At 51.4% G+C, this 121896-nt stretch overlaps 1 protein-coding gene across 1 annotated transcript; it reads left to right on the forward strand.

Moving 5' to 3' along the window:
• The first annotated feature begins 33818 nt into the window (after positions 1-33818).
• Positions 33819-120556, forward strand: SDC2 (syndecan 2). Its single transcript, XM_025433476.3, has 5 exons — positions 33819-34074; positions 108794-108905; positions 114644-114777; positions 118160-118295; positions 119255-120556. The coding sequence occupies exons 1-5, from the start codon at positions 34018-34020 to the stop codon at positions 119416-119418; spliced, it is 603 nt and encodes a 200-aa protein (XP_025289261.1). The 5' UTR covers positions 33819-34017; the 3' UTR covers positions 119419-120556.
• The last annotated feature ends 1340 nt before the right edge of the window (positions 120557-121896 follow it).

The raw sequence follows: 121896 nt of genomic DNA on the forward strand, positions 1-121896 counted from the left end.
TTGGATGATTAGCAAGATCGTCACCCTACGACTTTTTTTCTGTCTTGAAATACTAAATACATGTTTAGTAGACACGTCCATATGCTTTGTCTTTATTAAGGTGGAGAGTAGCTAGTCATTATGTCGAGGGGCCAGGGAGGAATCCAACGGTAGATGCTATAAAAGACTAAACAAGCCTAGATACAGCCGTTCCTGAAGGAGGATCCAGAGAACGGGAGGTTTGCTGAGACTAAATTCCCCAGAATGCGATACTGGGCAGAGATAGAAAATATGAAATATGAAAGATAAGAACATAAAAGATAGAACTTGCAAGTTCTGACAAAAATCATATAGGTTGTACCATGAAGGGCCCGACCTGGCCCAACAGTGGAAGGTGGTCAAGTACTCTCTGAGGCTCCTGTCGATGCTGGAACAGGTACCAGGGTGGCCCCGTGGCCAGAACACAGAGTCGCAGAAATCACAGACCGGCGCTGCCGTGTATGCCCGGAGGCGGCTGGGCAGGCTCACACGCGGGGCCCTCGGTGCGCCTTTGGGGGTGGAGAGGGGCAGAGTGAGCACAGGAGCTGGGGTTTAGTCTCAGCAAACCTCCTGTTCTCTGGATCCTCCTTCAGGGACGGCTGTATCTAGGCTAGTCTAGTGAGCTGTGGAGGCCCCTGAGTCCTTTTCTCCAGGAAATTAAAACGAGATTGAATTTTAAATCTAAAACTTATAAATAATAGCACTGTAACATTTTAAGACATTTAATCTGTGCCACTCTTGTGTCGAGATGCTGCTCACTTGGCCGTGCGGCAGAAAGCCACCAACGTGGGGGCGCCTGGGTGGCCCAGCTGGTCAAGCATCGGACTCTTGATTTCCGGCCAGGTCATGATCTCAGGGTTGTAAGTTCGAGCCCTGCATCGGGCTCTGTGCTGCTTAAGATCCTCTCTCCCCCTCCCTCTGCTCCCCTGCCCCCACGCATGTGCGCACACTCTCACTCTCTAAAAAAACGAAAAACAGAAAGAAAAGCCGCCAATGTCACATTAAAAAAAAAAATGAAATGTGGCTTGTTAATGAATTCCCGGGGACCAGACATGGGACCACCATATCGTTGCCCAGCTTGAAGCTCTCATCCTTCTCAACTTTGTCTCCTTGCTAAGCATCCTTTCTTTCAAGAACATGCAAAGAATCTCTGAAAAAAACAAAACTGGGAAACCTTAGGATTACAATGAGCATCGGCCAAGATTACCCTTGTCTCTGTTCTTTAGTACAACCAGGAGACGACCTCACAAATTAACAAAGAGGAGTGGAGGTGGCAGCCTATCGAGATGCAGGGTGCCCCCCCCCCTGCCGTCTTTCCAATTTTAGACTAAAAATAGCAGGAAAAATGGGTTCTCCCCCAGTGTGCCGAAGGAGAAACCGTGAGTGAGCCGTGACGGGTTTGCTGACCTAATAATGAAGGGCCGACGGATGGCCTTCACTTCTGGCGAGAAGAAACCACGTGCCCAGTGGTCCTTCGTCGGGGCTTTGGTGTCTAATCGTGAGCAGGGTGGAGGCTTTCACAGTCTGCCCCTCCGAGCGGGATCCTAGAGGCCGACCCTGCCCTTCACCCGGAGCAGCTCTGTTCATATCTGCTTATCGACTGGAGTTTTATTAACATGTTGCTTGAAAATAGAGTCTTAATTTTTTTAAGATTTAATTTATTTATTCATGAGAGACACAGAGAGAGGCAGAGGGAGAAGCAGGCTCCATGCAGGGAGCCTGACGTGGGACTCGATTCCGGGACCCGGGGGTCACGCCCTGAGCCACAGGCAGATGCTCAACCGCTGAGCCCGCCCCCCCGCCCCCCCGGGCGCCCCAGAGTCCTAATTTTTAAGTTTGCTTGTAATCCCATTGGTGTAAAAGAAGGAACTGTGATATACATTTCACAGTCAGTTGGTTTGAGCCCTGACTTTAATCCCTACGAGCTGTTATCTTAGGCTGGCTACTTGCTACTTTGCTTCTCAGATTCTGTACCCGAAAAGTTAGAATAATATATGATTTCCACTGAGGGTTACGGGGATCAATAACGTGTCAAAAGACATTTTGTAAACGGTGTCGCCGTATAAATGGTAAGAATTGTCATCTGGTATCAGTGGTTGCGGGATTGTCAGGTGCGAAATGAGTCTAGCTTCGCCGCTGCCACCGCCACTGGGACGCGGGACAGTAAACAACTGAGCTAACCTTAGCACAGTGTTTCATTTGGAGGGATAGTATTTCAGAAACCAGCCAATGAAACAACAATGAGTGAAGAGATTGAAAATAAAATGAACAAAAATCTTTTAAAAGGAGGAGTGGGAAGCACCCGGGGACTCAGTGGTTGAGCGTCTGCCTTTGGGTCAGGCCGTGACCCTGGGGTCCCGGGATCGAGTCTTGCGTCGGGCTCCCTGCTTCTCCCTCTTCCTGTGTCTCTGCCTCTCTCTCTGTTTCTCATGAATGAATAAATAAAATCTTAAAAAAAAAAAAAAAGGGATACGAACAATTCTACCGACCCTGGAAAACCCTCACCTGCTCCTGATGTGTAGTCACGCTCAGCCCCCTGCCCCGTCCCTGGCCAGCCCTGTATCACTACCTACAGGTTGTTTTTTTGTTTTTGTTTTTGTTTTTTTTTTTTTATCAGAGAGACTGTCCCGTACACGGAGCCATAGCGTCCGTGATCTCGAGACCGACCTCTTTCCCATAGCACGATGCCGCCGAGATTCACCCAAGTTGTTCTACGCGTTACTAGTTTGCTCCCTCACGCTGCTGAGTAGCGCCCGGTGGACGCACGTACCGCGGTTTGTGCATCTTTGCCGGAGAACGTTTCGGTTGTCTCCAATTTTTGGTAATTAACGCTAGGGCACCCTCGATGTCTGCGCACAGATTTTCGTACAGATGCAAGTGTTCGTCCAGGGTAAACACCCGGGAATGGGAGGCAAGTCTCTTTTATAGGAAAGCCCCGGAGCGACTGTGCTGCGCCTGCTCCCCTCGGCGTGTATGAGAGTTCCGGTTAATTTGCATTCTTATCAGCACTCGGTATTGTCAATATTTTTTATTTTAACCATGTGTAATGGTGTCTCATTGTGACCTCAATTTGAATTTCCCTGATGATCACTGATGTCGAACGTCTTTTCCCGTGCTTGTTTGCTATCATTATATCCTCTTGGGTGAGGTGTGTGTTTGCCTTTTGTCTGTGATTTAATTGGTTTTTTTTTTTTTTTTACTAGTAAATTTTGCAGGTTTTTATATATTCTGGGTAGAACTCATTTATGGAATATTTGTTAAGACTTTCCCCCCAGTCTGTCGCTTGTCTTTTCATTCTCCTAACAGTGTGTTTATTTCACAAAATATTTAACATATTTTCACAAAATATCTAACTTACGACTGTATTCTTTTACGAATCGTGCTTTTGTGCCACGTCTAAGAGCTAACTCCACGTTTTCATGTAAAAGTTTCATAGTTGTAGGTTTTACGTAAAGATCTATGATCTATCTTGAGTTCAGTTTTGTGTAAGGCGTGACGTTAGGCCGAGGTTCATTTTTTTTGCCCGTGGGTGTCCAGGTGTCCCCTCACCATTTGTTGAAAAGACTGTTCTTTCTCCATTGAGGTGCTTTGCACCTTTGTCGAAAATCAATTGGCTTCTGTATTTGTGTGGCTCTATTTCTGCCCTCCCCATTCCGTTCTGTATTGATCTAGGCGTCTATATCCCTCACCAATACCTCCACTGTCTTGACAAGTGTGACCCTGTGTAAGTCTTGAAATCAAGTAGAGTGGTTCCTGCGACTTTGTTCTTTTTTCTTGAAATTTCACCAACCGGTTTTCCGTGAGCTTTCGCTAGGAGTCCAGCGCCCTGCAAAGCACCTTACATGGATTTTCTCATTTAACCTTCACAACAAACCTTTGAGGATGTGCGGCACTTCGGGTTCTCAGATGCAGATGTCAGGGTGGATCCGGTCTGACGCCGCGCGAGGAGGGGGGAAGGCAGGGGGCTTGAGAAGGACGAGATCCAGACTGAAGCACAGCTTGGGGAAAACCTCAGCCAGGCTTTTGGGGGGCTCCAGAGCAAAACTTTCCCATTAGAGGAGTCCCGCCTTGGGCTCTGGCACCCGACCTCCGGGCCTGGCCTTTGTCTGGGAGCAGCCTGGGGCGGTTTTGGCCTTGATGTCAATGCTGCAGAGGAGTTAAAACCCAGAATGATCTGATCCTAACTCTCAGAATTTCCCCCAATGCAAACTTCATCCCATGGTTAAATCTAATTATAATATTACAAATGAGTAAAATAATCTGAACCCTCCCTTGCTCAACCATGAAGATCTCAAGGTAAATAGAGTTAGAAATTTATAGAAAGGTTCCACATGGGCAAGACCCAAATATGAACAAAGCTCAGTAGAAGTGCTTTTCTGATGACATTTAGATCCATTTCTCTGGACACAGACAGGGGACTGGACTGAGTCTTTTTCTTGCCCTGGCTCCTTATTAATTGATGTTTCTTTCCTCAATACTGTTGCCTCTTCCCCTTCTTCCTTATCCCTTTGTATAAATTTCTTCAGAGATCAAAGCTACCATCCACTCACGTCCTCCTGTCTGGTTAACAGAGGCCAGCTGTCTCCTGCTCTATTAAAACACCACATTTAGAGCCTCTTGAATCAATGCTCCCATTTAACATTAAAGTGCCAGCAGTGATGTGGCCTCTGTGCGATGTCGATGTCGACTGTCCAAACCTCCACTGCGCTTTGATATTCTCCGTGTAGCCCCTTGAACATTTTAGAGCACTCCAATTTAGGCAAGATATCTTTGCTGTATCTTAAACGTGTGTACTGACCAGCAACTGGCAAGTCAACAAGTCTTTCCACTGATTTTTCACTCCTCTCTCTATTCTTCAAGAAGAGAAACGGTTGTGAATATGAAATTTCTCTTTGGTAATAGCAATGATAGCATCAGCTTAAATATACATAATTCTCTCTCTTTTTTTTTTTAAGAACGTGCTCCCTTCTGATCCTGAAGTGAATCCGTGAGGGCCAGGGTTATCATCCCGCGTTCACATATGAGGGACGTGTGGCCTAGAGAGTCAGAGTGACATCCTCGGCAGAAGCGTGACGGAAGTCTAAGTTTTCTGACTCAGATCACGGGCTCTCTTCCCCATACATGAAAGTCTGAACTTAGCATCATAATATGGGAACATAGAAGATACACAAACCTTCCAAGAAGTAAACAGTTGATAGAAGGTTTTGAGTGTCTGCGAACGCGGAACACGCGAGGCATATGCATGTTTACGCAGGAGCCCAACCACCCACGCTAGCGAGGGATCGACACCGAGAAGGTTCACACACAGTTGGAAGAATGAATGAATGAATGCACACATGAAGGCTTGCCTTGGGCCTGGGCGAAGCAGCCCCCGCCTGCCCGGGAGCCCGAGGGTAACCACAGAGCCCTGCCTGGTGCAGAACATCTCCCGCGTCCTGATGTCCTCTCGTTCTCTTCCCACTTGGCCTCGAGGCCCTTGCATCAGCTGGACCCGGGAGGCGTGAAGGTCAAGTGCCTCCCCGGCCCCACAAGGTGCCCTGGAGAAGCGTGATCGGGGTCGGCCTCTCGGGCCAGCACACCGATGCCCGCTCAACTCACCCTTGCTCAACCCTCCTCGCGGACATTGGCCACCTCGCCCCGCGGCTCCCCTCGGTCTGCGTGCGTGTGTCTTTGGCCGCCCAGGGAGCAGCACCCCAGGAGCTCACTCCTCCGTCTGTGCGCTCTTGCACGCCTGCCGCGGCTCCGGTGCATGGGGCGGCCATCCCCGGGAAAGGGTGAGGGCTGCAGGTGAGCTCTGCAGCCTCAGGTGAGGGGGAGCAGCGTGGGGAGGACCGGGGTGCTGGTTACCCTGGGTGAGCGCCCGCCGCCCACAGGACTCCGCCAAGTCGCCGAGGCCTCGCACGACCCTACGGGGTAGGACTTCCACTAGTCGCTTACGCAGCAGGCAGCTGAGGCTTGTTGGAGTAAACAACGTGCCCAGGCTGCACGATGAGCATCAGGGAGAAACGCGGGGGGTCCGGGGAGCGTAGCCTTACCCTCTATGTTGTCCTGCTGGCCACGGTGTCCCACCCAGGAGACAGGTGCATGGTCCAGGCCACGGTCTTTCCAAGAAGATGGGAAAGATTCCTCGAAAAAGCTGGGAACCTTAGCAATGAGGGGAAAAACAAATCAGTAGGAGACAGGGTCCCATCTTCAGGGAGACGAGGGGTACAATGAGATGCGACCAACCTACGCATTACTGAGAGTGACCCAGACTCGCAATGCGGAGCCACTCACTTACTAGACGGCCATACCTCTACCAGTTGGCGGGGGGTACCCTGTAGGCCCTGCGCTGGGCTAAGTGCTTTATATCATTTCATTGATAATCCCTCCCATGATCTTTTAAGAGTACATATTATCCTCAATTTACAATTGAAGGAATTCTAACCAGAAAAAGTGCGTAATTTGTGCTAGATTACAGAGCTAAGAGCAAATGATGGATTTGGGCTTTCAAGCCAGGTCACAGGACTCGGAACTCAGGATACAAACTCCGCTCTCCCCGCACCCTGGACCGACAGTGGTTGTGATCTGGCGTTTATGCCGTAAGACGAGAATGCTTCCAGACACACGCTGAAAGGAGACCCCTTTATGGACAGTGACGGTCCTTGGCCAAGACTTGTTGGGCTGATACAGACGAGCTCATTCAGGTTAGTAATAGTTCAGTCAGGATCTTAGGAGCGCGGACTGCAGGACGGATAAGTATTGTATCCTCTGCCCAAATACAGTGGGTCTGTATGAGGCCCACCGAGGCATCCCGTGGAGATGGGCAAAGGGACATAAGGGTACCGGAGCGGCGGGATCAAGTCCACGATTTCACCAGGGGCTTATGGAAGTAAAGGATTTTGTCTCGGAGACTTACTCTTGGAGGTTATTCTGCTTATTTCATCATAGCAGAAAAATACCTAGTGAACTCACTAATGCTTCGGAGCCCTGGATGTATGTGCCCTCAGCAGAGGGGCATTGAATAACCGCGTACTATCTGCACGAATCCGTGGCTTGCTTTTACCTACGATCACAGTAGGTCTCGACTCCTGTCTAGTTAAGGATGTTGGAATCTGCTACGTTACTTTATTTTTATTTATTTTTATTTTTGTTTATTTATTCATGATAGACATAGAGAGAGGCAGAGACCCAGGCAGAGGGAGAAGCAGGCTCCATGCAGGGAGCCCGACGTGGGACTCGATCCCAGGACTCCAGGATTGCACCCTGGGCCAGAGGCAGGCGCTGAACCGCTGAACCACCCAAGGATCCCCTGCTACGTTACTTTAACCAGACATACGTATTCTGTTGTAAAGATGTACCGGGATCCATATATGACCATTCTCCTAGTTTGGGGATGTTTAGTACAGGTCTATTGTGTTTATACAAACAATAAGCCGGTGAATATATTTGTTCGCACAACCCCGTGAGCATTTGCCAACGTTGCTGTAGGAAAGGTATCAACAGTAGCTCTACTGTTTAGTCAGTGTTTAAAAAAATTAGACTAAAAATCCAAGCTTTATTAATTGTTGAGTTGATAAAACAACTCTAACTTCTGACCTAAATGGGCTTTTGGAACAGTCTTCTTCTGTCTTAATGTAAAGCTGAAAAACATCTTTTTCTGAAGATAGGACATGTAAATTATAGGCCTTCTATTTTAGATAATAGACCAAAAAGCTATGTGTAATCACAACAGAGCTATAAAATTCTCTTCTGGTCTTCAGCATGAGGCAAATAAAAAATTTCAGAGTAATAAATATAATTTTGGGTGTTCTGATGTCAAATCCAGGCTTTCCATCTTAGAGTAATGCCCTTCATTACTTATATTTTTGACTTTTTTTTGTAGGTTTGTTTTTAATGCATGGGACACCAAAATATGGGGGGAAATGTACTAGTGAATCCTCAAGTGCTTTTTTTCTTACTTTATTTTGCAACTGTATGTATTCTATTTAATCTGTTCTCTAAGTAGTTGAATTTCAGAGTTAGGATGCAGTTGGTAGGGAGGGGTCAGTAGGAGGTGGGGAAATAAGAGTTGAACTACGTTAGCTGCGGAATTACAGATAAGCAACTCACATGTCCTTCGGCAGAGAAACAGATGAATGAAATGTGGTCTCTATGTACAATAGGATATTATTTTGCCTTAAAAGGGAAGGACATTTTGACACCTGCTACAACATGGATGACCCTGAAGGACATTATGTTAAGTGAAACAAGCCAGTCACATAAAGACAAATGCTGTATGATTCTACCTGTATGAGGTATCGAGGGGAGTACAATTCACTGAATCAGAATATAGAAATGTGGTTGCCAGGGGCGGGGGTGGAGGGAAGGAGGAAATGGAGAGTTTTTCTTTAATAGGTACAGAATTTGTTTCACAAGATGAGAAAGTTCTGGAAATCTGTTTCACAACCACTTGAGTGTACCCAACACTACTGAACTGTACACATAAAGAGGGTGAATATGGTAAACGTGTTGCGTGTATCTTACCACAGTTTCAAAAAATTACAAATGATATAACCCAAATAAGAAGGAATCTTCTAGACTTTGCATGACCTTGACTCTGAGTAACCTACCTTCTCGTGCCCACGCCTGAAGATGCATTCTCAGACCGAGGTGCTTTAGTTGGGGGTAGCCTAGACTCCAACGAGTTTACCGCAAAATGTAAAATGGCTAAAATATAATAGAAAATCATTACTCTCTCTGGAATAGTCCATGGCAAGTGGTAAATAAATGTTTATTAAGTGAATACATGAATGAATGTGGGTTATAAGATACATATAGTCGCTCTAGTACCAAATATGAATTCAGGTTACAGATTCATCTTTGGAAGAAATGTGATTTTATTCTTCATTAATTAAAATTAAGATATATTTTGAACCTCCCTTCTGCTGGTTAGGTGGCCAAAATCTGAGATAGCAGCACCTTTCCACCTGTGGTAAGCAGAATATGGTCCCTCAAAGATGTCCACATCCTAATCCTCAGAACCTAGCACTATGCTACTTTATATGGCAAAGGGACTTTGCTAAGGGTATTAGATTAAGAAACTTGAGGTGGGGAAATTATCCTGGATTATCTGGGTGGCCCCATACAACCCCTGAGGTCCTTCTAGGTGAAAGAGGGAGGCTGGAGAGTCAAAGTCAGAGAGAGATTTGCAGATCCTACACTGATGGCTCCGAAGAGGTCAAGGGCCATGAACCACAGAATGTGGCAGGTTTCTAAAAGCTGGAAAAGGAAGGAAACAGATTATCCCCTGGAGCCTCCAGAAGGAACCTGCCAAGCTAACACCTAAAGGTTAGCCCAGAGAAACCCATTCAGACTTCCGACCTCAAGAACTCTAAAGTCACAAGTTTGTGTTTAAACCACTAAGTTTGTGGTGATTTGTTACAGAAGCAATAAGAAAGAATACACGCGCCACCCCCCATCCCCACTTTGCTGGCAATGGCATTGAAGTTCTGTGTTCGGTAGACAATAGTGACACAGGGACACAGAGCAGAGACACCCCCTGGGTTTGAAATTCAGCTCAGTCGTCTGCTTACCTGTAACCTCAGTGAAGTTATGTAACCTGTCGGTGAATGGCTACTTCCTCCTCTGTAAGTTACTGTCCTCATCTATAAGTTAAGAATAAGATCAATACGTACGTCACTGGGTTATTGTGAGGAATGAATATATTCACTTAAGTGAAGAGTTTAGAACAGTGTCTGGTAGGCAGTAAACACTATATGAAGTATTAACTATTAACATGGTTACTCTCATTATTTATATTCTGGCTCTAGGCCTTAATTGGTCCATGCCGTTTTCTGCCAAGTAGGCCCTCACTGTAACCACAGGCTGGCCCAGCTCTGCTTCTGTTTCGGTTTACTCTGTTCCAGAATACTCCCTAAATCTAGAAACATGATGCTGATTCCCATGCCGGTCTGAAACAGAAGTTGTTCATGCCTCACCCAGATCCCTTGGAATTGCTTTTATCTGTTGGTTGGGGTGCTCGTCCTCCCAGCTTCTGCTGGTGCTTTGGCTGAAGACTCAACCCTGCAACCTTGTCCAGAGGATTACCCTGGGGCAGTGGAAACCACCTTGGCCAGGGTTAAGATGTCCTCATTCAAGGAGGAACCCTGCGGAAGGGTATAAAAGTCTCCCTTGACAGACTCTACAGAGTTACGGGAGACTCTACAGACTCAAGCTCTGGATGATAATTTATGCTCCAGAGTTTGAGAGGATCAGGTGGGAGCCACATTCTTGCCCTTCCCCACCCCTTCCCTTCCTATGGAACAGATACCTCCTGAGAGAAGGCCTTCAATACATCACTTGAGTGCAAAGTTCGGTTGTGGGCTCCGTTTCTAGGGAGCTTAACCTAACATGTGATCTAAGGCCTCAAGAACTCAGTAGGGGCTGTTTACGGCACATGACAGTGACCCAGAAGATGGTGACAAAGAGCTATGGGATTGCAGGGGAAGGAGAGCTCTGGGAAGGGCCTGAGCCAACACCGGCTTTGTACGTACTTAATCCCCAGAGGTACTTTCAGACTGAGCTTTGTTCTATCAGCCACCTTCAGATGTCATTGTGCACACAGAATGCATAATGCTATTTTCAACTCAACCTTAGTTGTCACAAAGTCCATTTTTTTCTCTCAAAAACAGTAACACTTCTACCCCTTAAGGCCTCCTTATGTCCTAGGTGTTAAAAGTAATACTTAAGAGCTCAAATTTTTGTTGCATCTAGAAACCAAATAAAAAATGTCTAAGACATGTAAAATTATGTTTGTAGTTTCTCCTGAATAGATTTAAAAAAAAGAAAAAGAAAAAAGACCAAATAAATCATTAAATTTGAGACATCTCAGCAATTCATACTATTATCTTTTTGTTTTATTTTCCTTTTAGGTGATATACTGCTTAATATATAAGCATTTATTGCCACAGTGTCTCAGTACTTTATGATTTTACTTCATTACATTTTCTGTAGTTTACATGTTTATGTTCCTTCCTGGCTTTCCTCACTAGGCAAGATAACTCCTGCCCCCATTTAAACCCTTCTCTCCCACATCATTCATACAAATGCTTCTTGAACATACCTTAAAAAAACAAAACAAAACCAAACTATGGCCATTGACAAGCTTTTCTGGTAGTTGTAAGAATATCATACAGATTTACTGAAAAAGGCAGTCACTCTTTGGTTAGGTTTATTCCTAGGTATCTTATGCTTTTGGGTGCAACTGTAAATGGGATTGACTCCTTAATTTCTCCTTCTTTAGTCTCATTGTTAGCGCACAGAAATGCCACTGATTTCTGGGCATTGATTTCTATCCTGCCACACTGCCGAATTGCTGTATGAGTTCTGGCAATCTTGGGGTGGAGTCTTTTGGGTTTTCTATGTATAGTATCATGTCATCTGTGAAGAGGGAGAGTTTGACTTCTTCTTTGCCAATTTACTTCTTTTTGTTGTCTGATTGCTAAAGCTAGGACTTCTCTACTATGTTGAATAGCAGTGGTGAGAGTGGACATCCCTGTCTTGTTCCTGATCTTAGGGGAAAGGCTCCCAGCATTTGAAGAGGATGCTGTATTTTGTCAAATGCTTTCTCTGCATCTATTGAGAGGATCATATGCTTCTTTTTTTTTTCTCTTGTTGATATGATCAATCACATTGATTGCTTTACAAGTGTTGAACCAGCCTTGCATCCGGGGGATAAATCCCACTTGGTCACGGTGAATAATCTCCTTAATGTACTGTTGGAGCCTATTGGCTAGTATCTTGTTGAGAACTTTTGCATCCATGTTCATCAGGGATATTGGTCTGCAATTCTCCTTTTTGGTGGGGTCTTTGTCTGGTTTTGGAATCAAGGTAATGATGGCCTCATAAAATGAGTTTGGAAGTACTCCATCCCTTTCTATCCTGCAGAACAGCTTTGGTAGAATAGGTATTATTTCTTCTCTTAATGTTTGATAGAATTCCCCTGGGAAGCCATCTGGCCCTGGACTTTTGTGTCTTGGGAGGTGTTTGATGACTGCTTCAATTTTCTCCCTGGTTATTGGGCTGTTCAGATTTTCTATTTCTTCCTGTTGCAGTTTTGGTAGTTTTTGGTTTTCCACAAATGCGTCCATTTCTTCTAGATTGGCGTATCGCTGCTCATAATAAGTTTTTAAAATAGTTTGTGTTTTTAAAATAGTTTGTGTTTCCTTGGTATAGGTTGTGATCTCTCCCCTTTCACTGATGATTTTATCAATTTGAGTCTTTTCTCTTTTCTTTTTAATAAGGCTGGCTAGGGGTTTACCTATCTTATTAATTCTTACAAAGAACCAACTCCTGGTTTTGTTGACCTGTTCTACAGTTCTTCTATTTCATTGTTGACAGTTCTACAGTCTCTATTTCATTGACTCTATATCTTAAGAACTACAGAACACTTCTGAAAGAAATTGAGGAAGACACAATGAGATGTAAAAATATTCCATGCTCATGGATTGGAAGAATTAACATTGTGAAAATGTCTATGTTACCCTTGGCAATTTACACGTCCAATGCAATCCCTATCAAAATACCATGAAGTTTTTTCACAGAGTTGAAACAAATAATCTTAAGATTTGTGTGGAATCAGGAAAGACCCCCAAATAGCCAGGGGAATATTGAAAAAAGAAAACCAGAGCTGGGGGCATCACAATGCCAGATTTCAAGTTGTACTACAAAGCTGTGGTCATCAAGACGGTGTGGTACTGGCACAAAAACAGACACATAGATCAATGAAACAGAACAGAGAATCCAGAAATGGGCCCTCAACAGTATGGTCAACTAATATTCGACAAAGCAGGAAAGACAATCCACTGGAAAAAAGACAGTCTCTTCAATAAATGGTGCTGGGAACATTGGACATCCACATGCAGGAGAATGAAACTAGACCACTCTCTTGTACCATACACAAAGATAAACTCAAAATGGATGGAGGATCTAAATGTGAGATAAGATTCCATCAAAATCCTAGAGGAAAAGACACAGCGACCTCTTTGACCTCAGCCACAGCAACTTCTTGCAAGATACATCTATGAAGGCAAGGGAAATAAAAGCAAAAGTGAACTATTGAGACTTCATCCAGATAAAAAGCTTCTGCACAATGAAGGAAAACAGTCAACAAAACTCGAAGACAACCTACAGAACGGGAGAAGGTATTTGCAAATGAAATATCAGACCAAGGACTAGTATCCAAGATCTATAAAGAACTTCTCAAACTCAACACCAAAGAAACAAACAATCCAATCATGAAATGGGCAGAAGACATGAACAGAAATTTCACCATAGAAAACCTACACACCAACAACAAGCACATGAGAAAATGCTCCGCATCACTTGCCACCAGGGAAATACATATCAAAGACACAATGAGATCCCACCTCACACCAGTGAGAATGGGGAAAATTAACAAGGCAGGAAACCACAAATGTTGGAGAGGATGCGGAGAAAAGGGAACCCTCCTGCACTGTTGGTGGGAATGTGAACTGGTGCAGCCACTCTGGAAAACTGTGTGGAGGTTCCTCAAAGTGTTAAAAATAGACCTGCCCTAGGACCCAGTAGTTGCACTGTTGGGGATTTACCCCAAAGATACAGATGTAATGAAACGCTGGGACACCTGCACCCTGATGTTTCTAGCAGCAATGTCCACAATAGCCAAACTGTGGAAGGAGCCTCGGTGTCCATCGAAAGATGAATGGATAAAGAAGATGTGGTCTATGTATACAATGGAATATTCCTCAGCCATTAGAAATGACAAATACCCACCATGTGCTCTGACATGGATGGACCTGGAGGGGATTATGCTGAGTGAAGTGTCAATGAGAGAAGGACAATCATCATATGGTTTCAGTCATACAGGGAAGATAAGAAATAGTGAAAGGGATTATAGGGAAAATGAGTGGGAAAAATTAAAGAGGGAGACAATCCATGAGGAACCTAACTCTAGGTAGTAGAAGGGGAGGTGGGCGGGGGGGATGGGGTGACTGGGTGACAGGCACTGAGGTACTTGGCGGGATGAGCACTGGGTGTTATACTATATGTTGGCAAATCAAACTATAAAAAAATATATGTGTATATATATATGTATTTATATATATGTATATATAAAGGCAGTCACTATATGTTCCACTGGAGGTGCAGATGATACAGCTTTTCCAACGATCTTGTTATGATCACTGCGCTTTTATTAAAGACCTACTTTGGTACTTGTTTTTGCTAACTAAAAGAAATCCAAAGAAGATTTTTGCCTTGATTAAAAAAGGTGAAAAGCAAAAATAGCACTGAGCACTTGTTTCGCAGTGAGCCCTTAGAAGGGTGGCACACGCCCTGAGCGGTGAGAGGGTCACACCAAGCTCCGTCCCCAGGAACTACACTCAGCATTAAGCCGACATGGTTTTGAACTGTGTTTGTGAGCATCTGTGCTTTATCTTGATTTATTTTGTGCATCCATTAGCGAGATGTGTCTTAATGTATCAGAAGAGCCTACGAGAGGTTATTTTTCGGGCCTGAAATGCCAAAAAAATTTTCCATATAAATTGATGATAATTGCTTCTTCACTTTATGCCATTTCGGCTTATGAAAGGCTTCATAGGAATGTTCTAGCTTTGGATGGCAGGGGAAACCTATTAATCTAGACAGTGTCTTCCCAGGATGTGAAAGTGTTCAATGAAAGGAGCATCCCACAATGACCAGTCATTTGCTACTGAATAGGACAAGAACAATGGTAATAGTGACTCTCTATCACCCGTCTGCCTTTGCCTTTCCTTCTTTCTTACCCACGGCCTTCTTAGCTTTGCTGAACAGTTGCCAGAAACTGAACGAACCAAATCAGACATGGGAACCCCCTCTAAGTTTACTCAGTGAGGGAATGGGCCCCTCTGGCCCTGCTGGGTGACTGGCCTACAGAGGCTGGTCACCCCATAGCTGCTGAAAGGCTCCACATCCTCCCCCTGGACCATAGGTGCCTACACAAGAGAAAGGAGGTCTGGGCAGAGCTAAAGAGAAGGTTTTCCTCACTTTTCCCCTCTGTCGTCTTCTCGCTAGAAACACACTGGCATAAGTGTCTTGACCCTTTCACATTGAGACTCTCCAATGTAATTCTTTGATTTTTGCTTGCTTAGGGTTTAAGTTGAAACTTGAAAGGAAAGAACAGGAAAGATACTTTTACTCCTTCCTCTCATTTCTTTCTTAAAAATATACGGTAATATGTGCTTTGGGATTTTTGTATGGTCTTTTCTATAATTTTCTGTTTTACCCTTTTTAGTTCTAAACCAAGAATGGAGATAGACCAGAATCCGGATGCCTTACAAATTACTTCAAGGGGAAATGAGGAATTGTGCTAGTAAATACAGCATGTAGTAGTTAATCATACCGAACTATTTTTATTTCCAACAAAAGCCTTGTAAAATGTGCTGGTCATCTCCATTTAATATAGTAATGAAAACAGATGAAAAATGGAGTGATTTGTTAAAAACTCATCACATTCATGGCAGAGGCAATGCAAGAAAGCAGTAAGTCTTTGATCTGAACCCAAAGAGTCTGTATAGCTTCCAATTTAATGGGGGGAAAAAGTTGTGAGTACACGTCTTTGAACATAAAATGAATACAAATGTAACTTCCAGTGCGTTTACTAATTCTCAGAGAATGCAGCCTCCAGCTTAAGAGTTTTAACGTCTATTACAACATTTGAATAGTTTCAGCACTGGTCTCAAGGAAGCCTTCATTTAGATTGTTATTAGCAACATTATTATACAAGAGATTGTTCTAGCTGAAAAGACATTAAATGCTTATAGGTCTTTTCTCTGTCCCCACCCCTAAATGCACATTGCTGGTTCCTATGGTCCATAAAAGCGAGAAAGCCCTCATCAGCAACGTCCACCTAACACCAATGTGAACCTTCACGACTCACCTCTTGGATACTTACCCTGAGAGCACAGAAGCCGTACAGGAGAAACAGAACTCAAACCCTGGCCTTAAAAAACAAGTATCCTTTAGCCTGTGACCAAGGATCCATGGTGAGAATGGTAAAAGCAACCATGTTGAGAGGTATCAAGGAGAAAAGTTCACCAGAGGAGAAGAATATAGTAGGAAGAGATGAAATAATTTATGGTCTTTCTCAGAAATCCCGAGTTTGGTTAGCTTTCCTGGCTAATTTTTTTATCCTAATTCTTTACAAATATGAAGGCGATTATCACTTTTATTACTAGATAAAATATCTAAGAGCATGATCTTACAGGAAGGGCTTTCTTGGTGGTCTATTTTCAGTTTGTAAGGAGCTAAAATAGAATTACTGCCTATTTAGTTATTTTTGTTTCTTGCTTCCCTGTTACCTAAAGAAGTTAAAAAAAACCTGAGAATGGAATTCATAATTTGTAATCCATTCATTGTCTGTTGCTGCTGTTGTTACCCTTCAAAACGATCACGATTCCTAACTCCATCCATATATTTATTCCCTCCCCTAGGCTCATCAGGGCTAAAAATAGATTGAGTTAAACTTAAATTAAATTAATGCAATAATTTTTCAACTGAGAAAAAGAACCGCCAGTATTCTCTCTGCTCCTAATGACCCCTGGCATTACCCCGTCAGGGCTATGATATGGTCCAAAAGATAGGCAAATGTTTTACAGGCTGGTAAAACGGTTTATGGACTCAGGTTCAAAACCTTGATCTGCAACACTAATTTAAACTAATTTGAGTTTATGATCTTTGGGGAGATTTGTGATCCATGTGCAAATTATTATTACAGTGAATGATTTCCTAGGAGGGGCTGATATAAAGGAAATGAGCGTGATTCTCTGGCTAGGCAGAGGGAAACTTTCTAACAAAAACAATCGAGGGCTGGAATGAGAAATCTTTTCCCAGAGATATCTTAAAATGAGTCAGATATTTATTTGTCCTGAGTGGTTTAGCTGAAACATCCCTGGACGCTGAGTGACGGATTATATAACTCTGAAGGCTCTTCCCATTCCTGCAATCTGATGATAAATCCCGGAGCAGTACGTTGGATTTGTGTTCTCACAAACGGGGATGTGGCCTTCTTCCCCTGGACTCCAGTGAGAAAAATATATGTTCAGAGATTGTCTTCCTAGGCTTCTCGGTCATTCTTCCTGCCTAAAGATAGTAAAGACAGACACAGTTATCTACAATGGGGGGCAGGGGACACAAAAGAAATAGGATCCCTACCTCATACCAACACAAAAATCAACTTTACATGCATTAAAAGTTTATATGTCAAACGCAAAACTTTAAAACTTTTAGAGCTCTGTAGGTGAGTATCTTTCCGACCGTGGATCTTTTAAACAATACATCAGAAGGAGCGGGCTGTAAAATAAAAGCTTGGGAAATTCAAGTACGTTAAAACGAAGAACTGCTCATCAAAAGAGACCTTCAAAATTAAAAAAGATAAGCCACCTCAGGTAGAGAAGTTTTTTGTAACACGCATAACTGACAATATTGTTTTTAGAGCATTAAAGAACTCTTTCCATAAAAGAAAAAGATAAATAATCCGATAAAATAATAGGCAAGAGAAATGAAGAGGCATTTCATGGAAGAGGGAGCATACATCGCCAAAAAACATTTGAAGAGACAGACGCTCAAGCTTAGCAGTAAGAAGGAAAGTGCAAATCAAGACCAGGAAGTGCCATTCTACGCCCATTTAATCAACAAAAATTATGAAGTATGACAATACCAAACATTGGAAAAGATGCGTCAACTTGTATAGGAGTGTAAAAGCTACATCTGTTTGGGAAAATAATTTGGGATTATCTTGTAAGGTCCTATCTCATGACCTGGCGACTCTATTCCCAGACATACACTTGTGTAGCACCCAAACTTTCTCCTTTTTAAGAGTACCAAAACCCCCCAAATGTTTACATTAGCAGAATAGATAAGTTATTCTGTGCATAATAACTCAAAAGACTGAGCGAACTATAATTAACCCACAATATGGATGAATTTTAGCAACATAACATCAAGTGAGAAAACCATGTCCAAGATATATATATTTATATATATATTTTATATATTTATATATGTTCACGCATATATGAAACTAATAAAAACAAAATTCAGGATACTGGATATTTCTGGAGTTGAGGTTGATAACGCATCAGTACGGTCAATCTTGGGGACCAGTGTTCTTAGATTGGATGGTAGCATCGTAGGTTTTTGTTAAATAACTAAACAGAAACAAATGAACAAATAAGTGAAAGAATGAAAAGAGAGCTATTCCCAGACCAGGATGATCATGCTCGTGGGCTAAGGAGTATGATTAATCAGATTTTGTAGATATGAGGTCTCCGTAAGCCTCCCAAAGAGAGTGAATATACAACTAGTGATTTCATAATTGGTTTTATTTGTGCATTTATAATTTTTCAAGGATTACAAACTATCTTACGAGTTTCAATCCAGAGATCCTAGACTACTTAATGGTGTTTTTATCTACCTTCCTCAACTTTGTCTCTTTTTAGTGTTTGATTTTTACTTCCATTTGGAGAAATGGGCAAATGAGAAAACACTTAAATGTCTTTCTCAAAAATCAGTAAATGACTTCCTAGGCTTTTATCTTTATATCCAACCAAACACTGGTGCATATTTCACTCTAATCAGCAGCAACAACATGCACAGTTTCTTGAGTTTTTCATTTTTGCCTATGGGGCTACTCTTTTTCTTAATCAATCTTGCTAAGGGGTTAATACTTTCATTAATCTTTTCAAAGAACTGACTTTTTACCTTGTTAGTTTTCTCACTGTTTGTCTATTTTCTATATTATTAATCTTGATTTTACTATTGCCTTCTTTCTATCTATTTGAGTTTATTTTGCTTACCTTTTATACCTTTTTAAGTTGGAGATTTAAGGAGTTGGTGTTAAGCTTTTGTTTCCAGTATGGTCTTTAAAGACATTTCTCTCCAAATACTGATTCAGTTATATTTCACAAACTTCACACATTATTTTCATTTTAATTCAATTAAGAATCTTTATTAAATACCTTATGATTCCTTCTTTGATCCAGGGGTCCTCAAAAAGTATATTATTTAATTTCCAAATGTCTAGGCCTTTTCTAAGTATCTTATTACTATTACTTTCTAATTTGTTATTTGTTTTTAGTTTCTTCTGTAGACAGAAAACATATTCTGTAAGATCTAAATCTGAAATTTATAGAAACTTATTTTATGACCCTGTTCACGGCGTGTCTTGGTGGTGTGTGGTGTCCCTTGGCCATGTCCCACGTGCACTTGGAAAGAATGTATGTTCTTGCAGTTGGTGGGTGTAGTGTTCTGGAAATGCCAGTAAGATTAAGCTGATCGGTAGTTCTGTTTATGTCCTCTATATCCTTCCTGATTTTTAAATCTATGAATTAACTCAATTACTAAGAAAGGAGTGTTAAAATATCCAACTATGATTGTCTCCCGTAAGTTCTGTCAGCTTTTGCTTTGTGTCTTTTGAAGTTCTGTTATTAGTTTGCATATATTTATTTATTCTTGAGGAATTGACACTTTAATATTACGACATCTTTTTTAGTCTTTCGTAACTTTGTCTAAAGTCCACTTTGATATTAATAGAGCTACACCACGTTTCTTTTTTTTTTTTTTAAAGACTTTATTTATTCATGAGACCCACAGAGAGAGGCAGAGACCCAGGCAGAGGGAGAAGCAGGCTCCCTGCGGGAAGCCCGACTTGGGACTCGATCCCAGGACCCTGGGGTCACACCCTGAGCCGAGGGCAGCTGCTCAACCGCTGAGCCCCCCAGGTGGCCCTACACCAAGTTTCTTAGGCTGGGGTATATTTATTCTATTCTTTTACTTACAACCTATTTGAGCTTTTATATATAAGAGTGCATTTCTTATAAAATGCCTATAGTTCAGCCTTACTTTTTTTAATCCAGACTGACTTCTGCTTTTAATTGGTGTGTGTAGTCCATTAGAATTTAATGTAAGTATTGCTATAATTGGATTTAATCCTATCATCTTGCCATGTTTTTTTTTTAATCTGCCTCACATATGAGATAGGATGACTATCCCAGGAAACACATCAGCCTCAGGCATACCCTGCGTTGGCCACCTTCAGATCACAATATGCTTCCTTATCTTATCAATTTCTAATTTGAACTAATATTATAGTTCTTCATAAAATCTAAGAACCTTCAGTATAATTCCATTTTCTATGCCTCCTTCATTCTTTTTTGCTATTGCTCTCAAGGAATATACTTATGCATACATTATAAACTCCAAACTAAAAATAGAATTACTTTGGCTTTAAGCAATCAAGTATTAAAAGTATTAAAATTAAAAGAAAGGAAAAAATTTTTAAATAAGATACATGTATTTACCATTCCTGGTGTTCTTTATTCTTGCCTACAGATTCAGTTTCAGATATCATTTCCCTTCAATCTGTAGAACATCTTTTAGTGTTTTCTATAGTGCATGACTGCTGGCAATGAATTCTCTCAGCCTTTGCTTGTCTGAAAATGTCTATTTCATTCACATTTTTCAAAGGCAGTTTTACTAGATATTGAATTATGGGTTGACAGTTGTCTTTTGCTCCCTGTAGCACATTTAGGGTAATCTCCCACTGTCTTCTGGCCACCAAAGTTGCAGAAAAGAAGTCATCTGACATTCCTATAATTATTTCTCTGTGTCTAACATGTCTCTTATTTTTTGCTTTTTAAAGATTTTCTCTTTATCTTTGTTTTCCATCAACTTGACTATAATGTGTCTAGGTGTGGTTTTCTTTGTGTTCATCCACACACTATTCGTTGAGCTTCTTGTATCCAAATTTGGGATACAATATCTTCAAATGTTTTTTCTATGCCCCTCGCCTCACCTCTCTCTCTCTCAATTTCTCTCTTTCCCTCTTTCCCCATCACTTCCTCTCTCCTTCATTCCAGTCTTCCCTCTTCTCCTTTCTACTCCTTTGGGGCACTAAAATGTTCATGTTTTACCACTTGATATTTGTCCCATGAGTTACTGAGGGTCTGTTTATTTTTACTTGATTTTTTTCCTGATGTTTTACTTTTCAATTCTAGGATTTTCATGACTCTTATAATTTCCATTTATGTGCTTGTGTTCCTTATTTGTTTATTCTTTATGTTCTTCTTTCCCTTCCAGTCATTGAAATATGTGGAATTGCTATTTTAAAGCTCTTATTGGGTAAATCTAACATCTTGGTCACTTCAGAATCTGTTTTTATTGACTATCTTCTTTTAATCTTAATCATTGGTTACATTTGTCTATTTCTTTGCATGTCTAGTAATTATTGATGGCGTGCAGAATATTATAGGTGATATGTTATATAGAGATTGTATTATTTTGCCTTACTTCAAAAGGTGCTGAATTAGAGCACCTGGGCAGCTCAACCCATTGAGCATCCAACTCCTGATCTCAGCTAAGGTCTTGATCTCTAGGTCATGAGTTTGGTCCTGCACTGGGATTCACACTAGAGTCTACTGAGAGAAGAAAGGAAGGAAGGAAGGAAGGAAGGAAGGAAGGAAGGAAGGAAGGAAGGAAGGAAGGAAAGAAGGAGAGAGAAAGAGAAGAAAGAAAGAAAGAAAGAGAAGAAAAGAAAGAAAGAAAGAAAGAAAGAAAGAAAGAAAGAAAGAAAGAAAGAAAGAAAGGAAGAAAGAAAGAAAGAGAAAGAAAGAGTTTTGTTCTAGCAGGCAATGACAATACTGGTAGATCTTCATTTTCCTGTCAGGCTTGATTATATGTTCTGTTAGAATGATTCTATTTTGATTTTATCCTTAGTCCTAGGGAATGGCTAGAATTTACTCTGAAGATGTGGTCTTTCTCTGATTTTAACTAAATGCAATGACGTCTCTACTCTAGCTGGGCCAGGACTCCAACATCTACAGCACTGAAGGATGTGTAGTATTTTTTTTTAATTTATTTATGATAGGCACACAGTGAGAGAGAGAGAGAGAGAGAGGCAGAGACACAGGCAGAGGGAGAAGCAGGCTCCATGCACCAGGAGCCCGACATGGGACTTGATCCCGGATCGTGCCCTGGGCCAAAGGCAGGCGCTAAACCGCTGTGCCACCCAGGGATCCCGGATGTGTAGTATCTTTATCGTGCTTTTAGCCTCACACTAGCCATCTTCTACTAGGTGACTAGCCCTCTCCAAGGATCCACACAGATTTCTGGGGTCACCCTCTGTGTAGCTAAATCCTCCCTGGTATCTGCTCACACATTTCACCCTTCTGCAGCCCCATCTCTTATCTCATCTCCTCAGTAAAGCAAGACTGCTCTTTGGGCTTTCCCTCCCTGAGTCATGGTCCAGAAATTTCCCCCACACAGAAAGCTAGGGTAGCCACGAGTGTCCCTTTGTTTGCTTCCTTTCTCAAAGAACTATAATCCTCCTGCACTGCCTGTTATGCAATGCTTCAAAACAGCTAGTTACCTCATATATTTTGTCCAATTTTATAGTTGTTTATGAGAGGTGGGCAAATTCAGTAGCAATTACTCCATTCTGGCCAGAAGAAGAAGTGACATTACTTGATTTTTATAAGCTTTCATTTTGTTTTAATAAAAACTTTGAATTTTTTATGGTGCTGGAAAGCAAATTGAATTATGACTAACATTCACAGTTCAGAGATCTAATTTCTCATGTTTCTGCAAAGCTGTCACATCCCCAACTGCTACAAGTTTTTTCCCTCTCACATGTCAGAACATTTCTCTGGGGCATTTGTTCCCCTCCTCCCACCCCCACTCCCAGTGCTTCCGTTCTCATGTCAACTGAGGCACCCCACCCCAAAGTTTCTTATCCACATCTTCTAAAATATTCATCTCAAAACTTGAATCCCCGAAATCCTTAAGGGCTTTTAAAAGTCCAGTGTCCAGTCATCATTTGTGCATTATGAAAATGCTTCTTGAATCTGTTTATATTTTCATTCTAAGCCATATTTGGGGAAAAGATCTCCAGTATGTAATTGTTTTTACTTTTATGCATGTTTAGAATTTTTTTGTAATAAAATATAGCAAAAACAAAAAAAATGTCTAAAAGTTCACGATTAGTTTTCTCTCACTTGTCCTTAAACTATTTCCTAAGAACTAAGTCATGCCCTTTAGTGCCAAATCCAGAATTTGATGAACAAGTCTGACCTCTCTCCAAGATTACTTTCATTACTGTATGAACATCGGTCACTTTCCTGCTATGCTTTATTTTGTCTGAACCCTACTATTTCATTTAGTCTCTCCTCTTTGGATAGCTCCTAAATCTGTGGCCATTTTTGTTGTTTTTTTCTATAGAACCTTCAGATGTCCTTTATGCCTCTTCCTGAAGCATAGAAACTCCAGCTGCACCTGATATTCCAGGAGACCATCCACGACGGGTATGTACAAGAAGAAAATAAACATCACCCAGCGAGGAGGTTCTGGGGTTGGCCTGAGGTCCTCTTTGGCTTGAGACACATAGCAGTGACAGAAAAAATATGCAAATTATGTTCTCTGATGACAATACAAGTCATTGGCACTTGATTATTAAAAGATAGATTTAAAATCCTACATGTATGGAAACTAAGAAACGCATAAAAAACAAAACTGGAAACTCCCTCAGTGAAATATTTATGAATTTTGCTTAAATCTTTAAAAACCTAACAGGTAACTAATGCCTCAAATCTATGGAAGAGATTTCAGAAGACTTTTGAAACTTCCAGACACACTGGCCTGGGAATCTCAGCTCCAAAACTCACAAGTTGGATCCATTTGGGCAAATGATGGAAACTCCTAGAGCCATAATTTCTAGTCTGTTACATACAGACTTTCCTTGGTTTGCATGATGTTTTCCCTGAAATGTTCACTTTGCAAATAACTCTTGCTCTGTAAACCTTTTCTATTCCCACTTAAATGGGGTTCAAAGCCAAGATTTGTTGATCTGATGCCACAGCCCAGTCTAACCACTCTGTCATAGTTTCAGTAGTTTATTTCCTTTTACAAAATATAAAAAATAGCTTAGGAGGGGCCACAGAAGTACCAATCCTCAACACATACACCCATTTGTACCCTCAAATCCCCAAGGAAAATCCAAATGAGAAGTGGGCCACAGAATATCTGAAGGGTGGAGGACACTGTCTGCTCCATGTTGGGGTGCTAAGTCTTTCTGATCCTTTCTGCAAAGGCCAAGGAGGGGTAAATCTTCCTTGCCCTTAAGGCTGAGGACAGGGAAGGGAGACGCTTCTCCAGATGGCCTGGCAGGGAGGCAAGAAAACTGACAGCATGCCTGTCTATCTGTGCAGGGACACATAAGCAAAACCCCTTTGCCTTCTACCACCTGTCGATCTCCATCGTAAGGATACTCTGATCAGTTAGATTTGAGACCAAACCAGCCAACAAAGAAATATAACATTGCATAGAAGCAGCAGGTATTCAGCAGCCTGAGAGAGGAAGATCTATTAGATCACATATGCAAGGAAATAAAACTGCTAGAGGAAGCATGAAAACAGTTTTTTTTAATACCCTTAAAGAACACAAGTGCATCTGCAAATAAATAATATTAGTTGGTAATAAAACATAAGATTTCCCAATAAAAAATTCAGAAGATATGTTAAAGGAGAAATGCTCACTGCTGTTAAGATCTGAATTAGTGCTCTGGAAATTCATGGCCATGAATAAGCAAAAACATAAGAAGATGGAAATCATGTCAGAAACGATAAGAGATTTAGGGAATATATTCAGGACATTTAAAAAGCAAGTAACTGGCAAATAATAGGAGTTCCAGAGAGAAGAAAAAGAGTGAGGAAAATTAAATAATAAGGCTAACAAAACAAAACAAGAAACCCACAATTAAACAAGCAAGCAAACAAACAAGGAACCTTTTACTGGAGCAGAAAGACCCGAGTCTGAAAACTGAAAGGACATTGATGAGAAATCCAAGGATGTAGGTATGTTCTGGTAAAACCCCTCATAAGGATAACTGGAAAATCATAAAAGCTCTTAAACCAAAAGAACAAATTGCCTGAGGGGAAAATGCATAGCCTCAAGTGCTTTTATGATATATATATAAAAAGACAAAAATAAAAGAACTTAGAATTCCATTTAAGAAAATAAAGAGATCAATTTTTTATAACAAAAGAAAGGAATAAGAGAATGAATATAAAAGAGAAAGCAAACAAACACAAAAAGAATAAGGAAAAGTAAATGTTCAAGTCAATCTAAAGAAGATGAATAACAATAGAGAGAAATCTCCAGAGCCAGATGAGAAGAATTGTCAGGGACCAGGGAAGGAATGAGAAAAGAATGCAGGAGGAATTTTCAGAATCATAAGAGAATGTTCATCTCTCTAGAAGCAAATATGTGGCAACACATTTTAAAGCCTCGAGGATACTAATGACTTCCTGGTGAAATACAAATGATGAATTGACCCAAGAAGAAATAGTAAGCTTAAACAGACCAATTACGGCAAAAGAAATGATGGTAAAAGAGCCACCACCTCAACAGGTACCAAGATTAAATGGGTTCCCGGAGTGGTGCTATCTAATCTCTAAGAACGGATTCTTTCAATGCTGTTCAAACTACTCCAGGCCAGAGAGGAACTAAAGCGAGTTCCCAATTCACTTTATGTCATCAGCCCAACTTTAACACCATCGGCAGATCAAGCAGAAAATGGATGAAAAAATTATAGGGCTACTATCACTTTCGAATAAGATGCACAAAATTCTAAGCAAAATACTACAAATATTATCAATTTCTCGAGGATAGACGCACTCAGATCAAACAAGTGTTATTAAAGGAACGTGGAAGTGGCTCACTGTTAGGAAATCACCCTCGGGGAGCATTGACCCAATTTAGTACATTGACCAACTAGAGGATAAAACCCATAGAATCATCTTAATAAATCTTGGAAAGGCTATGATAAAATACAACTATTTCTAACGAAAACTCATATAAGTAACAACACTTTTTGATCTACTGAAGACTACCCCCAAGCTAACCGCAACTGTCATTCTAAATGATAGAACCCAGAGCCCTGGATTGTTTTCATTAAAATCAGGAGCTGGCGCAGGACACCTTGTTATCACCATTATTGTTTATAGCGCTTCTGTTGTTAAGTAACTGGCGTAGGCATTCAAGAAGATATTAAAAACCACACTTTTTGCTAATGATATCATTGTACACCTGGAAAGCCAAGAGACTCCAGGAGAAAATGTACTAGATTAATTAAAGAATTTTTAAGATGGTAGCACATTAAATAAATATTGAGAGATAAAAGTTTTCCTCTAACCAAATGAAACCAGGGGAAATCCTGCTCCTAATAGTGACAAAGTATATAAAAATAATAGGAATCTATATGAAAAGAAGTTCACAGGATCTATAAGAAACTATAAAACATTACTAACTAATACTTAAAGATCTGAACAAAGTGGAATGAAATATTTTCTGGTTTGAGAGGCCTTAATATCATGAAAAAATGTAAATTGTTCCAAAGCCAAAATATAAGCCTAGTTGAATTTTGACTGGAATTCTAAAATGGTTTCTCTAAAATATGCTAAAATGCACATGGATGAGAAGGCACCCCCAAATCTCCCAGAAAAACATGAAAAAGAAAACAGCTTGTGGTCAAGAAGAATAGGGAGATTGGAGACATCAGAGGACCCTACGCGGTCAAGGTATCCAGTGAACCTGGGGTGACGCGAGAAGAGAGCCACAGATCAGCGGCTGGGAGCAGAGTGGGGACTAGCCGGGCCCGCGTGTCCGAGCACACGGAAGCCGGAGTCACACCGCAGCCGGATGTGGAGCTATAGGGGCAATCACTGGAGAGCGCTTACAGGAAACAAGCGTATTATCATGCGGAAAAGCGAGAAGATGTGCACAGACGGGCCACGGAGGAGCACCCCGAGGACAGCAAGCACAGGAGAAGACGCCCCGGAGCCCGGGGAAACCTCACGTGGCATCGCGCCGCGCTGTCGCTTCAGACTTACCAAGTGGCCAGAGAGAAAACTACCACTGACCGCTGCTGAGGCGTGGAAAAAAGAAAAGACACTCGGCAAACATCACTGGGGGGAGCGTGAGGACTTCTGTTGTTGTTGTAAAGCTGTCAAACAAGGTCTCATAAACTTCAACACAGTTCTGCTCCGGCCGAGCCGTCCTGCCCCCGGGAACCTGGCCCTCCGAAGGCATTTCCCGCAGGCTTGTCTGGGGAACAGCTGGCAGCAGAAAGAACGCTCTGTCGGGGCAACAGCCGGACGCGGGGGAAGCGGGCAGTGAGAGCCCCCAACAAGGCCGGCCAAGTGACCTGGGGGAGTTTCCACGAGTCGAGGACAGTGTTTCGGGGTAGAACTCGCCAGAACGGAACAGAGGACACTCGTGTGTGTCGTGCATGTGCGTGTGGGCGCCAGGGTGGCGGGAGGGGGGCAGGGGATGGGTGGCAGTCGGCAGCTGCACCTTGGGGCGCCGGGCTGCTGGGGGGCGCCTGGGCCCGGCGGGGGCCCCGGAGGCAGCCCTGAGGCCCTGCAGGGAACCTCCGCCCTCTGTCGGTCGGGGCTTTGCTCTCAGCTCCAGGGAGAGCCGACGTGCACATTCGGCGACATTCGGGGACATTCGGAGCCCCGACGCCCCGGCGGACGGCGTTGTTTCCTTCCCAGGAGCATTTTAAGTTCTATCTGAATTCAAAGGGATGGTTTTTTGTTTGTTTTCACAATCCAGTTCTCTTCATTTTTATTTCAGAACTTGCCATGTTGGAATTTTAGACTCTTTTTCTAGGCTTTGATTTGGGTTTAAGCTGGTTACGGCGCACATTGTCTGTCCATCTACCTGTTGTTAGGAGAGAATGTTGGGTGATTTTGTTCCTATGTCCTCCTAATGTTATTCGGGTTCTTTCTGTTCGTACTTTCAGCCACAAGATGACATGTTTGTACCAGCGGATCGTACAGACCCCACATAGCCCACCCTGGGTTGGGATTACCAGGCCAGGACCGATGGTCTGAGCGGGGTTGCGGTGCCTGGGGGACCTGGGAAGACCACCTGGAAGGGGCGGGTCGTCGTGGGCCGGACACCCCGAGCTCATGCTGCATGGACAGGCCGGCCACTCCAGGCAGAGGACGCACCTCAAGGCCAAGGTGCTCCCTGAGACAACAGGTGCAGACGTCGAGCCTGCCTGGGTGACATGCGGGCATCACTGCGCGTGGACTCCACCCGTTGACTCACTCACCTCCAGTCACAGTGAGGACATGGAGGCTTGGACTTGGCGGCCCGCTCAGGGGCAAGGCCTCTCAGAACACGGCGACGGGCGGGACTGGCACCCAAAGCCCAGCCGGTGTGTGACCCAGCCGCGTGGCCACCTGCAGAGCACGGACACCGCCTCCCCCCACAGCAGGTGCGAGGGTGCGTCCGTCTCCTCGCCCCTTGGGGAACTCAACAGCCCTCCCACGCACGACCACCTCACCCGTTTCTCATTGCACTACCTGAAAGAGTCTAGAAACGTGTTCACGCCCGGACATGTGTGCACTTTGCCTTCTAGATGCTTTAGGATAATGTTCAATGAAATAATTCCCCGCATTAACCTGTAGGTGATGCCAGTATTAATGCTATTTTATGCAGAGAAATATCAGTATGTTCTATTCTGCTTTGAGAGGTTTTAAGATACCCAGCTCTACTGAGCATGGAAAGGTAATTCAAGAATAAAACATTATTTTTTAATAGATCTTTTCCCTCACAAATCTAAATAATTTTTAAAAGTAATTTTTAGAGTGGTTGGTCTTGATTTAAGAGCGTGCTTTACCTACGTATGCCTTATAAAGCCCTGGAGGGTGAGGATGTCACTGTACTCAGAGTGAAGACAGTCACAGTCAAAGCTGCCTCGTCTTCATCTCTGTCTTTGTCTGGGATCGTTTGTTGACCAGGAACAGAAGCCCTCTTATACCACCTAAGGAAAAATAAAAATTTTACCCTAAGAACACTAAACTATCTCAAGATCCTAAAGGAATAAGTTTGATTTGGGTCTCACAAGAGCCAGAAAAAAGAATAGAAAGAAAAAAAAAAAGTCAGGACCCTCCACTATGCGGGCAACACGTGTCCCCTATGTCTACCTGTGTGTTTACCTGCTTGTCCTTGCCCTTGTACATCCATCGTCGAGGACACACGAGGACCCTCGGCAGTCTGGGGTGACTGGGAGTCATCCAAACGCGCAGCTGGGTTCGACCCCGAGCTCCTTGGCTGAGACGATCGGAAGGGTGCATCTAAGTGGTGGGCACTAATAAATCGCCTCGCCCCCCGCGCGACCTGGTCCGCGTAACTGCCGGAGCAGGTGAGGGACTGTGGCACCAAGGGCAGGGCGTCGGGGTGGCAGTCACAGCAGTAGCACCGTCGTCCCTAACGTCGGCCCGGACTGTGTCTCCCCGTCCCACGGGACCTGCACAAAGGCGGTGCCAGCACCTTGAAGATACCTTTGTGGACCCTTCCTATGCTCATGTACCCGAGGATGGCTCGTAGGTCGATGTTTGAGGCCCCCAAACGAGGTAGCCTGCAAACAACGGTTTCCTTAAAATCTCCATTTCTGACTTTAGGATGACATTTGACACGGAACCTTAATCACCGACGTGCGACTTGAGGACGAGCGGCTCTTCATCTAACAATTAGCCAACTTCCCCGACAAAGGAGCGATGGAGGTGAATGGAGAGAATGGTGAAAAGACGGAGGCTAAAACTAGGTGTTAGCTGTTGTTGGGCTGGGCTTGCCTGTAGATTTTGGTCACGGCTCCGCGCACTGGCCCTGAGGAGCGTGGGTAATTAAGAGTTGGCTGGCTGGATTTCCTCGTATTCCCAGGTTCTATCATCTTTCAAGTGAATTTAGTCAGGGCTGATCCGACTAAATAGATTTCTAGCCTGAACCGCTGGTACCATTCCAGGGAATGCCAAGTGAAGGCCAGTCGGAAACACCGAGGCGGCATCTTTGTCCCCCTGCGGTTCCCTCTCTGACAGCTCACCTCGGGCCACAGCACCTGCTCGTCCCGGCGATCATGCGACGTCACTAAGGACCCTGGTGACAAGGTCCAGGGTGTCGGCTTAGGTTAAAAATATGTCTCTAGTACCTGTCGTCTCTGTTTTTCTCGGGTGTTCTGTGCCTTTTAATTCACCGCCCCCCCTTCTTACACGCCTGCTCTCTGATCTCTGTCTCTATATTCTGTTCCTCTTCTCTATCTTCTTCTGAGATTCCTGAGGTAGGTTGTTTATTCTTTCAGCAATCAGTGAGCGGTTGGGCAGTGATTGATTTTGCCATTTTACCTGTTGTGCCCCCTAAAGCACAGCCCTCGAACGGAGGACCTGAAAGCACACTGGGGGGAACCCTTGCCTTTAATCGCTTCCTGCTTTCCGTGTGTGAGATATACATGCGCCACACAACTCCATGGAGTTTTATTCAGTCAAAAAAAGTTGCAGTTAGCAAAACACAGCAACAGGCTGCTGTAGACGGAATGTTTGTGCCTCTGGATCCCCCTCCCCAGACTCCCTCCTATACATAGGTTGAAATCCTAATCTCCAAGGTGATGGTGTCGGGTAGTGGGGCCTTTGGAAGGTGGTTAGGCCAGTAGAGTAGAGGCCTCATGGATGGCACTGGGGTTCTTATCAAAGGGGCTCCAGAGGACGCAGTCACCCCCTCCCTCACCCTGTGAGGACACAGCAAAGAGAGCCCTCCAGGAACCAAGAAGCCCGCTCTCACCAAATATGCCAGTGCCTTGATCTGGGACTTCTCAGCTTCTGGAACTGTGAGAAATGAATTTTTCTTGTTCAGAAGCCAGTCTATGATATTTTCCTTAGAGCAACCCAAAGACACAGACCTTCCTCATTTACGACTTTAGATACGTCCCTAACAGCAGCAGACATCCTTGTCCCTTACCACCCTCCTCTACCCCCCGCCCCCAGCATAGGCAGGTCTTTAGTAACCCCGTCTTGCGTACGTACTTTTACCATCTGCGTCTTTTATACGTCCAGATTATCCTTCTGGTCACACCTTCTGACTCTCAAATGCATTTGGACACAAGATTTGAATATTTCTTTGTTATCAAATACCTGATATTATGTGACTCTCAAAATGGCACCATCCCCTTATTATCCGTACTCTCAATGTTGCATAAACCTCAAGAGGCTCATATGCACCAAGAGCTTTGGGGGTGCATTGCATGTTCCTTGAACAGATGCACGGGCTTATTTCCTTTGATCGCTGTCTGCCCACGCTGAGGCAGGGAGCGGCCACCATGGTCCTCCTTAGGGAGATGCCCCAACAGACAGCAGTAACCTGGAGAGCCAGCAGGTGAGTGCGTTTCCCCCTTTCACTGGGGTTCTGATCTATCTGATGTTTCTAACCGTTGGGGAGAAAGGAGGTGCAGCCTTGCCCCAGGCCTGAAAAGCAGACTAGCTCTCTTGGCGGTAGAGGCGACAGTTGAGGCTCTTTGCATTTCTCTCACACTGTTCATTTTCCTTTGGAAACTCCTTTTCGAAGTCCCTCTCTCCTCCATCTCATGCAATTCTTTAAGCCACAAAGAATCCATCTTAAAAATAAGGCTGTAGTTCATCCTTCCAAAAACCAAGGTAGACCCACGCTGACCCACAGTTGCCAGCCCAGTTTCTGTGGAATTAGGAGCGTCCGATGATACAACTTCCAGTTCTCCTGACTTCCTCTCTCTCTTTCTCCTTTGCCCACTTTTCTGCTTCTCCACATTTCCTCTTGGACTATCAGCACGTTCGACTTGCCTGTGGGGAGCTTGGCGGATGGCACTCAGCATGGAAGAGCTGATGCCTCTGACTTTGAGCTGTAACTTCCCAGTTCTCTAAATTTCTTTCTTTGAGATTTATTGCAGTGAACGGTCACCGAGACACTGTGATTCTCAGAGTAGGCTCTATTTTATTCTATGTTCAAAAATTACCATGGCCTAGTATCTATCTATCTATATCTATGTTTCTCACAGTTTCACAACTCTCATGCACTATAGACTGAGTTTTAGACCAAAACTTATCTAATAAATATTTATTGTGTGTCTTTATGTACCAGGAATGAGAATACAGTGGTAGAAAAGACAGAAAGGTCCCTGGTCTCCTGGAATGGGCATTTTAGGAGCAGAATAGTTGCACATTTGACTTATTCTGGAAGCCAGAGAGGAAAAGATTCTAACAGGCGGAAGAACGTATTTGCGGTGTTCTGTAGGATGCGTGCCATAGACACCGAATTGAAAAACAGTTTCCATCACAAAATATTTCAGATTAATTACTTCCATTCAGGAAATACATGCTTCTTATTTTCTCCAAACTAGAAATTACTTTCTCTGTCTTTTCTTTGAAGTTCTCCTAAATCTGTTATTATTCAGTGTCTCTATCCAATTTCTCATCAAACTGCCCTATTTGTAGCTTCCAAACTTTAACACCCCTAGGCTGAGATGGAGCCTCTAAGATGATTTAGGGGCTGAGACTGTGTGAGGCAGAAACGGTATTTAAGTCCTTCATGAAATCAAGAGCTTTCCAAGTGCTGCATTTTGGGTCGATAGGGGGTCTTTGGTCACTTCTTCTTCTTCTTCTTCTTTCTTCTTCTTCTTCTTCTTCTTCTTCTTCTTCTTCTTCTTCTTCTTCTTCTTCTTCTTCTTCTTCTTTCTTCTTCTTCTTCTTCTTCTCTTTCTCCTTCTCTTTCTCCTTCTCCTTCTTCTTCTTTTTTATTTTTTTTGAAGGAGGGTGTAGGAGGGCTGAGAAGCCCTCGCACCACGGGTTCATTACATTCATCCTCTTAAGACACGGTCTGTCTTCACGAAGGCCTGAAGGCGGCTGCGAAGCTCCTGTGTTTCCCCGACTCTCCAAGCGGTGTCCTCCTGCTGGTGTGATGCCCGCAGGCCCGGCTCAGGCCCGGCTCAGGCCCGGCTCAGGCCCGGCTCAGGGTCTCTGCGGTGACAGCGGCCTCTCCCCCGGGAAGTGAGGGGAAGTGAGCGTGGAGAGACCCCTCGGAGGGAGGCAGGAGGCAGGCGGGGAGGGGAGCGCGGTGGGGCTGGCGGGGAGGGCAGGGGAAGGGAGGGCAGGGGAAGGGAGGGGAGGAAGGGGAGGGCAGGGGAGGACAGTGAAGACTGGGAGGGGAGGGCAGGGGAAGGGAGGGGAGGAGGGGGGAGGAAGGGGAGGGGAGGGGGAGGGTAGGGAGGGGTAGGGAGGGGAGGGCAGTGAGGACTTGAGGACGGGGAGGGAGGGGAGGGAGGGGAGGGAGGGGGAGAGGGCAGGGAGGGTAGGGAGGGCAGGGGAGGGGAGGGCGGTGAGGACGGGGAGGGAAGGGTAGGGAGGGGAGGGAGGGCAGGGGCGGGGAGGGAGGGGGAGGGGAGCCGAGGCCCGCGCACGCGCACGCACCGGCTGGAGCCGCGCCGCGGAGCCCGAGCGCCCGCTGGGGTCGCCCTGCAGGACCGTCTCGGCCCGGCTGGACTCCCACGGCGCCTCCCCTCCCCCGGGCGCCCGGGGAGGGGAGGGGGGAGGAGGGAGGAGGGAGGGGGGAGGGGGGAGGAGGGGGCGGAGCGGGAGGCGGCGGCGCGGGCGGGGCGGGGAGGCGGGAGGCGGGAGGCGGGGGGCGGGAGGCGGCGCCGGGAGCCCCAGTCCGCGCTGGTCCGCGCGTCGCCCCAGAGCCGCGGAGCCGCCGCTGCGCCCTGCCCGCCCGCCCTGCCCGCCCTGCCCGCCCGGCCCCTCGCTGCGCCCTCCCTCCCGCCCGGCGGGTCCCCGCGCAGCGCCCTCCGGGTCCGCCCGCCCTCCGGGTCCGCCCTCCGGGTCCGCCCGCAGCGGGAGCCGCGCCGGGAGCCGCGGAGGAGCCGGCGAGGAGCGGCGGCCGCGGCCCGCGGGAGCCAACAAGTGAGGAGGCGCCGCGTTCCGGGCGCAGCGGGCGGCGCAGCGGGCGCGGGAGAGGCCGGCGAGCCCCGACCCGGCCCGGCCCGACCCGACCCGACCTCGACCTCGACCCGGCCCGGCCCGGCCCGGCCCGGCGGCTGAGCGCTGGTTGGCGGCGGCCCGCGTGGCGCTCGCTGCAGGCGCGTCCGGAGCGGCCGGTCCCGGGAACATGCGGCGCGCCTGGGTCCTGCTCGCCCTGGGCCTGGCGGCCTGCGCGGCGGCGGCGGTGAGTGCGGGGGCCGGGGCGGGGCGGGGCGCGGAGGGCGCGGAGGGGGCGGAGGGGGCGGCGGCGGCCCGGCCCGGCCCCCAGGCGCGCTGTCCCGGGGCCGCGGCCCGACCCCCGCACCCGCACGCGGCGCCCGGAGCCCGAAGTTTGCAAAACTTCCATTGTCTGAGGCCGCGCGGCGGGGCGGGGGCGAGAGCGCACGGGGGCCTCCAGCCGCCACGCCCGCCCCGGCCCGCGGCACCGGCACCGGCACCCGCACCCGCACCCGCACCCGCACCCGCACCCGGCCTGCCTCCCGGGCGCGGCGGCGGGGGCGCGTCTGGGGCTGCGGGGCCGGGAGGGCGCCCTCGGGGTGCAGGGGGCTGACCCGGGGGTGCAGGCGGTGCAGGGGAGCGGCTGTTCCGACCCCGCCGGTGCGCGCCCCGGGCCGGCCACCTGGGCGGCCCTGCCTCCTGCCTCCTGCCTCCTGCCCCCTGCCCGGGGCCGGGAGGGGAGGGGAGGGGAGGGGAGGGGAGGGGAGGGGGCCGCGGGTGCAGAGCGCGGGGGGGGGGAGGGGAGCTCCCGCGTGCGCCAGGTGCGGCCGCAGGTGGGCCGGAGCGGCGCGCAGGGTGCACCTGAGCTGCGGGTCCCCGCGGCGGCCGGAGGTTGACCCGCCGGCGCCCACCCATCCCCTTAGCAACTCCGGCTCCTCGGACACGAAAGGGGAGAGTCTCACTCTCCGCGCGTTTCAGAAAAACATGATTTGCTCATCTTGTTGCAAAACAGGGCAAAGGGGAGCCGCCGGCCCGGCCCCGGGCTCGCGGGGAAGCCGCCTGGGGCGCCGGGGCCAGGGAGGCCCCTTTCTGGGGCTGAATCCTGCGCCGCGTCGGCTGGCAAGTGTCAGGGTTCCGGGCTTCTGCAGAAAGAAAGTCTCGGTTTCTATGCATTTTGGCAGAAACCTGTCGCTGCTCCTAGAGGAGGCTCCTGGGCTCCCCTGGGCTGCCCTGGGCTCCCCGACTCTCCGCCTTGGGGTTCCGAGATTCCTCCCTTCCGACCAGGAGCAGATGCTTCCCAGCGAGCTCCCCGCTCCCTGCGGGAGATGCTCTCTCAGGCAACTGGAGGATCATCCAAAGGCTGATGAGGTATTTTTAAGATGTCACTTTGGAGTCTTTGTGAGGCTGCTGCAAAGCTGGGGTGGCCCCGAGCCCCCCTTTTCAATCGCTCCTAGTCTCCATCCCATGCGGAGCAGCCTCAGCCTGTGTGAAGTTGCAAGACCCGGCTCTGCAGCAGCCAGTATTAGAGCACGTTGTCTCCAAAACCTCTTATTCTAAGGTTGAAAACGACACCGCTTCCCCACTTCCCCGGGAGTGACAAGAAGCGGTTGTCCCTCCGAGCCGAAAAGTCTGTGTTTCAGAGGAGGAGAGGGAAAAAAAATGTCTGCACTTAGTGGATTTTTGAGTTTTAGACTAAGCACAAGGGAAGGAGGGGGGCGCACAGAGATTCTTGGGAATGAAGGCTCAAAGCTGTCGTTCCGGAGGCTTCCGTTCTGGGTGCTGGAGGCAGCAGGGACTGTTCCTGGCCACACGTTCGTACTTTCCAGCCGTCAGTCCCCGTCAGTCGGGGCTGTCGCTGCGGGAACACCGAGCGAGGGAAAGGACTGACCCAGTGTGGCCCGAGTGCTACGCTGCTGTTTCTGTCTTCAATTTTTTTTTTTTTTTTTTTTTTTTTTTTTTTTTTTTTTTTACCGAGACTGTTTACCTTTAGAAGTAATCTATTGCAGGCTGCTATAAACACATGATTTGAACCGGAAATATGTTTAAGAAAAGGAAGTGTTCTGAAACTAATGGAATTTTGTACACACGTCTCCCTGTGTGTGAATTAAGAGAAACTGTCAAGTCATTTGGACTCGGACGTTACCTCTCAGCACACTGGGAAAGGCAGGCTTTGGACAGTTGCATTAGAAAGAAAAATAAAACTGGAGCCGTGTAACCTTTTTCAGTTCTTCAAAAAAATATGTTTTGGCTGTGCTGGTAAATGAAACAAATTGGTTTTCCTAGGGAATTTTAGAAAAACAAGGGCTGTTTGTCTTTTCGTTGTTGGCTCTTGGCAGTAGGTAGACATCATTTTAGAAAGAAAGATCTTGTGAGCTCAGGCTTGCAAAAGACGGATGTCCTAAAGGGAGTTAGGGTATGCCCTCCAATTACTGCTTCTGGGGCCTGGCGCACCTGCGTAACACGATTACTCACAGGGCACCTTGAATGATCATTAGTTTGGAAAGGATTTCAGAAGATCGTCTAGCTTTTTCTTTTTTATTTATTTATTTATTTATTTATTTATTTATTTATTTATTTATTATTTTCATCTAGTTTTTTTCCCTGGGCAGGACTGATTCCCAGCTCTCTGGAAGCCCCCCAGAGGCCTGAGCAGCCAGCCGCAGGTGGCCCCGAGTCTGCTCAGGTTGGCAGGGCCCGGAGGCTGACCCAGCCACACACAACCAGACACTCTGTCATTAAGGTTTATGGGGAGTCTGGTCAAGCCACTATGTTATTGGCGTGTCAGCCGGCAGCGATCCAGTTGATGGCGTGAGGAATGTCATCTGAGTTGAGGTTCTCACAACATTGCCAAAAATCAGACTAAAATGATCTCGCCTGTCGTTTCCTTCTTACCACGGAAGGAGACCTGCCATTTGTGCCACCGTCGGTGGCACGTTCCGGTATCTCAGAATCACCCGACTCTTTCACGGACCGGAAGCCCAAATCAGGTTTTAGGAAAGAAAACAGCAAGAGGTCACGAAGGAGAGCCCCTGCTGTTTACCTCTCTAATCGGTTGCACCAGCACCGTCATCTTAATTCTGGGCTTTCGGATTTGACTCTTGCAGACATCCTTGACTCATGCCACTCTGTTGACTTCCATGTCCTGTTGACTGCTCAGTCCCCCTCCGTGTTGCTCGGTCCGCAAATACCGTGCGGCACCTGCTCAGTGCCCGGCTTGGACGCCCCCCTGTGCTCCCGCAGCCCGCATTCTGGTGATCCAGGTAGCTTTCCCCTTCGGTTCCGTCTCTCCTGGGACCCGTGCCTTTGTATCGGCAGCAGCTTTGTAGTTGCGCCTCCCGGTCCAGATGCTCATCTGCTGTTTGATGCACCGTGCTGGTGGTGTTCCCATGGTCCACAGGCCTCCGCGTTCCTTGTTATCACGGCGTGGAGTCTAAATATCTCTGCCAGATTTATAAGATGCTCATAATATCGCCCCTTCCTATTATCCCCCCCCTTGATCACGCTCCATCCTGTCACCTGGCCACGGCCCGCTGGTCTCACTGTCATGATCACTCCTGGGACGTAGCCGCCTCTTTAGTGTTTCTCTTTTAACATTCTGTGGATTCAGACCCAGGCTCCAGATGGCCTTTCATGTTTGAGCCCTTGTTTTTCTCTTTCTGTAAATGGTACAGCAGAGGAATGACGCGAATCATTGGCAGTGTGGAAATCCAGATTTCGGGGCCTCCTCTCAGACCTGCATGGTCAGTAGCCGGAAACAGGGTGATCTGGCTGTTTCTGAAGCATCTCAGGAGATGCCCATCCATCAGTCACATCTGGGAACCACTGGCCTGGGGCACATACTTTACCTCGTCTTCTATGCTATTGTGCGCTAGTTGGTGGGCTCCCAGCAGTATGTGGCCCCTTGGAGGCCACTGTGGAGCGCAGACGGGTTCGGCCTGGCAGGTGGACAAGCTGGGTTCAGATGCTGGTACTTTAGCCGCTTAATGTGGTAGGGCTTGGACAACATGCTAAAACTCCAAGTCACCTGAAAAAATACATGGTGCATGTGTATAGGTTGGACGTGAACGCCTTTGTAGCATGAGTGTCCTGACCCTGTAACGGGGGAGCCTAGGCATGGTGCTTCAGGCACAGAGGGCACTACGTGGTTTCTCTCTTCCTTTCTTGGCCTCTACTTTCTAGTCTAAGACGTTCTTAAGCCCTCCCTCTCCCTCTGATGTTCTTTTTTTTTTTTTTTTTTGTATATATATATTTTTAAATTGGAGTTCAATTCGCCAACATATAGTGTAACACCCAGTGCTCATCCCGTCCAGTGCCCCCTGTTTTCTCCTCCAGCGAGATTGGTGCCCTATAGGGGGAGGGCCCTGACTGCTGCACCTCACCTGTTGCTGACCTGTGTTTAAGCGCAGGTGCCCAGGGCTAGGGCAGTGTGGATCTGTGGGTTCTGCTGAAGCTCAGCTTTGCTCTGACCACTGAAAGCAGCATGGTCTCCGATCCGCTGGATCCCCCACCCTGGGGCTATACCTGGGCTAGTTTGTCAGTGTCGACTCACGAGACCCCAGTTTCATCAACCCTGAAGAATAAACAAGACCTTGGGGTGCCCGGGTGGCTCAGTGGTTGGGCATCTGCCTTTGGCCCGGGGTGTGACCCCGGGGTCCTGGAATCGAGTCCTGCGTTGGGCTCCCTGCATGGAGCCTGCTTCTCCCTCTGCCTGTGTCTCTGCCTCTCTCTCTCTGTCTCTCATGAATAAATAAATAAAATCTTAAAAAAAATAAAAGAACAAACAAGACCTTGAGGTCAAGTCCTGCCGTCGTCGGCGTACGTCCATGCTGCCTCCTACACGCTTCCGCTGAGAGTGCAGCGCCCCGGAAGGAGAGCGGTGTCTGTACTGCAAGCTGCAGCGCCGTTGGGCTTCTAGAAGGAAGTGGCAGGGGTGGGGAGGGGATGTTGGGGGGCAAGGGGCAGACAGAGCCTTTTTATTTTTTAAGGATAGAAATATGTGAAATTTCTCCTTTTAGCAATTTGAGCTTTCTTCCTGCTATTAAAAAATCTCACTGCGTTTTGACAAGTCTGTTTCTGGGGCCGTGTTAGTTTTAGCAACAAGGCTGGAGGGGTGAGTGCCTTTGAATGGGAACGAACACGGCCGAAATAGAGTTGTGAACGTCTGCTTCTCTTGGGGTATCTCAAAGGATCGGGCGGACTGGAGAAAGGGAGAAACCGTGAAGTCTGTGGAGATTTCCCGTTTGTCCTATTAGCAGAAAGAGGCCAACTGGTATGTACTCGACGGTGTGAGAGCCAGCTCGTGCTCTGGGACGCCAGCGTATGGAAAACGGTGTTAAAGACAAGATCCGTCTTCACATTTTTTTTTCCCTCCGCTGTTGAATCTGTTTTGTCAAACACGTCACAAAGATGCAGGAAATGTGCCCTTTACAAAGCATTTGGATATTTTCTCTTGTGATCATACAGGTAGATAAATACAAGCAGTACTGATATTTACGGAGTTCGTGCAGTTAAGAGAGTTTTTAATCTGTTGATAAGAATGACACATGGAACAAGATATCCAATTATTAAAGGACTTTTTTTTTTTCCCAAGCTCTTACCAAGAAAGAGTAAAAGTCAAATACGTAGTAAATATGTACTATATCGTGTGGTATGTTATCAACTATAAAGACAGTAACAATCAAAGGGCAATATTTAGGGCAAAAGTGAGGTTTTTGCATACACGTGTAATTATCTTAATCCCCGTGGGACCTCAGCTTCCCCATCTCTAAAATTAAGGAAGTGAACTAGAAGAATTTTCTGTCTCTAAGAGTTTTTCTAAATGCTTCAGGGTAACACTGGAGAAATGTTAGGATTAACCTAATCGATAAGTAATTACGGAGCGCCTGCCAAGTCCTCGCTGTTTTATTCCCGAAGCCCGGGACCCCGTCCCGTCACCAGAGGGAAGTCCCTTCCGATCGCTGACGTGAGCCGTTGCCTTGGCCCGAGCGCTCCCGGCGTGTTCGCGGCCGGCCGTCTAGCGCTTCCTCCTGGATCTTCTGATCTAAGCCCGTGTAGCTCCAGGACCAGCTGGTGTGATGGAAATCACTTCCGTTCTACACACAGAACAACACGACTTGGTGTCATTTGGAGGGCTTTTTTTTTTTTTTAAGATTTTAGTTGTTCATGTGAGACCGAGAGAGGCGGAGGAGGCCCAGGCCAGGGAGAAGCAGGCCCCCTGCGGGGAGCCCGACCAGACTGGATCCCGGGACCCCAGGGTCATGCCCTGAGAGCAGGGCAGACGCTCCCCTGCGGAGCCCCCCAGGCACCCCTTGGAGGGTTTTTTACGGCCAAAGTCACTGAGGGGTGTCAGGCCCCTCGCTTGGTTTCTGGCCCGGACATCCACTTGCAGAGCGAGGCCTTACCTGGTACCTTCCCATGGGCCCGTCTCGGGAGCACTGGAGCCCCATGTAGGTGCCGTGGATGCCGGAAGCAGCGGGGGGGAGCCCACCCAGGTGAGCAGGTGCTATGGGCGGACTGGCTCGGAGCCTGGACCCCGGAGGTAAACCGTTGCGTCGGTTTGCATCCCCTTCACTGTGTAACCTTGGGCAGGTTTCTTGATCGCTCCGGGCTCGGTTTTCTCCTCTGTAGAATGGAATATCCCAAGCAAGGTTTTAGGGTTATGTGAGGCAGGATAGGTACAGGCTTTATGTCATGAGTCAGTTCCTATTACTCTGATTCGTGGTTTTCTGTCTCCTTAAGGGGACGCGGGCTTCCCTGGTCGGGTCCAGCCCAGAGAGAGGCCCGGGATGGCAGGACTGAGCCTGGGCCTTCATAGCCGGGGCTCTTTTTCCTGATTTGGGGAAGCCTGGCCTCCTGTTGAGTGGTTGGGGATGTGTTCGTAGTTAGCTTTTCTCTAAATGTGGGTGAGGTGAGAGGAAATGTCATGGGCTGTTTCTGCAAGGCTCCTTACCAGGGCTGCGTGAATCTGTGAATGTTACGATGTGAAAAGCCCATTTTATTTTTTTCCCTGATGATTTTTACCTCTTCAAGTCTATCCAAGGGAAATAGCCATAGCTGGGTAAATGCGTTTATTGAATATTCACTTAATAACAGTCAAAAAAAAATGGAAATAAACTGAGTGTCCAGTAAGAGAAGATTGGTTAAATAAATGATTCTGAATTAGACGTTAAATACCCAAGGCCCCTTAAAAATGGGTTTGAAGAATGTTTACGACTTGGAAATGTAAAGTCCAGTATAAAACTATATAATGAAACTGACGTTATATTATTATTATTATTATTATCGTTCTTATTTATTTCATCTTTGTTTTTTGTTTTTTGTTTTTTTGTGAGCAAAGTGATAGAAGTTTTTTAAGCAGAGACACAGAGAAAGCTCTCCAAAGTGACAGGGGTCCCGGCAGGGTTGCGCACTAAGGTTATATTAAATAAACTTATAAATTTTATGGGATAAAATTCCAAAGAACTAAATATGTGCAGACACACAGACACCAGTGAGTGCAAGGAAAACTGAGGAGCCGAATACGATTAGCGGATGGGATCCATGTCAATGCCCTCGTGACATTCACTATGGTTCTGTAAAATGTTACCCATTGGGGAAAATTAGATAAAGGGTAGAAGGGACCTCTTTGTATTGTTTCATACAAGTGCCTGTGAACCATTATGTCCGCCAAAAAGTTCAATGGAACCAACAGCAGCAGACCCAGAGGGGTTCGCGGGTACCGCCTGCCGCCCCCAGGGGACCGGATAATTGTCGTCACGGAGCTTAGAGAACGATGGAGTCCGGTCTTTGTCATTTTATGGGGTTAGCGTTACCCTGTGTCAAAATCACACCGATCTCGAGGCCGGCTTCCCCTGTGATGCCGACGTCGAAGTGTCATGTCATCAAACTGAAAACAGCGGCGTAGTGACAGAGGCCCGATGAGTCCGAGTAGGGCTTCCCCGGGCGCGCTGCGGCCGCAGAAGGGCAGCGCTGCGAGCGGTTGCGGGGAGGGGACAATAGAACCATACGATCTCCTCGACAGATGCAGAAAGCATCTGATAAAAGATGACAAAGAAAAAAAAAATAAAAAAAAAATAAAAGATGACAAAGAACGTCGGGACGAGGGGCTCTTCCTTCCTGGCGAGCGCGAAGGCTTGCTATATTAGGGTCAGCACATCTGTGCCGATGGCTCAGTTCGCTTGACATGTTTAGGGACCGAGAGATCACTGTTTACTGAGTTGTCAGGCAACAGTCCCTAGTTGCCTGGGTGACAGGTGTGTGACCGCGCAGTGAGGAATGGGCCCTAACGTATGTAGAGCCTAATCCACGTGAACGTGCGGGTCCGGCATTGGCAGGATTCAGTTTTGGGCTCCCTCAAAGTAAGATGATGCAGCAGATGATCTTGAGGGTTTTGGACTCGGGCGTATCGGGGTTTGGTTTTCGGTTATTAGCGCCCGAAACCCCTGTGACCTTGGGAGGTTTCTTGCCATTTCTGAGCTTGACATTGGGGATTATAGTATTTTACCTTTTTGGTTATTTTGAAGGTCGGCTTCAATACTCACAAAAGCTTCCAACAACAACAACCCCCCCCCGCCCCCCCTGCCGACCCTTATTAGGTGTCTGAAGCACATTTGCTTCTCTTTCCTTTTAGCTTTAAAGTCTGTGATTCTGGGACATTTTAGACATGCATAAATATGCACGCATACGTTTTTGTTTGTTTCTCATTTGCATTCTCACCCTTGACACCACGGGACGCATATTTTCACAAATTTATGACCAGTCTATTTTTTTTTTTTACCAGGCCAGGGTGTGATGCCGAATTACACTTTTTCTTCCTGCCATCCTCTGTTTCCCGAATTACGTTCAGCTAAAACTAAAAAAAAGACTTGTACGCAAGTTGGAAATTCAGTTAAGACTTGAAAATCTAGCACAGGACGTGGGATGATGACTGTAAAATGTTTAAAGAAGGTCAGCATTGCGGTCTTATGTTGTCGACGCTGATTTCTCTGTTGGGTTTGCTAGTGAATTAAACTCTTAACTTTATTTCTGCCCCGCTTCTGGATTCACTTAGGGAAGAGCGGGGAGTATTTTTATTGCATTTTTCAGGTATCCTCCTGCTTTTCGAAAGTTTGCATTAGGCCGCTGCACTTTTATGGAAGACCTGCCTTAGTACATGTTTTCTTTTAAAGATTTTGTTTATTTATTCATGAGAGACAGAGAGAGAGAGAGAGAGGCAGAGACACAGGCAGAGGGAGAAGCAGGCTCCCTGCAGCGAGCCTGATGTGGAATTCGATTCCAGGACCCGGGGTCACGCCCTGGGCCGAGGGCAGATGCTCACCCGCTGAGCCACCTGGGTGCCCCAGTACCTGTTTTCACTAATCGTAAGAAATCTGAAAGAGAATTTTTGCTTTTATGAAAAAAAAAAAAGACAAGAAGTGAAGACAGCGTCCAGCGCTCGTTTGGCAGTGAGCTCGCGGAGGCCGCCGTGCCCTGAGCGGCGAGAGGACCCCCTCCCCGCCCCCGCCAGGCGCCCTCCCCAGGAACCACACTCAGCATCTCGGCCTCCCGCTGCCTTAGCTTTGAACTGTGTGAGCATCCGTGCTTTATCTTGACCTGTTTTGTGCATCCATTAGCAAAGGGGGTCCTGTGTCATCAGAAAAGCCTAAGAGGGCATTGTTTTGGGTCTGGGAATGCTCAGAAGTTTTTCGGTACAAATTACCGGTAATGGCTTCTTTGCTTTCTGCCATTTCAGTGTATGAAGGGCTTCTTAGGAGCCCTCTACTTCCAGATAGCAGGGGAAGCTGCCTTCGATCTGCTTAGGTTTTGTAATGGTGCCGATCGGTTATTGAATGAGGTCTCGCGTTTGGTAAGTCGGTCAAGACTTGACCCCTGCCACGGCGCGTCCACCGAGGGCAAAGCTCTTTGCTGGGCTTGCAGGTCAGAAAAGGAAATCGTGACACGATACCTGCCTTCAAGCAGTTATCATCAGCCTTCTGATTATTCAGGGTAGTTGAAGATGGGTCGGGCCCATAGGTCACACATGCGTCATGTGTAAAATATGCGTCAGCTTGTTTTTATCTGAGTCTGGTTAGACGTAGCTGGTCATCCCAACTGCCAGAGAATCACGTCTGCTGTTGAGAAGGATAAGAGCCCGGGGATTCCCGGGTGGCTCGGCGGTTGAGCGCCGCCTTCAGCCCAGGGCGTGACCCCGGGGTCCCGGGATCGAGTCCCCCATCGGGCTCCCTGCATGGAGCCTGCTTCTCCCTCTGCCTGTGTCTCTGCCTTTCTCTCTGTCTCTCATGAATAAATAAAAAATAAAATCTTAAAAAAAAAAAAAGAAGAAGAAGAACCCCCTGTAGAAGAGAAGTCCCTGCTTTCCCAGAGAAGCAAGAAGGAGACCTTCTCGGAAGCGGCATGGTGTGCTGGAGAAGAAGCAGATTTCTACTGATGACCTGAAGACACGCGATTTTCAGATTTTTTTTTCCCCTCTTTCCCCACCTGGTCTCCAAGGAAAGACTTCTGAGCATTAACATGAGTGAGAGACACAAAGAGTAAGAAACTGCTGAGAACCTGAATGACTTATTGACATTCGTATATGAGGAAGAAAGGAACCAGTCTGGTTCTCCAGTCCTATAAACTTTGGGGTCCGGACGGTGAGAACTGGACCGTGGGTCATCGGCTTAGCTGTGAAAGCCTTGGGAGGGTTTTCCTCGAATTCTTTTGGATTCTCCTTTTTTGACAGTGTGACAATGGATTTTAGAGCCGGAATTGACTCTTAACAGGAAACTCACCTGGAGAGGTTAGGCGGCTAGTCCGGGATCACGTAACTGGTCAGTGGTAGAGCCGTAATGTTGGGCTTAAGCCGTCGGGGCTGTGGGAGTGATTTTTTCTTATCCTACAAGTTTTTTCTTACACATTTTTCCCTACACGTTCCCCTCCTGGCTGCTCCTCCCCTCATGCCTCCCCTTAGTCATCAGCACCGGGTGCGCTCGCTCCGGGCCCAGGTTTGATGTGTACCTGAGGCAGCAAGCGGAGCGCACGTTAGACTTTCTACGCTCTGAATCGGTGTGGTTAACGCGTGCTGTGCAAGATGAATGATTTAAGGTGACGCTTAGATAATTTTTCAATTTGCAGCAAAAAAAAAAAAAAAAAAAAAGAAAGTCGTACTCCGGCCGGCCGACTTTGTTATTACCCGCGTGACCCTTCTGGCTAATCCAGGGAGGACAGCGGAAAGCATTGGGATTGGGAGAGACCAGGGGCTGAAGTCCATCCGGTTGATTCGTGAATCGTAGAAAGACCGTGGGGACTTGCGGACAGAAAAGGAGATGAAAGGTTCCTGGAGATAAGAATCAAAACTAGAAGCAGAGTCCTCATGAATTAATACCGCATTTTATGGGATTTAAAAAAAAACAAACAAAAAAAAAGCTGCTACGGTAGGTTGAGGGGAAAAGAGCATTCCTTAAAGGTTTATACTAAAAATAGGTCCGTGCCTTCCAGGAAAAAAGGGAGTGGAGGCACCTCTGGTCCAGGTGGAAGCTCAATTCCTTTTCTGGTGTTGGAGGCAGAGTCGTCTGTCCTTCCAACGTCTTTCTCTTGAATCATCTTTTTTTTTGTTGTTTTTTTCTTCTTGATACATCTGAGCACAATCCCGTAAATATATTTGCGTCATGGTTTTTTTTTTTTTTTTTTTTTTTTTTTTTTTTTTTTTCAGAAGATAAGCCTGTGGGGTGGTATTTTTAAGAAACGAATTTCATTAAAGGACACTGACATTAAAGGACACTGAAATTGCTACACGGACGTCCTACTGTGTACTTAGAACGTGGTGGCGCTTGCCGTTCTCGTCTGTAATTGTCTCCCAGCTGCCCGGCGGCGTCACTTGCCACGACTGCAGGTCCTGCGACTTAGCAGAAGTCACATCCCTGGGTTGGGTTTGTTTGTTCTTGGCTTTAAATAGCCCCGACCCGATGCTATGGCAGCTTTCAGGAGAGCCGCGAAGGATGTGGATGTGTGACCACGTTTTAATGGGGTCTGAACAGGTGCAGGTCCCCACGGGGAAGGGCCGGGCCCTTCCTTCGCCCTGGTGGCCGCCCGGGCTCCGGGTCCCTTGCCATCGGGGAGCCTCTCCGCGGGCTTGTCTGGCGATGGGGGAGCCTGGGGTGGAGTTCGCAGGGTCTCCCCGGATGCCCGGCTCTGCTGGTGTCCAGCCGTGGGGCTGGGGCAGTGGCTCAGGTGCCCCCGCACGGCTCCGTCTGACCCTCTGGAGGTGAGGTTAGTGGCCGAGGCCACCCGGTGGGGGTTAGTGAGGCGGCCTGCCCTGGAGACTCCGCAGTGGCCCCGGTCGGCGCCGGTGCAGCCGGGGGGTGGGGGGGTGCGTGTGCTGACCAAGAGGAGAGGGTCCCCCTTGGAGGCTTGGAACCTGAGACTGTTAGACGAGAGCGGATGGGAAAGGCGGGCGGGGGCTGATGAGAGAGAAAGGGGAGGCCGGCTTCTTTCCTGCTCGCTCTTTGCTCGCTGGGGCTGCTGTGTGTGGGGGAAGAGGAGCGTTGGGGCTGCCCCAGCCGTGAGACCTGGCACGGTCTAGACCGCTGATGCGCACCCCAACCCGCACAGGAAATTCCCCCGGGAGACTTTGAAAAGCCGTGTCGGGCCCCACCCGGGACCAGTTAAATCAGATGCAGGGGGGCGCTGGCTCTAAAGGCTCCCCGCGTGATCCTGACTTCCAGAAGGTTTGAGAACCACTGCCCTGGGTGCCCTGTTGGGCTCCCCCGGCCGAAGGGCGTCTGCCAGGTGAGATGTCTGTGTGGCTGAGCCCCGTTCCCCTGGCACAGTGCAGGGCCGTGTAGACGGGGATGTGCTGGCCTCCAGCACCGTTCCCACCCTTCACGCCTGCGGTGGGCCCACCCGCTCCCGGTGCTCAGGGTGGGGGGTCACGCCCCGCGCTCTGTCCACGGGAGGCCGTGGGTGTGCAAACGAGGCCCGTCTGAGGCCGACTTAAAAAAAAGGCAACATTTCCCTTCCCTTTCACCAACTTTCCTTAGTGGAACAAAGGATGCTTGTGCCCTTGGCCTGGTTGCAGAGAAGCATGTTTGGTCAGCTTATTAGGTTTGCCTGAGTTCATGCTTTGAACGGAGAGATTGTGTTTTCCTGCTTGGGAATGTGCCCTAGAACGGGTCTGGCGTTACGGGGCGCGCGCGGGCCCCACACACGTGTCTGAGCCACGGCCCTTTTCTTCCGTTTATCCTTTATTACTTCAGCTCAGCTACTTGGGCCTTGTTCAAGAAGGCGAATTAATTCCACGGAGCCCCGCTGCTTCCGGGGTTGAAGCAGGGAAGGGTGCTGCGGGCCATGCCGCGAATAAGCCATCCCGGTTGTCTTCGGTTCTTGCTTAAGTGAAAGAGCAGCGGCCCATTATCTAATCTATTCATGGTTTACTTTGTTCGGGTATCTAATTTGGGAGCCTGTTTGCCCTCTCTCAAGTCTGAGACACAGTTTTCCATCCCTTGAATAAAAGGGGCGATCTTTAATTGACTCGGGGCGGGTGCTGGTGGGCGGGGGGGGGGTGGGGAGGGGGACCCAGAAAACCATGTCTGAGAATTCGAGAGGTTTCAAAGCTCTTAAAAATCGCTCTGAAAAAAAAAAAAATCGCTCTGCAGGGTAACACGGAAGTGCTGACCCTTTAGAAACCGCTGCTCAACATGTATCTGTCCCACAATGGAGTGGGAAGGAGGATTAGCCTGAGCAAGCTGTTAAAACGAACCGTTTGCTATAATTCATAGGCTTTTAAACCCAACAAGTCTGTAACATCTAGAATAAAATCCAACATCACAAAAAAAATAAAAATAAAATCCAACGTCGCTGTTTTTTTTTTTTTTTTTTTTTTTTGGAAATTTTGGTGGCCACAGGGTTAATTAAGCGCGTGCCTCCAAAGCGGGAAGCCCACGTGCAGACTGATGTTAGGGATGAAGGGGAGTGGGAACGTGAGTTCTCCCCTCGTCCTCCGGGCACGTGGATGTTCCAGAGCATTGATCTAGCACAGTTTGCACGTAGAAGTGGTTGTTCTCGGTGGAAATCGAAATCTGAAAGAGTCGTTAACGCCGCGTCAGGTCAGTTCTCTCGGGGCGAATGGTCCAGCGGCATCTGCATCACTTGGGGACTTCTTAGAGATGTAGGTTCTGGGGGGCTCCGTGGTGGAGCATCAGCCTTCAGCCCGGGACGGGACCCCGGGGTCCTGGGATCGAGTCCTACGTCGGGCTCCTTGCAGGGAGCCTGCTTCTCCCTCTGCCTGTATCTCTTGCTTCTCTCTCTCTCTGTCATGAATAAATAAATAAAATCTTTAAAGAAAAGAGAAAGGAATGAATGAATGAATGAATGAAGGTTCTGGGCCTGACCCCAGACCAGCCGAGTCCGGGCCCAGTAGTCGGCTTTTAAAACCCCCCCCCAGGTGACTCTGTTTCCTGCCAGAGCTCGAGAGCTGCCGAGCGGGCCTCGTCGTGCTGTCACAGACACGACTGCCCCAGAGCCGCTGGTCGTGTGTGCCCGGGTGTCTCCTTTTTTGCTTTTTGTTTTTGCTTTTCCCGCTGCCTGGGTGACTGGCCTGCAGCCCTGCTCGCACGCGCTGCCTCAGGGCCTCCCTATGCAGCATGCGGAGGCCAGAGCAGCAGGAGCATCGAGCATCGCCTGGGAGCTTGCTAGCACTTGGGCCTGCCCCCCCCCCCCCCCCCCCCCCGCCGCCCCGACCCCAGGCTGCTGGCCGCGCCGTGCGTTCCCTTCCACAAGGCTCCCAGGGCCCCGAAGGCCGGCACGCGGAGACTGCCCGCTCCCTCCGTGGAAGGCAGCGCCGCGGTACGCCCCCCGGTGAGAAGTCCTGCGGCGGGGCAGCGCGCCGTTTACAGTGGCTTCTGCCCGGGGTCGATCGGGGAGGCCGGCCTCGACCCGGAGGAGGAGGTGGGCACGGGAGGGCGGCTGCTCATCAAGCCCCGGCCTGGCTCGGGGAGGCCCAAGGGTGCGCACACGGGAACAGGCAGGTGTGCTGGTCTTTGGCTGATGCGTAAGTCGCTTTTTTTTTTTTTCCCCCAATGTTTTCAGTGAAGCGGGTGGCGTGGTCACGTCCAGCAGCGACAAGGGCCACGCCGGCGACGGAGGGCGCTCTTCACCCCCCCACCCCGTTCTCAAGCTTTGGGTTCTTTCTGTATTTACGCACATCTCTGTCCTTCTCATCACACGGCGGGTTGGGGGTGGCTTCCGAGACCGCAGACCCTGCCCACGACCCTTAGGAGAAACCCTCCAAACGGCTCAGCTCTGCTCCCGCAGCCGGAGCTTTGTGAACACAGGCCGGGCGCTGTTTGTCCTTCCAGAAAAAAAGTTTCGACGGGAGCGAGAAATAATACGCGGTGTTCCAAATAACATCCCATCTCCAGGCTTCTCAACCGAATGCCTAATTGTCCTTTTAATAAAAATGTGGATCGCAGGCACATTTGATGTAAATGAATTAAAATCTCATTTGCCCAGAACTTTGTGTATCACGTTAATAAGATTCGCCCGAAACACTGTTGTTGGCTTAATAAATATTAAGGGCGCATTTGTGAGCTGCCTCCTGGCGTTTGCTGTTTCTCTCCTCGGGCATTAACCACTTTAGTGAGTCTTCGCCAGGCTGCTTCTGTCGTCCTGAGCCTCGAGGTGTAAATGGAGGCAGAGCACCCGGAAGACTCAGATTCTGTACCATAACCCGTTTGCAGATGTGTGCGTAGCACTCGTCCAACAGAGCCTTGTCGCCTATTTAATATGAACTTGCTTTCTTTTAGCGCTCTGCGTGTGCGACAGGCCCCGTTTTTATTTTACTGGAAGTTATTTTTTTTTAAGATTTTATTTATTCATGAGAGACACACAGAGAGAGAGAGAGGCAAGACCCAGGCAGAGGGAGAAGCAGGCTCCATGCAGGGAGCCCGATGCAGGACTCGATCCCGGGACCCCGGGGTCATGCCCTGGGCTGAAGGTGGTGCTAAACCGCTGAGCCACCGGGGCTGCCCTATTTTACTGGAAGTTTAAGAAACAATAATAACAAGGATTTTCCGGGAAGCGTCCTGCGTGAAGCCCCAGGAAGACGTAAGGTGGTGACGTACACCTGACCCCCTGTCTTCCCGGGTCTTCTTCGGGAACAGTCAGGAGCGAACGGGGTGGAAGCTTCCAGGGGGACAGATGTTGACTGAATGTAAAGGAAGACCTTTCCAGAAGGGGGTCGCAGGAGGGCTAGGCCACTTGGGAAGCAGCGAGGCCCCCACGCTTGGAGGTAAGGGATCGCCGAGGGATCGTCAAGACCTCAGCCCCCCCCCGGGAGATTCGCCGACTTGCCGGCTTCCTACTAACCTGCGTGCTGTTGTCCTTATGGTATTTTGAAGCTGAACGCCGAGCAACAAAAAAAAATCCGTCTCGTTTCCCGATAACGGGGTCACTCACGGCCCTTGGGTGGAGGAGGGTGGCGTTCTGGGACGAGCTTTCTGGTAAACTGCTGGCAAGGCCTCTGCCGGCCAAATTCCAGAGGCAGCGTAGTTATTGAAGCTTGATGTGGCCCCAAGGCTCAAGGGGCCCTGGCGGGTTCTAACTCGGGTAGCCTCGCCCGCTGGGCTGGTGTGGACCAGAGAGGAGCGTGCCGGGGGCCACGGGGGGCGGCCGTGAGCCTCCCAGGGTGGAGAGGCAGGTGGCGGGTCCCCACGGTAGCATGAGTGTCGAGGGAAGGGGGCCTGTCGGGGTGGGAGGCACCGCTGGCCTCTTCCACCGTCCGGCCACGCGCAGCGGCTCTTCCTAGACCGGTCTAGGGCAGCCGCGTCGTGCCGCCGTCACGCGTGGCCCGGAGCTTCCCGTCGGAGGCTTGCGCAGCCACGTGCAGAAGGCCCCGGGACACGCGGCGGGCACAGGACTCGAGGCTGCGGGAGGCCTTCCTCTGCTTCTTCACTTTGCCCAAATCGCCGCCCCGTGGTTCCTTCCTAGTCTGGGTGATACGAGGACGCTGGGCAGGGAGCCCGACGGACGCCAGCCAAGCATCCCACCGCTTTTGCCTCCGTGTCCCCGTCTGTAAAACGCCTTGATCGTTGTGGCCAGAGACACTGGACGTCTACGGCGGCCGCGTTCTTTCCTTTTTAAGGGAAATGCATATATCTTTTCTTCTTTCTAAACCTACTGCCGGGGGATGAAGATTCGAAAGCTCCAGGCCGGATCTTCCACGTTGTGCTCCGGTCTCCTCTCTCCTCCTCTGCCCGCCAAGCCGACGGGGTACAGGTGTCATTTGGGATGCCGTCCCCTGCCGTGACCGAGCGCCTCCTCTCAGAGACGCCGCCCCAGCTAGCTGCCGCAGCTCCGGTTTCTTCCTCCCGGATCGAGGGTGGAGGCGGCTTTGCAATATGGGGGCCAGGAGTCGGGGTACGAGGGGAGCTTCTCCCGGGAGGGGGCAAAGTTGTGCACCTGTTGGAGAGTGGAAACGACTGGGGTGTGAGGGGCGGCCGGCCTGGCCTGGTGCTAATTCCCAGCACCCTCCCAGCCCCCTGCATCCTAGGCCGCGGGGATCACACGCTGGGCGTGGGGCTTGTGGGCCCGGGTCTAGCTGTCGTGCTCCCGACGGGGCCAGGGATGCGCTCCGGAGAGATGGCCAGGCTGCCGGCCGCCGCGGATCCGGCCCGGAGCTGCAGGACCGCCCCGGCCAGGGCCTTCAACCCGATGGCCCCACAAGCTTCTCGTGGGAAAGGCTCGCCAGTGCCTCGGAGATGGGTGGCAGGTGCTCTGGGGAGCGGGTGAGAACGGGGCGCCCGGGCTGCAGCGTCTGGCAGTGGCGGGATAGACGAGTTAAAAGTGCGCAACCTTGGCGCCCGGGCCGTGGTGGATGTGGCCTACAGAGGCACGCCCCGGGGCTCTGGGTCCCAGCCCCAGGTCCCCCACGAGACGTGGTTCGGCGCTCCTCAGGGCCAGGCTTCCCGGCGAGCGTGGGTGGGTCACCCCTGACTCAAGCCAGTAGCTGGTGGGGCCGTGCGGGGAGGCAGGCAGCCCACGCGGTACATGTCCATGTGTCCGTGCAGGATGAGCAGATGGGATGCCTGTGCCAGCAGAAGGCACCCCCTGTAGTGTCTGGTGGCCTCTAGGGCCCCCACGGAGGCCCGGCCGCCTCTCCTTCCAGCGCCAGCAGGCCTGGCCGACCGCAGACCCACCCCCCGTCTCTAGGTCGGCTCATTCTGGACCTTTCTGTGCAAGTGCAGTCCTCCAGGAGGCCGTCCTCGTGACCCGCTCTTCTCACCGAGCCTGGCAGTCACCAAGTTGACCCACATCCGGCTCGCATGGGCGCTGCATTCCCGGGTGACACCTCGGGGTGAGACGCGGGGACCCTGCAGACCCGCTGGGCGGGCGGCGGGCGCGGCGGGGGCTCAGCTTTCTGGCCACGAGGAGTCCCGCTGCTTGGATCAGTCGTGCCCACGTTTTTGTGTGGACGCCTCCTGGGTAGGTGTCGAGGGCCAGAGTTGCCAGGTGGCGCGGAGCCTCAGCGCCCCACGTTTTGAAGCGCCGCCAAGCTGCGTCCCTACGCGTCCGTCCCTCGTGCAGCCCCAGCAGCGAGCGCAGGGGTCCAGCGTCCCCACCGCCTCGTGCTCGTCCTGCCGGGGGGCGTGCAGCAGGGGCTCTTGCGGTGTCGCATCCACCTACTGACCAGTGACGCGGAGCATCCCTCTGGATTCCCGCTTCCCACTCGTGTTTCCTCGTTGCAGGAATGTCCTTCTAGATCCTCGTTTCAAAATAAGGTTATTTATCTTGCGGGGTTTTTAAAGAGTTCCTTGTCTCCTCTTAATGTGACTCCCATATCCGACGATCCGTACATATTTTCTCCCTTGAAAATATGGGTTGCGTTTTCCTTACTAGTGTCTTTTGAGGCACAACATGTTTTAGATTCTCATGGAATCCTGTTTATTTTTTTTCTTCTGTTGCTTTTAGTGTCTTACGTGAGAAAGCATTGCCTGCCTGAAGGTTGCAAACGATGATTCCTGGGCGTTCCCCTAAGAGTTTTATGGTTTCTACCTCTTACATTTAGGGTTATAATTCATTTTGAGTCAACGTTTGCATATGTTGTGCGGTAGGAGTACTTTTTTTTTTTTTTTGGCATTTGTTATTTGGTTGTCCCAATGCATTTCATTAAAAACGCCATTTAAAAAAAAAAAAAACAAAAAAAAAAACGCCGTTCTTTCCCCCGTCGTGTTACCTTGGCCCCCTCGTTGAACACCAGTTGACCATAAATGTAAGGATCTGTTATTGGACTCCCCAGTCTCCTTCCACTTACACGGGCTGTGCTTAGACCGTGCATGCACGGAGGTGTGCGTGTGTGTACGTGCACAAGCACAGAAAGGCATCAGGCCTGGTCGTGATCGGTGTCTTTCCTTTGGCTTTAATGTAGGTGGTCAGGAAATGGGACACATGAAAAAGTAGGGATGTCGGTTACTTACTACCTCGGGAGACGTGGCCATGAGGTCCCTCCAGCCTCGTTGGGTCCAGAGCTTGGCTTGCTCTCCCTCCCCCGGACGTGGAGCACGTGGCGCGATGTCTCGGAGGGGAACGGACTTTAGATTTCCCATCTTGGCTCCGCCCCGCCGCCGGTTAGGGCTTGGGTACGGGGCCTTCCCGAGCGATGAATACCCTTCACCCTGCCCAGAGACTCGTGGGTCTGAAGGGTCTTCAGCTGGAAAACGAAGGAGCTTGATTAGGTCCTACTGCTTCCCACACCCCAATTGGCGTGAAATTGTATCTTTTTTTTTTCTTTTAATGATTTTTATTTTTCCTTTTTTTATTATAAATTTATTTTTTATTGGTGTTCAATTTGCCGACATACAGAATAACGCCCAGTGCTCTCCCCGTCAAGTGCCCCCCTCCGTGGCCGTCACCCAGGCACCCCGTCGAAATCCTGTGATTTGTGTGTGTGACGATCCCTGAAAAAGTGATACCGTCTGTCATTGTGAGCTGTGCTTAAATCCAAGAGAATAGAGACGTCCTATTGATTCCACTCCTGTTTTCCTGCTGATTCTGATGAGAAGGGGCTGGGAGGCAAACAAGGGGTGAGCATGAGGTGATTAATTTTCTTAAGTTATTTGGCTTAATAGTGTGGAGAACCTAGTCCTGTGCTCCTAAGGTTTCATGGTCATTTTAGTTGTTTTTTTTTTTTTTTTTTTTTTTTGGTCATTTTAGTTTTTAAAGATGAAATGTATGACATCAAGAGAGGATGGGCAGCTTGGGTGGCTTAGAGGTTTAGCGCCTGCCTTGGGCCCAGGGCGTGACCCCGGGGTCCCGGAATCGAGTCCCGCGTCGGGCTCCCAGCATGGAGCCTGCTTCTCCCTCTGCCTGGGTCTCTGCCTCTCTCTTTGTCTGTCATGAATAAATAAAGAAAATCTTAAAAAAAAAAAAAAAAAAAAGAGAGAAAAAAGAGCCCGCCTAGGGCTGTGCTGGGACGCCGTGTGCCTCTGCTCGTGGGTGCAGGTGGAGACTCCTTACCTGGGCAGCAATCAGCTACAGATACAAGAGCCGAAACTTCTTTCAGAAATGTCTTAATTTTATTCGTGGGTTCCTGGGAATTTAGAAATATAGGCTTTTAATTATTCACAGCTGGCGCGTGCATAGAGCGGTGATAATAATTAGGAATAGCACGGTTCACCTCTTAAGCTGTTGGTTTTGATTCACTAAATTGCTTTCTGATCTGGGGTCTGGCGGCGCCTTGGGGTGGAGCGCTTGCAGGAGGTCTGTCCTAGATTTTGGTCGGGAAGGGTGCAAGAGCGCCGGGTGTCGCTGATCCCCGACGAGGGGCCTGACGGCTGGGTGAGCGCCGTCCCACCAAGGCCCAGCGGCCGAGGCAGCCCGCGCTCCGGGCTCATCTGGACATCAAGGGCCCGGGGCGCTGCCGTGGGGCCAGCGGGGCCAGCGGGAGTGGGCGGGGGGCGCTCGCCTGCGGCTCCCCGGGGAGGAGAGGCAGCCTTCCCGGGTCCCCAGACCTGGCCCCCGAGGTCGGGACGCCCACGGAGTAGCACACTCGCGGCCCCGCTTTCTGTGGGATCCTCGGATTCCAGCGCGCTCGGGTGGTTTCTTGGAGGAATTTACTTTCCGTGGCTTCTTGGGGTTGCATCATAGAGACGTGTTTGAAAATGGTCAAAATGATCAAAATTTATTAGAGAATAGTTACGAGAAGTAGGATCGGTGTTCTTGGAGAATGACCTGGGTTGAAGCTGTATCCTGAGAAACTTTAAAACAAAATACTTGTCTTACGAGAACGTGTGATTATTACCAAATTACTACCTTGGGTAACTTGGGGAGGAAAACACCCCCCAAATTTGTATTTCATGGGTCAGATTTTTAATCCCAATTAACTTTGCATTATTTTTAGAAGCAGCGGTCTGATGTTAGTTACATGAAATCGGTCACTTCCGTGATTCACGCCGGCCACTAAGTTGGCTGCGGGTAAATGATTATTATCTGGAACGAAGGGATTCTCCTAACACAGCGTGTTCACCTTCCTTCCCGGAATTCCTGGATTTTGCCAGCTGCAGTTGATAGAAGAATCCTGCCAAGAAGACTTCGCAGTGACCACCTTTGTGCTTTTAAAAGTGTGCTTGGTAAAGAGCCCTCTCGGGTCTGTAAACGGAACCCACTTTACGAGGTTAAGCTGTTAAGTCACCTTGTATTTCCAGGAAGGCAAAGTAGGAGAATCACAATAGTGACAATTACTATTTTTGTTAGGGAGGGAAAGCGGGGGGTTGGGGGACCCACAGGGCGGGGGGAACCCCCGGCTGCCTCCAGCCCAGCACCCAGCTCCCCTGCAGCCGGAACCCAGAGTCCGACGCGTCCTGGGCTGAGCCACCAGGAGCCCCTGGGAGCCTGAGACCTTCTGGGCCCTGCAACTCAAGTGGAGAGACTGTGACTTGATCGAAACACGAAGAGTATTAGAAGTCAGTGTGAGAAAAATGAGAAAAAAAAGAAAAAAAAAAAAAAAAAGGAAGTTAGTGTGAGATCTCTAAATCCAGCGATTTCCAGATGGGTGATTTTTGCTGCCCTCCTCACGTTTCCTGTTTCCCGAACTCTCGTCAGAGCGAGCAGAGGGGCAGTGACAGTTCCCCCCGGGAGTCCCGGGTCCCGGTCCCGCCCGGGGCCTGCTCCCGTCCCAGACAGGCGAGGGACGCTCGGCGCGTGCACACCGCGCTGCTTGTGCTCTGAGTATTTGCTCCTGGAGAGCCGGCGTGACACAGCAGCACAGAGAAACCATTGGCGCCTGAGAGCCGAAGCCACGGCAGCCGGGCTCGCAGGGAGCCGAAAACATACGGTCCACACCGCCGGGGCGGGCCTGGTGCCAGGCGGTCTCCGTGCGAGAGAGAGCCAGGCTGCAGCCGTCCTTTCAGGATTCTCTCCAGCTCCGCAGCTGCTGTCGGAGCCCGACGGCGCGCGCCCTGCTCCGGGGCACCTGCACCGACCCTCGGGCCTGGCGGCACCTGCTTTGACCTTCAGGCTCTGTGGCACCTGCATTGACCCTTGGGCCCCAGGGCACCTGCATTGACCTTTGGGCTCTGGAGTACCTGCATTGACCCTTGGGCCCAGTGGCACCTACATTGACCCTCAGGCAGTGGCACCTGCATTGACCCTCGGGCCCCGGGGCACCTGCATTGATGCTCGGGCCCAGCAGCACCTGCATTGACCCTCGGGCCCTGGGGCACCTGCAATGACCCTCAGGCCCTGGGGCACCTGCATTGACCCTCAGGACCAGCAGCACCTGCATTGACCCTCGGGCCCCGGGGCACCTGCATTGACGCTTGGGCCCAGCAGCACCTGCATTGACCCTCGGGCCCTGGGACACCTGCATTGACCTTCAGGCTCTAGGGTACCTGCATTGACCCTCAGGCCCCAGGACACCTATATTGACCCTTGGGCCCCGGGGCACCTGCATTGACCCTCAGGCCTGGGGGCACCTGCACTGACCCTCAGGCCTGGGGCACCTGCATTGACCCTCGGGCCCAGGGCACCTGCATTGACCCTCTGGCCTGGTGGGGCGGCCTGGCTGTCTTCTCCACAGAAGCCCCTTCCCCGTGCCTCCCCTGGATGCTCAGTGGCAGGAGCCAGAGCAGAATGGAGGTTGCGAGAAGGTGGAGCCTTTGACGACTGAATGTGCGAAAACCAGCTGGGAAGGAGACTGCAGAATTTCGGGCCTGCAGGAGCCTCTTACAACCTTTAGTTTTACTGATGAAGTAGGGGCTTCGGAGAAGTTGGGCGCCCAGCCTCAGGAGAAGCAGAGCTGAGTTTCAGGACCCCTCGTTCTCGGGTCACGCCTGAGCCAAAGGCAGAGGCTCAACCGCTGAGCCTTTCAGGTTTCCCAAGAGAAGAACCTTAACAAGCCGTTAGGAATTCTCCTTCGCCACCTTTGCAGACTGTCCCGGCGTATGCAGGGTTTCCTTTCGAGCCGCCGTGTGTTGTCAGCGTGTAGCTCTCCAGGTGAGCAGCAAGCACGTTGTTCCAGTAAATTCTGTGTATGATTCTTAAAAAAGCAGAAGCAGCATCTGGGAAAGGCGCTGGGAGGGAGCACGTGACTCCGGAGGAAGATTGCTCTGGAAACCAGGATGGATGCTGATGTAATGGGCCTTCTGTTCAGCCCTGGAGCAGGGCTGCAGCCTCGGAGCTCCCACGGCCGCCAGCCCCGGGAAGGTGGGTGGGCTCCACGTTATCTGTGTCGAGGGCGTGTGGGGCCCGTGCACTCTAGGCTGTCCAGGCGCAGGGATGCTTCGCCAGGGAAGGCGGCCGCCCGGCCTTCCCGGGGAATGGCGTGTCGCGGTTTGTCCCACATCTGAGTTGGCAATCGGGAATCCTCCCTGCTTCGTGGTTCTCATAGGATCCCCCAGTTTTCGTCCTTTTAAAGGTTGGGAAGCTAATTTCTTAGGGCAAAAAAAAAAAAAAATTACATTAAATCCACGCATAATCACCATGGGATGGGGGAGTTCTCGTCTCTCGCCCGTTGGGCTGTTGTTTGATGTGATGGCGCCGTTTAGCATTGCGGACCTGCGAGGTGTCGACCCACCAGGAGAGAAACATCGGGATGGTCTTATTTGCTAAAATTCCAAGTGGATCTGGAAGCCATTGTTACACTTTTAAACAGTGGGTTTTTTTTTTTTTAATAGTGGGGTTTTTAATTGCTTTACTCATTTTTAAAGGTGAGCATGGGCTGAGCACCTGTCTGCGTCCCACATTCTTTTTTTTTTTAAAGATTTTATTTATTTATTCATGAGAGGTACAGAGAGAGGCAGAGATGTAGGCAGGGGGAGAAGCAGGCTCCATGCAGGGAGCCCGATGTGGGACTTGATCCAGGGACCCCGGGGTCACGCCCTGGGCCAAAGGTGGCGCTAAGCCACTGAGCCACCCAGGGATCCCCTTTTTAAATTTTTTTTAAAAGATTTTATTTATTTATTTATTGCGTCCCACATCCTTGCGAGGCTTAAGAGCAAATGTTAGGTTTAGGATACTCTGAGATACGTGAATGCCTTTCTTTGCGTTTATTATTCTTCTGGGGTTTGGGGGACGTCGTAGGTGTACGTGAAGGGGGGACGCGGGCTGGAGCACGTCGTGGGATGCGATCTCTCAAGTAGGCAGCTGCTGCGTCTTCTTTCAAACCTGTGCTTTGGGTGATGCTTTCTGTTCAGTGGCCTAGTCAGGCCACCTCTTTGCTTCGCGGTTGAGCCTTTTGAAGTTCCCGTTGTGTGAAAGTGCATTTTTCCAGCGGTTCCCTGCTGCCCCCGCCCCTCACCGCCTGGAGAACAGTGAAGGCGGAAGGGAAAGCGTCCTCGTCTCTGCTGGTCTCCGCCGAGCACAGCCTCCCAATGCCTCGGAAAGCGAAGGCTCCCCCGGCTTCCGTGGTGAGGGCCGCGGCGCCCGCCCCACGGAGAAGCACCGCGCTGTGGGCTGGGCGCTGAGCCGTCCGCTCTCCCACTGTGCACAATGGGCCGTGATCTCCCTGGGGGATCCTGTGCACGTCGTGGGGCGGGTGGCAAGTAAGTAGCAGGGAGCCAGGAGCTCTGCGGGCACAGAGTGTCCCGTCGGGGCCCGCGGGCCTGCAGCGACGCCCCCCGCGGGTGGCTTTCCCTCGGGGAGGCTGGCCAGGTGTGTCTGGATTGCTCTTACCCACATCATGTGGATCGGCCTCCTGCTCCTCCTGCCCAGCCCCGAGCGCCCCGTGTTCACGGCCGTCCCCTGCCGCCGTCCCCCATCTGGGTGGAGCTGCGTCCTCCCTCTCCGAGCCACGGGCTTCTCCGCGGAGCCCTTAATTCAGCTGCTCCACGGGCTGTGCCTCGCGCTACCCAGATAAGCCTCCAAATTTGAAATCTCTCCTAAAAATCTTTTTCCCTTCTGATAACCCCCCCCCCCAAACCGCATCCAGAAGGTTTCTGAGCAGCTAACCCCCGTAGTCCGGCCAGCACCACCACTCTGGAGCCCCTTGTAGGGACGCGTGGCCCCGGTGCGCCCACGGGAACATTCGGCTTTGGAAGCGGACAAGCAGATCGGGGCGCTGGGGGATCCTTTAGACTCCCCCGGGGGAGAGCCGGGGACCCTACACCGACATCACGCGTGGGAAAACGTCCCTTGTTAACGTGGTAGTGGGGTCCACTTGCCCTGGTGGCCTGGGCCTCTGGGCCTCTTCCAGGAGGGCCGCTTGCTGTCCGCCGCGTGGAGCGTGGAGCGAGGGCTTCATTCCACGCATTCTCAGAGAGATTTACGTCCCTAAGCCGGATGCCCGTGTGCGTGCGGGGAGGTGATTAGTTTAATTGGCCACTGCTGTCATTCTTCAGCAGGAGGCGGCTGTGGGCCGGCCCTCGGAGTCCAGAAGGCCCGGGAGGGAGGGCACAGGAATCCCGCCTCGTCCTTGCCGCTCGCCGTCTAGGACAGGTGCCACAGGAGACTCCTGACTTGGCTCTGCCTCTGATGTCCACTCTCATGGCCGTCGGCGTCCTGCCCCAGCAGCAGTCTGCTCAGGACGCTCCCGCGTCGATGCCCTGCAGGGTTCCCGGCTGCCCCCCCGGGAAGGCCATACACCCTCAGCGGGGCACACGGGGCCCCCTGTGACCTGGCTTTGCGTCCCCTGCAGATCAGACCCCAGAGCCTCCGTGTGCGGCTCTGATCCAGGTGGGGTTAGAGTTCTGGGGTTTAACCAGCGGCTTGTAGGACCCACATTGAATGTTTTTGCAACACGAGCGCAATCGTTAAGTAACCGGAGGAAGTTGAGATGTTAAGAGATCTTTGTATGTATAAAAAATAGTGAAAGGGAATAAAGGGGAAAGGAGGAAAAATGAGTGGGAAATATCAGAAAGGGAGACGGAACATGAAGACTCCTAACTCTGGGAAACGAACTAGGGGTGGTGGAAGGGGAGGAGGGCGGGGGGTGGGGGGTGACTGGGTGACGGGCACTGAGGGGGGCACTTGACGGGATGAGCACTGGGTGTTATTCTGTATGTTGGCAAATTGGATAAAATAAAAAATAAATTTATAAAAAAAATAGTCTTCAAAACTCAATTTTAAAAAACGTTTGTTTTTCAACCGATTCCGTAGATCATCTGGAAGAGTGGGGGTAGGTACACATGTATACAGGCATAAGCGTACGTTTTAACTTGGAAAAAGAATGAGGTGAGGATTGGTACTAGAGATCAAAACCTATTACAAAGCTATGACAATAAGATGATGCGAGTGTAAAAAAACATGCAATCAGATCAAATAGCGCCTCTCAAATCTTTAGTATATAGAATAATAATTAGGTGATACGACATGGGAGGAAGGTACAGGTTACCTGGTAAAGGAGGTTGTAAAATTGAATACCAAAAAAAAAAAAAAAAAGACTTATTTAGATCCTTGCCTCAGGTCATATACCAAAATATCAGTCATGTGAATTGGAGTTAAATATATATTTTTAAAACCCTAAACTAAAAAAAAAAAATTTTGGAAGATATTTGATCACTGAAGGAGGATATCTTTTTAAGCCTAGAAGCAAGAAAAGATCAGTGATCGCTCAACTTGAGTATGTAAAATTGTTCCTTTTACGGAAGAATTACAAATGAATCCTAAAGATCACTAGGATCAAAATAATGCAAAACAAGTGTTCATTTTTTCATCATATTAGAAAGGACTTAGAAAATGCACAAAGTTAGCATATACCTTGATACCCTTTCTAGAAAGAAGAGTCATTTAAAGTAAATTTTAAGTCAAGTATTTAAAAATAGTTTGGAAAAAAAAATTTTAAAAAATGGTTTGGATCTAAAAATAAAAATGGTTTGGGTTCTACATGTACAGGGACTATTGGTATTTAAAAACTAAAATAACTTTAATGTTTCTAGTTTTAGTTTTTCATAACCTTGTTTTTTTAAAAAAAGTTAATTTATTTAAATTTTGTTTATTTAAATTCCATTTATTTATTTATTTATTTATTTATTTATTTATTTAATAGCCTTGCTTTTTAATCTTAGTTGATTGTTGCCATTTTAACAACCTTTAGGCCTTCGGGTTGTCCCAAAGTGAGCTATCTGTGATTTATCACCCGTAATTACACATTTCTCTGTATATGGCACGGCGGAGGGACAAACCATTGGGGGAAACATGCCTTAGGAAGAGGGCTTATATGATCCTTAACATCCTAGACCGTACAACGTATCCTGTGTACGAGACAAGCCACGTTAGACTCCCGTTTCTGAAATCCTGAAATTATAATACACGATGCGACTTTGAACAAGGCGTCGAACAAGACAAGAATAAGACTCTACGTCTCTGGGTCTTGAGTCCTGGTGTGTGGAATGGGAGAGTTGAGTTAGATCCTTGTCCCGCTGTGCCAGGATTCGGATGCTCCTTGACCCTCCCGGTAAGCTGGATGGAGCCTGGGGGCAGCTGGATGGAGCATGGGGTGGAGACAGACGTGTGGCCTCCAGCCAAGAGCGGCCACTGTTTCCCCTGGTGACTTGTGCAGATAGTAGCACAGATCACACTTAATGCATGACGCCTGTGTGCCGTGAGTTGCTTAAAACTGGGTTTAAAAAAAAGGAGATGATTTCAAATGTAATGGACCATTCCTCCTCCCCCCTCAATATTCCATAGCCATGTTAAAAAAATGAACAGAAGAAAATAACGTCAAAATACGGTCAGTGGTTACCTCTGGTGATCTTACAGACAATTTTTATTTTCTTTTTTTTTTTAAATTTATTTATTTATGATAGTCACACACACACAGAGAGAGAGAGAGGCAGAGACATAGCCAGAGGGAGAAGCAGGCTCCATGCAGGGAGCCCGACGTGGGATTCGATCCCGGGTCTCCAGGATCACGCCCTGGGCCAAAGGCAGGCGCCAAACCGCTGCGCCACCCAGGGATCCCATATTTTCTTATTTATAGTACGCTTTATCTCTCCGATTTACTAGGTTTAGGGTGGGTTAGGTTTGAGATGAAGACTCGTTATTGAGGGCGGCCCGGGGGGCTCAGCGGTTTAGCGCTGTTTTCAGCCCAGGGCGTGATCCTGGAGTCCCGGGATCAAGTCCCACGTCGGGCTCCCTGCAGGGAGCCTGCTTCTCTCTCTACCTCTCTCGCTCTCTAAAATAAATAAATAAATAAATAAATAAATAAATAAATAAATAAATAAATAAATAAATATTAAAAAAAAAAAGACTCGTTATGGGAAGCCTGGCTCGTCGCCGTATTCCAGAACTCCGTGAGTGGCCACCGTGACTGTGACTCTCCCTATGGAAGTAGCCCGGGGCCTCCCGGTCCACGGTTTCCCGCCCAGGGCTTAAATCAAGGCTACTTGAAGGTCGGCAGTAAGCTCTGAGCAGAGCTGAGTGTAGAGTGAGTGAGACGCCTTCTCCTTACTCAGAGTAGCTTGTCCCAAAGGTCGTCTTCCTCCCTATTTTTTCTCCCAAAATGCATTCTTTCCATTTTTCTCCCCAAAATGCTATAGAGATCCCTGGAATCAGGGAACAGTTCTCCTTTCTCTGTTCTTGGTCCCTGGTGTGTGTGTGTAGTTAGACGTCCCTTGTGCCCTCCCAGCCAAGCGACAGAGGTTCTGTTTCTCGCTTGTCCCTTGTAGGCCAGGCCTCCTTCCTTCCTTCGCCCTCGGTGTTTTCCCTCTCCCAGGTGCCTCCTGCGTATTTACATCTTTCTGGTAATGAGTCGGCCTAGAACTGTCCGATTTGATGGCGGGGAGGGCCAGGGAACAGGCTTTTTTGTTTTTTCTTTTTTTTTTTTTTTTTGTCCCCCCCTGCCCTTTGTTGGTTTTGCTTTACTTTGAGGATAAACACTGTACATATTGAAAGTGTTCAAACCCTCTTTTGTTCTGGCTTCTCGGGCACTTTTCATTGAACATTTTTTTTTTTTTTTGACCATTTTAAGTCTCTGGAAACTCTGTTTTGTCTAACTGATGGAGGTAGCGCACATGTGGGGAATTCGAAGCGCCATTATAATTCTGCAGCAAACTATTAGAATGGTTAACAGTGGGGCTGCCGAATGACTTTTATTCGTAAAACGTAGACTCTGCTGTAATATCGTGTGTATTAAAGCTGCGTTAAATTTAAATACCGACAGCTTTCTTTCCTGTAACACCTCAGGGTCTTTCAGGGTGCCTTGGTATCCTGAAAATAGACAATAAACTAAGATTTTAAGAATGATAGAAATTTTCCGTAGGTAGAAGTCTCATCGCCAGGATGCTGGTAAACCAGGCTGCAGTGATCGATTTAATTTGTACAGGAGCGTTGATGGTTTGGCGCGGTGACGCCAGTTTGAGCCACTGGCAGATTTGCGGACGGCTTCCTGACCGTAAAGCTCTGCGCTCGGCAGTGTAGATGGTAGAAGCGCGTCGTTGGCTCCGCTCGGGCTCCAAGGGACCATTACAGGCCTCTGAAATGTCCGGGTTAGCGTGAGCCTGGAGGCCGTCTCCCCTCGTGCTTCCCGGCCACGTTCCCACCTCGGAAAGGTTTGCAGAGCTCGCTGCAGGGAAACAGGTGGCCTCTCTCGGCCGAAGACCGTAGAGCTGGGGCCTCCCTCCGCCGTGGGCTCCGTCCAGCTGCCCCAGGGCCGAGCGGCGTCGGAATCTGGGTGCAGCTGGGAAACGAATCTAAGCCTCCCGGTTTATCCGGGGGGCCCCGGAGAGCAGAGAGGCGAGGGGGCCTGTTCAAGGCCACGCGATGAACTAGCGATGTCCTAGGAGGTCGAAGTTGAGCGTCTCAGAAACGGAGTCGGATGGGACTTTGTTCTACGTGGGATGCCTCGTCGTGCCCGTCTTCTAGGCCATTAAGAACCGTGAAAAACCTCTTATAGGGCGTGTTTTCCCAGAAGGCTTATCTCTTTGTCATGTTTCATAAGACAAGTGTATGATCAAGAATAGTAAATTACAGATTTCTTTTGCACAACCTGAAGAATAAAAAGGCTGTTTTTAAAGAGCAACAGAATTAAGGTCATGAAACTAAAAACAGCCTCGTGTGTGTAAAAACAACCAAATATTTCCCTTACACAAATCAAGAATGTACTCAGGGTATAAAGTATGCTTGGGAGTTGCCTTGCTTTTATTTTTATTTGTTTTTATTTTTTATTTTATTTAAAAAAAATCTTTTTTATTGGAGTTCAGTTTACCAACATTTAGCATCATACCTGTGCTCATCCCGTCAAGTGCCCCCCTCAGTGCCCGTCATTTTTTATTTTTTGCCTTGCTTTTAAAACTCGAGATGAAAGCAAGTTGGAAAAGGAGACGAAAATTTAGGAATTTCTTCTTCTGCTTCCCAGCCATCAGCTATTGAAGGTTGTGAGGAGCCTTCGGAGACCGTGGTTGCCTGGCTGGGTTTGGACTTCAGTCCTGGTGGGTTCCCTGCCCGGCCCACGACAGGGCAGGAGTCCCCGGGTGCAGGGTCTTCGTCGCCTGGCGCAGCCTCACGTGCGCTCTCGGGCTGCCGCCGGGATCAGGCTCCTCCCCGAGCTAGGGACGCCAGCTAGGGACGCCAGCTAGGGCCCGGCAGCTTCTCCCCGCGCCTGAGGGCCTGGTGCAGAACACGACGAGCATGCCACTGGGGAGGACGTGTGTCTGTCCCTCGGGAACCTTTATAGAAATGTCCGTGGGGAGGACCGAAGTAACCGGATGAGCGGGTTTGCCCCTCAAGGAACGTAACCTATGGGGAGATGTTTTTGAGACTGGAAGGGCTCGTGCAACATTCTCTTCATTCCATTTCCCTCCGTGAGAGGCGGCACGGGACCCGGCACGGCGATGGCAGGGCCATCGGGCGAGGGTGCTCCCGGGCAGAGGTGGGAGCTTTCTCAAGTCCCCGCCACGCGTGGGCCCACGGGCAGGGCTAGGGCTGCGGCTGCGGCCTCGCGCTCCAGCGCTTTGGGGACCCGGGGGCCCGTAGCTGTGCCACCTGCTGGGGCAGGAGGGCACCTGGCCTCCCTGGGGCGGGCGCTGGGGGGTGCCGGGAGCCTGGCCGTGCCTGTGTCCCCGGGGAGCCCGCAAGGCCCGGGCCCTCCCCGAGGAGTCGCGTGCTAGTGGCCAGGCCAGGCCGCGGGGCAGGTGCAGGGCAGGAGCTGGTCAGTCCGTCCGTCTGTCCGTCGACGTGCAGCGCTTTATGGGACAGTGAAGGTGCCCTCCGTCTTGTGTCGGATAGAATGGCCCCAAATGCTGGCTCGCGGTTAGTACCTCTGTGGGCTTCGCTATGAAAAACAGAAGAACTTGATGAATTCTAATGACCTTTTGATACATTGTAGGGGAAAGATTGTGTGAGACTTTTCCTTCCTATTGAAAGAACTTACAAACGGTACAGATAAGAAAGAAGGCTACTGGTCCGGCAGTTCTAATCTCTTTTTAAGATAAGAGTTAAAAAATAAACCTGACTTTAAGCCCCTTGGAATTTAAGATCTTGCCTGTTCTCCAAGCTTCATGGGTTGCTTGGGATCCCCCGCCTCGAGTTTATAGGATGTCACAGTGTCTGGGTATCTCAGAGCTGTCACAGAGCTCTCAGAAAATTCTGGAAACAATATACTTAAGGAACAAATGCATGCCGTGGAATACGGTTTAGGGCTAGCAGGGTTCTTTGTTGAGGGAAACAGCAAATCAGGCAGTTATACGGTGTTATGTCAATAAAAGTGCCTAGGGATCAGTGACTTCAGGTTCAGGGAAGTCAAAAAAAATCCCTAACTTAAAGATTTTTCTTTGGGATATTTTGGTTATTTATTTATTTATTTATTTATTTATTTATTTATTTATTTATTTATTATTTATTTTCTGGTTTCAATGCTTTTTTAATGAGCTCAGTACTTTGTAGTGGGGATATAACCTACAGCCATGATTTTTAAGGATAACTTAGGGGAAAACAAATCCATTCTCTCATTCCTTGAAGGCTAATGCATTTAAAAATATCTGTCAGCTTTGTCTTTAAACTCTTTTTATTTAGAGTGGCCCCCGACTTCAGGCCTAATTGATTCCTGAACGTTTAGTCTCGAGGCACGGCCATAACACAAACTCTTATTTCCTGTAGGCTGTGTTAAATATAAAGCTTATGTTATAAATCGGGCTTCCTTTCCTGGAAGTTTGATTTATGATATAAAAATATATATGGAAAAATACAGTTGCACCTTTTTTTTTTAACGAATATTTATTAAATGTTTAGAACCAAAGATACTGAAGATAGTGGGGAAAAGAAAAACAAAACAAACAAAAATAACCACGACTTTATGTAAACATTACTTTCAGGAAACTTTTCCCCTTTGAGGCTGAGTTGACCGAAGCTGGTTAGAGTCCAAAGTTAAGTCCTTCTAAAGCAAATATAGGTATTTTTCCACTGCTTCAAGGATCTTTAAATCTTGTCACAGAATAGGGTTGTCTGCCTCAAATTCCGAGGCAGAGGGAAAGTGTAGAAATGTAGCTAAGTTTCTTAATTGCTGGAAGTCGAAGGAGGGACCGTTGCCATGGCAGCTTCTCCGGCCACCCAGGCTCTTGATATTTCAGAAGGATCTTCTTTGCTGAGCTGTGAATGAAATATTAAGAATTCAATCAAAAAAAAAAAAAAAAAAGAATTCAATCAAGTCCTCAGAATGCAAAGAGCAGTCGCTGAAGAAATTCATTTGCCCCGAGTACAGTTGGATCAGACAGCGGGGTCCACGGACCGAAGCACTGACGTTGGATGTGGTCCTTCGTGGTCTGATGGCCGTCCGCTTGGTCATCCCCGTGTGCCTCGTAGGCAAGTTTCAGGTTGAGCCGCCCTCGGAATTGGCCGCCCAAACATCATGAGGATGTTCTCCTTTAACCTTTTATGTGTTTGTGTCTCTAAAAAGTCTGCGAAATAGGAATTTTGGCTAACAGACCCGTTTTCTGGTTTTCCTTTTGAATAAGAGGACAAAGCAGGGCCTGGCATTATCCGGCCGTACGCAGTACGAACCGTAGAATTGCGTGTGTCTGCGTCTGCGTGAGCTGTTGGAGTTCCTGCCGAGATGACATTAAAGGAAGATCTTTTATCTTACACATTTTCAAAGATGAAACACATCTAAGCACGACTGGGAGGATAGGGAAGCATTTTCTTTAGATATTTTGGGGTACTTCTATTTGGTTATTGATCTCAGCTAGATTTTTTTGCTTTGTAGGGTCGCATACGTGGTAAAGTATATACGTATTTATGGGTTTATGGTATGTTGACTCTCTTTCTGATTGAATTTGTATTTTAAAAATCACTGAATTATGTTAAGGAAGAGAAACAACGATCTGGCCTTATTGCTCACTGTCGGGTAAACAGCACTCTACGAATCAATAAGTATTAGTGGGCATTTATGTACCTGGTGTTATTATACCACAGGGATCAGTGGGAAGTGTGGGGAATGATCCCTGCTCCCTTTAGTTGCCTGGTCTGATTTCCTGGTCAGTTATTAGTGATTAAAAAGCAGCGTGACGTGAATCAGACTTTGACTACAATGTGCTCTACTCACATTCTTTTTCATGCATTCCGTTTTCTTGTTAGAGAACATTTCTGGAATTCTTAGTCTTGCGGGTCACTGCCCATGTTCTCTGATTTTCTAAGGTGTCCTTTCTGGATCCGGGTACAATTTAACCCTTTCCTACCCTCCAGGACAGCATATGACAGAAATGGACACAACTAGCTCTGACCATTGGGAAACCGTATTGACAGGAAGAGTTGAGAGAAGACAGGCTTTTGTAACAAGTTAGTAGGGTTAGCTTTACTGAGATCTTCAGATCGAGCCCCTAAGAAATTCTAGGGAGTAGGAAGAAAGAGCGTAGTGTTTATTATGAGAATCCCGTGTGATTATGCAATTCTGATGTTGGTGCGGAATCTCAAGATGGCGGGAGGAAGGAAAGTAGAAACCTGCCCTACAGGTGCACCAGTAATGTCTTAACCCCCAGAATTGTACACGGTGCTTTTCAGTGGGGCCCCTTGGGCCTACCTGCCCATCTTGGGAGGTCACCTCGTGGTGCCAGTTGCTGCCCAGTGGCCTCTCCTCCCCCTTTTTTAAGCTTCTGTAGCTTTGGAAGTCAGGATTTGAAAAGATCTGGCAATGTTTGCTCATTCCATGGTGATTCTCTCTTTCCAGATAAAGAGGCGATCCTTCTGGCCTTGGTGACGATAGCTTTTACTTACCCATTGAAACTGAAGTGTTAAGGATACACGCTGGTAAAAGCAAGGACTTTAGTGGAAAAATCTCAGTTTCACCAAGTGAGTTAGTAAGTCCTGCATTCTCCTTGAGTAGTAGAAAATACAATAGAGCCTTGGGAAGTGTTTCCTTTACCTGATTCTTTTTTTTAAGCTTTTATTTATTTATTTGAGAGAGGGAGAGGGACAAGCCGACTGTGGTGCTGAACATAGAGCCTGACACGGCGCTCCATCTCACGACCCTGAGATCGTGACCTGAGCCGAAATATCGAGAGTTGGATGCTTGACTGACTGAGCCACCCAGGCAGGCGCCCCTGATTTTATATTATTTTATTTTATTTTATTTTATTTAATTTAATTTTATTTAATTTTATTTTATTTTATTTTATTTTATTTTATTTTATTTTATTTTATTTTATTTTATTATTTATTTTATTTTTTTATTTTATTTTATTTCTTATTTTATTTTTATTTTTTTATTTTTTTTATTTTTTATTTTATTTTTTAATTGCCGATTCCTCTGTTTCTCTTAAATTTTAACTCTTACAACCCAAGAAGTTCTTGGGTTGTAATTGGTTGTAATTACAATTGGTTGTAATTCAACCAATGAAATTGGTTGTAATTCAGTGAAATTGGTTGTAATTCAACCAATGAAATTCTCTCAAATTTGGAGACTGTGTTCTGGTGTCCGAGGTATAGTGATTTCATTGACTCAAAAGGTATTATGGATAAACCATACGCGGTATATGCAGGCGCTGGAATGTTACGCAGGCTTTACAAAGAAGGAAATTCTGACTTAGGCCACGACGTTGGGTGAAGCTCGAGGACATTATGCTGAGTGAAATAGGCCCGTCACAAAAAGACAAGTACTGCGTGACTCTACTTCGATGAGGCACCTAGATTAGTCCGTCAGAGAGACAGAGTAGAAGGGTGGCTGCCCGGGGCCGAGGGAGGGAAGAATGGGAAGGTGTTTAATGGGTGCAGAGTTTCAGGTTTACTGGAGATAGATGGTGTTGATGGTTGTGGAACCGTGTGAACGTACTTGACCCCCCTGAACTGTGCTTGTAAAAAAATGGCCGAGATGGGAGGTGTTACGTTATGGATATTTTACCATTTTCCTAAATATCTTAGGAAAAGATATTTACTAAGCACCTGATTACACTCCAGGGACCACCGCGAAAGCCCCCAGGCGTGAGGGGGCTCACACCGGTCAGTGAGCTCACCGAGCTGCTGAGATGGGGAATCTGAGGTCATGTCATGGTTAGGGATGCTCTGGTCCCAAACTCAGGTGAACCCGAATGGAGCCGCGAAAAAGGGCCTGCAATGGTTCTGTTTGTAATTCCCCTTTTCTGTGCAGCTCCCTTCACAACACGTACTGCTGCCCCGTGGCTGCCCCCGCAAAGGGGGAGGAGGGGGAGGCCTTGGGGCCCTTAACCGGCTTCTGCTGCAACCGGCCTGCTTTCTGCTCTGCTCCCAGATCCAGCGCTGCTCTTTCTCATTGGCCTGTGCTCTCTGAATTCCCTGTTTAATGTGTGTGTGTCTCCTGTTTACAGCCCACATCGTTTTCTTTCTTGGACTGTAAATCAGAGAGGACGTGGGCTGCGCGCTTTGGCCTTTGCAGCACCCAGCACAGGAACGCGTATTTAATGAATGTTCTGGATGAGGAGGAGCCCCTGAGGTTGGAAGCTGGCGATGCTCGTGCCTGTTTATGTTGGAGGCTATTAATGCGTCTTTAGCACTGGAGGGTGGCTCTGTTTCCAGCAGAGAGCCGGCGAGCCCTCCGGCTTCTTCCAGTGCTCGTGGAGTTCGCAGTCAGGCGGCCTTGCCCCAGTGCAGTGCTGACCCGGACTCCGCATCCCGGGGCAGGGGTGGGGGGTGATGGGGCAGTGGGACAGCTTCTGCTTGTGGTGCGGGACTTAAAGGTGGGGACTCGGCGCTGAGTCTTCTGGTTCAGCCTGTGAGATATGGGATTTTCCTTCTTTTCCTGAAAGAATAGGTTTTTCCTTCCTCCCCCAGAATAATAGCTGTAAGTAGGGTCACCCCGTGTCCCAGTGTTTTGTACCTGTTTTATTTCTATTTTTTAAAAATATTTTATTTATTTATTCATGAGAGAGAGGCAGAGACCCAGGCAGAGGGAGAAGCAGGCTCCCTGCAGGGACCCGATGCGGGACTCGATCCCGGGACCCCGGGGTCACGCCCTGGGCTGAAGGCACCACTAACCCGTTGGGCGCCCTGGGCTGCCCATTTTGCACCTGTTTTAATCATGGACACCTCTCACTCTCGAAAGTGCCCTGGTTCGGATGATAAATCTTGCTGCCGCTGTGGCTACAAGAAGGACTACGTAGAGAACCCTAGTCGTCAGGGGACGGCGGGGAGAAGGAAGAGAAACGTGGGCTGCTAGAGACTCGGGGGGGTGAGGAATGTAAGGAAGAGCAGGGTGGGGGCGCCCGGGCCGTGCAGTCGGGGGCGCCACCGACTCCCGGTTTCGGCTCAGGTCACCAGCTCGAGCCCCGAGTCGGGCTCCGTGCTCAGTGTGGAGTCAGCTTGGGATTCTCGTTCTCCTTTCCCCTTCCCGTTCTTGCTTGTTCTCTCTCTCAACAAATCTTTAAAAAAATAAATAAATAAATGCGGCGTAGTCTGGTGTGTTCACGGATGTTCTCTGGATGGAAAATGTTATTTGGCTTTTAAGTTGAACACGCGCTAGTGTAACACGTGGGAGTCTGAAGTCGCGAGGGCCGCATGGGATCAAAGGAGGCCTCGAGTGCCGGGTGGTGCCGGAGGGTCCTGCGGTGTGGGAGGGCGGCCTGAGCGTTTACTTCGGGCCCCGAGTACTTTTATGGCTAATGGCACAAGGGCAGCCGCGAGTGCGAGGTGGCTGCCGTCGTCGTCACTGTGAACTCCAGCCCGCCGGGATTCTGCGCCGCGTGCGTGTGTGTCCCACTTGGCCTGACTGCGGAGCCGAGGTTCAGTAGTGATTGACTTTCGTTATTAAGAAAGGTCAACCGGTGATGAAGGACGTTCAGTGGGATCGCATCAGTGTCTTCGTATTTGTTGAGGCGACGTCATGTGACCTGAACAAAGTGTTTTGGGGTTTCCCCCGCCCCCCCCACAGGCTTATTTATTTGTTTCCAAGAGACAACACTGGGTGTGCACGGGAGTGGACGGGGACGACGGGGAGAGGGAGACTCTTTTTTTTTTTAATTTTTAAATTTTTAATTTTTAATTTTTTTGGAGAGGGAGACTCTTAAGCGGACTCTGTGCTGACCCCACACAGGGTTCGGCCTTGGACCCTGAGATCACCAGCACCTGGAGTCAGAGGCTAAACCTGCGGGACCACCCGGGCTCCCTCAAGATGAGGGTTTTTCAATCAAGGGTCACTTGGGAACCTTTTATGTTGTGATTTTTTGGTTCAAACAGGTTTGGGCTGAGGGTACACGGGAGGCCTGGCCGCAAGGGGCGTGCAGGCCCGTCCAGCCCCGTCCAGCCAGCACCCAGCCCTCCTGGCACCCTCCTGCTTATTTCCTTTCTCTGCTCTGGCACCTTTGGCTTCAGCTTCAGCCCGAGCCTAGCGTTCCCCTGGCCGTGGGCATTTTGGTTAATCAGGACCGCTGCGTGAACGTGAAATTAAAAAAAAAAACTTTCAGCGGTTACCCGGTAATCCCGCCTTCGGCTTTGAAAGAGCTTTCCACGTGTGCCAGGGACCCTCACATCCATCCCGTTGGGTCGGCAGAGTCTCTTCCTGGTGGAGGAATCCTCATTGGCTCTTGCATGGGAGGAACCGGGAGCGAGGACCTTCTCACGGTGTGCTGGCTGGCGGGGCGGACCCGCACCCTGACCCCCGCCTTCCGACTTTGCCCGTTGCTCCAGCCGTGATGTTCCCTCTTCTGGCCCAGCTTATTTCAGAAAGAAGGTGTGTGTTTGGTTTCGTTTCTGTTTTTCCCCCGTTTCCTTTCCATGTAGGCGTAGCCACACCACCCCGCTCCTTGTTGGGAAAGAACCTTTGGGCTATTGGATGTGGTCTCTACCCATCACTTGGCCAATGCAAAATCATCCCCATCCTGTGGGCTTTTACCCAAGAGAGGCCCCGGGGGCCCCAGTTCGATACCTTCCCAACGGCCCACCTCAGTCGCGCTCCCCCTGCATTCAGAGCGTGGGGTTTTGTTCACCTGGGTTCTCGGGCGCTCGCCCTCCTGCTCGCCGGCCCACCTGGCAGTTCTGACCTCCCCGGACACACTCCTCGTCCCTCGGGACACATGCTCAGGTGTGAATGCCCGAGCCCTCCCCTCAGCTCCTGTGCTACCTCCACCTCCTCTCGTGACACTAGAGCTGTCGTCCTTATCCTGTCCCTCCCTCAAGTTCCTTATCCTGAGCCCCTCGAGGGCAGGGAGCGTTTCTCCTTGATCTTGCTGTCCCGGCAGCTAAGAGCCACGTCCCGAGGAGCCTTGCCCTTAGGTTTTTTGCGATGAGTCGTTTGAGAGCTGGCCGTGCCCGCCGCTAAGACCGGAGGATCGCAGAAATTTAAAACACATGGATATTATGTGGAGCCTTATTATTGGTATAATTATCACCTAGTTTGTGCATAATTTTAAAAAGTAATTGCGTGTTTTCATGCAGTAGGCTGTCCCGTACGTTTTTTATGTCTGCCCTAGTTTTTACGGGCCTATTATTTCATTAAACCGCATGGGTGTTCCTCAGAATGCCGCGCGGAGGGCAGAGGAGGTGTGGAGCCGAGGCTCTTCCAGAGGCGGCGGAGCTGGCCCCTGGCGCTGCTCTCCGTCCTCGGGCCCGTCCCGTGAGGCTAAGCCAGGCGCCGCTGTCCCCGCCTGACCAGCTTTTCCCTCGGAGCCTGCACTCGTTGCGTTAGCCCAGGGGACAAGTGTGAAGACTTGAACTCTTCTCTGCCCGGTTGCAGATTTGGAACTACTTTAGAGGGTTTTTGGAAAACTCGGACAACTTTCAGATGGTTTTGGGAGGTCCTTCTGTTTTGTGTATACTTTGTTTTTTAGCTGGTTACGTATTTGCATTTCATTCCATAGTCTTCGTAATTTGAGTCTTCTCACTCTTCTTTTTTTTTTTTCTCTCTCTCTTCTTTTTAATGAGGCTGGCTAATGGTTTATGTATCTTATTAATTGTTTCAAAGAACCAACTCCTGGTTTTGTTGATCTGTTCCACGGTTCTTCTGGTCTCGATTTCATTGAGTTCTGCTCGGATCTTTATTAACTCTCTTCTTCTGCTGGGTGTAGGATCTATGTGCTGTTTTTTCTCTAGCTCCTTTAGGTGTAAGGTTAGCTTTTGTATTTGAGTTCTTTCCAGTTTTTGGATGGATGCTTGTATTGTGATGTATTTCCCCCTCGGGACTGCTAATCCAGCAGAACTTGGGTCGATTTAATAAAACCCGGTATTTTTAAGAACTAGATAATCCGGATCTGCGGTCAGAAGAATTCACCTTGAGAGACACCAGAACAGATCAGTTTTGGGGAATAAGGGACTTTGAGATAGACCTTCTAAGACACGTTAAGATTTGGGGAGGTGGGGGATCCCTGGGTGGCTCAGCGGTTTGGCTCCTGCCTTCAGCCCGGGGTGTGATCCTGGAGTCCTGGGATCGAGTCCTGCGTCGGGCTCCCAGCATGGATCCTGATTCTCCCTCCTCCTGTGTCTCTGCCCCTCTCTCTCTCTATGTCTATCATGAATAAATAAATAAATCTTTAACAAAAAACGATTTAGGGAGGTGGAGGTAAGAACTAGAGCAGACTCTAGGCTGAGCATGGGCATGTCCTGTTAGGGAGGGTGGGCACGGAGGACCCTACCCAGGCTCCCGTGGAGGGCTGTTTGAGAGCACTGGTATTCAAAGCGTGGGTGCATCAAGTGTCCAGTGAGCTTCCTAAATGTTCACATTCCTGTGTTCCACCCCAACTGGAAGTTCCGTCAATGTGGGGTGGCCTGGGCATCTGCATTTCTAGCAAACATCCAACTGACCTTGGACACCCCACGTGATGGAGCCTCTGCTTTATAGAGTGAAAGAGGGTAAGCTGACGGGGTGGCGGGGACCACGTTTTGGCAATCCCTCCCATTTTTGGATGAGGTTTTTGGGTTTACGGCGAGGAGACTAGAGCTCTAGCTGGAAGGTCACCTCCGAGGTTGCTCATGGGGCAACATGCATGAGAGGTCTGGGGAGAAGGGAGGACCAGGAATGGAAGAGTAGGACGTCTCCCTCATAAGAAGGTACAAACAGCTGAAAAAAAGGACTTCTGAGAGATTGCAGAGAAATTTTCCATTTATGCAGTTTTTTAGTTAGCCTTTTTAATTTATCCGTCCAAGCAGTTCCTGATGGCCACCCAGCTAGCCCGAGGTCAAAGATCCATGCAGTCTTGGGGTTTGACTTAGCATCTGGAGCCCCGGATGGCCCCGAGGACTTTGCAGATCATCTCCCAGGAACTCTAAGGTTCTGTGTGGATGCACGTTTTCTGGGGAGCGGGTGCGTAGTGTTGATCACAATCTCAGAGGAGCCCTTCCTGGGATTTGGGGGAAGATTATTTAATCCTCAGCTGATTGGTTGGCTTACTTTCTCTCTCCTTAAAAAAAAATCCGAAACCAGTTCCTGGTAGTGGGAAAAATGAGCCAGAAGAACAAAGAAGGCTCCAGCCCGCTGGACGGGGTGGTTGTAGAGCCCCGGACTTAAGTCACAGGAGCCCTTTGGTTTGTTCCGAGCGGGTGGGCAGGGCATCGCTGATAGGAGATCAGAGGAAACGGGGAACAGGGAGCTTTTTGTGGAGTGCGTGATGAGTCTCGTTCCTCGTGGAGCCGTGTCGGTGGTCCGCGCTGACGTGCAACGAAGGGACTATTTTAGCAGCAAGGAGGTGAATGCCTGGTTGTTTCTCTCGAGTGCGGAGCTGAGGAAAGTGCTAGTGTGTGAAGCCGAGCTGGGGGGGGACGGATCTCTCGAGCGTGCCACCGAGGCGCCGTCGGCATGGTTAGCCCTCTGCCCGCCCCACAGTCTCCTCTTCCTTCCTATTCCTTTGTGGGATGGAGGGATGCTTTTGCAAGAAGGGCGAAACAAGCCTCCTGCTTGAGTGTCCGTGTAGTGATGACGGGCCCGGCGCAGCGGCCTGCTGTGCATCCCCTCGCGGCGAGCAGAGACCGGGGCTGAATGGGCACTTCCCACCCAGCCGGGAGCTGCTCTGTTGGGGGTGACCGTTTTTGTGGGTGTGCATTTTATTTTCTATTATTTTTTATTTATTTTTATTTATTTTAAAGATTGTATTTATTTATTTATTCATGAAAGACACAGAGAGGCAGACACAGGCAGAGGGAGAAGCAGGCTCCATGCAGGGAGCCCGATGCAGAACTCGATCCCGGGACCCCAGGATCACGCCAAAGGCAGGTGCTCAACCACTGAGCCACCCAGAGATTCCCCCTTATTTTTTATTTTATTATTATTTTTTTAATAGCCATAGTGCCAGGATGAAAAGGGGCCATTTCTCCGTGGCCTTTTGATTTGCAAAATCCTTTTTATGTCAGATTGAACGGTCTGCTCTCTGAGTTGGGGGTCGGGGGTCGGGGGGGCGGGAAATGTAGGCTATTTTCACTTTATTCTTGTGTTTTAAAAGTTTGCCTGGACGATGTTTCAGGGGTGGCGCGAGGGTGTCCTGGCAGCTTACGCGTTGGTTGGGCGGGCAACAGGCTGGTTCGTTAGCTTACCCTGTGGGGGACGTCCACAGCCCCACTTAACCAGTGTGAGTCACCGGCCGTGAATACGGATCTAGGAGGCTTAATTATGACTCAGGCTCCCCCAGAAACTCGGGGACCACCTCCCCCGCCGACGCTCTCCCCTGGGCTATTTATGGAAGAGCCACTGGCAGTTGCTGGGCGTCAGCCCCGACAGCGGGGTCTGGGTTCATCGGCCTCACCCCGTTGTTCGGTCCTGAGGCCGCCGGGGCCGCTCCCAGGAGTCGCGGGTGGTCGTCGACCACAGCGGGGTGGGCCTGGTAGAGGGTGGCTTTCGGCTGCTGATCGGGGTGGCGGGGTGACCGTCATGCAGAGACAGGGGCCGTGGGCTCGAGGTGCTTTCCAGGCTTCGGGCTGGGTGCCCGCTGCGGCTCCTGCTTGGACTCTGTGCAGACGCTAGTGCGGCTTTGGTAGGTGCTTATTCCTAAGGGTGATCGTAAAGGTAGTGGAGGCGGGTAGTGTGTGGGTTTCCCCAGACATCGGGGTCCTGGGGAAGAAAGTTCCAGGGTCCCCAGTGCTTCCTGCTGCAGATCCACGTGGGCCGCATCCCGACGGAGGAGTTCTTTCCTCCTTGGGGAGTCTCCAGGCTGGGGCGAGCCAGCTGCCAGCGGCTTTTGACCCTGTTTGAGACCCTGAGGGCTGCCTTTGTTCCCTCTTTGAGGTAGCAGAGAGGTTCCTGGGGTGAGGACCCCCGGAGTAGCTGCGAGCGGGGTTCTCGCCGAGCCTTGTGCTTGGGCCACCGGGGGTGACGCCGGGACCCGTCCCTGCTGGTGGGTGAGTAGGACCCCAGCGATGGGGGGCTCTGACCCCGGCGGTGGAGGGGGGTGCTGACCCTGGCGGTGGGGGGCTCTGACCCCGCTGGGGGGACCCCGGAACCACCTGCAAGGCTGCGTGCATGGTTCTGGCATCGTGCTTAACGCCTTACGTCCCCCAAACCGTCCCCTCTCTGCTCCCCAGTGCCCGGGGTCACATGCGCCAGCCCACCTTTTAGGTCTCGTATGGCAGGCTGTCTGTCAGGCATCTCCTGGGCGGCCAGGCATGGGGCTCTAGGAACCCAGCGTGTCCCTGAACACCCTCTACTGGAACTGAGATACTCTGTTTCCCGAAACTCCAGGAAATTGTGTCATTTAAAGATGATTTGAGGGAATTTCGTGACCTTGCCCACCCTTTCCCCCTTTGCATCACTCCCTCCTGCTCCCCAGCCCAAGGACCTGACCTGGGCAGGGTGGTGGGGCCCTGCATAAGCCAAAGCTTTCCCCTGAGGCTCTCCTGTGTCCCGGCTGGGAGGCGGGAGCTCGGGGCTCCGAGGAGGCGGCCCTGTGACGCCGTGGGAGGGCCCAAGCCCTCACCTGAGCAGCCCTGGGAAGGGTGACGTGGCTTAACGTAGGGGACGGTGTGTGATTCAGCCTCTTACGGGCACGAACTCGTCCCGCTCGTGGGTAGAACCAGCGTCCTGGACCCCGTCGGCCACGGACACCAGTGACTCAGGGGATGTTTGTCACCGGCCCTTCGCGTGTCTCCTTGTTTGGAGGAGCCCAACAGGCCGCCCTCCGTACCGCCCGTCGGAGAGCATGCAGTCTCGCGGGTCCTCGCATCCGTTTCTCTTCCGACGGCTGGAGCCGTGACTCGTATATGTCCGCAGGCCCCGAAGTGCCTTTGTGTACGGATGCGATAAGTAAGATTTTAAGAAATCTGATGAGCGTCGTTTACGATGAAACCAGTTTGAACCGGAGCCGAGAAATGGTTGTGAGGTAGTGACGGGTACGCTCCTTCCGCCAAGGACGGGCAGCTGACGCATAGTTGGAACAGCCTCTCTAACCCATCGGTGTTAACCCAGCTCCCCTTCCGAGACTGTTTGCTCCTTTGGGTTTGAAATCTTACTTTTGAGCCTTCTGGGGCTTCCCCGTAGTGTACCGTACTTTTTAGGCAGAGGCAGCGTGGTCTGGGGGCCTCTCTGTTCGTACGAAACCGGGAACCCAAGAGGTTTGTCGACGGCGGGTACTCACCAGCCCGCAGGCTGTAAAATGTGAAAAATAGGACGGAAGATTGGATGGCCGTCTGCCTCACCTAGGATTTTGGAGACGGTACAGTGGAAGCACCTGATGGAGGCTGCTGACGGGCGTTCCCAGGGAATTCCACCGAAAAGGGCAGTGGAATGGGTGACACTTGGTCGTTACTGGCGCAGCCGCTGTGCCCAAGGCGTCATGATGAAGGGCTTTCGTGAGTCTCCCCCGTCGCGTTTGTGTCACACGTGCGTCAGCTTGGCCTGGTTGTCCCCCAGTCTGCGGACCCCCAGGACCCAGGGGAAATGACGTGGCAAAACAGTTGGACATAAGCCCCCCAACCTCCATCTTCTGGGCCTTTTCCTGAGATGGTAAGAAGGGTTCGACTGCGGGGTGCGACGGCGACTCCGATTCCAACTGGCCCGTCGTGAGTCTCGTCTGTGGGGATTCCTCTGGAGCCCAGGAGCCTGCCCGTAGGTCTCCCTCCTGGGGGACCGGAGTCAAATCGCCTCCTGTCGATGCCTGTTCCGATCTCTTTTACAGCCCTGTCTTGTCAGCGCTGGGTTCCTTCCTACTTAGCGTCTCCACGGTCCTCTCCAGATTGGCACCCAGGTGGACTCGGCCCCCAGGTAGACATGGTCCCCAGGTGGGCACAGCCCCCAGGTGGACTCAGCCCCCAGGTGGACTCAGCCCTCAGGTGGACTCGGCCCCCCAGGTGGGCGCAGCCCCCAAGTGGACTTGGCCCCCAGGTGGACACGGCCCCCAGGTGGACTTGGCCCGCAGGTGGGCACAGCCCCCAGGTGGACTCAGCCCCCAGGTGGACTCAGCCCTCAGGTGGACTCGGCCCCCCAGGTGGGCACAGCCCCCAGGTGGACTTGGCCCCCAGGTGGACACGGCCCCCAGGTGGACTCGGCCCCCAGGTGGACTCGGCCCCCAGGTGGACACAGCCCCCAGGTGGATATGGCCCCCAAGCCACCGCTGAGGAAGACCTGGGACTTGCCTCCCGCTCAGCCGGTGATGAGCGTGCTCACCCGTCTTGCCGGGGAGCAGGGCTGCTGGGGGGGGGGGCTTCCACTGGGCCCAGGCCCCTTCTCCCCGGGGCAGGGGGTTCTTGGCCGTATGTCGCCTAGGCAGGCGGTGCGCGGAGGTGCCTGTCATCCCCGTGCTCCGGGGTGCCTCCCCTTCCTCCCACGAGCCCCGAGCAACTCACACGTCACCCCCACCTGGGGCACGAGAGCCTGCTGTGGTTCTCGTCTTCCTGCTCAGCCGTGTCTCCTGCAGGGGACCGAGGGGAAGGCCGCTTCCTCAGGGGGAGCCTGATGACTGGCCGGGAGCGCTTCCTCTGCGCCGGCTGCCCTGCTGAGCGGCGTGCGTCTGGCAGGTCCCGGGGTCCCCACGACCCTCTCGGGAGGCAGGGCTCTGTGGTGACCCCCCGCCCCCCCGCCTGGGGCTGACTTAGCCGGAGCCACACGCTGGTCCGGCCTCCTGCGCGGCGTCACCCGTGCCGGGCGGGCCGGGAACCAGGTCGCTGCACGGCGCGGCGCGTGGGCTAGTTTCAGGGCCCAGCCCGGGCTTCTGTGGGCCTTCCAGGCGACCGGGTCGGACCGCGGGCAGCCAGGTCACGTCGTGCCCGCGCAGAGCAGCGCTCGGGGAAGGGGCTGTGGCTGGCATGGCGCAGTGGCGGTGCCCGGGTCCCGGACGCCCACTCCCGCCCTGTGCGCGGCCGCCAAGTCCTCCGGCGCCCACTTCCTTTTGCTTTGGAATAGGTTTGCTCAGACACCTTCGTCTTCCTTCAGGTCTTTTTCCTTTTTCTTGAACAAGATGGGCCTGTGAGCCGCTGGCGGAGGGTGAGGACGTGCTTGCCTGGGGAGATGCGGGTTCGCGGGGCCTCCCCGGGGGGCTCCGAGGTCCCCGGGCGGGGGGCGGGTCGCAGAGTCCATGCAGTGAGTATCTCCGGGGGCTGGGACACGTCGCTGTGCATCTGGAGCCCGCTCCCGGGTGGATGCCCTCCCCCCCGAGTCGGCTGCCGAAGCCCCGGCTTGCGCGGCCCTCGTCTGGTGGACGGGCAGGCTCTGGTCCCCGACACGGGACTCTCATTCTCACTCCGAGCCCCGCCGTGGGGCAATGTTCCATCCGGAGGCCCCGCCGAAGTGCTTTCCCTCTTCTGCTTTGATACATCGAAGTTCTTGGGCCGCGTCCCATGTTATCGATCCCGGCAAACGTGGGTCTTAAAATTGAGAGGAGTAAGTGGTGCCGTGTCGTCACCGGGTATTTGACGTCTGTCTGTCCGACGGCCCGAAGAAAGGAACTCTCGCGGGCCAGCCTCCGGACGCACAGTCGGTTCGCAGTTTTGCCTTTTTGAAAACTCGATCCATCGGGCCACCTGCCGTTTGCCGGATCCGGGTTCATTCAGGGTCCGTAGCGCCGGGAAGTCCTACCCGGACGGGATTTTCTGCTAGTTCCACTTAGAGACGGTCTTCCTCTGCATCCGAGATCGAAAAGGACAAAGCGCTTTTTAGGCTTTTTGTCACCGAATCCTCATGTGACTAAAAACAGTGTTCCACTGTCTCGGACTCTCTCAATTTTGTGTCTTGGTTCCGTTCTTCAGAAGGGACGCTCTGCCGTTATTTGGCGTAATGCGTGAACCTTCCGTGGAGCGTGGTGTCCCCGCCCGCCCTGCCCGGCGGTGACGCTCCTGTGGAGTCTCCCTCCAGCATCCTGCCTTCCTTCGGGAGTAAGGCTTCTCCAGGGGTCAAGCTTATAAGAGCTTTCTGGTCTTGAGTGAAGAAGAATTGTAGGTATTTCAGGAATTCGGCTCAGTTATTTTTATAATCAGACGATGAAAGGAGAGGAGTTTTCGTCCGGGGGGGTTCGGGGGGTTGTGTGTGATACAAGTCTCAGATTCTAAAATGACGCGCACATCTGACCGCCTGATTCTTTACGAAACGCTCTTTTTTTACGTTGAAGAGGAATTTGCCAAAAAAAAAAAAAAAAAAAACATAAGTTTTCGTTTGATGGCCGTTTGGAAGAAACGTGTGCTTCGTGACACAGACTCAAGCCCTACAAACCAGCATTCAGAAAACGCTACAGGCGTTGGCATTTGGTATTAACTAGTCTATAAATACACTTACTCATCCAGGTTGTATATGCAATTTTTCTAAAATTGCAGACTGTTATTTTGATATTGAAAATTTTTTTTTTTTTTTTTTTTTTTTTTTTTTTTTTTTTTGTAGATACCTGCAGCAATGATAACTATAAACGACCTGGAAGGTGTACATTCTGGTACATAAATAGCCTAAACAGTTTTTTGGGGGGGTTGTTTCTGTTTCTGTTTGTTTTTTTGTTTGTTTTTATTTGTTTTTCTGAGTCATTACTCCTGCTAAGTCTGATTGCTTTAGTAACTTCCTCTTCGGAGGAGATAAGGGTAATAGGAAGTTGTAGAGATAAGCCACACTCGCACCAACATCAGTTTTAAAACACCTTGCTCTTTTTTTTTTTTTTGGTATTTTTTTTTTTTCCCGCAGCAAGGACGACACACCGATGACAGAGTAGGTGATAGAGCCATGTATCCTTCGTAGAGAATCACAAATGCTATTCTTTTCTTTGTGCTTTATTGCTCTACTTTAGAATATTGCCTTCAGATCCCGAGAGTCACTTGTGCCTTCAACTTACTTGTGTTTAGTTTTATAGAGAGATTCATAATCTGTCTGGTTGGGCTCCAAGCTCGCTATATAATAAGATAATTGATGGATGACATGCAATTCTGGATTTATACCAGGGATATTTTTTTTTTTCCTAAGGAGCTTTACATGGTGATTATTTAAGATGCAAGATTCTGGCGTATTGAAATATATGAGTATTTGAGCAGCCTGTCATCCACCTGTGAAGGGTCATATGCGGGGTAAAACCCAAACTTTAATAAAGTCTTGAGTTTTGTGAACATTACTCCCTTTGGGAAGCAGACGTATGGGAAGTATTACTCAGAGTGGTATCATCTTTGGGCGCCTATTTCATAGTGGAAACGAAAAGGTAGATTTTTGTGCAGATCGTGGTTTACGTCCTAGTATTTAACTAAAAATGATCTTTAACCTTACGATGCTGTTACTTTCCCAGACACTTTCCAAGGCCGTTTCACATACCTTGACCTAGTTCATTCCTCGCAGGGGGTGCTCTGAGATGGGTGCTCGTATTTGTTGCTGGCGCCCCGAGGGAGACGAGGGCCAGGCCCAAGGTTGAATGCCACTCACCTGTGTTTGAACTGGGACGCGGGACTTGGGTTGGCTCGTCTCATCTGGGATCCAGTGCACCTTCTGCTGTACCATACAAAGCTCTGTGGTTTTCCTCTTTTTTGGGTTAAGATAAAGACACATTGTGAACAGGGGTCTGCGTGTCTGGCCTTTGCCTCCCCACCCTGCGTCCCTGCCCTCCCGCCATTCAGCAGCGTGGCAGCTTCTCAGCCTCTCCGCAGGCTCTGCTTCCTCCCTCCGAGGCTTCTGCAGAAGTGGCTCTGTGTGTGGGGAGTGGCCTCCCCCTCCCGCCTCCCCTCTTCGAGGCTGGCTGTCCTTCACGCCTCTACAAACGTGTTTTTGACCAGCCCTCCCCTCCCCTCTCCCCACTCTACATCTTCATGACTCCATTCATCTCTCTTTGGAAGCACTGACTTCTGTGGGTTATTTTTGTGGCACTTGGTTGTCTCCCTGATGAGAGCAGGCTTGAGAAGGATGGGGACTTTGTCCAGTTTTGCACCCTGTGTCGTAAATGGAAAAGTAAATCCCCTTTGTGAGAACTTGAAAGGTTCGTTCCGGCCTGACTGCAGAGATTACACCCAGAGAAGCATCTGAAATTAAAGGAGTTGTTAGGCTCACAGGCCCTAGAAGGAGGAGGTAAGGCCTGCCGGGCGGGGGGCCGTGTGGACAGGAGTGCCTGGGAAGCGTGCTCAGACAGGCGGGTGGGGAGCTGGGGCAGAGTGAGGTCCCCTGGGCAAGGACCTTCACTGGGGTTAGGATGCAGTGCACGAGGGGGATGTGAGTGTCACCAGGTCACAGGGGAGGACAAGGAGGATGACTTGTGGCAGGGACCTGCCTTGTCACGTCTTCACGGTCTATTTGTGGGGATGCTGAAGCACGAGTTAAACAGGGCGTTTTAAAAATTTACATACACACCTGTTATATTCTCAACCCTGGCATGGTGCCTGGCATGTAGGAGTTCTCACACATCTGGATGGATGGATGGATTGATGGATGGACAGAGGACGGATGGATGGATAGACGGACGGATGGATGGATGGATGGATGGATGGATGGATGGACGGATGATGGATGGATGGATGGATGGACGAATGGATGGAGAGACGGATGGATGGACGGACGGACGGACGGACGGATGGATAGATGGACAGATGGATGGATGGATGGATGGATGGATGGATGGATGATACAGACTTTGTTTTGTCTCCTTTCTTAAGCAATTAGAATAATGGGGAGCCTGTGCGATCCAGTTAACAGCCATGAAGAGCAGCTGATAGAACACTCGGTCAGACTTGACCAAATTAGGACTCTTGTGTTTTGTTTAGCCGTAACTCTGATCCATTAACCGATATTTATTGAGTGTGGGACCGGGCACGACATCCCGGAGCTCTTGCTTCTCCATCCTAGCGTTGCTTCCCATTTGCAGAGCAGTGAGGACAGCTCAGTCACTGGAGGTTACCAGGTAAAAGCACACAGGTAACAATTAGTCTCTACTTAGGGGAGCTGCATAAACATTTAAACACAAACGTCTGTCATTGGTGGGATTTAACAAAGTAGACTGGATTTAAAAATTTTCTCGTTGGCATCTAATACGTTACGGTCTTAGAAGTCTTCAAAAAATGAGGCCACTTCTCAGCTACTCTTGCAAAACTTACTCTTCAGATTTAATAGCATTTTCTGCACCAGTCACCTTCCTTTGTTCGTCTTTCAAATTCCCTTCATTGACCCTGCAAGTTGAGGCGTCCGTACAAATCCACGTACCTCTTTGCAGCAAAGAAGGCTTGAGATGGTATAAATTTTCTCTTGGCCTAAGAATAGTGTATTTCCAGCTCGAGCTATCATAAATTGTCAAACTTACTGAGAGCTGGACCTCTCGACTTCCTCTTGGGCTCGACTGTTAAAATATGGTTTGTTTGGAGTCACTTCTTAGAACATGACACACATATATCCAAATGTGATTAAGTGACATGTGTGAAAGTCAAACGAGCTACAAGCTTATGATGCGGGTTATTTTTGTGATGTTATTTCTGATTTCTCACCATTATGTTCGCCTCTTTGGGGCTGATAATTTGAGAAGTTAAACTATATATAAATCAGCTTCAGTAAGACGTTTTATTATGTTTAGAAGAAAAATCCTTCCTGTTTGGCTATGCAGTGCCTTCCCCTGTGTACATACACTTTTTTTTTTTTTACCAATTTTAGGATTATTTTAGTATCATTTTTGCCACATGTCTGGTCAGTTGGTGTCTTCATTTGAGAATGGTGCCGTTTCTTGCTGAATGGTATTTTTTTTTTAATCTCTTTGATACTTGCCCCAAGCCCAAGAACACGATAGCTGTGTTGTGTCGTAGGAAGGTCCTAGAATGCCAGGCTGGAATTTTTTTTTTTTTAAAGAAGATACGTGAGTGCAGGAGGAACAGGAGTACCTTAAACTGATCCTGAGGATAGATGTCAGGGCATGTCTAAACCTTGTCTGCATTCAGTGTACTTGTAAATAAAGCCCATAATTGGTATGCATGAGTAGTTAGAGCAGTTCTAATTGCATGAAACCCGTCTGAGAGAAGGATCCATTCTGTTCTTGGCAGTTGAAGAGATTATAAGTGTAGGGTAGAGCTGTGTGTCATTTAGAAATGGTTTGCTAGGGTTCAGACATGCTGCTTTTCTGGTGGGTGGAGATGGGGCTGAGAGGAAAATAACTAGATTGGCCTTGGCTCTTGGGGAGGGAGAAAGGGAATTTGTGATTCCAGCTCAAGATTTGGGTAGGGAGGAGCAATGCTCAAACAAAAGAGCGAGCTGGTTGGTGGCAAGCAACGGACGGCTCTTCGCCGGTGGGTATGTTGCCTGTTGCGGCCCTTGTGTTGGTGGCGGTCTTCACTTACACCCCGGGCACGTTTAGAAGAGCTCTTTTCGAAACAAACGTGACAATTTTGGAAACGTACCTCCTGAGATTGGAGATTGGCTTCGGGTTTGTTGACTAAGCTCCTGACACGCCGTAGGTACTCTGCAGTACTCCGTGAATGAATGACTGAATGTCATTTGTAAATGGGATAAGTCCGCATGAGTCAAATACCCGTTTTTGGAGCATTTCCCCAAATCAAATGAAACTCACTGTGTAATAGACTAAGGTGTTCAGAGTTTCCCACTGAAGCGCCTGCCTAATGATACATGGTCTTAAAAGTCTCGTATAAAGAAAACGTCCAGATTACTTTGTGAATTGCTAGTGGGGGAACTGGTTTATTTTTTTAGACTGTGTTTTGCGCGACTTATTAGAACTAGTGAGTAAATCTACTCATGGTAGTTTAAAGGCAAAAGTTACCTACTTTATGCTCAGTCAAGGGCTGGGAGCTGCCGTGTGGGATCTCCCCAAGGAAACAAGGTTTTGGTATTCGCACGAGGGCCAGCAGGGACCAGATGGGGCATGATGATAGGAGAGGAGAGTCCAGGCTGAATGTCCGAGGAGGAGGTGAGATTGAGGCGGGGCTTCAGAGATCTAGGATTTTGACAGCTAGAGGGGAGGAAGAAGGCACTGCTGGAGACTCTATGAACTTGGGGATGGAGTTGCGTTGGGTCGGTGAGGACGGGGGACCAGCTCGTGGAGTTGTTGGTACACGGTGGGAAGTGAGGTGGGGCCTGGGGCTGAGAACATTTCAGATTGAATAATAAGAGGCCCCCAAAGGCATCTGAGGAGAGAAGTGGAAGAATGAAATTGGTTTAAAGACAAGCTTGGTTTGCCGTGTTCGTGATTTGCCGTCCCTGGAGCCATAGGTCGGGTCTTGTCTGTGGTTGGTTTGGCCCCTACCTTTTTAGCCTAAAGAGATTGGACAGTAACGATCTGCGGATCAAAGCTTTTTGAGTCTCGGGGTTTTTGTCTCTGTTTTTAGAGTGCAAATAAGGAGTGCAATCATCCCCGTTTTATCGGAAAGGAGATTGATGAAACTCAAGAATTCTTCAGCTGAATTTTAACCGAGTTGGCATTAATCCAGGAATACTCAGTCAACTTTTCTCCTTCAGTTACTACCAAACTTTCTAATGTGAAATGAACCAAATATTTGGGGGAAACAAAACACCCCAGCTTCATATGGGACTATATGGGATTTGAGTTGATACTTGTCTTAATGTTGAAAATGACAAAATAGCAGCCACTCTCCCCTCAATTTTCAGTTGATTTAACAGCCTCCTCAAGACATAATTCACATACCGTACAACTTAGCCATTCAGAAAGCATACAACTCGGTGGTTTTCAGTGTATTCAGAGCCGTGAGCCATCACCACAATCTAATTTTAGAATTTTTCCATCAAAGTTAAAAACCCTGTATCCAATAGCAGCCCCTGCCCCTGCCTTCTCCCCCCACCCGTAACCCACCTGGCCCTGCAGTTCTCACCTCCTCTTCCCCCACCCCTCCACCTCTGGGCAACCACTAATATAATTCATTTCTATTGTCCAGTGGATTCTTTTTTTTAAAAAAAAAACTAGTATCATACCGAATGTTAAACTAGTATTGTACCAAATATTACCATGGATTTTGGCATCAGGCAACCTAGGTTCCAATCCCTGTTCACTAGCACTGTAACCTTGAGAACATTTCTTGACTTTGTGAAGTCTGCTTCTATATTTTTAAAGATGTATTTATTTTTAGAGAGACTGTGAATGGGTCCATGTGAGCAGGGGAGGGGCAGGGGCAGAGGAGGTGGAGGGGGATCCTTAGGCAGACTCCCACTGAACTGACTGAGCCACCCAGGTGCCCCCCCGCCCCGCTTCTATGGTCTTAAAACATGGATAATATCTACTCCCCAATTTGTGAAGATTAAAGGGCATTTATGTAGAAGTGTTTTGCAAAATGCTGTATGAGTTAATTGCTACACAGTTCATTGTTCCACTGAATTATTAAAGGGTCTCAAGTGGTGATCCTATAAAATAGTTGGTGGAACGTGATAGAATGCATAACAAATGTTTGGATGTGACAGGACAAATTTTATGTTTTTAAGACTATGGATTTTTTTGTTGTTGTTCCCGTGACTTTCGGGTTTGACTTTCAGGGTAGAAGCCGTGTTTGTTTCCCTGTATGACCTCGTGTGGTAGAGTTTACACTATTTTGGGATCAGAAGCCTTTTTGAGAATCTGATGAAAGCTACAGACTTACGACTGGAATTTATTTTTAAAAATCCAGGAGGCTCGTGGATCCCTTGAAGCCATCTGTCCACTCCCTGCATAGCAGGTCAAGAGCCCTTGGTCTTTTAAAAGAGAGATAAGATAGGCCTTCAGAGCTGGGGTGAGCGGTCCGACACGGTGGCAGGAAAACACAGCCGTACTCCAGAAGCGTGTGTGTTTGCCCTCCAGTTCTTAATATCCGTGTCAACGTGCTCGGCCAGGCGAGGCGGCTCTTCTTCTGGGCACAGGAGTGCACATACGTGTCACACAGAGACGACGTGCAGCGTACTTCCCCCGAAGGATCTGATGAGACAAAGAATAAGTCACCAGAGTATCTCTTGTGTTGTAAGCACTGCCCCCCGGGCCTGCACGTCTAGAACCCCTGCATAAACCAGCATCAGGTTCCCGAGGGACTGGTGGGAGGTGGGAACTCACACAGCCTCACTGTACTAGGCCTCGGTTGAGTTTGTCCTCCAGATAGCAGCTGTCCACAGGCCACTGGGTAGCTCTGCTCTTCATTTCCTAGGACGTCAGGGGCCCACCAGTGAGCATCCCTCAGTCGAGGTAGCAGAGAAGCTCTATGAAGCAGGTTTCTTCCTACCAAATCTGGTTTCCTCCTTAGTTTTCCTCAATTTGAAATGCATTATTGAGGGAGGTGATTTGGGTACCAGTGGTAAAAGGATCCAGCTAAGAACACGTCTCAGAGGGTTGGAACAGGGAGAAAAGATGGGGTGACAGCCAAATAGTGGTGAGCTCTGAGTGGCCAAATGGCCCCAGTCAAAGAAGAAGGGAGACCCCATGCTATACAACCTTTAGGTCGTGGTCCTTTAGCTGGTATGTCTTTTGCAAGCATTTTCTCCCAGGATGTGGCCTGTTTTCTTATTTTTTAGCATCGTTTGCAGAGCAGAAGTGTTTAATTTTAATGAGGTCCAGCTTATCAATGATCTCTTCTATGAGCCGTGTTTTTGGTGTGGTATCTGAAAAGTCATTGTCCTAGACCGTTGGCATTCACTCATTCATGCGGAATCTATAAAAAGCAAACGGAACAAAAAGCAGAATCAGACCCATAAATACAGAGAACAAACTGATGGCTGCCAGAAGGAAGGGGCGGTGGTGGAGGGATGAGCAAAATCACTGAAGGGGAGGGGGAGATACAGGCTTCTGGTTACAGAATAGCTAAGTCCCGGGAATACAGGGCGCAGCCTCAGGAATGTGTTCAGGGATGTCGTGATGGCGTAGGATGGGGACAGTTACACATTTGTCAGCCACTACGCTGTACACCGGACACTGATGCAACATCGTGTGCCTACCGTGCTCAAATAAAAAAAACGAAAATGAAAATATCATGGTCATAATCAAGGTCGTGTAGGTTTTCTTCTAGGAGTTTTATTGTTTTGAGTTTTACATTGAGGTCTATGATCCATTTTGAGTTAATTTTTGTACAGGGTGTAAGGCCTATCTGGACTTTTTTTTTTTTTTTTTAAAAACGTGAATGTCCAGCTCTTTCAGCATTCTGCCCATTTGTCAAAAAGACTACTTTTTCTCCATTATATTGCCTTCGCCCCTTGGGTTGACTGTAGTTACGCAGGTCTGCTCTGGACCGTAGCCTTTCAGTGATGTAGAGATCACTGGACAGAGGTGCTGTCTCCCCGGGGGCTGCTCTTTGCTTGTCCTTGGCAGGGTTCTGAAGGGGATGGTCAGCCTAGGGTGTCATTGGCAGGGGCCTGGCATGCAGGGCACTCCCCGTGGGTTGCAGTAGCTCTGGAATCTGAGGGAAGGGTTCCTTGTCGTCAGAGTGCAGGTGAAAGGCTCCACACTGCGGGAATTAGAGTGAGTCCACCCTCCTTAACCCCTCTTACGTAAAAAAACAAAACAAAAAAAACCCCAAAAAGCCCTCTTGTCTGCGGGCTCCTCGTCCCTGATGCATTCCAACGGGTAGGCAAAATTTTGGTCTAAGTATCTTAAGTACTGGAACCAGGGATTCCGCTGAAACAAATATAATCGGTAATCCTCACCTTCAATTCTTCTTTCTTTAGCAGAACCTAAAATAAAATTAGGGATGTTTTCAAGCAGAGCTTTTATGCTTAAATTACCCCATTTCTCTCTCTGCAGCTGCAGGCTAACCTAAATTCCCTCTTTCCCACCGGGGGACTTGGATGGTTCCTCTGTGGAGGCCAAGGTTAATTTAGTGACGCATTAGTGACTGTGGGAGAGGGGACACGTTCATGGTAGACTTCCATTCTTTTCTTTCTTTATGTCCCTCCCACCCCCCCGCCGTGATAGCACTTAGCTTTGTGGCTTCAGTTCATCATTTTCACACACATCCCCCCTAATCTGTTTTCCTGGCTCTGTGTTCTCTCTTGCACCATTCCAACCACCTGGTAGACATTTTCCCTTAGACGCCCCGTGCATACCTCAAATACCAAAAGCAAAGTCTGCCCGTCTTCTAAACTTATCTTTTCCTTTGCTGTTTCTGTAAATGCTGTCGGTGAGATGTCCCTGTTGCCAAATCTTATTGAAGTTTCCGCTTCTGAAACCTTATAAATCTCTCCCTGGTCCACATTCGATTACTTTGCTCTACATGAGCCTTCTTGACGATCTTCCATCTGGTCCTCCTGACCCACCCTTCTTAGGATCTCCTCTCTACACCCAAATTTTTTAGAGCTCAAAATTTCCAGTTGAGAGTGTGGGCTTCCTGGGCTGGCGCTCGGTCCTCCTGGCTTCCACCTAACCCTCGTCTCTTCTTGTGCACCCCGCCCCCCTTTCACGCTCTCGGCTTCTTAACTCAGCTGAGTGGTCTCTCCGTCCTCCCATCTCCTGTGAATGTCTTCTGCACTTCTGCTTATCTCTGCTCTCAGACTTCTAAGCTCGTGGTCCTCAAACTTGTGTGCATCAGACCCACTTGGAAGGCCTGGGACTGCACAGGCTGCTGGGCCCCAGCCCCAGAGTCTGGGCTGGCAGGTCTGGGGTGGGGTCTGGGAACGTAACCTTCCTAACGAGTGTCCGGGTGACGCTGATCCTGGCGCTTGGGTAACCCGACCTTGCATCTTGAGGACTGCTCAGCTAAGCAGTTTCCAGAAGCTGGGTGTGGAAGCAGTAGAGTTCATCTTTAATACGTTTAGGCTAGGAGATCAGTTTAGCCCATAACGGGGCCATCGGTTATTCAGATCTGTGTGTTGGAGTTTATGTACGAAAGTGCTAAAATTGTGTTTTGAACTTAAAAAATATATGTACTTTCGGCCCTTAATCTATGCCAGCTGCCAGGCCCTTTGCCTGTCCAAGCACTGTTAAATTGAGGGTTATACTTCTGTTTCCTGTACATATTGGATGAGGACACTTGCCATATTTATCCGTGAGCCACCGATGGCCACACTCTGTCATTACAGACCAATGGGCTGTACGGCCAGTCAACTGCCAGTTACTAAACTACAGGCCTGTGTTCCAAAAGCGGTTTAGCCAACCTGGGCCAACATCTCCGTCCTCCTTGTGACCAGGCATTGTCTTGTAGCTCGTTGTAGCTCCATGACTTGGTAATTACAACCCTTTGAAAGACTCAGGTGTCCCCAGTTGTCCTTAGTAAGGAGGTTTTGCATTTTAGTTGTATTGTTGAATGTAGGGATCCCTTCCCTGTCTCATTCAGAATGGAAACGGAAGCCACCTGTACCCCAGTGGGGCCCGGGAAAGGGGGCCGGGAAGGCGCCGCGGCCACAGGCCCATGGCTTCTGCTCAGGCCCGTGGGCCAGGAGAGGCCCTTGGGGCCTCTCGCTTTGCAAGGGGGTGTTCAAGCACGAGTGAGCTGAGCGGGGCGTTGGAGGCTCCTTAGAAAGTAATCATTACGTCCTGGAAGAGTTTCCACTTCTGCTCTGAGGGCGGCTGCGGTCTGCTGGGTGGGCTGTAGCCCCCGGGCCGTAGAGCGACGCGTGTCGATCGCACGGGGCCCAGTGCCCGGCCGGGGCGGCTCCCGGAGGCTTCCGAAGGGCAAGCTGGAGTCCTCTCCCTGAGTGGTGAACATACCTGTTTCCCCGACACACCTGGACGTGCAACAGCTAACGGAGATAAAAACCTTTTTTTTTTTTTTTTTCCTGTGGTTCGTCTTACAAGTTCTATTATCCCTGGTAGTTAAGTGCCGAAATTAGCCCTGCCCGCGCTTTGGGGAAAGCGCCGCGCCCCTCGATTTTAGGGTTGAACTTTTGTGGTCTTTGGGAACGCCGACTTAACCATATGGTGCATGCTCTGCTCCGCTTCCTAAACCTTGATAAGGCAGCAATAGGATGTCCTGTTATGACAAGTCCTATTTATTTGTTAAGTCGTACAGTGACCCCACTGATTTTTAGGAATTTTTTTTTTTTTTGGAAAATTTTAACATTAAGCAAATTCACTAAAGGTGTGCAGTGCATCATGTATTTTGGTCATAAATTATGGACGAATGCCACGTGGACGGATATCATGCACGAGTACAGGAAGCTCTTATTTCTGGACTTTGTTTTAGAAACGAGATGCCCGCTTAGTGTTAGTCTGGTTCGGTGAGTCGATACTTGATTCTGTGAGTTATCAACTTCTGAAAAAAAGTCTCCACCTTTTTTTTTTTTTTCTGGAGGTGAAAGTTTTATTAGAGCTGTTGCCGTCCAGTTTCCTGTTTTGTAGGTGAACTCAGCAAGGTCCCAATAAATCATACCAACCCCCGAAACCACCTTGGATCTGACTTAACCTTTGATTCAGAGGAGATCTGGGGTCTCTGGGGTCATCAGATCTTCATCGTTTCTTGTGCTGAAGAAATGAACTTACATTAAGTCTTAGTTTAATACGGTTTGGGTGGATCCACACATCTATAAACCTACGTAAATCTTAGGTGTACGTATGTACAGCGTCGTGTGTGAGGGAAGGGACATGGTGGGAAGGGGCTGGGAGGGTGGAGGGTGGGACGTCTGTGACGCCCGTTGCCCCGTGGCTGGCCACGTAGCTGTTTCCCCGGACTCTGGTCATACGTGTGTCACACGTAGCTCGGGGAAGGCTGCATTTGCCTCAGTAAGCCCTAGACAGTCTGATTGGAAAGGCCACGGCGCCAACCACATGGAGAGATTGTAGACACTTGGAACATAACGGCGTTGCCCTGCAGGTGGCAGGTGAAGGGCCCAGGGCAGCATCGCTGAGGAGCTGATAACCTGCAAGTCGTGGAGCTGGAAGTTCTGCAACCAGTTGAAATGCCCGAGTTGTTGTCACCCATGGAAGACTCCTCTTGTTCGTGGAAAATACAGCCGACGGCCGCCCGCAAGACCTCGACTCCGGTCCTCTTTTCTGCCCCTTCCGCCGCTTACTAGCTGTGTGATCTTGGGCAGGGTCCTCGACTCCCATCCTTCGCTGCTGCCTACTGCCTGGTCTAACTCACCTGGGTGCCGGGAGCATCCTGTACCTCACCTGGCTGCAGGGAGCACCCACTACCTTACCTCACCTCACTTGGGTGCTGGGAGCATCCTCACCTAGGTGCAGGGAGCATCCACTACCTTACCTGGGTGCAGGGAGCATCCTTACCTGGGTGCCTGGAGCATCCAGTACCTTACCTTACATCACCTCACCTGGGTGCCAGGAGCATCCTCACCTGGGTGCTAGGAGCATCCAGTACCTTACCTTACCTGGGTGCAGGGAGCATCCTCACCTGGGTGCCAGGAGCATCCACTACCTCTACTACCTCACCTGGCTGCAGGGAGCATCCACTGCCTTACCTGGGTGCAGGGAGCATCCTTACCTGGGTGCCTGGAGCATCCAGTACCTTACCTTACATCACCTCACCTGGGTGCCAGGAGCATCCTCACCTGGGTGCTAGGAGCATCCACTACCTTACCTTACCTGGGTGCAGGGAGCATCCTCACCTGGGTGCCAGGAGCATCCACTACCTCTACTACCTCACCTGGCTGCAGGGAGCATCCACTGCCTTACCTCACCTGGGTGCCGGGAGCATCCTCACCTGGGTGCTGGGAGCATCCACTACCTTACCTTACCTCACCTGGGTGCCAGGAGCATCCACTACCTCACCTGGCTGCAGGGAGCATCCACTACCTTACCTCACCTGGGTGCCAGGAGCATCCTCACCTGGGTGCTGGGAGCATCCACTCCCACCAGATGACATAACATCGTGTCACAGACCTCACGCAGCAAGAGGAAATGTCTGCTGTTTTATCACGATGATGATCATGGTTGTATTATTTCGACTGTTTTATCGGCCCCTCTGTCGTGGGCTGCTTAGACGCTTCTCCTAGAGAGATACGGAATTTTAATTCAAGAACACGTTTCATAGAAGAGCATTGGACTTGTACTTTGGCGAATGCACTTAAACACTTAAACTCTCTCACGGCCTTTAAATATTTCTTGATTATTGATGAGAGTGTGATTCGTCCTGACGCTGTGGAGTTGGCCATAAGGCCCTTAATGGTGTCGCGGCTCTAGAAGCAGAGGCTGCACGCATCTGCTAGGATGACGAGGACGGCGGTGAAGGGTGCTCAGGCCTTCTACTCACTACGTTTCTGGGAAAATAATGAAGTGGGAATCCTAACAGGCTCTAATTGGGCGTAGCCTGTGTGTCCAGAGGAGCTCCTGCAGTGGCTGTTATGCCTAATGGTTGCACGTGAAGCGCAGCCAACAAGCGTATGTGCCGCCTCACAGGGTACTTCTGCTGGTCGTCCTCAGTTTCCCTGAGGTCGGTGGGCTTGTCCTTCCTCCCCCTTTGAGTCATTCTGACCTGGCGATCTGAGAACATCGGTGTCCCCCGAGCGGTCCGTCCAGCCCGAGCTCCCGGGGCCGGCCTCGGCCAGACTCCGCACGTGCAGCACGTCTTGTGCTGCAGGGACCCCTCTTGCGGGGCTGGAGCATGAAACGCCCACCGTAATGGAGGAAATTACGGGCCAGCCGCAGAGTTGGTTTTTTTTTTTTTAAAGATTTGATTTATTTATTCATGAGAGAGAGAGGCAGAGACCCAGGCAGAGGGAGAAGCAGGCTCCATGCAGGGAGCCCGACGTGGGACTTGATCCCGGGACCCCGGGGTCACGCCCTGGGCCCAAGGTGGTGCTGAACCACTGAGCCCCTCAGGGGTCCCCGCAGAGTCGGGTTTTGAACGAGAGGTGCAGCAGCTCGGATGAGCCTGTTTCTATCACGGATCTCTAAACCGAAGCTGTCCGAGATCCTAAGGAGTTGGCCGGGGGCTTCAAGTGGCCGGGTGGGCGCTGGGTGAGGAGCCCCGCGGCTGGTGGCCCCGTGCTCAGAGCGGTTCCGTCCGGGCCTCGCCGACCCTGGGGGTGGGCGCTTCCTGGAGTCCCTTCCCCACAGGCAGGCGGGAAACACCGCGCGGTGGGAGTTAGAGCCCCGCGCTCCCGCCCCGGCAGGTGTGCGGCCAGGTGTGCGGCGTGAGCGGGCGCCGGGCGGGGGCCGCGCCCAAGTCACCACGCTGGAGACGGGGGTCTTCCGTCGTCAGGGAGGATGAATCCAGTCAGTGTAGACCTCAGGTGTCCTCTGCGCTCGGGGCAGCGGGTGACCCGGGGGCCCTCGTCGCTGTAGCAGGGACGGGGCTGATGAGGTCAGCGACGTCCTGTGTGATGAGGGGAGGCTGAGCAGCTGCATGTGGCTGGAGCCGGGACGGCAGCAAGTATCTCCTCCCGTCCACCCCTCCTCCACGGAGCCGGCGGGCGCCCTCGGCGGTGTGGCTCTTGTCTCCTGCCCTCCCCTGCGTGGGGGAGCCGTGCGCCCACAGCACCTGCACCCAGTAGGTGCTCAGACGTCCCCCACATGACGGGAGGTGGTGCAGGACGGTGTCGGGGCCCCGGGAGGCTCAGGTGTCCGTCCCCTGGCTGACAGACCCAGAGGATGAGCCGCATGTCGGGGGCCGCCGTGCACCCCAGATGGAGAGCTGAGGCACGCCGTCGGCGGTGCTCGGAGGGGCGGCAACTCCCCTTCTGGGTGCAGGGCCCGGCTCAGCCTCCCGCGGGCCTGGGGTGTGCAATCTGGCCGAGCCCGGCCCCAGGAGCTCAGGCTGGATGGACCGCTCGGGGGACACCAGCATTGGGAGTGGGGGCGGCTCCTACGTGGCTCGGGCACCCCCAGGGCTGTGCCGTCGGACCCACCGCCCACACAGGGCGCTCAGCACGCGCCGGGCACACCCCGGAGTCCCTCACCTGCTGCACGTGGCCGGGCTCCGGGGTGGGCTCAGAGAGGCCCCCGCCTGCAGGGCAAGGGGCAGCGTCGCCCCCAGCCCCGGCTGTCAGCCCCTCGCTCACATGTCGTCTCGGGTGGAGGACGTGGACGCTGCACCCGGGGCCCGGGGGTGAAAGGGATGAGATCCCCGTCAGCAGCGGCCGTCCCGTCAGGAGCCCCCTGGAGCTGCCCCCTGGCCCCTCGGAAGCCGGGCCTCGGTGGTGCCCCGTCCTTTCCCTCGGCTGCCTCCCCGAAGAGCAGGGTCAGCAGGTGCGGAGTCTCTGGTAGCTCCGCGGGCAGAGCCACCCCGTCGTCCACACGGGCCCCCGGGGCTGCAGGGACCTGGCCGGTGGGACGGGAGCGCCCCAGTCTGAGGCACCGCACAGCCTCCTGGGGCAGGCGTGCAGGCCCCGGGCAGAGACATCCCCCCGCCCCTCCCCGGGGTTTACCACGGGAAGATTGCCACGTCGCGTGCGTGTTCCAGGCGACCGGACGTCCCAGCCCTCCTGCGTCGTGGAGACTGGGTTTGCTTCGCTCCCGAGGGAGGCAGAGGCCGCCCAGGGTGCTCCTGCGGTGCCAGTGGCCACGCCCAGAGGTCGGGCAGGACCAGAGCGTACGACCCGCCTGCTGGGCTCCCGCATCGGGGAGAAGGCCGTGCCGGAGCGGGGATCTGGGGTCTGCGTCTCTGGGCACGTCGGCCACACGCACCGTGAGCGCACGGCCGGAGTCTTCAGGCTGCCCCGTAGCACGGGCATCACGGGTCCAGCACATACAAGCGTTGACACAGCACGAGGCATCGGTCGTGGAGACCGGGTGTGCCCGGTGCCTTGTGTGGCCCGGGCTGGAGGTCGGGGGAGGAGCAGGGCCAGAATGCCGCTGCCCCCACGCGGGTGCCCCGCCACGGCTCCGTGGTCCCTGCTGCTGCTGCCCGAGCCGCTCCCGGCCGTATGGGTCCCTCGGGGTCCCGTTTCTCGAGTGCGTCCCATTCAACCCTCACACGTGGAAGCGGCCCTGCCCCCGCCTCGGTGTGTCGGGCGCCTGTTCGTGCAGGACGCGTGGGCGGCCCAGGGCCCTGCGGCACCTGCTGCTCCGGGGAGCCCCCACCCTGAGGGCCTGTGATCTCCCGGACGCCTTCCCCGGGACGCAGTCTGCCTTCCGAGGTCACAGGCCGTCTTTCCTTTTGGGAGACGGTCGTCCCGTCACTGCGGGGTCTTCACGGCGGCGGAGACCCTGAGCCTCGGGCCCTCCCCGGGCACCCGGACGTGGCAACCGCTCTTACCCGGCGGGGGCGGGCGAGGCCTCTGACTGCGGCTCAGGGTGCATCTGGCCGCCTCCTGGCCCCTCTGCACCGTGTGGCCGTCGTGTTCATGCCGCGGACCCCGCGGTTCTAGGGCCGCGTCGGGCGCCATCAGCAGTTCGGGTGCACGGTTCTCATGGAGGTCCGGGCGGGAGGTGCAGGTTGCGGGTCTGCACGTGCGCGTCTTCGTGTGCCCCGTGTGACCCGCCGCTCCACGTGGGACGGTCTCGCCGCCCGAAGACTCCTCGTGCTTCACCTGGTCACCCCCCGCAGCCCCCGGCAGCCCCGTCATCGCTCTGTCCCACGGTGGGAGCCCCCTGGTATGGAAGCCGCTCCAGACGGGCCCGGTCACTTAGTGACCCGCGTTTGCGTCTCCCCCGCGTCTCCGGGGGCGTCCCCGCCCGTCTCCTCGTGTTGGTAGGAGCCCTTCCGTGCTCGGTGTTCATCCGTTCACCAGCCTCAATGTCTGGTTTTTAAACAAATGATCAGCCGGTTCGGTGCGCAGGAGGGGCTGGAGAAATACCCCTCGGACGACCGACTCCGATGGCATCTCAGTTTTTCTGACAGGTGCACGGTGCCCAGGGACAGGTGCGCTGGAAAGGGGATCACGTTCTTAGGCGGTCGCTTCGCAGCGCACCTGCCCCTCGGCGGCTCCCGGCCGCGGTTTAGGAATCCTGTCCGGACCTGCGCCGCCGCACGTGGCGAGCGGTCCCGGGGGCCCAGGGCGCGCGTGTGTCTGGCTGGACGGCGGGGCCTGGTGCGGCTCCACCAGGCCGACCCGGGTTCTGGATTCCAGGTAGCGCTCGGGTGCTTGCTGCCGCCACAGTTTCACGCGGGAGAGAGGGAGGCCGGGGATCCTTGGGGAGGACAGGTGCTCTCCAGGCCGGGGGGCCACAGCGGATGCACAGGCCGGCGGGACCCTGATGGCCCCGTGTGTGGCAGCCCCGGGGGGCGTCACCGAGGCTCGGCCCTTGCCCGGCGAGCGTCAGGGAGCTGTACAGGACCCTCCGCTCTTGCTTGCCTGGTGTGGGGGAGGAGCAGGGCCGTCCTCTCACCCGGAGGGCTGGGGCGGGTGCGGAGAGCCAGGTGGCCTCCCCGCTGGCAGCCCTGCGAATGGGGCGCCCGGCCCTCGGGGAGCTGTGGCCCTCGGACGCCGGGAACAGGAAACCCGGGTGAGGACCGCATCCCTGCCACGACACCCTAGCTCCCTGCCCCGAAGTTGGAATCATCCGTATTTGGGAGTGAAGCAAAGGGCAGCTGAGTTTTTTTTTTTTTTTTTTTTTTTTGCTTTATTGCAAGGTCTTTGGCTCAGGCCAGATCTGCTTTCATTCACGTGGTAAGTGCCACGCCGACACGGGGCTGGGCCTGGCCGTCGCTTAGGTCCCGGGTCCGCGTTCGTCTTACGTAAGAAGTTCTTTTTTTAAAGATTTGTTTATTTATTCCTGAGACAGAGAGAGAGAGAGAGAGAGGGGCAGAGACGCAGGCAGAGGGAGAAGCAGGCTCCATGCAGGGAGCCCGACGCTGGACTTGATCCCAGGACCCCAGGGTCACGCCCTGGGCTGCAGGCAGGTGCTCGACTGCTGAGCCCCCAGGTGCCCCATTTTACGTAAGGCGCTCTAATAAAGTCTTCGGGTTCATTCCCCGCCCCACCCCCCCAAACAGGAGCACAGATAACAAATATCACGTTAAACCACACGTTTCCCTGACGTCTAATCTGGAAATCGGCCGCGGAGGAGGCTGGCGAGGATTTTTATCATGATATTTATTTATTTATTTATTTATTTATTTATTTATTTATTTGATTTATTTATTAATTTATTTATGATATATACAGAGAGAGGCAGAGACACAGGCAGAGGGAGAAGCAGGCTCCATGCAGGGAGCCCGACCTGGGACTCGATCCCGGAACCCCGGGGTCACGCCCTGGGCCAAAGGCGGATGCTCACCTGCTGAGCCCCCCCAGGGATCCCCTTATCATGACTTTTAAATGAAAATGCACGTTGCAGGGATAAACACCGACTTTCCGACTTTCCGTCTTTGGAAACATCCAGCTCTTTTCAGAGGCTGACGGGCAAAGGCAGGCGTGGCGGCCGTCGTTCCGGGGAAACGGCCTAAGACATTCGGGTATTTGGAGGTTGAGTCAGGAATCGGGACCGTCTGTAAACCCGGGCTTAGAATCCGTAGCTTTCTCTAAGAATAGGCACAGGGGAAAAATCGCATGTATTGTCTCGCAAATGAAGAATTAGGAAAGCTGGATCCCGAACGAAGACAGGTTTTCCCTGTAAGTCTTTCGGGTTCTGGGTTCGTGTCACCTGCTCAACAACCCTTAGTTCCCGAGGTTTGGTCGGTATTTAGTGATTATCGACTTTGCTCAACGGACTCCCCTTTGCAAAAACAAACATGTTTTTCCTGGAATGAAAGGCAGGGTAACAGGTGGATTTCTTATACCGGCCACGGTTTTTATTTAATCGAAAAAAAGTCTCTTGTGCTTTAGATGGTGAGTGAAGTCTAGAGACATTGATTATGGTGTCTTAGCGTGGGGTTCTCCCGGGAGCCGAGGAAGGGGAAGGGATCAGTATTTAGGGCTTTCCGAGGGGCAGCTTTGTACTGAGCCCCCCTCCGTCCCTCCGTCCATCCCTCCATCTGTCCCTCTGTCCCTCCGTCCATCCCTCCCGTGCACGATTGCTCACAGCTGCTCTTGTAAGTGGTGCAAAGAGAGCCGGGTGCCCTCACGTCACTTTGGAGCTCCCACAGGTGCAGATGGGCTCCCAGGGAGCTGCGCCGCCGTGGGATGCCTCAAGGGGCCGGCGGCGAGCAGAGGGGGCCGCAGGTGAGGACGTTGCCTGGCAGCTGCCATCCGGCCCTGGAGCAGGAGGGGCAAGAAGCGTGTAACTTCCCTGCACGCAGCGTGGAACAGGGAGTCGGCTTCCCCCTCGGAGCATCGGCCCGGGGCGGGTGTGTCCCGCTGCCCTCGGGGTCCCTCTTCCCCGCCGGGTCCCCGAGGCCCCGGTCCTCGGGCGCACCTGACCCACGCGTGCCCTGACAGGGTTACTCTCGGGCTACACCTTCGGTCTTGTACCAACAAAACGATGAACACCCGGTGGGCAGAGGCCCGGTGAGGAGGCAGGGTGCCCGGGGCGGCCACGTCTTCCAGAAGCCGGGAGCCCGGGGAGCGGGCGATCGCGTGGCCTGGGCCCCAGGCTGAAGCGTCCCCGAGACCCTGCTCCCTGGGGAGGGGAGGGTCACAGGTGAGCTCGGCCGGCCTGGTCCTGCAGGGGTGGGAGCCGCTTTGCACGGACGCAGCATCCCCGGGAGTTTATGGAGCCAGTTGCATGGGGGGGGGGGGAGCGTCCGTCAACCTGGGGGGCACCGCAGACCCTGGGGAACCTGGGGAACCCGCGAGTGTTGAGAGGACGCCCCTCGGTCTAGCATCGTCGACCCCTACGTCGCGCTCCCGGGCGCTCAGCCACCGCGCAGGCCTGCGGCTTCAGAACGAGTGGAATCAGCTGCTAAGCTGCTTTTATTACTGGATTCGCTTGGAGAAAAAAAAACAAATTTCCCTGAGCCGGTCTGATATATTTTGACTCATGACTATTTGCTTTTCTCCCGCCGTATTTTTAGAAAACGAAGTGCTGTGTCTCTTATGAAATGGTGCTTATGAACGTGCCTCCCCACGGAGGCTTTGAATCATCACTAGTGAATTGCTGTGAAGCGGCCTCGTGTGGGGGCAGAGAAGTAACCATACGCCCTTTTTAAATAGATGCTCGACTTGGTGGGATGAGCACTGGGTGTTATTCTATATGTTGGCAGATTGAACACCAATAAAAAATAAATTTATTAAAAAAAATTGAACACCAATAAAAAATCAATTTATTAAAAAATTAAACACCCATAAAACATAAATTTATTTAAAAAATTGAACACCAGTAAAAAATGAATTTATTAAAAAAATTGAACACCAATAAAAAATAAATTTATTTTAAAAAATTGAACACCAATAAAAATAAATTTATTAAAAAAATTGAACACCGATAAAAAATCAATTTATTAAAAAAATTAAACACCAATAAAACATAAATTTATTCAAAAAATTGAACACCAGTAAAAAATGAATTTATTAAAAAAAATTGAACACCAATAAAAAAATTTATTTTAAAAAATTGAACACCAATAAAAATAAACTTATTAAAAAAATTGAACACCAATAAAAATAAATTCATTTAAAAAATTGAACACCAATAAAACATAAATTTATTAAAAAAATTGAACACCAATAAAACATAAATTTATTTAAAAAATTGAACACCAATAAAAAATAAATTTATTTTAAAAAAATAGATGCTCGAAAGCGCTGCGTAAGCCTCATTTCTCGACTGAGCAGGTAACTGGCCCACCCTGCAGGCCCCCCTTTCCCGTCCCCGTCCGCACCCTCGCATCACAGCAGTCCGCGGTTCCCTGGGCCGAGCGTCAGGTCTCCACGTCTCGCTTCTGACGGAGGAAGGTGACAAAGAAGGCGGCGCTGCCATGCGTCAGGTCACCTTCTGGGATTTTGGAGGCTTTGGCCACACGTCTGTCTATACCGAACAACTATACAACTAAAGTGTTTGTTGTTGGTGCAAAAAAGTTAATCAGTCTTTGTTTCCTCTTCATTTGGCCGAGGTGTCCGTGGTACCTTCACGCAGATCCGTCAAACACAGCACCTTGGCACTTTGCACACTGTCTTTGCTGGAGGATCCACGGGTCCTAGGACGCACCTCGTGCCCTTCCCGTGAAGCAGGTGCCTCTGTCCTGGAGCTCACGCTCCTGCCTCAAGGGCTGTGACGCGGCCTGGGGAGGCCCCGTCTCCTGGGAAGCTCCACGCAGGGTCTGTGATGCATTTCACAGTAGACTCTGATGATGCAAGATTTAAATCTTGTCCCAGGTGCTCGGTCAAGTAAACCATTTCTTTAAAAGCTGCTTGGCCAATCTTTTTTTTTTCTTTTTGGTCTTTCCCCCCATTTGGTTAAAAAGTTTGGTGGAGAACCATTCCTTTATGGGACTCAGTGGTTGAGCATCAACCTTTGACCCAGGGCGTGACCCCGGGATCCCAGGATCGAATCCCACGTCGGGCTCCCTGCACTGAGCCTGCTTCTCCCTCTGCCTGAGTCTCCGCCTCTCTCTCTCTCTCTGTCTCTCATGAATAAATAAATAAAATCTTAAAAAATAAATGTAGAAGAAGAATTGCTTTATATAACAAAAAAGGAATATGGAGCCTGGGGCCCTGAGTCTTGGGCAGAATCAGGGTGTTTTTTGCAACCGATAATCGGGAATGTGAATAAGCGCCTGGGCGTCCTGGGCAGCTGCCCCCGTGGCCTGGCACCAGGTGCAGAACAGCTTGGCTCTCCCTGACATCAGTGGTCTTATCACCTGCGTCTTTATCCCCGCACTTTCTTGCCTGCTTTTATCGAGGTAAGTGCAGACACCCTTTCAGTCTTTGAGGTCTTGGAACTGCCAACAAATGGCGTCTTCAATGAAAAAGTCCCGTCCTCGACGACGAGGTGAGCCCTGTGTGGCCCAGGGGCCTTCTGGAACCAGCAGGAGGGGCGGAGTGAGAGGCTCCCCTAGGACCAGGGTAGGAGAAGCAGGAGCCACGTGTAGGACCTCAGGGGGCTCGCTTGGTCGTCAGCCCTACGGGCGCGTGGGGCACGGGCTCCGAGGTCGGGGGTCCTCCACCCGTGGGACTGAGCGGGAAGGGAAACCGCGCACCCCGGACCTGGCGTTGACGGACGCAGCTTCCCGGCCTCAGACGCCCCGGAGCAGAGCAGCGCAGGAGGATCCAGCCCCGGGAAGCTTGTCGCGGGGAGTCTTGCCGGCGAATGTCCACTTTGCCGGACCTTTAGCTGCCGTGACCTCCAAGGACAGGGACGGGGACGGGCTCGGGCACCGTTGCGTCGTCCCGTGACACTGCTCTGAAGCGCGAAGGGCCTTCCGTTGCTGCTTATCACTCCCACGCCTGCGCCGGCACGCTCCGTGCTCCGTGTTCTTGCTTTGGGTGCACACGTACGCGCCCTCTGGTCCTTGTTCGAATGCGTGAGCCGTTGAACTTCTGAAAACAAACTTACGTGCAGAAGCCGGTCCCTGGTTATTAGTGGCTGTGACTCGCTGGCTTTGTGTCCTCCGTGCGCTTAGCACCACGGATGTGCATCAAAATGCAATGTTAGCGGCCGCCGGCGGGGCTCAGGCCGTGACCCCAGGGTCCCGGGATCCAGTCCTGCATCGGGCTCCCTGCATGGAGCCTGCTTCTCCCTCTGCCTGGGTCTCTGCCTCTCTCTCTCTGTGTCTCTCATGAATAAATAAATAAAATATTTTTTTAAAAAAAAGATAAAAAAATGCAATGATAGTGTCGCTTAGGAGAGAAGCCACTCCTAAGCCACCACCCTCACCAATGCACCCTCTTTGTTTTTTATTTAATTTTTAAAGTAGGCTCCCTGCAGGGCTTGGTTCCCAACCCGGGGCCTGAGCTCACGACCCTGAGACCAGGACCTGAGCTGCCCGGGCCACCCCGGCTCCCCAGAGCTCTGTTCATTTTCCGTTCCCCTGTCACTATTTGGCCAGATGATAGGAAATTTTAATAAGGTCGTAATATTGGGGAAAATTAAAACAATATATGCTTTTTACATTTATTTATTTATTTTTAAGATTTTATTTATTTATTCATGAGAGGCAGAGACCCAGGCAGAGGGAGAAGGAGGCTCCATGCAGGGATCCCGACACAGGACTTGATCCTGGGACCCTGGGGTCACGCTCTGGGCCGAAGGCAAATGCTCACCCATGAGCCCCCGGGGTGTCCCTGCTTTTTACATCTAACGTGTTGTCTAAACATTTTTCTTGCTGCTCCGTGGGACGTGGTTTCCAGTGGCTACGTTGAGAAAGCGGATTGATGACCCTAATTTACGGAGCTGCCCCCTTCCCCCGCCCCATAGTTGTCTCGGTGAGTCTGCGTTCCCGTAGTAGGGGACCCCTAACGCCCTCCTGGTTAGCATTTCCTTAGGATGATTCCTGAGCAATGTGGGGTCCGGTCCGTCTCCTCCGCACCTGGAGCCGAGCGCTTCCCCGCAGGGCCCGTGCCCAGTGCTGCTGGGGGCAGCCCCTGGGTGGTCGGAGCACCTCTCCCGTGTCCGTGTTAGCGCCAGACTCGGCGCTGGGCGAGCCCCATGGGGTAGAGGCTTGCCTGGAAAGCCCGTCCGTCGGCCCGAGCTCAGCCCGCGGGTCGCAGGCCCGTTCGCCGGCCTCGCCGGAGCCTGGGAGGGTGTGGGCTGCCCTTTGGGTGTAGGGTCCCCCGTCCTCCCGGACCAGAGGCTGCCTGTGGCCTCCGTCAGCCCCCGTGGACGACGGGCGCCGTGTCCGTGTCGGTGCCGCGGGGCCTCGAGGCGCGACCGTGGAAAACCCGTAGAGCGAGGAATTGACTCTGAACCGGAGCCCGTGGGCTTCTTGCGTGCAGCTGGGAGCCCGTCCCATTAGGGTAGTTTTCACAAAACACTTCTGAATAAGAAATAAATTCCAGTTCTCCCCCCCCCCCCCCCCCACTCCTGCCAACCTCCACCTGGAAACAGAATCTCGTTATTTCGGTTAGAACATGAATACTGACCCTCCCCAGCGCCCGGGACTCTCCGGGTCAGGCCCGCACGGCTTCTATTTTTACCCCAGTCTAAACTGCGGCCCTGCGGATAACAAAATAAATACTGGAATATTCTGGTCTGGGAGGGGGAGAGGCAGCCACGCCTGTAATAACATGGCTGCAGACCTCTTGCTTTCCCTCTGTTTGATATTCCAAAAAAGGAAGAAAGCACAACTTGGAGCACATCTGTAAGTAATGAACATTTTCCTTTTGTGTGTCATGCATATTCAACGTAATCCCACTCGGCGTCCCAGGCATCGCTTTAGCGGACGCTGCTGCTGCTGCTGCGTGGAGCCGAGCCCTTGTTGCCAGCACTCAATTCAGGACAAAGGTTCTTCCCTCCTTCCCCCTCCCCGGATTAGGAATCTGAGCCCTTTGCCACAAACAGGAGTAGGAATCTGTAGGTGTGTGAATTAAAATTTTAAAAAAAATGAATCAAAATAAAAACTTAAAAACTTTAAAAAAATGAATTAAAATAAAAACTTAATAAAAACTTTAAAAAATGAATTAAAATAAAAACTTTAAATGAGAACTTTAAAAAAATGAATTAAAATAAAAACTTAAAAACTTAAACAAAATGAATTAAAATAAGAACTTCAAAAAATGAATTAAAATAAAAACTTAAAAACTTAAAATGAATTAAAATAAAAACTTTAAAAAAACGAATTAAAATAAAAACTTAAAAACTTAAACAAAATGAATTAAAATAAGAACTTTAAAAAAATGAATTAAAATAAAAACTTAAAAACTTAAACAAAATGAATTAAAATAAAAACTTAAAAAAAAAACGAATTGAAATAAAAACTTAAAAACTTAAACGAAATGAATTAAAATAAAAACTTTAAAAAATGAATTAAAATAAAAACTTAAAAACTTAAAATGAATTAAAATAAAAACTTTAAAAAAATGAATTAAAAACTTAAAATGAAAACTTTTAAAAAAGTGAATTAAAATAAAAACTTAAATAAAAACAAACAAAACCCAGAAACTCTCGGTGTGTCCCGCTCCCCCGGCCCCTCCCCGGCCTCCCTCCCGTCTCTTCACTTCCTTGGTGCCGGAGAGGAGGACTGCTTTCCGTTTGGCATCAGCAGTAAGCCAATTTCAGGAAGAGTGCTTTTTAAAAGACAAAGTGGGGAAAAAAAAAAAAAGAAAAGAAAAGACAAAGTGATTGAATTTTGTAATTCGGATGAGCCACTTTCAGTTGTTTTTCTGTGCGTGTGCGTGTGTGTGTCTTAAACCAAGAGGAGAGTAACTCGGTGTTAGTTTCCAAATGCTCTTTGGCCAATTAAACGTCCCCCGAAGGCGAAGACGGACGCTGTGGCTCATCCGAGGCCTCCTTAAGGAGCTGATGCTTCCTTTGAAGGCTGGTCCCTGCCCTTTTTTTTATTTTTATGAATTGAAGAAGGTTCGTGGGAACCCTGCGTCGAGCAAGTCTGCTGGCACCATTGTTTCCAACAGTGTTTGCTCCCCTGGTGTCCCTGTCCCACTTTGGTAGTTTTTGCGGTATTTCAAACGTTTTGTTATTTTTTTTAAAATTTTTATTTACTTATGATAGTCACACAGAGAGAGAGAGAGGCAGAGACACAGGGAGGGAGAAGCAGGCTCCATGCAGGGAGCCCATGCGGGACTCGATCCCGGGTCTCCAGGATCACGCCCTGGGCTGAAGGCGGCGCTAACCGCTGAGCCACCCGGGCTGCCCTAAAAATAAGCAAATCTTAAGAAAGCTAAAGGCTTTTATTTATTTTTTTATTTTTTGTAGATTTATACATTTTCTTTCACGTGCGACCTTACTGCTGACCTAGGCTTTGTCTGTGTGTTACGTACGGGATGGCCGAGTAGGCCTGGGACGCGATTGGATGCGGTAGTTAGGGTCAGCCGGTAGCCCCTCAGAATAAGTGCTCGTCAATACGACACTGTTTGCCTACGAGCTCACGTCCCCGGCCAATGTCACGACGTATTCAAGGACAACAGTTTCTTTTCCCGCCGAGAAACGTGGGTTCTTTCCGCCTGTTACGTCTTTGGTTGGGATGGGACCCCGGATAGAGGCTAAGGCGTGATGGATGCTGAATGGATGGCCGTGACCGCCGGCGTCCTTCGTGCAGGGGGCTCCGGACGCGTGAGGCAGAGGGGGCAGCGCTAACCTAGACCCCCAGCTCTTAAGCTTCGGGTGTTTCTCCTACTCTCGGTGCCGAGGATGCAGGTTCTGGAAGACGTTATAGGTATCCCGGGGAGCTTGTCCGCTTGCAAGTGCGGGATCAAGCGTGTCCGCGTGGCCCTGTTGTGCTTCTCCATGGGGGACCTTTATTGTGATGGGGGGACGCAGCACCGGGGAGGCCAGCCGGGAGGAGGTGGCACGGCCAGCACACGTATCGGGGTCCACGCGTGCCTGAATGCTGCTCCCCACGCCCGAGCTGCGGGTCTTTGGGCAGGAGCCTGAGCTCCGTGGTCGGCAGGGGAGCCCGTGGAGGTGGCCGAAGGTGCCCGTGCTCGTGAAGCCCTCGGCACAGGATGCCGGGCGCCTAAGCACCCCGCAGCGGCTGCAGCTGATCCTCGAGCCCGGCCCGAGCAGCGCCAGTAGCTTCCTGTTCTGGGGCCATCGCAGCGCCGCGGGAACGGCCCAGAACGCGGGCCCCAGAGCTCCGGGCGCAAGCTTGGCCGGATGCTGGGAAGCCACCTGGGCTCTGCTTCTTCACCTTCAAGATCACTAGGTGATCCGGATGCCTGTGAGGCCCAGTCAGGCTCTGAGGGAAACAAGCCCGTGGGCTCCCCCGGGGCCGGAGTCGGCGAGCTCGCGGGAAGGACACGTACGGCGTCTCCGGGCGACTGCGCGGAGGGGCCTTGCAGCTGCTTATTACTCGTGGACGGTGGACGGTGGCCACTCACGGGTTAGGACGTCACCTCTGGATGGGACGCCCGGGGCTCGGCGGTTGGGCGCCTGCCTTTGGCCCAGGCCGTGACCCCCGGGTCCCGGGATCGAGTCCCGCGTCGGGCTCCCTGCACGGAGCCTGCTTCTCCCTCTGCCTGGGTCTCTGCCTCTCTCTCTGGGTCTCTCAATAATTAAATAAAATCTTAAAAAAAAAACAAAAAACGAAGTCATGTCTGGAAGGAGCAGCTCAGGGTACAGGCAGCGTGGCGCGCCGTAATCGCCATAAAGCCAGCAGCCGTGTGAGTCGCGATCAGGCCTCGATGCGGCTTCACCCTCGAGCTACGCGCCTCATCCGGGTGTTCACGGTGGGATGTTAGGCCGCGGGAATATTTTATCTTCGCATCCAGAGGCTAATTGTCCGGAGGTCCGTTACAGGGATGTCTCGTGTCCGTAAATAGGTTTTCTACGCTCCGACGTTGTTATTAACCTGCGTGGAACCCATGATGCGGATTTACCACCTGCTGCTCTGGGCTTCAGTTATCTCGGCCACGGGGCTGGGTCGCTGGCGCTGGTGTGAGGCCGTTGGGGGACGTTTGTCTGGGAGATAAGGCGGCGAATCCTTCCAGGAAGACCTCGGGTTTCTAAGTCACCGGTTTCCATGCCAGCAGCTTGAAACTCATTTTTTTTAAAGATTTTATTTATGTATTCATGAGAGAGAGCGAGAGAGAGGCAGAGACACGGGCAGAGGGAGAAGCAGGCTCCACGCAGGGAGCCTGATGCAGGACTCGATCTCGGGACCCCGGGGTCATGCCCTAGGCCGAGGGCAGACGCTCAGCATCCAGGCCCCCCTGGGCACCCCGGGGTTTGCTGGTTCCCCCGTGAGGGAGCCTCACGAAGGCGGAGCGACGGCGAGAATGCCCACGCGGCCTTACAGCCGGGACGGGGGCCCCGGGCTGGGACGTGCTCGTCCATGTCACGGAGCAGGCCCTGGCAGGTGCTCGGCCCCCGAGCTGCTTCGTTGCAGGTTAGGCCACGGCCTCCGTGGGGGGCGGTGACACGGTCGGCCTGTGGCTCATCCGCGTCGCCGGGCCCTCTCGAGCGGAGGCGGGGGCCGCGGGTCCAGAGGGCAGAGGGCGGCCGGCGTGCGGCGGCCGGAGCAGGAAGCCGCTGAGCCTGTGTCCTCGCCTCTCGCCATCCTGAATCCCTTCTCGTTGTGTCTTGCAGAGGGCGGAGCTGACCTCCGACAAGGATATGTACCTGGACAACAGCTCCGTTGAGGAAGCCTCGGGAGTGTATCCCATCGACGACGACGACTACGCCTCCGCTTCAGGCTCGGGTAAGGCCGCCGGGCCCAGCCGGGGACTCAGCCTTGGCCTCCCGCCGGTGCGCACGCCCGCCCGCCGCCTCTTCGGCTCTGGGGTCCACGTCTCGACGAGGCCGAGGCCCCGTTTCCTTCTTCGTGGAGTGGAAGGTCCTCACGGTCTCGCCGACACGGGGGCTGTCGTGAGGGTCCGAGGGGTCGGCAGGCCGCCAGCCCGGCGAGTGTCCGTAGCTTGGCAGGCAGTCGGCGTCCCGTCGAGGCGAGTCGATCGGTCGTGAAGGCTTCAGGGTGGCGCACGTGGGGCTCCCCAAATGCCGCGTCGCCCGACCATCGCCCTGTGCCGAGGCCGCGGGGCGGGACCGAGGGGGCAGTGCTCGTTCCTCAGGAGTTGGAGGGAGGACGGGCCAGCACGTGGGGCGGCGGCGGCGGCGGCTCCGTTGGCTCAGCCGCGCCGCAGGAGACAGCACTGAGGGGCAGGGCCTGACGGCCGCCGCCGCCCCTCACCCGGGGTCCTGCAGGACGGCAGCTCCGGCGGGCGGCCGGGCTCCCCCAAGGGCCCTCCTGCGTCGACGGCGAGCTCGGCTCCTCCTGCAGCGGGCCAGCCGTCGGCTCACGGGGGCAGCCGCCCCAAGAAAGCAAGCAGGGGTGTGCGCAGCCTTGTGCACACGGGGCCTCGGACCCAGGAGGCCCAGACTCTGCGCCTTAATGAGGGGATGAGCGCGGCCCCGTCCGGGTCACGGGGGTGTGGACCAGGGCGTGGGGAGTAGCCGAGTCCAGCCCGTGGGCCTCCTGCCGTACGTGGGGACTGCTTCATCTGCAGCAGGAGCCCCCCCTCCCCCGGCCCTGAAGCTGGAGGGGAGGAAGTACTAACAACCGAGTCAGAAACTCGTGGTCGGCAGGAGACTGAGAGGGTCTCACCCGGGACCTGCTTTGCTTCGCGTTTGCACCGTAGGTTCGGCAGGTGGTGCAGGTGGGGCTCAGTGTAGTCCTCAGGCCGGCCGGGGCTTCGGAAGGACCCGGAGCAAACTACCATCGGTTGTAGGGTAGGGGCCTGCCTACGTGGGGTGGGCGGTTTAAGTCGGAAAACAGCACGTCCGAGCAACGAGGGAGGTGGTGGCTGAGCAACACGGCGAGCCCACGGCGCGCGGAGCCTCACACCAGCCCTGGGTGTCCCCGGGGACCGATGCGCGCCGCCCACGCAGGTCGGGTGAGACTCGTCCGCCGTCGCCCGCAACGCTGTTCAGTATTCTGTTCTCACCCGCGGCACCTCTTTTTTGCCTTCAGCATCTCAAAAGTGCTTTGTAACCACCTTCGAAATGCCCCGGGAGGTAACAAACACGGAGCCCTTTGTTCCCCATTTCACGGATCTTAGATTCCAAGAGCTGTTAGGTCTGCAGACGTGTCCAGGTCATGTTCCTGCCTCCGGCCACGATTGCCCGGAAGCTCAACGGGAAGAGAGCAGGTGCACGGTCCTGTTTCCCTGGCAGCCGAGCAGGTGACGGGAGCTTCGGGGAGGCCGTCGGAAGTCCCGACCCCGCTGATCACAGACGTGGAGCTAAGAAGGCTTCGTGTGGATGCACATGGACCGTTGCCTTGGCTCCGGCCCTGGGCAGATCATTGCTACAAAGGGCGTCGTGCTGGACTTTGGAAACGCCTTTGCCCTGCTTGAAGGTCTATTGATTTGCAGCTTAAAGGTGGTCGACGCTGTAGCTAGAACCTGTAAAGCCCCCACGGAGCGTCAGGCGCCGTCATAGCCTCCCAGCATCTCTGTAGGGACAGGCTCTTACCGTCTCCAGCTCTTTTTTAAAAATATTTTATTTATTCATGAGGAACACAGAGAGAGAGAGAGGCAGAGACCCAGGCAGAGGGAGAAGCAGGCTCCATGCAGGGAGCCCGACGTGGGACTCGATCCCGGGACCCCGGGGTCACGCCCTGGGCTGAAGGCAGATGCTCCACCGCTGAGCCCCCCGGGCCGCCCGCATCTCCAGTTTTGATGTGGGCGAGCCCAAGGCGCAGAGAGATGCAGTGATTTGCTTCAGCTCGGAGTAGTGCAGCTGGCCGGGGCTGGAGAGCTGGGCTGGAGGGGTGTCCCTGTCTCTCCCCGTTGACCTGCCCCCTACGTCCTGATGGGCTCCTCTAGAATTACCCACCCCCGCCTCCTAGCTGATGCCCATCCCAGCTGGAAACGGAGGTGCCCCAGGACCTTGGCCGGCGTTCCCTTCGTCCGCACGCATCCTAGCTGTCTAGTGGAAGAGCACGTGGGCCAGAGGAGCACGGCCAGAGGCCTGGAGGGTACTGAGGAGACGGGGCCGTGCTCTCTGTGCGGCTCAGGAATGGGCGTCCGTGCACGTGAACGCTCCAGCCGTTTGCTGAAATATCTCACAGGCGTTCGCCGGGTGCAGACCTGATGCTGTATGTTCCGGGGACACGGAGATGAGAAGCACTTGGTCTCTGTCGTCGAGGAACCAAGAGTCTGAGGGAAATGTAGAGATCAGAAATAATCGTCGTAACACGGGTCCGAGAGACGGAACATCGGGCGGTGCTGTCCCGCGGAAATCTGAGTCACAGGGAGTCCTGGTTAAAGGTGGCAGATGGAACACGCACCGGTGCCCGCTGAACGGTCGACCCAGGGCTGGGTCCTGAAGTCACAAGGACACAGGAGACCGTAGAGGACGCAGACCCCGTGAGGCCTTGAAGGCCGGGGAGCAGGCGGCTTTGTCATGGGGAAGAGACGAGGACGTTGGTTCTGGGCGATGGAACGTGAGCGGCAGTTTCCCAGGTGGAAGTGGGCTCCGGGCTGCGGGCTCCAGGCTCCAGGCTGTGGGCTGTGGGCTTCAGGTTCTGGGCTGCGGGCTGTGGGTTCTGGGCTGCAGGCTCCAGGCTCCGGGCTGTGGGTTCTGGGCTGCAGGCCGCGGGCTCTGGGCTGCAGGCTCCAGGCTCCGGGCTGTGGGTTCTGGGCTGCAGGCCGCGGGCTCTGGGCTGCAGGCTCCAGGCTCCGGGCTGTGGGTTCTGGGCTGCAGGTTCCAGGCCGCGGGCTCTGGGCTGCAGGCTCCAGGCTCCGGGCTGTGGGTTCTGGGCTGCAGGTTCCAGGCCGCGGGCTCTGGGCTGCAGGCTCCAGGCTCCGGGCTATGGGTTCTGGGCTGCAGGCCGCGGGCTCTGGGCTGCAGGCTGCAGGCTCCAGGTTCTGGGCTATGGGCTGCTGGTTCCAGGCTGTGGGTTCTGGGCTGCAGGTTCCAGGCTGTGGGCTCTGGGCTGCAGGCTCCTGGCTCCGGGTTCCAGGCTGTGGGCTGCAGGTTCTGGGCTGCGGGCTGTGGGCTGTGGGCTCTGGGTTCCAGGCTGTGGGCTGCGGGTTCTGGGCTGCGGTTCCAGGCAGCAGGCTGTGAGCTCCGGGCTGCGGGCTCTGGGCTGTGGGCCCCAAGCTGTGGGCTCCAGGCTGCAGGTTCCTGGCTCCGGGCTCCAGGTTCTGGGCTGCGGGCTGCGAGCTCTGAGCTGCGGGCTCCAGGCTGCGGGCTCCAAGCTATGGGCTCTGGGCTGCAGGCTCCTGGCTCCGGGCTCCAGGCTACGGGTTCCAGGCTGCAGGCTGCAGGCTCCAGGTTCTGGGCTATGGGCTGCAGGTTCTGGGCTACAGGCTGTGGGGTGCAGGTTCTGGGCTGTGGGCTGTGGGCTCTGGGTTCTAGACTGTGGGCTCCAGGCTGCGGGCTATGGGCTGCGGGTTCTGGGCTACGGTTCCAGGCAGTGGGCTGTGGGCTCTGGGTTCCAGGCTGCGGGTCCCAACTCCCAGGTGGGATGCCTCAGGCCAGAGGGGACAGCGAGCTCCTCCAAGTCAGGGCTGCCGAGATGTGATCACAGGCTCCCAGGCCCCTGGTTGGGCGGGGGTGGGGGGGGGGGCACAGTCTATCTTAATAAAGATGGTTGTCACTGCAGTAGAGGAAGCACCCGGGCAGGTCGCTCCTCCGTCTCTGATGGACGACGACGCGCTGGCTGGAGGGGATCTTTGACTTTATCAAGTCCCTCCTGCCTCACAGCAGATTCCCTACCTCGATGACTCGTATGAGCGACTGTTGAGAGCAAAGAGGGTCGTGAGGCCCCTTAATGGAACGGGTTTCCATCGGCACGGACAGACACTTTTTTTTTTTTGGAAGGAAATGATTCATTGCAGGAACAAATCAAGCGTATTATCTGATTTTGCCAGAAAATACAAAAGAGCGTGTGTTTCCGGAGCCGTCGTTATCGGTGGCGTGTTTACACACGGCTTCAGGCGTCCAGCGCTCCCAGTACGTGTCCTGCTCAGACCCCTGAGCGCCGCTTACTCCCCCCGTTTTACGCATGAAGACACGAGGACGCAAGGCTTCCTGGCCCAGGGTCACGCAGAACCAGGACTGGAGGCGTTTCCAAGGCCAAATCCCGTATTTATTTATATAAATAAATATATTTATATAACCAAATACGTGCTCCCACGTCCTCCGTACGTGACGAGCCTACATGCTAACGGGAAAGGAGGTAGTCGATGGAGTAAAACATCCTAAAACGAGGAGTCAAAAACAGGAGCCACGCAGCCAGAGCTCTTGCCGTTTCCAGCACATCGACGTTACGGGGCCGTGATTGTGTGAGGAGTTTGGAGGCACCTGCTGCTCGTTCTTGTCGAGGAAGCGGCCGCTTTGAGCTGCAGAGTCCCGAGTGAGAGTCGTCCCACGTCGGACGAATGATCGCCTTGCAGAGAACGCTGTAGTCGAACGTCGGAAATCCTCAAATGCTATTCTGACAAAAGTGCAAAAAAAAAAAGAAAAAAAAAAAAGAAAGAAAGAAACTTGTGCCCGGGTGGCAGCTGGTGGTTGGTTGGTTGGTTGGTCAGTCACTGGGGGGATACGGGATCGGAGCCGGTCGGGCTGCGGGGTCGTCCGCAGGGGAGATGCCAATCAGCGTAGAGCCGGATCCGCGAGGACAGATGCGCGGTGCGTGCGGTGAGGGCAGGGAAGCACGCAGCAGAGGACGCGCTGTGGGCGGGAGGCGAGGCCGGGGCAGGACGTGGGGGTGACGCCCAAGGAGCGGGAAAGGCCGGCCAAGGGCTGGACCACGCAAGGCCGCGCTGAGACGTTTCATCTTTGTCTCAGGAGAAGTGGGATGCGGTGGTGATGGTTCGGGGCGACGGGGCCGCTGCGAGCTGGTGGACGCTGGCCTGTGGAGCGACGGCCGCGCGTGGACCCGGCTGGTGGCCCCGGAACCGGGGAAGCCGTCAGAGCAAAGACCTGTGCAGACACTAACATCAAGGGCGCCCGGCGGCCCGGGGCGTGACCCCGGGGTCCCGGGATCGAGTCCCGCGTCGGGCTCCCTGCATGGAGCCTGCTTCTCCCTCTGCCTGGGTCTCTGCCTCTCTCTCTGGGTCTCTCATTGATAAATAAATAAAATATTTATTTTAAAAAAAAAAGAAGGAAAATCAGTAGAACGTCGGTGATGGATTCAGGGTGGGGGGCCGGGGGGAGGAGGTCAGAGTTGCGGTTTATCGGGATGGAGAGTAAGAGGCCGCCGGCGGCACCCTGGGGACCCTGAAATCCTGCGTGGTCAGCAGGGAGGAGCCTGCGAGGGGGCCGGGAGCTGAGGGCCCGGGACGCGGACAGGACGGCAGAGCTCTCCAGGGCGGGGAGGACGGTACCCCGGACGGGGCCCTTGGGCGCGGCGGGGAGCCGGCGGGGGGGCGGGCGGCGGAGCCTCTGCTGCATGGGGCCCGCGGCTCACCTCTGCTTGCTTGCTTCCAGGAGCTGACGAGGATGGAGAGAGCCCCGAGCCGACAGCGTCCCGGCCGCTCCCCAACGCAGGGCCCACGAGCGCCGTCCCCGCCGCGGAGGCCACGACGCTGAAGACCCGCGGGAAGGAGCCTGCCCAGACGGAGGTGCGTGCACGGGTGCCATGGGGTGTCGCCGCTGCCCTTCGCCCTCCCTGGGGCGCCCACCCCGCTCCCCGTGCTGCGGGCGCACGTGGCCCTTCCGGGGCTCCGCGGTCACTCTGGCCGCCGCCCACCTGCTGCTTCCTCCTGTGAAGCCGATTCGCGTTGGAGAGCAGGCTCAGCCCCACCGCGCTTCGGCCCCGGCCTAGGGCTGCATGGCCGGGAGGCTGCGCGACCCCTCTCCCGGAGGCCGGAGTCCTGGCCGTGTGCAGGGCTGTGCCCCTGCCCTGTGGAGGTGCACGCGGGTCCCCACCCCCTGGACGCCCCAGAGGCTGGCGTCACTGAGCTGCCTCTGCAGGCGTCCTCGGGGCTGGGGCTGCCGTCAGTGGCCCCCAACGCTGGCTCCTCCAGCGACCACCACGCGTGTGGTTACGTCTCAGTATGTTCGTGGTGACCGCAGACGGGCAGAGAGATCAGGTCCCCGCGCTGACGGCACAGCAACACCACCGGCTGCTGAAAACCCGCAGGCGGGAGGTTGGGGCCTCGTGATCCTCATATTGTAGTGGGTTGACCCCCCGCTCCTGGGCGAGCTGGCCAGGGTGGAAGCTGCACCTGGGAGTCCAGAGAAGGGGTGCAGGGCCGAGCTCCGGGTCACGGCCTGGGGGGGAGGGGGAGGGGAGCGCGGGCCAGGTCATAGTCTGGGGGGGCGGGGAAGGGGAGCGCAGGCCGGGCTCCAGGTCACAGCCTGGGGGAGGGCAGGCCTCTGGGTCACGGCCTCGGGGTGGAGGGGGCTGGGTTGGGCTCCAGCTCACAGCCTGGGAGGGGCACAGGCCAGGCTCCGGGTCACAGCCCGGGGGGGGGGGGGGCGAGCCGGGCTCTGGGTCACGGCCTGGGGTGGGGGTTCGGGCTGGGCTCCAGGTCGGCTCGGTCCTCAGCGTGGATCTGCGCCCCCCCGCCCCTCTCCACACTCGCTCACACTCCCTCACGCACCTTTTCCAAGCCAGCTCTCGCTCTCAAAGAAGGCCTGGGCCTCAGATCCTGCCTCTGGTCCACATTCTCCGCCCCTGAGCCATTCCTCACGGGTCCCTGAGAGGATTCGATGTGGGTGCAGCCGGCACGGCCCCGGGCCCCCCTGAGCATCCTGTGAGCCTCCCCTGAGCTGGGTTAGAGCCGCGGAGAGAGGCCCGCGGCCCGCCGGCCAGTGCGCGTGTGCAGGGCTCGAGGCCCTTGACGTCCGACCCATTTCCAAGGCGTCCCAGCAGCCAGACGTGGGAGCCACAGATCTTTGACTTCCTGCGATCGCGGCTGGTGCCATCGTCATTTCACGTTGCGCGTGTGTTTCCGGGGAGCCCGTACCGTGGACCAACAGCCCTGCTTCTGCACGGGAAGGCGTTTCCGTGTCAGGAACGAGGGCTCCGCCCAGAGCGCCTGGAAGCGTGTGCGCTGGGGGACTGTCCCCAGAAGGGATGCGGCCCCGTCTCCGTGGAGACCGCCCGTCCCCAACGCCCACAGACCCCGGAGACCCCGGAGACGCAGGCTCGCTCCCGGCCGCTGGATCCGAGGCGAAGTCGGGGGGAGCGGTCAGCCCGCACAGACGATCGTAGAGACTCAAAAAGATCTGGGGGGGAGGGAGGTCGCGTGAATCGTCATAACGACGACACGGATGCGTTCAACTCGGGGCCTCGTGTCGCGGTAGCTGCCACGTGCACCTTGCTCACCCCTGGAGCTCGCTTACCTTTGCCGTAGTCACAAACCTGAGTATCCACCTGGATGGGTTTTCTCTCCTTCCCTAACCTGTGGCAGCCGCAACCCGAGCAGGGAAGAGGGTGCTGGCTGAGGACCCGGGGAATCCGTCCCCTTGCTGCTGAGCTGTCTGTGCATCCTCCACGGCCCCGGTTAGTCATGGGGCTTCCACGGGACTCCAGGAAGGCAGCGAGGTGCTGCCAGAGGACTCCTCATTCCTGCTTCACTTTGGCGCATGAAGACCTGGGACGACCTTTCCTACTTTCCCGTCTCCATCGTGCAGATCGCAGAGGGCGGGCGCACGTTGGGGGCACGTTGTGCAGCAGTGACGTAATCCCTCGGTGGCCTCTGCTTTCCGTAAGTCGAGGCAGGTCGAGGTTGAAGGCGGCACAGGGTCTCGGGCAGCTCTGGGAGGTGTTGACGGACGTTCTTCATCAGCCTTGACTACATGAACGTCGCGTCTTTGGAGGCCTGCTGCTCGGTTCGCGGAGGCGGGGACCCTGGCTTCAGGTGGATCCACCGGGCCTCGCTGGTACGACCTTCCCGGACGAACCGGTGACTGTAAGGCGCTCCAGGAAGGGGTCATTTTATGTCTGTGACCCTCTAGACTTGAGGACCAGGCTGCCGTTTTGGATGAACCTTGGCCTTCGGAAAGCAGATGAGCCGCTTGAGCACAGCCTGGAGCCCCAGTGAGGGTGGACTTGGCTGTTTGTAGGAAGAGTGGAAGAGCCGGTGGGGACCGTCGTCTACGGGAATACGGAAGCCGGTCCCCAGGAACGTCGGGGTGGGAGCTGGGAGTTGCAGGAAGAGTGTGGGTATGATGTGATGAACACCCGAGCGGGGCGGTGGAAATGGGCGTCCAGGGAAGGCATTTGGGGCCCATGGAAGGCAAGCCGACAGGACCGGGGCGTGGAAAAATGTAGAATTTGAAGTGTGCTCCAGTAACCTCGGGGCCCGGAGTCGCTGGCACCGTTGACGGAAGTGGGAAAGAAGGTTGACGTTACTCCGCGGTCATCGCCAGGGGTTGGTGCCCCGCAGGCTGCCGGGTGGTTGGGGTTCAGGCCGACGGGCCGTGAGCTGCTGCGTGCGCTGTAGACCCGTGGGACGTGCGCTGTGTAGCCGGTGGACCAGGCTCCGAGGTGCGGGACAGCGGTAGGACGTGGCCAGGACCCCAGCGGGGCTGCTGGTGGGACCCAGGGCCCCGAAGCCCGAGCTCAGGGTGGCCCAGGCCATAGGAGCGGAGCGGTGGACGGGGCGTCCCCGAGGAAGTCCCGGGCTGCGGGAAGAGCCCTTGGGGAAGGGGAGCCTCCCCCGGAGCATGAGGAGAGCGAGGGCCGTGCCCTCGGGTTGGCAGAGCCGGGGAGAGCCGTAGCCCCCGAAACATCAGCTAAAACCACCTAATAACCGTCATTCGGAGCATTGTGCACTCACCACCGCCGCGTTGCCTGGACCCAAGACGGGTGCTACACGAACCCCACAAACCCCCGGGCGGATGTGGGTGCATCCAGGACCCCCGCATTGTTGGGGAAAAAAAAATGAACCTTGAGATAGACTTACCTGTTTCCTCTAATTTCCAGCGCATTAAAAAAAAAAAAAAACAAAAACAAAAAAGATCTTTATCATCTTTTCCCTTTTCCCACCTCAGTCCCCTGAAGAAATCGGTGAGGACAAAGTCCGCCTCTCTGACTCCGAAAGGAAGGTGGACCCGTCCGACGAGGACGCAAACGTGTACACGGAGAAGCACTCGGACAACCTGTTTAAGCGAACGGAAGTCCTGGCGGGTGAGTAGCCCGGGGCCTGCGGGGTCTCCGGAGGCCTAGGCCGGGCCCCTCGACCCCCCGACCCCCCGACCCTGCTGGGTGCAAGGAGGGGACACCTGGGACCTGGCTGGTCCCGAGCCACTGGGCAGCGAAGCTCATGCGTCCTGCTCCGGGTCATCCTCGTATCACCATCGCCCCGGAATTTGGAAAAGTTCCCTAGCGGGGAGGGCAGTGGACGCGGGGACGCCCCGGGCACCAAGGAGGCCGTCTCTACGGGTCACTCACCTGATGGACGTATCCACCATGTGATCCAAAAGGGGAAGATTTGCGGGATTTAGGAACACGTAGTCCCGAAGGCCAAGCTGGGAAGGAAATGTTCTTGCTCCCCCCTAACCGCCCCCCCCCCCGCCCCCGCATGTACCTTACAAAACTGCAGCCACTTGCAGCCCGTCTTGGGTCTTCATTGAAAAAGCAATTAGTAGATTAGACTATGAAATGCAAGGAAACTAAAGAATGTTTTTAAGTATGGAATTAGGGCAGCCCGGGGGGCTCTGCGGTTTAGCGCCGCCTTCAGCCCAGGGCGTGACCCTGGAGACCCGGGATCGAGTCCCACGTCGGGCTCCCTGCCTGGAGCCTGCTTCTCCCTCTGCCTGGGTCTCTGCCTCTCTCTCTCCGTGTCTCATAAATAAATAAATAAAATTAAAAAATATATATAAAGTATGGAATTGGGCGAGGCCTTATGGAGGCTTTTGGCTGATACTATTATTATTACTAATCAAAGGAAGTATCGGGCCTTCCCCGGGGAATGTCAGATTTGCATGATTACCTGGTCGGCTCCTCGAATCCAGTTTCTAAACGTGCCGGGAGGGTTTCCAAGCGGAGCCTTTTATGGAAAGTGTAAATAGATTGGGCTTGACCCAGTCGGTTCCTGCGGCCCTCGAATCCGTCCTAAGAGCGATCTCCCCGTTGGCCTGTTGCAGCTGTCATCGCTGGCGGCGTGATCGGCTTTCTCTTTGCGATTTTCCTTATCCTGCTGTTGGTGTATCGCATGAGGAAGAAGGACGAGGGGAGCTATGACCTTGGAGAACGCAAACCTTCCAGTGCTGCTTATCAGAAGGCCCCCACTAAGGAGTTTTACGCGTGAAACTCCCACCTAGTGTCTCTATTTATGAGATCACTGAACTTTTAAAAATAAAGCTTTTGCATAGAACAATGAAGATCTTTGTTTTTTGTTTTTTTCTGTTTTTTTTTTTTTTCATTAAAGAGCCATTGTGGCACTTTGATGATTAAAAAAAAAAAAAATCCAAATTGTATTTAAAGCTTTCCATGTATTTCTTTAGGACGACGTAAAATTAAAGCTTAACATCTGCGGTGTTCTGTGAATAGCAGTGGCAAAATATTATGTTATGAAAATCCTCTCTGTTCATGGAATCGGTTTGAACTTTCACGCGCAAATACAAAAAATGGTTGTTTTTATCCTACGGTTCGAAGATGAGAGCTGTTTAGTTTGCGTCCGCATGTCTCCGATCGACCTTGACCAACGTGGTCTTTGTTAATTTATCTGTTGTTCCCCTCTCCTCTGCTCTTCCCCCTTGTCCCCTTGAAAACGCAACAAGACGCTCTGCCTTTTGTAGCTGTTACGGTGCAATTTGTCTTTGGATAATTCAGATAATGGTAATTTAGTGTATATGTGATTTTCAAATATGTAAACTTTAACCTCCACTTTGTATAAATTTTTAAGTGTCAGACTATCCATTTTACACTTGCTTTGTTTTTCATTACCTGTAGCTTCAGGCAGATTTGCAACAGCAAATTAATGTGTAAAATTGGATTATTACCACGAAAACTGTTCAGTCGTAGCTGTCTAATCAGATCTTCTCTCGGGAGGATTTGATGCGAGTTACTGACGAGCCTCAGCAAACCCAAAGACGCTAACAGTATTTTGAGAAGTTGCTGCAGATTCCTTTGGCCGCTGTATTTGTTCATTTCTTGCAATTTGAAGGTACGAGTTAGGGGTTTAAGGGAAAAAAAAATCAGTTTCTGTTCTTAAAAATGCATTTAAGTTGTAAACGTCTTTTTAAGCCTTTGAAGTGCCTATGATTCTATGTAACTCGTCGCAGACTGGTGTTCATGAGAATATATATCGGTTTAAAAAAAAAAAGTTGGTATTTTATAAGCACAGACAATTCTAATGGTAACTTTTGTAGTCTTACGAATAGACATAAATTGTAATTTGGGAACATAAAAACTACTGAATAAATCACGTGGCCTAATGTTGAAAACGTCACTGTTCTAAATTCTGTACATTTCTCCATCAAATGTACATCCCCCCCCCCTGCCCCGTGCAAGTGACCACCTGCTCTCGAGGATGACGTGGGTTTGATTTCTGAGCGTTCCTCGGTGTCTGCTCAGTGAGGCTGTTTAGTACCAGGTTCGCCCCTGAATCGGCCAGAGGAGATCTGAGCGCGTCCTCCGGGGCGCGTTAGGGCGTAGGTTCGGGAAGACGCCAGGGCGCGCGGTGTGAAGGTCGCACCCTCTGTGGGGCGGCTCAGGGCAGCATTGGGACGGATGCCTGCTTTTGCAGACGCTCTTCCGAGTGTAAATCCCAAAGAACCGAAGGCCACGTGCCCGACGTGTCGCTGTCTAAGGTGGCGTCCCATAGACTGAAGACTGGTTTCCGCCTGGAAGCTGTGCCCCGGGTCTCTGGAGCTTACCCGAAGGCCCCGTAGGTGGGATGAGGCCGCGGGCACATACGGGGGGCCTCGCGGCCCGGGATGGGAATTGCTGGGAAGCAGGGGCGCCCGAGCGGAGAGGCAAGGCTGAGGGTGCCCTGCCTGGGCGTTTCCTTCCAACAACATTTCCTTGTCTGTTGTAGCCATAAATTTTGTTTTCCTGTGCGAGCCGCCAAAGGAGGAAGAGGACCGCAAAAAACAGCAACCCTTTCGATGCATAATGTACTTTCAATAAAGTGTGAATACTTCATTTAGAGAACGTTCCCTGGAATTGCCACATAACTCACCAAAAAAAAAAATAATAATTTAAGCGGCGCTCGGAGCGGTGTTTACTTAAGTTTTTTAATGGCCTTAATTCTTGAATTCCTGTTCCCATCACTTACAGAGTCGATCCACTTTGGGGTGATTAAAAGGAAGTTCTAGCACCTTCTAAAGTTGCACAATATCCCTCGATTACAGAGGTTAGGAATGTAGTGGGGTTTACCTCTAACTGTGCAAAGCATAGTGAAATTCAGTTCGTAGAATAACAACTGCTTGGGATATCCATGCCAAGAAAAGAACGTTTCTGGCAAATATTTTGTCACTGCTGTAAAGCAAAATATTTGTTAAAGTGCCAAAATAAAGTCTGTCATGCTGAAAGTTAAAAAAAAAAAAAAATCATTGTATAGACTGACATCCAGTTTGCTTCAACTGTATGTTTTCTGCTTAGTTTTTATTTTTAAGATGCAGTAAATAGTACTATGAAGAGCATTAATGATTACCGAGTTTAGGAGAAATTTGGAAAAAAAATATAAACATTAAAGCCAATGTGAACATTTCCTGTTTCCTTAACCACATGTAAATGATTTCCTTTGTGTGAATATGGTTTTGTGTTCCAAACACTTGCGGTA

Source organism: Canis lupus, chromosome 29 (assembly GCF_003254725.2).
Source record: "Canis lupus dingo isolate Sandy chromosome 29, ASM325472v2, whole genome shotgun sequence".
NCBI lineage: Eukaryota > Metazoa > Chordata > Mammalia > Carnivora > Canidae > Canis > Canis lupus.

Excerpts from the sequence above, each read along its gene's own strand:
- SDC2 (XM_025433476.3), top strand. The coding sequence starts at position 34,018 with ATGCGGCGCGCCTGGGTCCTGCTCGCCCTGGGCCTGGCGGCCTGCGCG. Across the intron at positions 114,778-118,159 it reads AGGAGCCTGCCCAGACGGAG|TCCCCTGAAGAAATCGGTGA; the intron begins GTGCGTGCACGG and ends TTCCCACCTCAG. Across the intron at positions 118,296-119,254 it reads GCGAACGGAAGTCCTGGCGG|CTGTCATCGCTGGCGGCGTG; the intron begins GTGAGTAGCCCG and ends GGCCTGTTGCAG.